Source organism: Medicago truncatula, chromosome 7 (genome assembly GCF_003473485.1).
Source record: "Medicago truncatula cultivar Jemalong A17 chromosome 7, MtrunA17r5.0-ANR, whole genome shotgun sequence".
NCBI classification, from domain to species: domain Eukaryota; kingdom Viridiplantae; phylum Streptophyta; class Magnoliopsida; order Fabales; family Fabaceae; genus Medicago; species Medicago truncatula.
The window spans coordinates 41,595,556-41,715,541 of record NC_053048.1 but is presented as its reverse complement, the minus strand read 5'-3'; the positions used below and the strand labels follow the sequence as shown (position 1 = coordinate 41,715,541).

The window sequence follows — 119,986 nt, the reverse complement described above, 5'->3', positions numbered from 1 at the left end:
ATCTTTTTTTATATACAGCAGGATCGAAAAATATATTTATAATGTCTTTAAAATTCAGGCAAATGTCTTTAAATTGAGGCAAATGTATTTTTATAAATGTTTTTTTGAGTTTAAAAGTCCTTCATATTTTGGACTGAAACATCATTTCATTACCCTAATTCCGATGTTATAAAAAAAAATATAACTTGGTTAAATTAGAATTGACTCCATCAACTAGATCAGTTTAATTCAGCTTTAGCTACTATACTGCAACTGCTAGCATGTCCTACATGTGATGCTTGCTTCAATTGAGGTTTAAGCATCCCTTATACAAGGTGTATGTCGACCAAGTCCCAAGTAATTCACCAACTAAAATAAAATGCTTAGTCGCTTGATTGGCACTATTACTTAGCTTAACTACTTTTTTTTTATCCAGAATTTGAATTCCAAACCTGCATTATTCTTACCAATTGAGTCAAGCTCACAAAAATTTTAACTATTATTTTTAACGGAACTAATATGAATAACAAATAAGTGTGTATTCTTTTATATAAATAAATTAAGTCCATGTTTAGATGTGTACAAAAAAAAAAAGTATATGATTGGATTTTGTTAGTGAGTTTAGAATAGGAAAAAGATAGGTAGACATCCTTTTTCATACACCACTTATGCACACCCCATATGTTAGGGGTATTTTAGTAATTTTACATCATATCATCATCACTTTTCATCTCTTCTTTCAATGTTTTTGCCACGTGTCACAAATGTGTGTGGATGTAAAAGGATGTATGCACCCAAGGTGGTTCATGTATAAGAGTTTAGAATAATTATCTTTAACAAAAACCAGGGGCGGAGCCACCTCTTAGTGAGGGTGTGCACCTGCACCCATGGGATTGTAAAATTTCAACCAACAATCTCAGTTTATTTGCATTTACACTTATTTTGCACCAGCATGTTGTTTCACTTTAGGGATTTTGCACTTATCCAATTATTCTTCTCTCACCTTCTGACGCATAAAGACGTGCTCTGACAAATATTTTCACTTGTCTTCAGTCAACACAGGTGGCATTTAGGGTGGGTGAGGGAAAGAGTTTCCTATGATGGAAAAGGCTGGTTTTTGAGGACAGCTGGAGGTTGTCACCTGTTGAGTCCAAACAAAAAAGAAAAACTCTAGCTTTTATATTTTAATATTGTCTATCCTTTTACTGATTCACCACCCCTTTTATCATGACAGCATAAACTACTTTTACTAACAATTTATTTTTAATATACACCATCTTATTTTGTATCAGAATTCTTTTCTAACTCAAACATAAAACTGTAAGTTTGGTGAAGTTCTTCATAGGAAAATCCAGCAAAGCCAAAAAATCAAATACTCTCCTACTATTGTTTAAGGAAAGATTCTTTGAAAACATCAATTTTTCTTTCACTTGCTGAGAGAATTTTGACAATGGCTGTTGGAGAATTTCCTTCAAATTTGTTCAACCACACCCATCAGATCTAGAACAGCTATTGTTTTTAGTCAAAGAAATGTAAAGTTTTTCACAATATGTACGATTTACCCACTTAATATGTACAGTTAAAAAAGGTTATGGTTCTATTGATGTGGTGATTTTCTACATCTGTACATTTTCTTGTTGTTGTTTTTTAGATCTGAACTTTTAGTAAGAAAAATTGGTGGAGATGATGAAGATTCCATTGTAGAACACATGAAGATGAATAATTAATTTTTAATTAAAATTATGTTAAATTAAGTTGACATATCTCAATAATCTGAGTTTTTTTTTTTTTTGGGACAAATCTTAGAAAGAAGAAGAAAAATTACAAGGGTGATGGTGAGCGGTCAAAACACAGTAAAGGAAGAAGAGGAAGCATGTTTTCTGTGTGAATACAATATTCATTTGATATTTAAATAAGTAAAAAGGGTAATTTAATTAGTTAAGGCAATTAAATTTTCTCACCAAAAAAGTAATTGAATTTAATTAGTCAGAGAATGATTTCCTTTTTCAAAAGAAGAACACCGTACCAAAAAAGTGAACAACAAGTTGCCAGTGTTTAATCTTACCCGTTGAATATTTTTATTATTATATTAATGGTTCAAATTTAACTTTCCCATAATGGGAAAATACTCTCCTTTCCTAGGCTAAATGCCACCGTCAACACAAGCTTCTACTTTCTTAAAAGTATGTAGATTGGTTTTCCTCATTTTTTTTTTTAGGGTCAAATATGTTTTTGGTCCCTATAAATATGTCAACTTTTCGTTTTAATCCCTTTAAAATTTTCCTTCAACTTTTAGTCCCTATAAAGTTTTCAATCTTCACTTTTGGTCTCTCTTTTAAAGTAAACTCATATGTAGAATTCATATTATTTAATAAAATTTTCTAGAAAAATTCAAAATATTATAAGAATCACTCCAAAAAAAATTCAGAATTTTTTTAACAAAACATGGATTTAATATGAATTTTTATATTGTTTATGGTTAAAAATTCATATTTAATTTGTGTTTTGTTAAAAAAATCTAATATTTTTTAGGAATTGTTTTTAGAATATTTGACACATTTCTGCACAATTTTATTAAAAAATACAAAAATTAAATTAAAAATAGGGACCAAAAGTAGTGATTGAAAATTTTATAGGGACTAAAAGTTGAAGGAAAATTTTAGAGGGACTAAAACGAAAAGTTGACATATTTATAGGGACCAAAAACATATTTAACCTTTTTTTTTTTATTATATTGCATCACTTCAAATTAAATTCAGAGTTAAAATAAAACTAAATGTAGAACAAATACATTCAAGTCATGATCAGGACTATAACACATGGCCAAGTTCACAGTTTGCATATTTAATACAGAAAATACTTATATGTTACTTATATTTTACACAGTTTTTCTCAAATATGCGAGTGTAGCCTTGTATCGTGTTCATCCAAAACTAGTTCATATAATACTCAATAAATCATTTTTGTTTATTTCATTCCTTCTCTTTTTTTACTATATCCATTGTAAAATTATCGCGGATCATCAATTTGTCATATAAAAATGTCTAAACTAAATATCATTTTACTTTTTTAATTTTATATTAATTATTTATCTAATTATACTTCTAATTAATATTGTCTACATACTTTTGAATCATGAAAAACATGAAAATTTATGTGCTTACTTTTTTGGTAAAAATAGTATTTGGTTAAGTAAAAAAATATAAAATTATAAATTTTGTCGTTTAAATTATTTACGCCAAGACTCTGCACCCCCGAATTCAGGATCCTAGATACGCCACTGACAAAAACTATCATAGTTTCTTTAAAATCAAAGTATCATAATACAATTTTATCAAATACAGTGTGATTCTAAACATGAACTGCTACCACTAAATGTATTTCGTTTCACATAAGTTTCTATTCAACTACTTTTCATATTGAATTGAATGATACAGCATGGCATGGTGTTTATGTCGCTGACTCCACCTTCACTGACGTGTATTTTTGGCAATGAGTGGAACCAAATGAAGCAGCACAGTTAATGTTTGATTGGTGGGTGTGGATTTTAAAATCAAGAACCAAGTGTGAAGATTTTCCCAGCTTGGTCCTGGATGGATCCAAAGCTCTTATTATTTCAAAGTATATACTAGGACATGTGTTTCCTACCTTTTTTTAATCCTTCGTTCTCTCTGTTACATAACATCACATGTTGCATCTACATGTATATTTAACTTTGCTGATGAGTAAAATAAAAAAACTTTGATGTAAAAGTAGACCGAATCGACTATGCCAAATTGAACAATACAAAGGAACATTGAAGAACATGTAAATGTTGGCTTGAGTTATTGATCTATATTGACAAGTCCAGCGCTAAAGTTGTCAATTTATGTAATCACATAAAACGTAACTCCAACCTACATATTTGGGGATAAAAAAGCTTTAGGACCTCCATTCAAATAACCCTCCAAAGTTCTATTGGCTAAAGTTGACCACAATACTCTTAACTTTTAAAAAAAAAAAAAAGGAATTTCCAAAAAATTAAATTTTATTTGAGAAGATAAATAAAATTAGAATATAAAGTTTATATGTACCTCAAGATAATAATATCCGTTTAATTCTTCCCTCAATTGATTTTGTCTGATCTCATACAAGTTAACTCATTGACTAAACTGAGGTCCAATATATTTTTTAAGAGCATGTCCAATTATTTTATTAGAATATTATCAACATAAGTGTTTACCATTCTCTAATATAAATTAGTATTCCTATAAAATATAAATTAATAGGCAGAGACATTGCAATATTGCAATATGCAGAAGTCATGGTTCGAATTTTAAATTTCCTAGAGATGAATTTCTAACATTTAGACCATTTGATTAAAAATTAAAAGTAATAAAGTAAAATGATACGATATAAGAATGAAATGTATTAAATAGTTGTAAAAACTTGACACAGTTTTTAAAAACTTAAACAAGGAAGAAACACCTGCAATCCACATTTGATAGTTTATCAACCTACAACATATTGAAGCTAGTCTTTGCTATGAAACATCAAAAAATTACACATTTACTCTCATCGATAGTTAACTGCCGTCATATTTATACTAAAAAAATTGCCACTTTAGCGGTTAACTGCCGTGAATCAAGGAATTTCAGCAGTTAACTGCCGCCGAGTAAGTTTTTTAGTAAACTCAAAAGTGGGAACAGCAATTATCCTACATACTACTCTAGAGTTTGTCCCAGCCTGGACCAAATATGACTTAGGTTGGGCCTTAGACGTGTGTAAGTGCACGGCGGCTAATTGATTGAAAATTGTTATTTAGGTCCCCGATATTACTCAAAGTAAATGAGAGAAATTGACACTTATTGGGTTTGAAGGAATAATACTTTTATTTATTTATTTTAGATTTCAAGTTTTTGAAAATTTAAATGAATAACGCACATGAGAAACTGCATTTTGTTTCTAGCTTTATCATGAGAAACTGCATTTTTTTTCATTTTACTACCTCAGTCTTTAATGTAAGACCTCATTGATAAAAGTACAAAAATTAAGAAAATAAAAAGTTAATGTATGTTCTCTCTTTTTTTTCTTTCTTTTTTTCGTAGATAGACGAAATGACAAAGTCATTATAAACACATACACAAGTGGAGGTACGGGGTTCGAACCCCGCATCCGGCCTATTTAAACTCTCTAATTGACCTTTTAATTCTCTCTATTTAATTCCTTCAAAAAAAAAAAAAAATTCTCTCTATTTAATTAAGTGTCATGCTAACAAGTGCCAAAAGGGGATTGCTTAAGGAACCCATAAAAGAAAATTATGTCTTGAAAATATAAGTTAAACATTTCTTTTAGATGCTTAAACAATGTACTTAAGACACTTGTTAGCATTTTTTTTAATTAATAATATTTTTTTGAAAATTAAACTTGTGCATCATGAAATTTAAGTAAGGTTTTACGAAAGTGACAATAAAATTTACATATAGAGAATCAGATAGATTCTACCACAGGTCTATTTTTATCAATTGCTTATGACGACACAAACTTAACACATGACATTATTGTTCTAAATTTGTTTGTTTCTCATACATTCACTTATTTTATATAATTATTATTTTTCCACGAAGAACAAAGACATTCAAATAACTAAAGATCACAAGTTTATAGATACATCCTCAAATAACTAAAGATCACAAGTTTATTGATACGTCCAAGACACTAAAATTTTTAAGACCGGCAATGATTAATATTTTACGACAACTATTTTTTTTACCAAACAACATTGTGTTGTGTCGTCTTTCCTCAAAGAAGTGTGTTGTCATATCATATACTGTATATTATTAAGTATAAAATAAAATGTGTTTATAAATTTATTTTTGTATTTGGACATTTTTGTCATTTTACTAAATATACATCTTTCTTTTCTCTTGTTTTCCTTTCAATTTCAATCATATCATACAACTAAAAATTCATCTCATTTTTCATTTACTTTTTACTCAGTTTCTTTCTTTTAGTTCCTTTTCTTTAACTTTGTTTTTGCATTCCAAACAAAACATAAGAGAGAGAGATAGAAATGAGACGTTTTAGAAGGATGTAGGGAGAAGACTAAATCATCCAAAGCATGTGTAGGCCATCATCTATGCATAGGTGGCCACGACCCACCCTAAAAATTTTTTTATAGGAACTGGTTCGTCTGAATAAATTTACATATTAATCGATCAGACTGGTAGGTCTGAAAATTCTATATAAAAAATGCAAATTCTCACACACACGACTCTAAAATAAATTGCATTCACAACAACCGTGTTCATGCATATATATACCTGCAAGTGGAAAGGAACATGAATATATTGGTAATGTTAAAACGTGGTGTGGGGAAGGAGAAGTAATTGTACTTGCATGCCTATGCATGGCTCGGCTCAGCTCAGTGTGGTATAGTGCATACCCTACTAGCAAATGGGTTGAGTTTTTAGAAGCATGTGTGGTAGGTACTATTACTATACTCAAAGGAAGGCATGTCAAATTATATTGAACATTTGGACCCTACCATGTGCTTGTCTTTAACATTGCTACGAGATAACGACTGGGGAATATCACTCCATTTATATCTATTGCTTTCTGTTAAGATAAAAAGACCTCATATCATAATCGTATGCCTTAAAAAAAAGATACTACAACGAAAAAGGGAGAAAAAGCTAGACAAAGAAGATAATTTAAGGATTGTTTATTTTGACAATATATAAATATCGAAGTAATCGTCAATTTTGAACCGATAGGGGTGGGGAGGGGAATGAGTTTCTCACCGCTTCTTTACCTAAGGAGAAGTTAAAAGTGCTATGGTTGTGTTTGGTAAGTTAGCTTAATTAGCTTATAAGTTTGTTGGATACGGGTTTGATAACAAGCTTTTCTCACAAGCTTATAACTTTTTATGAGAAGCTAATTCAACTAGCTTTTGAGCAAGTTTATAGCTTTTTATATTCTTTTTCAATTTTATCCTTATTAATTTAATTTAATTTATTTTTTAATAAAAAAATTACCCACATTTATATGTAACTACCCACTTTTTCTTTTAAAAAAACGTAACTACCCACTTCTAATAAAAAAAATATAATCATAAACCACTCACGTCAGTACACACGGGTACCATTTCTCATGTTGAGTTTTTTTATATTTTGTTTGTTCCTTTTCTTATTACCTTGCTATTAATTCATATAATATAATTATAATTTTAAATAAAATATACAATAAATAGTAAAGCAAATGTTTAGTAAAAAAAGTTAATTGAACTCATAAAACACATTTATCATTTTGGAGATGAAAATAATTTGAATATTTAAAAAGACATTTATCATTTTGGAAATAAAAGTAATTTGAATGTATTTAATTTATAAAAAAAATAAATAATAAACATGTTCTTTTATGTCATTTTATATGTATCAGTTGCTTCAACAACTAATTTTACCAAACACATTATTTTTAAAAAGTGAGCTTTTCACTATAAGCTACCAGCTATCAGCCATCAGCTATAAGCTAGCTTGTTTATAGCTTGTTTTTACCAAACAGAGCCTATATGGGATCAGGGGCGAATGGGCTTCTTGTGAATGGGGTAGCATTGACTATCCAAAAAAAATAATATCTTTGAATAATTAGTATAGTTTTGTATGTAGCTACCCCATTGATATATTACTTGATTACTCCAAACAATTTTGTTGGTTTAAAGAGGGACGATGTTAGTATAATATTGATAATCTATTTAGTTAAGTGTCAATTATAGATTTTATTTTAACTTTTATAAATAATTATAGTTAGATTTTAGTTTCTTCATTGTCATTTCACAAAATATAAGTAAAAATTATTATAAATTTATTTTACTTTTTTATTTTGGTAGTATAAATTTATTTTACTTAATAATTAAGTTTAATATATTAGTTTTTAAGATATATTTTATTATTTGGCCACCTCGTAAAAATTGTGCTAGCTTCGCCGTTGTATGAGATAGTGACACTCCCAAAAGTCTAGCCTAGATGAAGCTTATCTTGACTTAAAAGAACTTTGGGATGATAGTAAAACTAAATGTATGACATCTATTATTTTTAGGTCCTTAATATCTCATAGGTCCCTAAAAAAAGAGGAGTGATATTTGCACAATCAATTTTGTACAACTCTTGTGACATCTACTTTTCTTCTTTTTTTATTGGACAAAAACAATATAGAGAGAGAATAAAAACAAATGTGAGTATGAGATAGAGGGTTGTTTCAAAAGTTGTAAAAAAAATAGATGTACAATTATTATTTCTCAAAAATAAAATAAAATTGGGAGATATCTCTTGATGACATTATTTTTTTAAATTTTAACATATTCGGATGATAACTTCCGGAGCGCATTTTTTAGCTCAAAGATATATTGAGGGGGTCTAAAAAGAAATCCTCATTTCATAATTCCACCAGAATATGCATTTATAAGTGATGAACTCAATTGATCGTTCAATGTTTTGATTCCCAACATGGAGAGTTTGTAATCAATTGGTGACTTTAACTCATTAGGCATGTTAACGGGACAAGTATGAGTTTTGCGTTCTCCGTTCCCAAGTTTAAAGGAGGGTAAAAATAAAACTTCATCCCTGTTTTTTATGGAGTTCAAGTATCATCGTCTCATACCACATGAACTTGGACGGCGTTTTTGAACTTTTTTTATTAAATAAATAAATAAAAAGTTCAAAACTCCATTTCAAAAGTTTGATTTTTTTTTTAGAGGAAACCGCTTGTTTAAGATTCAATTTAAAAATAAGCATATGAATCAAGATCAGAGGTGGACACCAATGTCACCATTACCCATCCCTGTCTTTCGAAATCGGATAAAATACAAATTGAATCAATTTGGGCGGTTACCTGTGGGTACGAGTTCATTTGCCATGTCTAATGTTTATTGAATGCACGTGTAATGTTGTATCTAAATTACTTGCTAATTAACCATATTTGCCACGCCATTGCAAGCCCATATCTTTTGAAATCGAACATACCCTTGTAAAGACGCTCTAGCGCTCAAGTTAGTGAGGTCTGGAGATCATTTGAGAAGATTATTCATAATGATGTGTGTGTGATTTTGGTGCGGCCCGCTTTATTTATAAGCCCCAAGAGCAGATAAAACGGTGTTACCCTTATGGATCGATGGTCGGGAGATTGTTTCATCATATAAAAGGCTCAAACAAGCTCTTGACTAATGCATGTGGTATGCAGTTGTAGGTTGTCTCTTTATTGGGACTAAACTTGGATAATGGACCATGGGTCATGAGGATTGGATTGTTGGCTGATGCAGGGTACTATGGTGTTGGCTGTTAATGCCCGACTAATAATAAGATTCCATGATTCGAGAGATGATTACACTTGGATGATTCTAACGAAATTCTTTGAGATGACACATTGTGTGCCCTTTCGTTTCAATGAGTTCTTTGGGCTTTGTGTGTGATGATTGCGCTTTGTCAGCCACGATGCTTGGGTTGTCGTTTAATTGACACATGTAACCATTTTTTGTGGAACATTAAATGATGACGAGGAGGTTGAAAATACACCCTTGTAGGTCTCGTTGGATTGGATCAACATAGGTTGTGGATCGTTGGACGATGAAAGGAAATTATGTTGTCTTTCCCTCTTCTAAACTTCCTTTCTAGGACATGTGATTCCTCTTGTTCCTTTTTGCGACTTCTTTCATTTCTACTTTTTATTCTAGGATTTTCCCTTTTGTGGGTTGATCTGTATCACATACTCAGGTCGAATTCCTGTAAGTGTGTAGTCTTCCTTTCTCGTTGTTAACCATTTTATTTGACTTTTCTTTGAGTTACACTTTTTTTCTCATCTTCGTTCATTCATGTCTTCGGGTGACAAAGAATTTCAGGGTTTCGGCTCTAGGGGTACTCCTAGTTCTAGTTCAACAAATTCTGGTGTGGGTCCTCTGCAAAATCTTGGAAATGGTTCATTTGATCCCTACAATTCTCCATTTCACTCTCCCTCTGTTGCGTCCCCACCAGACCCGAAGGAATTTGGGGTGGCACGACCCAACTTTAAAGACCTTTTGGATCATGAATCGAATGAGGAAGAAGTGGTCCGCCGATTTGTCCTGACTTTTTTTTACATTAGTGTGATTCTGAAATGCTTTTAGCATCCAATTTTTTTACTAACAATGTCATCTTTTTGCTCACACCAAAACGCTAGTTTCTTGTAGTGTAATTAGGATCATATTTTAATTTCTGAAAACAAAATGAATTATCTCTAAAATTACTTTGAGCTCTTATAAAAATAAATCCAAATACATATTTACAAGCAAACAAGTGAACATTCCCTCAAAAAAAAAAAAAGCAAACAAGTGAACATTTGAGTTTAATTAATGGGGCAGCTAAAAGTACAAGGTTAGTGCCGTAGTGCCTATATTAGTTGAGGGTTGCAAAAGTCCCTAATAATAATTAAGGACAATAAGTAAGTTGATTGTTGCCCACCAAATCCTCCCTACCACAACTAATTTAATAGCAATTAGCAAATGAAAGTTGATCATGTGGGTCAGAAAACCCATAAAGCATATGGGAAAGGTACAAAGGCATAAGTCTAAAATGGCTGTTATCATAAGCCAAGGCCAAGTGTAAATGTGTAGATATTTTTCTAACACTGCCATCATTTCGATGATTCCTTCCTCTAGACGCGGCTATAAATTATGATTAAAGACATAAACTATAGATGGATAGTTAATTAGCAAGTGCACATACATATATATAATGCAGCAATATGATCCTGATTGAACGACCTTATCAATCATCATCACTTCGAGGCTGTAGGTGACTTTGATGCCAAAACGGCATGTAGGGTATGCCAAATAATATAAGCCCTTTTTATTTTGGAAATAAATACTAGGGCTAGCTTATGATAAACAATTTTAATGCTTCTTGTTACTCCTCAAATTAAATTATAGTTTTGTTAATTTATCCACCTATAATTTATGTGCCTTCTTGTTACTCCTTATTCTCATAATTAATTAGCTTTCGATTTCAGTACAAAAAATTAAAAAACTTAAGATTACGTATTGGTTTTGCATCTTTGATTAATTCACACCTACAACTACAGCCTTTACATATATAGTTGGTGTGCTTTCACCATCAAAACAAAGCATAAAAAAGAAAGATAAGTTTCCTTTTACATAATCAATTCCGATCACTTAATCACATAATTTGTAGGCTATAACAAGTCGTTGAAAAAGCAAACCGCAGCTATATATAGGCCCAGCCGTGAATCGATAGTGATCTCACCTTCACCCACTTCTTTCACCTCTAAACGACTTCCCCTTATTTTCTCCTTCGCACTTAGAATTCAATATTTAGAGTGTGACACAAAAGAGACGATTAATCTCAAATATGCTTTAATACAATCTTAAAATTTGATTTCGACCTAACTCAACATTTATAAAACTAATTTGTAAGATAATATCCATATCTGCTTATAAAATAGTCAAAATAATGTGACAAATTACGATCCTTAAAATATAAGTATAATCGATAAAATTTCACATCTAGAAGATCATTTACTTATAAATTTAAACTCTCAACACATTCAATACATCTATGTGAAACTCTTAACACATGCATAGGGTTGTTGATACTTGACTTAAGTTGTGATAATATCAATATTATTGTATAGTACTTTATGAGAGAGAGATATGTAGCAGTTGCAGATATTGCACGTGATTCTACATCCATTTTGTTAAATTCTTCATAGAATTTCTGTACCAATCACGTTAGACACAGTATACAAATACAGAAATTTGAAGGGAAAAAAATCCCTATATGTTAATATATTTCTTTCAGAAAAAAAAAAAAAAGTTTTTTAGGATAAAGTCTTTTAAACTATTCTTTTGATAAACAAAATATAATAATCTTAAACTGTCACAATTTTACGGTTGGCTAACTAAAAAACCACAAAACGAACACTTTTGTCTTTGTCCCTATTTTGTAATTTACATTTTCTCAATCTCAACAACATATTCCACGTCAATTGTCAACTACAGTTATTCACATGATCAAGTATCCATCAAATATATTTCTTTTTTCCTATTCAAACAAATTAACATCATAATTAGTGGTGGCAAATACTGTAAATAAAATAAAAAATACAGGGTCATTTCAGGAAACACACTGGTCAAAAGAACGACATCCCGCCAAACACCAGTCCCCGCTGTAAAAGAACAATCAGAAAAAACATAAACCTCGGTACCACAATGATTCAACCCACACGCATGAACGCGTCTTAAACACCACGCGCCTACATCAACCCGTAGATAAAATGGACCATACAGTAACAAAGGCGCGTGTTATATCCAAAATGGACCCCACTGTTAGAAGAGGTAACAATGATGCAAGTTACTGAAAGAAAAAACAAATTGATTTCAAGTCGTTGAGAGGGGAGACAAATGAGTCAGGCTTCAAGCTTTTTATTTTCTTTTACTATTTTTAATTTTTTCTATTTTATTTTAATTTTTCTCTTTTTTTAACCTTTTGAAAAAGTAACGCTATAGATTCTTCTTCTTCATCATATTCATCATCTTTCTTCCTTCTTTTATTATGTACTATTCTTGTTGTCATTCTTCAACTTCAATCCTGTTTTTTTCTCTTTATCATTTTGTACACAAATAATCTTGCTTAGTTGGAATTGCATAAGCTGTTTTTGGTTCTATGTTTTAACTTTTTTGCTATGTAAGTTCTTTCTATCTTTCCTGCATTTCCGTTTTTGTTGCATGCAACTTTATTTTAGCTCTCATTTTATAATTATTCTTTCCAATTTTATTTTTCTACAATTTGCTTCAAGTGCAATGGTTGATGAGAAGTAAGAAGTATGTTTATTAATTTTATTTAATTTAATTTTTATTTTTAACTAGTAATTGAGTTTATAATATTTTTGGAATGTAGGTTGATTTGATGTTGATAATATTTAGTAATGCATTTGAGAAATTGTTAATTAATGGTGTCCACGTCTAGTACAATATATCCTCTTGCTTGTGATCTCAAGTTGCTAATTTTCTTAGATCATCTCTCTATTTTATATTTAATTTTAATTTTAATTTTAATTTTTATGTTTATGTTAGGCTCCTACGTCATTGTCTACAATTTTTCATTTTTGTTGAGTAGATCTCTATGGTTTCATGATTTTGTTTGTTTGTTTGTTGAGCTGGAGTAGCCATGACATTTTATCTGATTTGTATTTTTCTATTTTTTTCTTGGAGGCAGATGTACTAACTTTGTTCAAATTGATTTGATAAATTGATAATTATTTTGGTTATATGAATGCTTTTGACATGGTGACTGTGCTTGATCTATCTTTTTCATTAGAAGTAGGAAAAAAATGACACTTAATGATTGTGATTGAAATCAACCACAGCATACTGGTTACTTTGTGTTGATGTTATTGTATTCAATCTTTCCCTTTGTCCTTTACAACTTATGGCGACACGACAGTTACTTCTACTAGATTTTAACGACATTTATGATTTGATTTTTTGATTGTTTAACGACATTTATGTGTTTGATGTATCTTAAAGTGCATATACATTTTGCATACATGACATGGAAGGGTGAACATCTAGAGCTTTTAATATCCTATGCGGTTCAGCTAAATGAAGACATGTTATTTAGTATTGATTTTTCTTTCCATGATATTCTTAACTGAAGGTTTGATAATATGTTTCATTTCTTCTTTTAGCAGACAAATCTTTTTTCACGATGACAAAGATTAGTCCTGAAATTGAAACCAAGATGCCAATGGAAGCAGTTCCGCCTGTTTCGGCCGATGTGAGCTTTATTTCTAATAGTTTTCCAAAGTATAAACTAGGAGCTGATCATCAAGTTTTTCAAGAGACTGCTGAGGATAATCAGGGTCCTTCTTTGAAAGAAGTTATTGAACAAGAAGCTTCCAATTTGTCAGAACAGAACAACCGTATCTCAGTCCGTGACCTTGCCAGTAAATTTGACAAGAACTTGTCAGCAGCTGCTAAGCTCTCTAATGAGGTTCCATAATATAAATTTTCTTCTGGCCTATAATAGAAAATTCATTCAAATACATATTTGTTCAGTAAAAACGAAAAGAACGAGAAAAATTGCATCAATTTCTGTTGTTATGACTGTCTTAGTTGAATTAGAGTTTGTCACATTTCATGAGTTTCTTTCTTTTTTATTTTGCACTACAATGGAGACTATGGAGTCATGTTTTTTTTTCCCTCAACTTATGGTGATATGTTTATTTTTCATGGAATTCAGGCAAAGCTAAGAGAGGTTCCATCTTTGGAGGGGCATGTTCTTTTGAAGAAGCTAAGAGATGCATTAGAATATTTGAAAGGCCGTTTTACTGGAAGAAATAAAGAGGATGTGGCGAATGCTATCTCTATGGTTTGTTATTTTATACTACTCCATGTTCTTGAGTACTTTACTTTGTTCATTGTTTGAATTGTTATTTCTATTTCATTCCCTGTGGTGACCGGGAAAAAATCGAGTCTTACAGATTTTTTGAGTTTCTCTGCTCGCTCTTTTCGAGAATATCTCAAATTTTTTTCTCTATATTCATATATTTCAATGACGCTATTTCAAAGTGCATTAGAAAAATTCTTATTTCCTCTTAATCAATCCATGTTACTCCATAATTAACAATATATTAATCACAGGTGGAAGCTTTAGCCGTTAAGTTGACTCAGAATGAAGGAGAACTAATTCAAGAGAAGTTTGAAGTGAAAAAGCTATTGAATTTTCTCAAACAGGTCTTATTTGATATCTAAACTTTTCTTTTCCTAAATGAATTTTGAATCTCCATCAAAACATTATGATTTTTTTTTAATTAAAAGATATTTGAAGATATTTGATCCCATCTTTGTTCAATAGGCTTCTGAAGATGCTAAAAAGTTGGTTAATCAAGAGAAGTCTTTTGCTTGTGCCGAAATCGAGAGTGCTAGAGCAGTGGTGCTGAGAATTGGGGAGGCACTTGAGGAACAAGAAAAAGTTACAGAAGCTTCTAAACCACAGGTTCTACCATGTTGTTTGGTTGCAAAATTATGGTCGTACAAGTAGAATTTTATGTTAATGATTTTATAACCAAACACTAAGAACTAAAATAATCTTTTATTTGCATAAGAGAGTCACATGCATGAGTATATATGAAAGAATTAAAGTTCTTTTTTCGCAGTTATTATTATGTTACGTTAACCATTATGCATACATTTTTTGTTTTTCTTACTCTCAGGATGTGGATGGACTAGTAGAAGAGGTTCAAGAGGCTAGAAGAATCAGATTGCTGCATCAGCCAAGCAAGGTACATTATTGCCTAATTTAATTATACGTCATTTTATGATAATGACAATGATAATAGTGAATGAGTAGTTCTAATAATTTATAGATTTTGACAAAATGCATAAACATTCCTTTTCTTTTTTTTTCTTCCACAGTATCCATATTGTATATGAATGGGGAAACTACATAATGAAAATTTGTATGTGTTGTCATAAAAAACCAAGTATCTCATACAATTTTGTTCTATGATTCAAATTTCCCATAACCTAGAGTGTATACTATTTGAATATTCTTCAAAATAGTGATAGTTTCCTTTTTATGAGTGTTTTATAATAATTTCAGGTTATGGCCATGGAATATGAACTCCGTGCTCTAAGGGATCAAATTCAAGAAAAATCGGTATTTTCAATTCAGCTTCAGAAAGAGGTTTGTTGATATCTTGTTTTATTTGTTTGATTGACCGTTGAGAGAGACTAATACACATAATTTTCTTCCAATAACTTCATTTTCTTCATGGCAGCTAACAATGAGCAAGTGGGACAAGGAGAATAAATCTCATTCATATAAGTTAGATGGTTCTGAAGCTTTGGGTTCATATATGCAAGTCAAGCCTTGCACGAGTGAAGTGCCACAGGTTTCAAAATGTTCATTTCAGTGGTATCGCTTGTCATCTGAAGGCAGCTGGAGGGAAGTTATTTCAGGTACTGTGTTTTTAATTGATTTTCTAGCATATGGTGAAAATTCAAAGGTCTTAGTATTTGTGATGGTTTATTTTAGTAATATTCTTAACTGGTTATGATAATTTGATAATGAGATGTTTTTTTATTCAAAAACTTTACTGTTAGAAATAGTGCTGATTATTATATTTGAATTTGAAACATTCCTACGGGACATTGTCTTTGTACCCTATTTGAATTTGTTATCATGCTTTTTGCTTAATTGAGCTCCAACATCAAATTAATCCTTTTGAATTTTATTATATTGATTGAAGTTGATTTGCCTTTATTTATCAGGTGCCAACAAATCAATATATGCTCCTGATCCCCTTGATGTTGGGAGAATGTTACAAGTGGACATTGTCTCCGATGGCAAAAAACTTACACTAACAACTAATCCAATTCAAACCGGTTAGTTTTTGTTTTTGGTTTCGGCTTGAACTAATTGATTCATCTAAAAGTAGAAAACAAAGGCTAAAAGCTACCTACCTATCTTGTGTGTAACAGTGCCGGGACTCGGAAGCCAAGTGGAGGCACTTCTCCGAAAATCCAACACTGACTTTAATGTATGTTATCCACTCTCTTTAGATTCAATAATTTCACTATATCTAGCGCAAAACACTATCGAAATTATCACCTCAATTAGAAGCATATGAATATCTAAATGTCTATTTTCCCTCCTTGATGTTCGTCTACTTATCTAAAGAGAAAGATTTGCTTTGGGAAATGGAGATTTTTTTGGAAAAACATTCTTACAAAGTTTGTATTTGGTGTTATACAGGTAGTTATTTCTCAGATGAATGGAAAAGATCACTCATCACATTCTACTCATTCGTTTAATGTGGGGAGAATGAGGATAAAGCTATGTAGGGGTTGGATCACAAAAGCTAGAGAGATTTACTCCCCAACAATGCAGGTACTATTATTTTAGTAATCCATGTATTCTTTTTCCCTATGGTTTGAATTCTTTATTTGACGGCTCTATCCCTTAAACTAACATTTCATTTAATCTAAGCTATGCGGAGTCAGAAGTGATGTCAGTAACGCAGCAAAGACACTATTTTGGCAAGCAAGAAAAGGGCTATCGTTTGTGTTAACCTTTGAATCAGAGAAAGATAGAAATGTTGCGATTATGATCGCCAGGAAACATGCTCTTGATTGCAATGTATGTATCTTTCTCTTACATTATTTATCTACTGAATCATATGCATACTTATTCTTTCATTTTGGTTTTTCATGTAAAATTAAATATAGCAATTTTTATTTTTGATTTTTGACAGGTTGTGCTTGCTGGGCCAGATGATCTAGTGTAGTAGCAAAATTAACTGACAGAGTTTTCCAACAAAAGTGAGTTTGGTCAGATTCTTGGTGTGAGTATACATGTGTGCTTGTTTTGTTTAAGAAAGGTGTGATTTCATCATTGTAATTGGGTTTCCACTAATTAGGTTGCATTGTTTTAGGCATGTTTTTTTTGTTTGCCTAATCATGTTGTAACAAACTCAAGTTTTTATAAATTCGTTCATTTGTTCATTCCGGCTGATTTGCATATTCCCACCGGTTGTCGTGTTAGCTAAATTATGGTTTACATTATTCACTTTGTCTCTTAACAAAATTTACACGGCATCAAACTGCGAAATGTCTTTTCTTCGGTTTGTTGAAGTGATCAACAAATACTCAACAAACATGGTGCACACCATACTATAGCAGCCTTAAGATGGGAATTGGGAAGCAAGTGCTCAGTTATAAGGATGAGAAGCTGCAGTGAATATTCCACTCCAAAGAAAGCACTCAATTTTCCCAAGTTTTTACCTTTTATTCAGCATTTTCCTTCGGTGTGTATGGATTGACTACAACAATGAAGCTCAGTTAATCTTTGGAGTTGAATGAAGTGAGAAGAATGGTAAGTAAGGCAATTTATTTAATGTATACTAAGAAAAGTGGAATTTAAAAGATCTTTGTTTTATTTTTTTACAAGAGTTTAAAAGATCTTTGTTAGAATCCCTTTGTTGTATACCAAAAAAAAAAAATCCCTTTGTCATACATGATTTGATAATACTGTTAAAATCACTTTTTAATTGAAAGATTATTGTTTAATACTCCCACCGTCCATATGGAATAAGAAAATATAGTCTCCTGTTTAACTCAGTTAGTTGGACATCATATAATATATTATTTATATATAAATACATGTATATACGCAAGTACGAGGTTTGAACCCCGGACACTTTACTTATTTAGCCTTAATTTTTAGCTCCTAAGCTACTTAAAAAAAACAATATAAATGATGAGTGCCTTAATTTTTAGCTCCTAAGCTACTTAAAAAAAACAATATAAATGATGAGTGAGTGTTGGCAAGATCCATTTACTGAATTATCATTTATTATCTGTTAGTTTAAACATCATTGACACAAATGCACGGTGGAAAATGATGACTTGAGACTGCTTAAAGTAGTATTGTGACAAAAAAAAAAAGTTAAGAGATGAGTCAATCATTGTGGGATGGAGGGAATAATATTCTCTCCATTTTGTAATCAGCACTGTTTAAGGTTCTCACACACAAATTAAGAAATGAAATGAGACAAAACAAAGTTATTAGAAAGAAAGTTAAACGAGGGATAGAAACAAAATTATCAAAGTCGCCAAAACTCAAAGGTAGATAGTATTGGACGATACAAGAAAAAAGCGAGGATTAGTCTCTCGTTCTTCTTTCCCTGCAACAAAAAATGTCCATTGTCCCCCAATTTTTATCTCAATAAATTTTTTCTCATGTTCCCTCCCCTAATGACTCTATAAAAATAAATAAAAGAAAACAATAAATTTTCTATTATTTTCAATCAATCGGTAGTAAAATAATTTAATCACAAAATAAAAAAAAATATAAATATACAACTATCGTATGAAAAAGCAAATAGATATAACTTTTTTTTTTTTAAAACAACGAATAGATGGTATAACCTAGAGTACTTGAATATAAATATCATTTAATTAAACGGCTAGTAAACAGGGTCCCTATGGCGTGAGAAGAATGAAACTAACCTCTTCTCGAAACCAATCTTGGGGTTGGGGGTAATTTATTTTCTCCCCCTTCCTTATCCCCAAGGAGAAAAATTTCTAGGCCGGAAGGCACCAATTATCCCCATTTGCAAATACAAATTAACATCCTCATTTGTGTTGGTATTGCCTTTAGACCTTTGAATATGTTCCTCTCAGAGTCGCAAGTTCGATTTCCCTTGATAACAATTGTGGTGACCTAAGTTCATATAAAGCTATACTCTAATTTTAAATATAACCTCCGACAAATAGAGTGGAAAAAATAAATGATTATTAAGTATTATTATTAAAAAATTATAAATAAATTTGTAAAAAATAAAGAGATAGTGGAGGCAATCATAAACATTGTTCACTTTAGACACCAAAAATTTTCACTTGAGTACATATTTAGTTTGAGTGTCTCGTAATTTTTTGGTGGTGTCTGGGGTTCGAACTCCTGACTTTACATATATTATGCATTGTCCCTACTAACTGAGTTAAGCTCGTAACTAACTAAACTTAACTTATTACACAAAATAAACATCATTTTTCACATCTCTCTATCAATTGTTGACTTGAGCTTCATAATTGTTATAGATGTACTATCACCTGATTTATGTTTCTAAACTACATTCATTCCATCACCATCTAATTAAAATTTATTTTGGATGCGAAATCAATATTATTCAAGAACATAAAACATGATAAAATCATTTTTATATTAATTAAATTACACTAACCATCAATTTTGCCTATATTAATTAAATTTCTTGTATATTTTAAGACTTAAATTGAAGAGAGGGTCAAAATTTTAGGTGGATTCTAGAGTGAGGGTTCAATTAAGTCCTTCATCGGTGTACCACTTTAAAAGATAATTATTAGTCATTAGATCCATCTATCTCACACATTTTATTATAGACCGTATGGACCGCATCACAACTCTCTTCTTCCTCCTCTTCCTCTCAGGCCTTCTATACTCCCAAACCAAACCTTGTCTCGGTTGAGCCCTAAAAGTGCATATTTCATGACAATTTTAGAGTTATTTTAATTTGATTTGATTCAAATCTCCCAAAAAATGTTAATAGTATGATTTCAAATTTTTTTCGAGAATTTCTAAAAAAAATTAAAACTGATAACGTACTGCATGTTTTTAAATCCCTTCAGATTAAGTTTCTATTACTGATTAATTTTCCACATCCCACTCTATTATGGATATGGCTAAAATCAATGCACATCAACGCTCCTTGATTGAAACACAATTTAACAAGATTCCTCGCGTTTAGTGATGTAATTATAAACAATTACATACTGAACTTGTAAAAATATGTGAAATCACCACACCCATTATGCTAATACCAACACATAAAAGAAAATTCAAACCAAACTAAATAAAAGCATGGAATAGCAAATGAGTTTAATTCCAAATAAATGCCTTCAATGGTTAGAAGAAGAGAACGAACTGATCTCATTCACACTTAGTAAGAAAACTAATACTTAGTGATTTGAGGTATAATTTTTTGTGTTCTTCTTGGAAAAAGTTTCATGGAAAGATGTAAAAATAATTCTTATTGGTTAAAAATTATGGAGAAAATAAAAAGGTGAACAAATTGAATGCAATTTGCATTTAATTTTACGTTGAAAAAGATGATTTGTTTGAAAAAACATAATAATAACATAAAAGTTGGTCTTTTTTGCTTATATTTTAAGACAAAGAATATGAGATTTTTTTGCTTATATTTTAGAACGGAGGGAGTAGGTGTTTACAATAATGAATGAGGTAGGACAAGATTGGATTGTGTGTGGACAATTATAAATGTTCTCTTTTTTAATTTTAATTAATCTAATACATTGATCTCATCGTATAGTAAAAATTAAATGGTCCACCGGTGAGGGACTTAATTGCTCCCTCACCTTAGACTTCACCCAAAATTTAGGAACTAAATTAATAGTTTCATTTTTTTTAAATAGTTTAATGGTTAGAATTCATTTTTTAAGATGAATAACTGAGGTATACTGAATTATGTTCATGCGGACAAATTAATAACTTATTCTAAAACAAGACAAGTATGGCTTTGTGTGCATGAGAGAGGGGGTAAAATAATCTTCTAAAAGCATCTTATTGATAAGTCTCATGAGTTGGTCTTGAGATATAGGAGTGTTCTCTATCTAAATCTCAAATTAGTCTGCCCATATTTTAGGTATCGGGTTTGAAAAAAAAACGTTTATTTTACATAAATCTATCAAATAAGTTTAGAAATTATCATTAAGTTTTTCTAATGTAAAGATATTTTAATATGTGTATCTATTGATTTTCAAAATATTATAAAAAAATACTATAAATAAAAATAATGTTACGAGTTTAATCATTTATGATAAATTTTAAAATATTGATGTTTTTAAATTATTATTATTTATTTATAAATGTATAAAAAAATATAACATTTTAACAAAAAAATAACAACATATGACAATTATAATGTCATATTGAGTCCACTCTAATTTTACGATAAGTATTTTACACCGTTATCAAATCAAAACACATTATCTAATTTTTTTTTTTTGTGGTGATTGAAATTTGAAATCCAAACCTTGCATATATTATGCATTGTTCTTTATCAACTGAGCTAAACTCACGAGGACAAACACATCATGTAACTCTTACCACTCTATATAAACCTATTTTATAATCATTTTTTAAAATAATTAAATCCTACTCGATTTTTATTGGACACACATACATACATCGACGTAAACAACTGTGCATACAATTTTTTTAGAAAAAAATTGTCTTGTCAAAACAAAATAGAAAAAAATTATCACAAAATATCAAATCAAATTATATTAAAAAAGGAAAACCAATCAAAGTGGAAACAATGTGCCACATTCATACCTTTCGATTCCTCACCAACGGCTATATTATCTCGAATATGCACGCTCCATCGTCAGATCAACGTAAAACAATCAAACGGTTAAAAACAAGACAAAAATTCGACCGTTGAAGAGAGAAACGGTGTCTCCATCAGCTTCATAAGAGGCCTTTTTCCTTCGTTTTTCTCATTCCCATTCATTCATTCTACATTCTCAAACAAGAGTGCGTGCGAGGGTGCGAACAACAACAACACTGTTTGTGATTCCATCCTCAAGAATCAACAACAACAGTTTCGTAATGGCTTCAAGACCCATTGTTCAACAACATCAACAACCCAGAGGTTTGTGTTTTCTTCAATCATTGATTCTTTATGGTTTTATTTATCCTGGGTTCAATGTTTTTGTTCTAAGATTCAAACTTTGAGTAAAATAGTTTCTGGGTTGGTTTCTTTTTCATCTATCTATTCACTGATTGAAAGATCTTGTAAATCTGAGATTTTGCAAGAAGCCCAGATGATAAATCTTAAAAAGTTTCGATTTTTTAGGGTTTTGCATCAAATCTAGTAAAAGGGTCTTGTTCTTTTTTGGATTTTGTGTTTGGATCGAAATCTTGAACCCTTTTTCTTAATGTTTTTTGTTTGTTTGTTCTTGCAATGTTATAGGCGATGCTGCCTTAGGAGGAGGGAAACAGCAGAAGAAGAACGGTGCAGCAGGGGAAGGAAGGAACCGTAGACCACTTGTTGATATTGGTAATGTTGTCACACTGAAGGGTGTCGAAGTCAAGCCAAATCGCCCCGTCACTAGGAGTTTTTGTGCACAACTACTTGCCAATGCACAAGCAGCAGCAGTTGCTGAAAACAATAAGGTTAGTGATGATGATTATTTTCTGAGATTGGTTTTTTGTTTGATTTGAAATTGAAGAAACTATTTGCTTCATCTTTCTTTTCTTTGATTATTTAATTTAATATTTCACTGTGATGATTGTTTTCTGAGATTGGTTTTCTGTTTGATTTGAAATTGAAGAAACAAGCTTGTGTCAATGTGGCACCTGGACCTGCTCCTCCTGTTGTTGCTGATGGAGTTGCAGCAGTGGCTAGAAGAGTGGTGGCGGCCCCTAAACCTGTTCAGAAGAAAGTCACTGCAAAACCTAAGCCTGTGGAAGTTATTGAAGTAAGTTCTGAAGAAAAGGACAATGAAGAGAAATCTGTGCACAAGAAAAAGGAAGAAGTTCATTCCAAGAAGAAACCATCACGCACTCTTTCTTCTGTCCTCACTGCTAGAAGCAAGGTTTGTTTGTTGTATTGCTACTTGTTAAGAATTAATTTAACAAAGAAACATGTTATGTTGTTGGATTGAATTCTCTTTTACATGTTATTTAGTTTGTTAACATGTTATTTTCATGTTCTAGGCTGCATGTGGTTTGACTAACAAACCAAAGGAGATTGTTGACATTGATGCTGGTGATACTAACAATGAGTTAGCTGCTGTTGAATATCTTGAAGACATATACAAGTTCTACAAGATAGTTGAGGTAACAATAATAAACATGACTTTAATTTACTTTTTCATTCTATATGTTTTTGTTTTGTGTCTGATGTATTGTTCTTTATTGCTTGTGTATGTGTTGAATGATTCAGAATGAAAGCCGTCCACATGATTACATGGATTCACAACCTGAGATAAATGAGAGGATGAGAGGAATACTCATTGATTGGCTGGTAGATGTTCACTCAAAATTTGAACTTTCACCTGAAACCCTTTATCTCACAATCAACATAGTTGATAGGTTCCTTGCTGTCAACCTTGTGTCAAGAAGGGAACTTCAATTGGTTGGAATCAGTGCCATGCTGATGGCATCAAAGTATGAAGAGATCTGGCCACCTGAGGTCAATGACTTTGTGTGCCTCTCAGATAGAGCTTACAGTCATGAACAGATTCTCATCATGGAGAAAACCATCCTAGGAAAGCTTGAATGGACTTTGACCGTGCCAACACCTTTTGTGTTCCTGGTTCGTTTTATCAAGGCTGCATCAGTATCTGCAGTTCCTTCGGATCAAGGAGATTTGGAAATGATGGCTCATTTTCTCTCTGAGTTGGGAATGATGCATTATGCTACATTAAGGTATTGTCCATCAATGCTTGCTGCCTCAGCAGTTTATGCAGCAAGGAGCACATTGAGCAAGACTCCTGTTTGGAATGAGACACTCAAGATGCATACCGGTTACTCCGAAGAACAGTTGATGGATTGTGCTAGGTTGTTGGTGAGTTTTCACTCTGGTGCTGAGAATGGAAAGCTGAAGGTTGTGTATAAGAAGTACTCTGATCCTCAGAAAGGTGCTGTTGCTGCGCTTCCGCCGGCAAAGAATCTTCTGCTACCTGCTGCTGTAGGTTCTCTCAAGATTTAAGTTTGCTTTGAAAGAAATAAGCAAAGGAAGTTGCATGAGTTTTAGGTTTTATGTGGGGCTCTCAGCAATAACCATTTGTTATTGTATTCTTTACATTTGATTGGTTAGATATTTTTTCCTAGCAATTGGTTGTAGTGAAATCAAAAATTCATGTATAAGCTTCCTCATTTTTATAGTTCTCACATCATGATATAGACTAGACAGTGAAACCATAAGTGTAATGGTTGAAGCTGCCAATACCAACAAAGCTTGAAACAATATTCTGGAAATGAAATGATGTGTTTTAGCAACATAATTGCTTTTTTTCAATTATCTTTCTTTTGGAGAAATTTCATCCCAAGATGTTGAGCATATGAACACATTCACATCCTAGGATGCTGTGACAATAAATCCTTTCAAAAAAGAATCTAAGTTCAATTAGTTTTAAATTGGAAGTGTTCAATTTTTTGTATGAATGGATCATTTCATTTGGTGCACTTCTAATATTTATCCCTGGGGAGATTGTCTAAGTTCTATAACAAGTTTGGCTAATCTTCATAAGGATTTGATGCACTTCTAATATTTATATGATATGAATGAATAATGGCTACTGGACTTGTAAATTGCAGTGAAATAGTTCCAATGACAACCAAACTTGTATTAAATTGAAATGTGAAGAGTTGTTGTAGTCTACTCTAAGTATTGAATAGCGACGAAATGAATGGTAATGAGGTTCATCTGTGTACTTGTGCTATTTCAGATTGGTAAACTAAGTTTGCCTATGGCTGGCAATCTGTTGGTATGGCTTTACTATGATAAACCTTTAAAATAACCAAGATATTATTTGAACCATTGAAGGGTTAATCTTTGCCACTGTTTTGTTCCAAACTTTTTCGTTTTGTAAATTTATTCACCGTGTTTAATGGATATGTATTGACCGTGTAAAAAAGTACATATACATTAAATTCTTATTTGTTTCGTATTGTGGGAGAAAATTTAGAAGTAAAAATTTGACCGTGTAAAAGTTCATGTATAAGCTTCCTCATTTATTCACTTAGAGCCTCTTGATGACAACTTCAATGAAACGGGTTCTCTGAAGTCAAGAGGCTCTCTTCTCCTCAGATTCTTGAATTGATCCGTGGGAAGCAGGTTGATGTCAATTTGGTACAACGGTTGAAGAATACTCCATATGCAGTAGAAGCTGTTCTTTATGATGCGGAATAGAAACAGATCAAAGACTCTGCTGTTAACAACTGGCTCGATGACCTCAAAGACGCTGTTTATGTAGCTGATGACCTTTTGGATCACATTTCTACTAAAGCCGCAACTACTCGGAAGAAAAAGGAGGTGAGTACTTCTATCGCCTTTTCAACTTTGAAGAAAGGGATATGGTTTTTAAGTTAGAAAACATAGCTTCTAGACTTGAATACATTCTAAAATTCAAAGATATTCTTGGTCTTCAACACATTGCAAGTGACCACTCTTGGAGAACTCCATCTACCTCTCTAGATGCCGGATGTAACATATTTGGCAGGGATAAAGACAAAGAGGCGATACTCAAATTACTGTTAGATGATGGTGATGATAATGATAAGACTTGTGAGATCCCCATAGTTAGCATGGGTGGAATAGGAAAAACCACTTTAGCCCAATCTGTGTACATCCATGACAGTATAAAGAAGAAATTCGGTGTTCAAGCATGGGTTTGTGTTACTGATCATTTCTGAAGTGAGAAGTGCTTGTAACACAAATAATTTGAACATCATTCATCAAGATTTGAAGGAGAAGTTGGCGGGAAAGAAGTTCTTAATTGTATTGGATGATGTCTGGACTGAGGATTATGACAGTTGGAATATTCTTATAAGGCCTTTTCAATGCGGAACTAAAGGAAGTAAAATTCTTGTAACAACCTGTATTGAAAATGTTGCTACTATGGTCCAAACTTTTCAACCTTACCATCTTAAGATATTGTCTGATGAAGATTGTTGGTCAGTTTTCGCAAACCATGCATGTCTTTCTCCAGAAAAATCTTCTGAGAATATGGATATCCAAAAATACGCCAAGGAGATTGTTAGAAAATGCAAGGGACTGCCTTTAGCAGCACAATCACTCGGGGGTTTGTTGCGAGGTAAACGTGACATCAGGGATTGGAATAATATACTAAATAATAACATTTGGGAAAATGAGTGTAAGATCATTCCGGCACTATGAATTAGTTATCATTATCTCCCTCCCTGCTTGAAGGGATGCTTTGTTTATTATTCACTGTATCCTAAGGATTATGAATTCGATAAAGACGATTTGATCTTGTTATGGATGGCTGAAGATCTTTTACAGCCTCCGGAAATTGGGAAGACTTTAGAAGAAGTTAGTTATGGGTATTTTAATGACTTAGCTTCAAGATCATTTTTTCATCGTTCTGGGAGTGGGAATGAGAGTTTTGTGATGCATGATCTAGTGCATGATTTAGCAACGTTGATAGGTGGAGAGTTCTATTTTAGAACGGAAGAACTAGGGAAAGAAACAAAGATTGGTACCAAGACTCGTCACTTATCATATTTAGCAAGTTCAGTGATCTAGTCTTGGAAGACTTTGATATGTTTGGAAAAGAAAAACATCTCAGGACGTTTTTGACAATCAATTTTACATCTAATCCTTTTAACCATGAAAACGCATGGTGCATCATTTTGTTGAATTTGAAGTACTTGAGAGTTTTGTCATTTCGCAACTATCCATATCTTTATGCATTGCCCGATTTGATAGATGAACTGATCCATTTGCGTTATTTGGATCTCTCTGGCACATATATAAAGCTGTTACCGGATTCACTGTGTAATATGTATAATCTACAAACTTTGAAGATGATCTGTTGTGAACAGCTCGCCAAGCTGCCTAATGACATGCATAAACTTGTAAATTTGCTGCGCCATCTTGATATCAGTGGAATTCTTAAGTTACAAGAGATGCCTAGAGAGATGAGAAAATTAAAACGTCTGCAACATTTGAGTTGCTTTGTTGTGGGCCAGCATGAAGCAAAAGGGATCAAGAAGGAACTGGGAACACTTTCAGATCTTCATGGATCACTTTCAATCAAGAAATTAGAGAATGTTAACAGCAGCTTTGAAGCGTCGGAGGCCAGGATAATAGATAAGAAGTACCTTGAGGAATTGGAGTTGGAATGGTCTGAAGATGCTGCAGACGATGTTGAAAATTCACAAAATGAGATGGATATACTATGCAAGTTACAGAGGCACAAGATTTCCAGAATGGGTTGAAGATCTTTGTATGGTTGTAAGAATTGTTTTATGCTTCCATCGCTTTGGACAAATAAGCTCTCTCAAGACTATTGGACCTGAATTTTTCAAGAACGGTGATTACTCTTCTGATACACCTTTTACCTCCCTTGAAAATCTGATGTTTGATGATACGTCGTCATCTTGGGAAGTGTGGCATCATCCCCATGAGTCATATGCTTCTTTTCCTGTGATTACGGGGAAATTTGCCAACTCGTCTTCCCGCTTTAGTAACAATAGAGATTGAAGGATGCGACCAACACAGGTTAGTGATGCATGAAAGCAATAAAGTAGCATAGCGGAAGCTCCCCCTTTTATTGAAAGAATTAAGAATTAAAGGAAGAGAGATAAGATAACAGAGTCCAACTTCTCTTAGAACATTAGATATCAGGAATTGTTCGTCTGAAATATCATTTCCAGGAGATTGTTTACTTGCATCCTTAAAGAGTTTGTACATCCAGAATTGTAGAAATCTAAATTTCTCAAAACAAAGCCACCAGCTTCAGTATTTGTGTATAGATAGGAGTTGTGATTATCTCATAACACTCTCTCACTAGACACCCTTTTGAATCTTTAATCATCTCTTCATCAGAAACTGTGAAAACATAAAATGTCTTTACTCTTCGAAGGTTCTTCAAAATTTCGTTGATAATGAAATTAGAGAGTGCCCCAAATTTGTATCATTCCCAAGAGAAGGATTGTCCGCGCCCAATTTGACATCATTGTATGTCTCCCGCTGTGCTAATTTAGAGGCATCTTCTCCCGAAGTTAGAAAAGGTGACTATATCTAATTACCTAGAAATGGAGCGTTTCCTGAAGGGGGTATGCCTCCTATCTTTAGATCGCTTTATATCAGGGATTGCGAGAAACTACTGAGGAGATCATCTCTAACTTCGATGCATGCACACGTTGGAGTTCCATGTGATGGCGTCAACTCCTTCCCCAATGGGTGGAAAATGTATGCACACGTTGGGCTTCTCCACTTCACATCTCGTTGCTGAATCAACTTTGTCTCATCGTTCACTGGGAGTGATGGAATGGGGCAGTGTCAAATAAGAAGGTTCGTAAAGGGTATCAGTTGATTTGGCATGCCGCGGTGTGGAGTATTTGGAGGGTGCGAAATGATCGTATCTTTAATAATGTTACTTGTGGAGCTGCGGAGTTAGTGGAGGCGATTAAGGTTTTGTAGTGGAGATGGATGTTGAGTCGTTTGAAGGTACCGGTTTTATGAATGGTGTTGGTGTCCTAGAGAGTGTCTTATGCGTTAATGGGGCTGGTTCAGTTTAGTGGAGTTTGAGGCTGGGGTATGTGGTTTTTTGCTGATTGCGGTTCGTTGTTTTGGTGCTGCTGTATTGCTGTTCGGCATATGTTAGCCTCATGTGTTTGCTGCTGCCCGGTTCCTGTTTCTGCGATGACAGCAGTTTGGTTTTCTGCTCTGTTGGAGTTTTTTGTGTCTGCTGGTCTGTTTTTGGGGTTTCTGGTTTATCAGTGCCTCTTGTATTTTCTTTGGTTGCTTTGCGAGTTTTAGCAGTGTTTCTTACACGCGCTCGTAGTGAATCAAATTTGCTGATTCTAAAAAAATTGTATTTTTTCATGTATAAGCTTCCTCGTTTTTTTAGTTTATTGTTCTCACATCATCATTATATATAGACTAGACAATAAAACCATAAGTGTAATGGTTGAAGCTGCAACATTTGATCCCTTTGATTCATTTTTAATAAGCTTAAATATGTATTTGATCCCTGCAAATAGGGGTCGTTTAAAAATTGGTCCTTGCAATCACTAATCCTTGCAAACAAACCCTGCAATTATTAATCACTTAAAAATTGGTCCTTGTACCCAATTAAACTCATCCAGGTCATCTGTTTACTGACGTGGCAACGTATAACCGGTTTTCAGTTGACAGGTCAGCTATATGGGCATGGGAATGGACAAAAATGTCCCTCTTCAGATGAGGGCAACGTAAAATGACGTAACTACCCTCTAATCCTTCATTCTCATGGTTGGTACGAATTGCGATCTCTGGGTGAAGAAATTAGGGTCTGAAAAGGGGATTATGGTTTCAATGCGCGATTGAAGTTGGTATCTCATACGGATCGAATCAAATGAAGTTTCGTGACTCGTTTTCAATGGCGAATCCAAAGGAGGTGTCATTTTCGAATTCGAAGAACGCAAAGGATGGAGAATCGTCAGGTCATAATACAGGTATGTTCATTTGAAACGATGAATTATGTTTTTAGTTGTTGTTTTTTCGGTTTTGTTTAGTTGAATGTCATCGTTTTTAATTTAGGGTTTTATTTTTTCCATCATTTCTAAATTAGGGTTTAATTATTTTCCAGATTTGGGTATTTCCGTTAAGTTCCATTATGGGGGGAGGTTTGTTAGGGATTGGGTTATTTGTTACAATGAGGGAGAAGAAACGTTGATTGAAGGTGTAGATCCTGATAAATGGTGTTTTTTTGAACTAACTGGAATATTGGAAACTGATTTGCTAGTTAAAAAACCTTTTAGGCTGTGGTGGATGTTAGATGAAGATCTTAGTTTTAGGGTGATTAAAGATGATGCCACTGCTGAAGTTGTAAAAGATTATGCACTTAACAAAAATAATGTTGTTAATGTTTTTGTTGAACATAATGTGGATGAAAGTATTGTTGTTGTTGATATCCCTAATTATGATGTTGTTGGTGAGGAATTGGGTGAGAGTTATAAGGTAGTTAACAATGAGAAGTGTGAGAGTTCTGAGGCTGTAAAAAGTGACAAGGGAAAAGGGGTATTAATGTACAATGATAATGAACAAGGAGATGGTGGAGATGGTGGTATAAGTAGTAGTAGTGAAGATGAAGTTGAAGATGAAGATAGGTGTATTGATAGTGAGGAAGAGAGAGCACTGGGATTTGATGATGGGTTTGAAGAAGTGGATGAAGGCAATTTGAATGAAGACACAGGGGCAAAGATGGCTGATATAGGAAGAAATGTGGAAATGGATAATATAGCTGTTGATGATACTGATTGGGGGAAGGAGTATGAGAGTGAAGAGTTAGATTCTGATGATCCTAATTTGAGTGGTGATGAGAGAGCACCTGCTTGTGACGTGTTTAGGCCCAGCCAACTAACCAAGGATTATGTGTTCACAGTTGGCATGGACTTTAAGAGTCTTAAAGAGTTCAAGGATGGTATAAGGGAATGGTGTGTATTAAATGGGACCTAGATGAAAATAGTTAAAAATGATAAAAGTAGGTGTAGGATAGTGTGCAAAGATACCAATTGTGACTTTACAGCCCTTTGCAGCAAGGTGGCCTACAACCATTCTTTTAAATTAAAGACATGGAATGGGGACCACACATGTGGTAGGGTTTTAGAAAATCGTAGTGCTGATGTAAACTTTGTTACCAAATATGCCCTTGAGAATATGAGGACCTCTGAGATGAAGGTTAGTGATATAATGTCAGATCTGAGAACACACAAGTCAGTTGGAGTGTCATTTTACATAGCTTGGATGGCAAAAAAGAAGGCCAAGGAACTCATAGAAGGGGATGCAAAGAAACAGTATACCTTACTGTGGAGGTATGCAGCTGAGCTTCAGAGGGTATCTAAAGGAAACAGGTGTAAGATAAATGTTGATAGACTGTCTTTGAGTGTTCAACCCAGATTTAGCAGGTTTTATTTTTGCTTTGATGGTTGTAAGCAGGCCTTTATATCAAGTTGTAGGTCATTCATAGGGGTGGATGGGTGTCATCTGAAAACCCAATTTGGAGGTATTTTATTGGTTGCAGTTGGTAGAGATGCAAATGACCAATACTTTCCTTTGGCTTTTGGAGTTGTAGAGACTGAAACAACAGATTCATGGAGGTGGTTCCTTACCTTACTGCTTGAAGATATTGGAACTAATAGGAGATGGGTATTTATTTCTGATCAACAAAAGGTTAGGTGTTTTGTTTTAGATCTGGTTGGTTCTTTTATGTAAATTGTATATCTGGTTCTTTAACCTTTTAACTATTTATCAATTTCAGGGGCTGATATCAGTTTTGGAGGAGTGGTCTGACATAGTTGAACACAAACTATGTTTGAGGCATCTGTATGCAAACTTTAAAAAGAGATTTGGAGGTGGTGCTTTGATCAGGGACTTGATGATGGGTGCAGCCAAATCAACTTATTATCAATTGTGGAAGTCAAAGATGGATGAGCTGAAGAAGATTGACTTGAAAGCTTGGGAGTGGTTAGTGACACATGACCCTAAAATGTGGTGTAAGCATGCTATTTCCTATTATCCTAAATGTGATGTCTTAATGAACAACATATTTGAAGCATTTAATTCAACAATATTAGTTGCTAGAGACAAACCAATACTTACCATGGCTGAATGAATTAGAACATATTTAATGAATAGGATGTCAACCAATAGGCTTAAGCTACAGACTTGGAACCATAAGATAATGCCTATGCCTAGGAAAAGATTAAACACAGAAATTGTGAAGTCTGGTGGTTGGGTTGCCATATGGGGTGTTGCTGAGGAGTTTGAAGTTCATCAGGTAGGAGGAAGTCAGGCCTTTACTGTTAATTTGGCAAAAAAAAACTTGTTCATGTAATTTTTGGGAGTTGGTGGGGATTCCTTGCAGACATGCCATTGCAGCTATGTCTAAAACTTCAAAGGACCCAGAAGATTATGTCTCTGACTGGTATAGCAGGGAAATGTATGAAAAGTGTTATACACACAATGTAAGTGCTATCAATGGTCAAGACATGTGGCCAGAGGTTGAATGTGAGGAGTTGTTACCTTCTGCTTATAAAAAGGGTCTAGGAAGACCAAAAAAGGTTAGAAGGAGAGAAGCTGATGAAGCACCATCCTCACAAGGTAAGTATAAAAGATCTGGGACTACTTACAGGTGCACAAAATGTGATAAGTTTGGGCATAATGCTAAAGGATGCAAAAGTCTAACTGTCAACCCCAATGCTCAAAAAAGAAAGGTATTACATTTTATCATTTTTTAGATTTATTCTTCAAATTTTGTAATAAGCTAACATGTGTATTCTATTATTGGTGAACACAGAGAAAGCCACCAAGACAACCAAGTGAAGCTGGGACTGGTGCAAGTGAAGCTAATGCTGGAGCAAGTGCAAGTGAAGCTAATGATGGAGCAAGTGCAAGTGCAAGTGAAGCTGTTTGTGGAGCAAGTACAATTCATGGTGGGGAGTCTACATCAAGTGCAAATGAGCATGTACAGGGTGCAAGTAAGAAAAGGAAGGTTGGGAGCAATACAACATTCATTCCTCCAAAACAGAGTAAGAAACCTAAAAAAAATCCCATGGCCTTTATGTCTTCATCTGTAAAGCCAAGTGCTAATGTTCAAACAACAGTTCACACCACCAACAAATCACACACATTAATAGAGCCAACTGCAAATGTCACCACTACGGTTCACACTTCAAGCACATCTGTGAGGCCAACTGCAACTGTCAACACTGTGGTGCACACATCAAAAATTTCACACACAGTTGTTAAACCCACAGCAAATGTAACCACAGTTATTAACCCAAAACCTACTATCATGAAGAAACCTTCTGTTAAACCTGATATGCACAGAAAACCACCAAGAAAACCTACTGTTCGCACCTTAGATGTTGTTAGGGCCATTGTGGAGCCAATAGTGAAAGTTAAAGCCCCTGTTAGGAGGAGTGGCAGAATAGTCTGGAAAGGTATGGAAAACCCAATTGAGGTGGTTGATGAAGAAGTTGAAGAGGCAGGTGGATTAGGGAAACATGTTGCTGAAGCTACACCAAGGAAATTAACAGATGCAGGTGGAAGCTGCTTGGCCTTGTTAAGAAGTGTTGAAAATGTGAAGTATATTTAGTGTTAATGATGTAATGACATTTCCACTGACTTGTATTTTGTGTTTTGCAAAGTCCAACTTATGCAACTTGTTTAAGACTTGTATCTTGGTGTTTGGCTATGTCCCACTTATGTAATAGTAGTACTTGAATTGTCATAACTCTGTGATTTGCTTGGCTAAGTCTAAATTTTGTAACACAAAGTATGAACATCAGTTATTATAAGTATTCAACTTTTGGCAAAGAATGAATTATTTTTAAGTATTCAACAATTATAACTTGTGTTTCAAACTTTAATTGCAATCATCTTCCAAACATTGACACAAACTAACAAGCCATGATTTCATTCATAAACTTCACATTACATAATAGTTGTACCAACAAAAGTACACAAACACAATACACAATTACACAACAATACATTACACCATAACACACCACAGCTAACATCAAACTTACAAACTACATAACATTACTTCTTAGCAAAGAATACAGCAAAGATCAACCAGCTAGCTATGATAATCCACTTAAGCAATTCAACCTTCTTCTTCTCAGCCAACACCTTCATTTTCCACTTGTCTTTCTTCTTCTCCCATAATTCACCACAGTTGCAATGTTGGTTTGTATACCTTCCAGACTTTGCAGACTCAGCTTCACGAATCACAGGTCCATTCACAGGTGTAGACTCATCTTCACGAATCAGATGTGCATTACCATCTTCACGAATCAAAGGTGCAGAGTCTGCTTCCTTTGAGTTTGAAACAGCTGAATAGCACTGAGCCATTGGTCTGGTAGCTGGACCAAGTTCATCATCCCAAATCCACTCATTGCAGGTTTTGTATTTTTTCTACATACCAAAGCAAACATTTTCCAATTTTATTCACTGTCACTGTATTGTATTTACAATACGATCAAAAACGGAAATTTCATAAAATAAAACTTACTTGCCAATCACGACATCTCCAAAACCTCCTGCCTTGATTCTCCAAAGTCGTTGCTATGTAAAGAATCATCGGCTTCATAGGTAAACAACGACACAGTGGAAGCATCCCTCGAGATGTGGGCAATGAGGGAGGGGGAAACTTTCCACCATTGCAGTAGGTTTCGTAGCTGTCTTTTGTTGAGGTATCGGTTGACATTTGCAATGTTGAGGAAACAATGATTGAAATGAAATGGAGAAGAGAAGAAGAAGAGAACGATCTGGAGATCCAGGAAGAAGAGGGTCGCGGTGAAAGAGAAGAGAAAAGGATGGTTTTTGAAGAAGATGAACGAAGGGTAGTTACGTCATTTTACGTTGCCCTCATCTGAAGAGGGGCATTTTCGTCCATTCCCATGCCCATATAGCTGACCTGTCAACTGAAAACCGGTTATACGTTGCCACGTCAGTAAATAGATGACCTGGATGAGTTTAACTGGGTACAAGGACCAATTTTTAAGTGATTAATAATTGCAGGGTTTGTTTGCAAGGATTATTGATTGCAAGGACCAATTTTTAAACGACCCCTATTTGCAGGGATAAAATACATATTTAAGCCTTTTTAATATATTGGAAAGCTCTTGAAAAGATCTACAACAAGCTACATAAAATATCAAAATTACTTGGACCATAATGAAACGCTCATAGGCTCAATTTTCTTTCTCTATATTTCAAGTGTTTGTCTTTGAATTTAAACCTCCATATTTCATTCCGCCAATTCAAACATAAACTTAAAGAAACATAGAGACTTCAATGACATCAAGCTTTCTTTGGCCGAAGATGGTGCATTCGGACCATAATTTCAATGAGAGTCAATAATGTCGTTTTAATCATCTAAATAAATAAATAAATTATATTTCACCGTTTCTTATTTAAGTGTCGTTTTAATATAATTTTTTGTTCTTATTTAATTGTTTAAGGGTTCAATTTGTCAAATATATCATTTCTTGATACTCATTTTGAATAAAACTAAAAACCAGTATTTTTCTTTATAAACAAGTTTATTTATTATTTTTTTGTTATGTTCAAATTTAAACTTTAGTGAAACTGAATTTTATTTCCTATAGTAATGGTTCCATGATAAGATCAACTGAAAATTAAAATTCTATAAATATTTTTTTTTGTTGAAGAAATCAAAATGCATTATATTACGAACAAACAATATATCTTTACGGCACAAGGTGTACCTTTGAAGACAGCCAAGAAATACATAATATGTTCAGATGTAGCTAACAAAAATCAGCCAATGCCCGCACAAAGAAAAGGGGCTTGGCATCAATTATGAAAACAATAACGAAATACATAAAATTTAGCTTTAAACCACCAAAAGGATAGCAGTTTAATAGCCTCCACAAGTTGATAATGAGAACGCGAAAAATCCTGTCATTCCTTTCTTTCCATAACACCCATACAGTAGCAAACCAAATCAAATGCATAAGTGAGCATCTTGATTTTCCATAACCCGATGAAGAGCCAAACTGGTAAAAATGATCTATAATGTTATTTGGATCGGCGGAATAAACACCAAGCCAATTCCGAATAAACTGCCAAATCTGACCAAAAATAGTACAAGATAAAAACAAATGAGTCTCTGACTCCTGTTGACCGCACCCACTAACACAAAGTTGAGCCTCAGAAGGAATAATACCACGACGAAACAAGTTTATCTTAGTATGCAATCTATGCCGAAAAAGATGCCAAGCGAACACCGACACCTTCAGTGGGACATCCTTTCTCCATAAGAGAGACGCATGTACATTATTAGTGGGAGGCGTCCTATCAGTGATCATACGATAGGCCCCACTAACCGTATACCCCTCAACAGGATCATGAATCCAAGTCCAGACATCTTCAGCATCTACCTGCAACATAACCGTTAGTAATAAACTCATACACTCTTCTACCATGGCCTCCCCCCAATCCCACATTCTCTGTCTCCACTTCCACGCCTCCACTCCAACCTCCCACCCCCAACCGAACATTTGAGCAACAATAGCCATTTTATTTTCAGACAAATCATATAAACTACTAAACCTGTCACAAAAAGGCACATCACCAACCAACCTATCAACCCAAAATAAGGTGCTAGCACCGTTACCTACATTTTCGAAAACTAACTACCCAATACAGAAGCGCCACCATCCCGAATACTAGCAATCTCCCTCCACCACACTGACCCATTCCTATCACCACACTGCAACCCCCCCCCCCCCCCCCCCCCCAATAAGGCCATATCTAGCGGTCAAAACTCTAAACCAAAGGCCCTCCCTATTCACCAACATCCTCCAGCACCATTTTCCTAATAATGACAAGTTAAACTCTCTAATTCTCCTTACCCCCAAACCACCAACCTCCCTGTTCAAACAGACAGACTCCCAATCAATCCAAGTAATTTTCCTATTATCCTCACACCCACCCAAAAAAAAAAATGAATAAAAAGAAATTCAATAGAGGCGATGATACCTGAGGGAGCTTTGAAGAAGGAAAGGGCATAGACAGGGCGATGTCAGAACCGACTTAAGGAGAACAAGACGACCACCAAAGGAAAGATGTATGCTTTTCCAACCGGAATTTAATACGGTTAACAACAGGGTCCCAAAAATTAAGCCGGCGAGGGTCGCCACCAACAGGAAGACCCATATAAAATTGGCAAGGTACCCACTCTACACCTCAAAACTGAAGCCACTTCAAGTAACCAAGACCGGGAAACATTCACACCGACAAGCGAGGGCATAAAATTATTAATATTGCTAAAAAAATTAAGTGTAAAATAAAATAATAATTTTGATAGAAAAAACAAAAGACTTCCGACATATTCAATAAAAAAAGAGAGTAAAAGACTCATTAGAATAGAGTCAATTTTTTTTATTAATAGGAGGTTGAAATAAATTTTATTTTTCTTGACAATATTTAAATTGTCATCTTAAACAAATGTGACTACGGTTAACAAATCAAGACACACACAGCGTGAAGACGTTTGAGCCATTAGCGTTCTTGTACTAGTAGTAGTAATCCTAGTCAAACCCAGTTGAGTTTAAAGTAAAACCCTACCGTGGGAGTAAAGGGTTTTGCTTTGTATACATTCCTCTCTTCTTAACACTCACCTCAAGTCCTCAACTACAAACAATTTCTACACGCACACTCTCATTTCAACCCATGCCTTCTTCAAAGCATAGCAGTAGCAGCAGTAAGAAGCAATCATCAAAATCCAAATCAAGGTTACAATCGTCAATTCCAGATGCCGCCTCCACTCCACCACGCACCACCACCATTCAACTCGACTCTCTCCTCCAACATGCTTCTCGAATCTTCCCTTCTTTCATTTCACATTCAGCTCTCGTTGCTGAAATTACCGACGTTGAATCCGCCGATTCTCTTTCCAAAGGCGCCGCCAAAATTTGGCTCTCTGAATCTTCCATGGTTGCATCTTCTCTTGCTCCCGGTTCACTTGTCTCTGTAATTCTCTTTTCATCAAATTACTATTTTGTAGTTAGTTTATGATTGATTATTATGTTTAATCTATTTTGATTGATTTCGTAGGTTTCTATTCCTTCTTCAAGTAAAGGAATTGCGGAATCGCATAATTTTCCTCTTACTTCATTGACTAATGGATTGGAAACTTCTAAGACATTGGATGATGATGTTGCAGGAAATTACTTTGCTATTGCAACGGTTTTTCCTTCTAACAAGGTTAGTTTTTGTCAGATTTAAACTCTGCTATGCAATAGTGATATAGCGCCGCTAGTCAATATCTGATAACAATTTATATACTAAATAACATGTTGCGGAACAACAGTGAATCGTTCAAATTCCGCTATGCTGTAGCTCCCCACTATTTAACAAGATTGGTTGAGATGTTTTAGAAAGTAATATAAGGTGCGATTGTTTAAGCCTTAAAAAGAATAGATTTTGGGATTAAAGAATCTTAGAGCTTTTTTCAGAGATTGTTAAAAAATATCTAAAGCTATTTCTGTTTGTTTACTAACATAAAAATCATTTTTTTAAGATTTGAAGCTCTTACACTTGAGTTCCTTGTATTTAGAAAAAAATAGATTTTGAAAAAGCTACTTGGAATAGCTTTTCATTTTGAGGCTAAAAATGATTTTTTTAACAAAATGGATTTTTTAAAAATCTTAAACAAACACCACAAAAATTTAAAAAAAAAAAGTGATTTTTTAGTTAAAAAAATCTCAAACAAAGAGGCCCATAATGAAGTGACACAATTGTGAAATATGATTGGATGAAGGTATCAATGCATATTTATTAAACTCGTATTCATTTCGTATTGTGGAGGAGCATTTAGAAGGAAAATAAGAATGACAAGTGAATTCATTATTAGTAATACTAATGTTAGTAGTAATCCTAGTAGGAAGGACTTGTTAATAATCAGATTTTATTTCACCATAATAGACAAGAAATGACAAAATAAATATAAGTTGTTTTTGTATATTTAGATAACTTGGTTCAGATTTTGAAACTTTTTATTTTCATCAATCACATTTTGTTCTTTAACCAAAACCGGAAGTCACAATATGTTGTTCCTGTAGACTAAACTTGTAGAAGAACAAACAACAAAAGAAAATTACCTCGTACACCCTCAACAAAGGTTGCTCTCTCAAACACCTTTACCTTCTAGTTCTACTTTATCTCAATCTAGAAAACTACTATGAAAAGGCACAAGTCTGAGACTAACAAATAGCTCTTTGAAGTTGCTGTTATTTTGCTCATTTGAAATATGATTGATTGGTACTAGATAGTGGCTTTGTTTCTTTGATGTTTGATAATTATGTATAACAATAGATCTATCTTTATCAAGATCCTATATTTTGTGATATTTATTTAGGTATTGAAGGATGGAGTGCGCCTCTCTTTGAATCTTTTCTTTGCCATGGGACGTCCTCCTTTAGGCACATGTGTGTTTGTTCACCCAGTACATAAACAATCCTTGATATATAATTGCAAAGAAATATATCTTCAGCTGGCTACTTGTAAGAGTGGAACACCATTAAAAGTTAATAATTCCCCCTCATTGGACTTGTCTAAGTCAAAATCTCGTGTCCAAACTGAGAATGATATTGTTGCATCTCCTAAAACACCTTCTTATGGATCAAGGTTTTCTAATGACAGTGTGTATTCTTCCCCTGTATATGAAGATTCAGCATCAAGTGTAACTGATAATAATGGTCAATCGGTGACTTCATTTGATGTTAGCAAGGCATTAGGAAATGAAAGTTCCAAAAAATTACTAGAAACATGCGCGACTGGATTGTTATACTCTCGTTGTTTATTGCTGGGGAATCTTGTCACTGTCCAAATGTTGTCTGAGTTTTTCATTTTCCGAGTGATGGACATTAAAAAGGTGTCAACTACCATATATGACTATTCATTGAATGGGAGCAGTAATTTAAATCTTAAGGATTCTGAAATGGCGGTAGAGAATGTGAATCTGGCTTTCACTGTCAATTGGGAAACAAAAGTATTTTTATCTTTGCCGTCTAATGTAGCATTTGAAGAGTCAATTCAAAGGGACTTATCGTGTCTGAAACTTGATAATATTTCTAAATTAGGTGGTCTATCTAAAGAAGAAATTCTTTTGAAGCGCATAATTTCTTTTTCATTGAATGATATTTTATCAAGGTATGTCTTGTCTGTTTTATATTTTCACTTGTGTCATATAAAGTTGAAGACTTATTAATTTCCTTGCCATAGATTGTGTGCTGTTTAATGCATCATATTATGTTTGGTGGATTCGAGTATTGCTCACTATTGTCTATAATGTTTGAGATGAAGGCTTGACATATTCTTTATTTGGATTCTCTGTTGTATATGTCTCATCAACATGTATCCCTCATAATTTCATAAGGACTTGGTTTAGACTAGTGTACTGTTGGATCTTAGGTAGCAACTAGCGTCCTTTCCTTTTGGTGCCACTCCACACAGAATCTCAGCTCTTTATTCGTGTATGTTGGGTGGCAAAGCAAATACTCAATAGCCTCACCTCCGAACAAAGTAAAATATACTACATCCGTCTCTAAATACAGTATCCTATTGATTAGTGTACTGTTGGATCTTAGGTAGCACTAGCGTCCTTTCTTTTTGGTGCCACTCCACACAGAATCTCAGCTCTCTATTCATGTATGTTGGGTGGCAAAGCAAATACCCAATAGCCTCACCTCCAAACAAAGTAAAATATACTACATCCGTCTCCAAATATAGGATCCTATTGACTAAATCACAAGAATTAAGAAATTTGGTAATAATATTAAATTTATGAATTAAGTATGTTTTTAGCCCCTGTAAAGTAAGTAAATTACAACTTTGTAAGTTTAGTTCCTACATAAATTTTATTCAATTTTAGTCCCTATTTTTATTAGTTCTATAAAAAGTAGTGCTTTTAGTCCCTGCATTTGGTCCTATAAAAGCAAAATAAAGACTAAATTGGTCAAAATTTATTAGGGATTAACTTGACAGATCGTGAATTTTTTAGGGACTAAAAACTCATTTAACTTTAAATTTATTAACAATTGATATTATTTCCCCAAGGTTTACGGTTTAGGCGTGAGAATTAATTTATCTTCACCTAAAATTAAGTACATTTAGGCTATGTTTGGAAGTTTTGATGGAAAGAGTGGGGGTGGTGGTGGTGGTGGTTTGAGGATAAAGGAAAGAGTAAAGGGTATTGAGAAGGGTGAGTAGCCCTCCACCTTGCCTGAGATATTTTTTTCATTGGACAAAAACCTTCCAATATGGGGTAACTAAAAAAACGCATTAGGGGGGAGCTTTGGAGAATTTTGAATAAATTTTCAAATCCATTAATTCTCTTAATAATACTAAAGAAAAAAATTACTGATAATTATTTTCATCCCATTCCCTTCAAAACACTCTCCTAAAAAAATGTGAGAGATTCCTCTATGTTTTCATTCCTCCCATTCCCTCCGATCCCTGCCCTCCCCTCCTTTTTCTCTTCTATCTCCCAAATGAAGACTTAAGGCACAAAGGCACGCACATCAGTAAAGGTGCTGCACATCAACTAGAAAGTGGTATTGAACTCCTTCTAACACTTCACCTCAGTGCCTTAGTTGTGCCGTTTGGCTTCTTTTACTGCACTGATTTACATACTTCTCATTTTGTATTCCCGTGGAAGAGAGCATTTAACACTTCTGCTTCAGAACAATTATGGAATATCCTCTTATCATGTACTTGTTTGCTCATATTTTCTAATGGATTATTTCATAAAAAAATCTGATTGGAAAGGGTCGTTGCATTTATGGTTGTGAATTTAGATATTTTATCCTTTTGAGTTTTAATATTTATGAGTTTTTATTCTTCAAAATTAAATATGAAGGAAAGCAATTATATACATTTCTGCCAGTCAGTTATTGAATTTGTAGTTTGAATCTCTATTCTAATAGTGATGTGCCTCACATACTTCTATGCACATGTGCCAACAATTCCACACTTATGTGCTTATGTTTCTTGTTTTTGCAATATGTAGATTTGGTCAGCAGAATACCAGAGGGGTCCTTCTTCATGGTCCACCTGGTACGGGAAAGACTTCCCTGGCTCAATTATGTGCCCATGATGCTGGGGTCAACTTTTTCTCAATAAACGGACCTGAAATTGTTACCGAGAATTATGGGGAAAGTGAGAAAGCATTGCAAGAAGTTTTTGATTCTGCCATTCAAGCTGCACCTGCCGTGGTTAGATATTTTGCCAAGCGAATGTGTTTCCATATTTCAACATTTTGTGTTTGAATGAATAATTTATGCTCTTATATTTGTTCATACGCATATTACGAGTTACATATCACAACAAAAATAGTTATTAACTTCTCATTGAAGTTTAAGGCTTTTAGTATTAACCCTAGCAAGTTAGCATTGTATTGGACTCAAGAGTTAGACATAGGTAGTTTTACTTATCTTGTCCGATTAATCTAGGAAACACTCCACTGAGATCAAGCAACAAGTGAAGAACACAGAGAGTTGCCCTCTCATAATACTCACTTCTATTAAAACACACAATGCCTCTCATAATACTAATTTCTCTCACTTCTATTCGGTATGTTTTGGATTCTAGTACAGCTAATCACTTACTGGTAATTCCTCATTTTTCTCTAAATTGTCACCTCTCAAATCTCCACATCATATCACTATTGAGATGGTTCCAAAGTCCAAGCTACTTGTGTTAGATAAGTTTCACCTCTTCCCTCACCAACTTTAAGTTCTCTCGAATCCGTGATATTTTCAAATTTCCAGTCAAAGCCAATGTTTTCAAATTCTGGGTTGGATGTTGTTCAATGGTCTGGTTTTGGGCTTTCACCAACTTTTCTTGATAGTATAAAACAGTTTTCATGAGATGGAGTAGTTTTGTACATTGTTCTGGAACATAGCCAAGAGTTTCTCCAAACAACTCATATGCATGTTGGTAATGATAATTTTATTTCTATCTCTTTCATACACGTTCTAGAACATGTATAATACAATCAATATCAATATATTTACAATGAGATCTTTTCTGAAAGCATGCCATATGAATTGTGGTGCGTGTGGTGCTTACCTGTGAAGTTTGTGGAACACCTAATATTATAAGGCTTCATGACATATATAAGAATTGTGCTGTTGTCATAGTAGTTAATAGCGGATAGCGGCGCGTAGCGGCCAACCCCAAAAATGCTATAGCGGGATAGCGCATAGCGCTATGACCGCTATTTCATAAAAACAAAAACAACAAAAATAAGGAAACAGAGAGAGCAGAATAGAGTTTTATATGAACAAAATAGAGGATTGTTTGTACAAACTACAAACAGAAACAGAGAGAGCAGAATGGAGTTTGGAATCAATAATAACAAAGATAACTAGAACAAAATAGTAACAGGACAACAGAGTTTTGAGATTGTTAAACAAAAAAATAACAGGATAACAGAGTAAACACGACAAAGTAGAGGAAGATTTACAGCAGAGGTGAAGAAGTTTTACAGAACAGCAGCAAAGCAGAGGAAGATTTACAGAAGTACCCTTTTTTTTTTAAACCAAGGACAATTTTGTATTTTCTCTTAAAATGAAATAGCGGTTCTAAACTGCAAAATCGCTACGAAGCGTTGCGCCGCTATCTCACACCGCAACGCTATGGCTTGTTGCGTAGCGCTCCGGCACCGCACCGCACCACGCGGCCGCTATAGCGGCGCTATTGGCCGCTATTGACTACTATGGCTGTTGTCATGTTTGTCTTGATCAATCAAGAGAAGTCAAAACGTGGCCGGATGGCCGAAGACAACTTCGTCCCTGAATTTGTACGAATCGGCCAAAGTCGTCCTCCAAATTAACGAAATATCAAAATAGTCCCTGAATTTGTAAAATGTCAATCAATTTAGTCCCTCCGTCCAATTGGAGTGTTAACGGTGCTGACGTGGTCGTTAACCTCTCACATGTCAGATGCCACATAAGCAAGGACTAATTTGGCTGATAGTGACCAAAATTTTCAAGGACAAAATTGATTGATTTGCAGAAAATGTTCTTGGTGAATTCGTGTTTGGGTAAAAATGGATACTGATGAATTATGTTTGTGGGACATTGCAGAGGCTACTTCAAGGATCAAATTGATTTCTGTTTATATAATTCAAGGACTTATTTGATGGTTTTTTAATATAATGGAGGGATCGATTTGATAGTTAGAAAAATAATTCAAGGACTAATATGATGGTAAAATTATTACATAAAGGCTACATTTCATTCATCTTCAACCTCTTTTCATTACAACTTTACACACACCTAGAACAATACAGTAGATGTTAAAAAACTCAAACAATCGAATTATGACTATCAAAAACTTAATCAACCTAAGCTCACTTCTTATACAATCAACTTTGTCCATCAACATTGCCCTTCAAACTTCATCATTGCCACTTTCCTTAGCCTTAACCATGGACTGAACCTTCTCTATCAATCTTATATTTCTTCCATGACCAGCACCAATTCCATAATTTTTTTTTGGGGATTCTGGTTTTCGGATTCAATAAAAAAAAATTAGGGTTTGGAGTTTTTTGAATTGGGGAAGAACGTTACCACTAATTATTGACATAAATTTTGGAGATTTTGGAGTGTAGATTAAAGATTGTAAAATTAGGGTTCCAATTTTATATATTTGGGGAAGAAAGAGTCGTTGGGGAGGAAAGAACATTTTCTGCAAATCAATCAATTTCGTCCTTGGAAATTTTGGTCACTATCAGTCAAATTAGTCCCTGCTTATGTGGCATATGACATGTGAGAGGTTAACGGCCACGTCAGCACCGTTAACACTGCAATTGGACGGAGGGACTAAATTGATTGACATTTCGTTAAATTGGAGGACGAATTTGGCCGATTCGTGCAAATTCAAGGACGAAGTTGATGATTCACTCGGCATTTAATACAAAATATTGTTAATTGTCGAAATGAATAATATTTACAGGCATTAGTATTATATAAAATGAAAATTTAAGCATTTTATTGTCGGTCAGTGACCTGGTTTTTGTGTTTCACATTCTGATTTGGTTTTAGAGTTAAAAAGGCTAAAATATATATCGAAATGTCATGTTTTCTTTGCTTCTCTTCTATGATTTAAAACTCCTTGAACTTGCCAGGATTATCTTGAAATTTATTCTAAACTAATTCTTTATTTCCTATAACTTTTGGGAGCAATGGTGGAAAAAATGAATTCTTTCATGGTGTGAAAAGAGTCTATTCCAATGTCTTGTATATTTTTTCTGCTGTGAGCAGTCCATAGAGGTGAAACTTACAATTTTAGGCAGATGTAATGTAAATAGATGATAATTTCTATTTCACTATTATTAGAATTTCTTAAACTGACATAGTGCGACCTATAGGAGGCCTGCTCTCTATATCAATGATCCTACAATCTTGAAATTTTTCTTCAAGGTTTCATTGTTTTAGTTTGCATGGTTAATTATTTTCAAGGCTTTGCACGTGATTTGTTGGGAACAGTCTCAATTATTTTTTACCTGATATTTTTATATTCTAAATTCTTGTATGTTGCTGAATCTCAATAATGGGATTTCTGTCACTGTGTCACATACAGTTATTTATTGATAAAATAGATGCAATTGCCCCTCCAAGGAAAGATGGGGGTGAAGAGCTATCTAAAAGATTGGTTGTAACCTTATTGGGTCTGATGGATGGAATTAGAAGAAATGAAGGGTTGGTTGTGATTGCTGCTACTAATAGGCTTGACCGTATTGATCCAGCTCTCAGACGACCTGGAAGATTTGACAAGGAAGTTGAAATTGGTAAGATTTAAGCTAATAGCTCCTTATGAATAGCATGTTATTATCTTGAAATGCACACCTATTCTAGTAAACATATGAATTTCTCTCCTAACTTCTGCCCGCACATTTTACTACAGTAAAAATATTATCTATATCACATTCTATGTGCTCTAGATACTATATAAGAATCTGATACAGGGTTCTTAAGAGAGAAAATGCAAAAAACTGAGAGAAAAAGGAATCTTTAAAATGTTGATTTCTGAATTGTTGCCTGAGTATCTGGGACTCGGTTATATAGTACAGGAGAGGCAGTTACATGAGATGTTGGTTATAGTTACTGTTGCAGTATATGAAATATCTGATAATATCTTTAATATTATGTTAGATTAATCACTAATAAACCGAAGTAAGTGAGTCGGTTCCTGATTATTGAAATAGGGCAGTTATATATTATGTTTTAATTAGGACAGTTATGGTTATGTTTTAATTTTGTTTCAAAATGAATGTTATTTTCACTTTTCAATTTGGAATTAATATTAGTATTTTTCTTTCAAATTGTGCCCTCTAACTAATACTCCTACTATACACACTACTTTCAAAGCATTATGTTTCCCTTTGCATTTATGATGGTTGGGAATAGTTAATAAGGTTAGTTTAGTAAAAATGTCATGTCTTTTAACAACTTCATTCCATTTCTTTATTTGTGTGCAAAAACCTTAAACGATGTTCATTTTGAAATGGAAGGAGCAATAAATAGAGAAGTTGGGAAAAGGGAAGGGGTTGGTTATTTGGATTATGAATTGGGAGGGAGAGATCCGAGCTCTCTAAAAATTGGAAGGAATCTGTGTAACTTACCGCTGTTGGTTTTTCTGTTCTTTCCGTTGTGTATTGGTGTGGTTTGTTGAAATAAATATAATCCTCTGCTGTTCCATTACCGCAGAAGGATAGTTGCTCATAAATTCTGCTTTTCCTCTAACATATTATGTGCAAGCATCTTAGTTTATCTATTACGATCAGTTTTTAATCTTAGAATATCTTAGATTATCTCTTAGGATTAGTTATTACTTAGATGTTATAATTTGTTTCTTGATTTCCCTATTTACATAAGATAAGGAGTAATAGGTGTTAGCATTCAGTCTTTGGTATCAAGTTACTATAAAATCATTATCATATTTCTTAGTATTCTCTCGATATATATATATATATATATATATATATATATATATATATATCTGAGTCCTAGATATATCAGCCATTCCAATATAAGGCAGCCTTTTTGCATTGGGGATATTAACAAACTAAAATTTCACAAATACATGGCCATAAATTTAGCTTCTTTATAGTGTTGGGTTTCGATGTTATAAGCTTGTTTATATGTAATTCTACTGTATAAGTACATACTCTTGTAGGGCCCTCAAATAACAAACTCACTCCTTGCAAAAACTTTAATGTTTTGATCAACATGTTATTAGAGCCTTTTCAAAATATATTATATAAATGCCCATAGTTCTTAACAGCGTCTAAAATTATCATTATCATTTTTAATCTGTTTTAAGTAGGACGATAGATTCACCGAATTCATTTACCAAACACCACTAACTTAGAATTCCATATGCTATGCAGGTGTGCCATCACAAGTGGAACGGGGAGATATCTTGCGCGCTATTCTCGGTGAAATAGATCACTCTCTTTCTGAGACACAAATTGAAGAGCTTGCCTCAATAACTCATGGATTTGTAGGTGCTGATTTAGTTGGCCTTCGCAACTGGGCAGCTTTAATTTGTCTACGACGTTATGCTGAACAGAAACTTAAGAAGACTTGCAATGCTAGTTCTGATGACATAACAAAGCAACCCACCCCATTGAAAAGTGCAACAAACTCGAAAGACCATTCAGGTATTATAACTTCATCTGTTTCAGATATGTCGGTGGCCTCCAGTCTTTTATTACCTTCCTTCCTGATGGGAGAAACTTCTGAAATTATAGATGAGACGCCTGATCATGGTGAAGAAGAGCATATTTTGAAAGTGACTTTTGAGGATTTTCAGAAGGCTAGGCCTGAAATAAGACCTAGTGCCATGAGAGAGGTATGGTTAATGGCGTAATTAGAATTTTGGGAGTCAGTTTTTAATAAAAAATATCTCTCGGCCGGGATATGCCTATTTGATTTGGGCTCATTTTGGTTTCCTAAATTTTTTCATAATCCCCTTCAATTCTCAGCGGGGATATGCCTATTTGATTTGGGCTCATTTTGGTTTCCTAAATTTTTTCGTAATCCCCTTCAATTCTCACATAATAAAATGCACAAGCTTCCAAAATGTATAACCTGTCTCGTTGAAATCACTTGTACAAGTGATGTCAATTCTAATCAGCTCCCCATTCAACTATAAATTGTCATTAGTCATAATTTTGTAATTATAAAGGTAAACAATAGTCAACTTTTGGACTTCGGAATTGTCGTATCAAGAAAAAATAATTCTCTTTGTGATTGTGTTTTCATGATCTGCACTTGATAAAAAAGTATGATCACTTTATGTCAAAAGTCTAGTGAGTTATTTGTGCTATCAATATTTTTTTCCTAAACATAATGTGAAGAATAATATTGCGATGGTATCCCCTCAAAAAAAAAAAAAATACTATCATGGTAATTTTTTTTTTCTTCCTTTTTTTGTCTATGTAGGTGACCCTTGAGGTTCCAAAGGTTAATTGGGAAGATATCGGCGGCCAGAAGGAGGTCAAAAATCAATTGTTGGAAGCAGTAGTATGGCCCCAAAAGCACCGTGATGCATTCACCCGTATTGGGACTGATCCTCCAACAGCTGTATTAATGTTTGGACCTCCAGGTTGTAGCAAAACCCTCATGGCACGTGCAGTTGCTTCTGAAGCAGGACTGAACTTTCTAGCAGTCAAGGGTCCTGAACTCTTCAGCAAATGGGTTGGCGAGTCTGAGAAGGCCGTCAGATCATTGTTTGATAAAGCAAGGGCAAATGCCCCAGCAATTATATTTTTCGATGAAATTGACAGTCTTGCTATAACTCGTGGGAAAGATGGCGACGGTGTTTCAGTGTCTGATAGGGTCATGGCTCAACTTCTTGTTCAATTGGATGGTTAGTAATGAACCTCGAGCCAGTTGAAATGTGAATGGTTGCCTATATAGTTGTTGGCCCTAAAATGACTTAATCGCATTTTCTTTTAACCCAAAAATCATGTCTTACAGGTGTGCTTAAAAGAGTTGATGTTATTGTCATAGCTGCTACAAATAGGCCAGACAAGATTGACCCTGCTCTTTTAAGACAAGGTATTGACCGTTTTGTTATTCCGTGTCTGTCACTGCAAGCACACACACAAATGCACTAAGGAGGATGAGTAGGTATGACTTTGATCCGCTTAAATATCTTATTTGCAGGACGCTTTGACCGTCTTCTATATGTTGGACCTCCAAATGAGATAGACAGAGAAGAGATATTTAGCATTCATTTGCGCAAAACTCCATATGATTCTGATGTTAGCATGAAAGAACTGGCTCAACTGACAGATGGTTATACTGGGGCTGATATAGCACATATATGTCGACAAGCAGCTCTTGCAGCATTGGAGGTTAGTCATTCAGCATGATTTCTTATGCATGTGTTGACAAAGAATATATATATTAATATGTTAATCTTTTTGTGACATTATTAGGAAAGCTTTGATGCTTCCGTTGTAACAATGAAGCACTTTAAGATGGCAATCAAACAGGTTCAGCCCTCAGAATTTCAGTCCTACCAAAAGCTGTCAGCAAAATTTCAAAGGGCCGTGTTCTCTGATGCGATATAAATGGTTAACTTAATCACATGCACTTACAACACATTTGGTAAATATTTCCTATTCCACCATGCATGTTTATAATATCTAATTTCTTTTGGAGTCTGTACTGCATAATTATGTTAATTGTTACAGTATGTTGGTATTTTCTCCTTGCTATTTCTTGAATCATGGACCTTTTACTCCTCAACTCCTTTAATCCCTTAGCTCAAGCCAGTTGAGCTACCCAACCCCTCCAACTGAAACATTATGGGGTAGAATGTAGAGACATAATTTTTTTTATACCCTAAGTTTTTGTTAGAAGATATGAAAATATCTTGATATTATTTTGTAGTTTCTTATATTATCTTTTAAGATTAGTTTTTATATTTCTTAGTTGTTGTCATGATTTGTTTCTCTATATAGTTAGTCTTTTCTGCATCACCATCAATCATATCAGTCTGTAATTCAAAATCTTTATTGTGTCTTCCCTCTTTAATTAACACCCGGTAACCTGAAATGACTAATTATCTTGCTTTTTCATTACTCTGTAGGAAGTCCATAAAACCTCGCAAATTGTTTCTCCATGACTCTATCAGATTCAAGCGGTCATTTTCTGTTTGAGGACTGAGCTTGAAGTGGCTAACCAGTGTATAGAGACGGGAGAATGGCGAATTTGTGTTTTTAGAAGAGAGAATGGTGACTTTGAGTGCATAGAGGAGAGAGAATAATGAGTATTATGAAATGACAAGATGATTAAGTAGGGTGAGTAAAGATAGATAGAGAGATAAAGGTAGGCGACTTTAGCTCCCTAAAGTTAAGAGAGTTTCTCGCAGGGAGATTTCGACCATATTCAGTTTTGGTTCCTTTTCTTATGGCAATTGGGAGGTCTAGGTTATATTTAGATTTTTCGCCTTTTTTTTTTTCACCATGTAAAATTATCTCATAAAGCTGAAGAATCATGATTTATTATTTTATTTGAATGAGCTGCGTTGCACATTTATGTCCCTTATCCAGCAAAAACTAGAAGCATTATTAAACTGGTGATGTTACGATCATGATTTCTTTCTTCTCTTTGGTTTCTCTCAGTTTATCTGTTTGACAGGAGCGAGCTTGCTTGCGTGAGAGAGGCAACACTATGCCATTTTCAGCAGCAACGAGCGACAAATTATTAAATGGTACCCCCAACCAAGCATCTCAAAACACAATTCTTTGATGCAGCTCTAGAATACTGCAAACAACAAATAAAAGAAAAACTAATGCACATCATTGGCAGAATGGATTAAAATTTTAAATAAATTTATTTCATTAAATTTTTGAACGGTAAGCTCCTAATTGAATGCATTAAAATTGGTTTTGAAAATTTATAATATGCAGTATAAGATGAAAAAACTCTACGATAAAAATCATAATAATTCATTAAAAAAACTATTTTATTTTGAAAACGTATACAAAGATGAACATTTTAAACAAAGCATACATTAAATATCTTTTAAAAAAAATATTCACATTTTAAACAAATTAAATGCAGCTCACACCTCATTAGTGTCAAAAACAAGAACGAGTAGAAGAGTGGAGTCTACTTTACTCAAAGAGCATCAATTCTGTTTCAAGAATCCCAATTTGGAATTTGACTCTGAAAGATTGCTCCGTTGGTAATTAACTGAAAAGAAAAAAATAAAATCGAACTTCCAGTCCACCAAGCAAAAATGAATAAAAGATGAAATTGATATTTGAAATCATAAACCTCGGTTATTTTTAGTCCCTGAATTTTGCATAGACAAATACGATCTCTAACATGTTAATCATTTTAGTCCGTCTAACATTTTTTTTATAGAGGTATGAGCTGAACGTTACACCATTGCCATATCATAGGAATCATTTTGCATGAAGATAGGTAAATTTTGAGACGGACTAATTTGCATCTAGATGAAAATTTACAGGACTAAATTGACTGATTTTATGTTTTGTTGTAAATATCTTTTCAATACAAATGGCTTTGAATTTAGTTGCAACTACAGTAATGTGACAAAACATCAAAATATGTAAATATGTGAAGTTATACAATACTATCAACGTCTCAATCTCATTATGTCTTATTCAGACACGGTTACCTTAAATCATCCGATTTATTTCATGACTACGTTTGAATTCGTGTTAAAATATATAGAGACATCAAACATGTGAGCGATGTATAACCGCTACCAACCTGTTTATTGAACACTATAATCTTATTTAAACATGTACTATAAATGAACCGAACTTGCCTCCTCTAATCATCACTCTCTCCAATTTCAATTATAAACAAAAAAATTATTTTTTAAATTTATTGAATAACTAATGAATATAGTTTGTAATATCGACTAAATACATTAATTGATTAATACCTCAAATTCGTTCTTAAATTTTAAAAAATTGGCCAAATTCATTCCTGAATTTTGCGAAATATCTATTTAGTCCCTGAATTTTACAGACGTCCATCAAAATGGTCCCTCCGTCCAAAAACTCCGTTAGTGATGATGACGTGTCCTCTTGCATGTTGTGTTGTCATGTACACGTGCCAACAAGGCAACCACATGTACAAGAACTAATTTGATGGAAATGGTAAAAATTCGATATTTGAATTTTCAATGTAATTTTTCCTGTGTTCCAATTATACTCAGTTATTACATAAGGATCGATTTGAGACTTACTGGCATAATTTGATGAATTTTGTTATAATTTAAGGGTTGATATGATTGATTTTATTTGCAGAGAATGAGTACAAGGAGATATGGCATGAGAGGACCTGTGATTTCAAATGACATGCATAAACAAACATCACAAAGAGGGTCCTACTCCACAAAATTCAACTGCTCCTAGAGTTATTAGAATTCCAAATCCAAATTACGGATCATCCGCTTCTACTCAACCCCAATAGATTTCCAAAGCATTTATGCTTGTTTAAATTATGCTTTTTGAATTTGTTTAGTTTATGCTTTTTTGGATATGTAATCACTTAAGAACATCAAATGATTTGATGACTTGATGACTATGTAATGTTATTTTTTTGGCTATGTAATGACTTATGAACATCAAATATATGATTTATGATGGTATGCAAATGTTTGTCTTTTTATAATCTGAGTGTCTGTCTTTTAGTTTTTACTTTGTTTAGCAAATGTATGCACCAAGGATCACAGTGATATCTGTTGTGAAAATTCAAAGATCTATTTGATGGTATTTTCACTAATTTGAGGATCGATATGATGGATATGCATATAATTCAAGGACCAATTTGATTAAAAAAATTTGACAGAAGAGTTTGATTCATTCATTGACAACCTCTTTTCATTACAACATTACATGGACTTGGGACAATCAATAGCATTTTAAACAACTCAATCAAACAAAATACACCTATCAATATCTTAATCAACCTAAGCTCACTTCCTACACAATCAACTTTATTCATCAACCTTGCCCTCCAAACCTCTTCTTTGCCCCTATCATTTGGCTTCTCCATCAACCTTACATTTCTTCCATGACTAGTACCATTATTTTTAAAATAACCTAGTTCTTCAGCTTCATCAACCCACACAAAAATTTACAATTTTCACCATCATCCTATACAACCAAAAGACAAAATCAATACTATTTAAACAAACCATTCGCACATCATATAACCATTGTTAAACAAACCTTTGGTAGAGGGTATGCATAGAAAGGCCTTCCTGGATTATTGACACTGTTGACTTTTCTTACAACACAAATTCTAGGCCACCAACATTGAAGCTCTCTCACCTCATCATTGTACATAGAGCTTGAAGATGAAGACCTACTGTTGTAGTTGTTTTTTCCCATACTTCCACCACTCATCATTTCTGAACACCGAATCTTCAACAATGACCACTGGTTTTTTAATTTCAAATTGAATAAAAAAAATAGGGTTTTAAGTTTTCTGAATTGGGGAAGAACATTGACATCAATTCATGTAAGAAATTTGGGAGATTTTGAACTCTAGGTAACAAATTATAACATTAGGGTTCCAAATTTATATATTTAGGGAAGAAAGAGTAGTTAATGAGGAAGAGGAGAAAGAGCCATTAATGAGAAAAAGGAGAAAGAGCCGTTGGCAATTTTCTGAAAATCCATCAATTTGGTCCTTGGCAACGTTGGCAATTTTATGAAAATCCATCAATTTAGTCCTTGACAATTTTCTGTAAATCAATCAATTTGGTCCCTGCTTGCGTGGCATCTGACGTGGTAAGTCATGTAAGAGGTTAACGTTACACGTCACCTCCGTTAACATACCAACTTAACGGAGGGACTGATTTGATTGATATTTTGTAAATTCAGGGACTAAATAGCTATTTTGCAAAATTCATGAATGAATTTGACCGATTTTTTAAAATTCAAAGACGAATTTGAGATATTAGTCTACATTAATTATTCAATATATCTAACAAATTAAATGTTATTTATAATGATATCAGACGGAGTGGTAAGTAGTAGGTAGTAATGTAAGAAAATTAGTTATTAATAATATAACTACTAATAATTTGTTTTACATATGTATATAATTTCAACGGTTGATATTTCTCACATTAGTTTCTAAAGTAGATTGTTCGCTTTTAGAATTCTTGTTTTTTTTGTTACATTAAGAATTCTTGTTTTAATGTTAGTGAATTGATTAATTTTTCCAATTTTTTATTAATTTCATAAAATAAAATAAAATAAAAATTAGTTTGAGGAAAGTAGTCCAACACGTTGTATAAAAAAGAGGAAATTCTACATTTCTAATTTTAGGTCAATAGATTTGAAGTGAAAGGTATTTTTTATGAATATTCCTGGTATGAGAAGAGAAAAGTAAAATAATATAAAGCCCATGAGATGAGAACAAAACAATAAAGTGTGTAATAAATGCCAAAATGTTAATGATAGAAGATACACCTGTCATGATATTGGTATTTTTGAAGTTGAAAACATGGGTAGCACATGGGAGTAGTAGCACTAGCACACTAACCCTTATCATATTTTACTTTGATTCTATTGGTCCAATAGTACTGTTGTCAATGCTGCAAAAAGGAAACATGCACTTTCTAGGGACAATAATTGTGCCATTTCTTTTTGCTAATAATAGGTAGACAAACTTGATATCACTTCATGCGTCTTGTGTTTCGATCTCATGTTTGTTTAATGCAACCTGTGAGTGATGAGTGATTGGGGTATGAATCAATTTCTGCACCCAACAGGTATCCCACTTGCAACAGTTCCTTTCTGGGTATTTCGTGCTTTCTGTTCCAACTCCCAAATAAATCATAAACTTCTTCACTTTAGTTCATTTTTTATGTATTTATTTTGGAGCTTAGTAATCTTATGTCATTAATTTGTGACACTCATTTTATTTTTATTTTTATTTTTTACAAAAACAAAATGATATTCATTCATTCAAATCGAGAGATTACATCATTCAACACCGCTAAAAACGTAAAGGATAAATCTGCAAACAAACTCACAGCATCCAAGTTAATAGTATATAACGATATAATGCCTACAAAAATATATGATGAAATTAAAGTGACTGGAATATCCATTGCCTCCGGATCTGCAACGTTGACGCCCAAATCTTTGATTGAACGATCGATCTTTCAATATGAATCAAATGAACACCGCAAGAAGACAGGAAATCAAACAACGCCGCATAAGACGACGAATAACAAATCACCACACTTAGATGATCAAATTACAAAGAAAAAAAACTTAGATCTATGTAAAAATCACTTTGAAGAGGGGTGATTTCACTCATTATTGCATGTCCTTTTTTTTTAAATTATTTTTATAACCCACATGTTTGAGGTGTAATTAGTTCTTTCAACTAAATATAAGTGAGTTTGGTTAAATTATGATGGCACATACGTTTTATTAGAGGTTCAAAATGTAAATTTTGTCAAATTTGTATATGATTCTATCAACCTTATGATTAATTCAAACATGCATCACCCTATCCCTACAAAGTACTGAAAATTACTCCCTCCGTCTTATTTTTGGTGTTTCATTTAAATTTTACACGATTAATAAGATAATGATTAATAATGTTGTTTTAATGGTAAAATATGTACTACTCATTTTTTTGGTGGTGGTCAGAGTTTAAACCTCATACCTTGCATATATTATGCATTGTCCCTACCAACTGAACTAAAGTCATGAGGACATAGTACTACTTATTTACTAAAACACTCTTATTAATTATAATTAATGGAATAAAGACATGTGATTGAAATGCAAATAACTAAGAGTATGTTAGTAGAAAAGAATAGTAAATGTTATATTAATATTATAAAAGAGACAAAAAAGTAAGAAAGATTACATCTAATTTATGACAAAGGGAGTTCGAAGTAATACAATATACTTATAAACATTACGATAGGTTTTGGATTTTGGATTTTTATATAGCAACTTGTGTAGACTTGATTGAGGTTTTATCATTTGTGGGATTATGTGTTGGGCTTTTTACGGTATGATAGGCAGCTCTAAAAGTTGTCAATCAAAGTAGCCAAATATGAGAAAGTGTGTTCGGACAATTAATATGTTTTTATACCATTTGCTTTTGAAACTTTCAATTTCTTAGATTAGAGGTTGTTGACCTTCTACATAAACTTCAAAAAGTCATGCATATCAATGTCATGTTTTCTAGGTCCATGAATATTGTGTTTACGATAATTGGTTTTGCCATTCAAAAAAGTTTAACGGCGCAATTTGTTATCTGCTTGTCTTCTATTAAGTGTAAATAATAGTTTATATAAAAAAAATATCTCATAGCAACTGTACAAATATAATAATGATATATAGAGCCATGAAATCAAGAATTTTATGCATGTGGTTGAGTTTGAATCTAGATTTAATGACTCCATAATTGTTGCACTTGTCCAATTGCCTTAGAAAATCTGTTAAGTTTCACTCATTAATTAAGGATTGTCCTTATCTTATTTTAGGTCTGGACTTTTGTGTGTATTTTTAAATATGGTCTAATTAATTAATGGCAAAAAACAAACTTTACCCATTAAGTTTCCTTGTGCATGTATCCTATCTCACACACAGCCAAATCGAATTATAACTTTGAAATAAAGGAAAAACACCAGCTCAACTTATTCCCTTTTTACAAAACAAAATTCCACAAAAGTGAAGAATCTTTGTATATTTCTCCTAATCTCTTTTTTGCTCATCTCAACTCACCTTTTTCTCATGCACATTTCATCTTTATTGTACTTCATTCCAAAACTTTTACCATTTACCAAGCATATGATGCACGCGCCACTATATGGATGTGTTTTTGTTGTCATGAATTTGGTAACATATCGTTTTCAGCCTATTAATAAATATAGGATTATGTTAACGAGTGTCTTCCCTTGAAGCAGTTGTTAAGGATTCAAGAATAGAAACAATTGATAAATTTTATATAGATTAAGTTACTTTTTAATAATATTTCAATGTCTTGATTACACAATTTTCAATATAAAATTTCAATTTTAATCTTTTTAACAAGTGCACAAATAACACTTGTTAACATTTCCCATAAATATATAAGAGAAATTGCATTAACCTTTCCAAAAGCCTCTTTAAATGATACTCACACTTCTCTAGTTTTGTAAATACACTTAAGTCTAATATATTCACTAAAAAATTGCGATTAGTAATTTTTTTTCGTCACACTTATGTCTCTATTTGTTAACCAAAAGAACACTACACACTAATTGTGTTACGATGAACATGAGTATAACTATCAAATTGTATATACCCGATGTAAGAACTTTAATCGTATCATCTGATGTGATTATTTTAGTGAGTGTATGGGGAGGTGGGTGTTTTGATGAAAATTAGGAGGAGGGTAACCGTCATTTAAAGATATCTAATTTTCCTAAATATAAATGTAGAATAATGCTAACAACACATTCTCTAACATGCACTTTCTAACATATATAATCTATTTTATTAGTTAAAATACATATGAATCCATCAAATTTATATAAAAACCATGTCATTTAACTATATGGGTTGGATCGAAAAGGCCATATTGCTTTTGGGTTTATATCTTATCTAAGTTTCATTTACATTTTACTCTATTATTGAATAATTATGTAAAATGAGAGGTATATAAAGCAATGATGTAAAATGGACTATAATCTTTCAAAGAATCAAGACTTGTTGACCAAGTCATAATTTGGGGCATAACTCATTACATTCAAGATCATTTTCATTGACGGGAATCAAGATGGACTAAAATCTTTCAAAGAATCAGACTTTTGGCAAATAACTCTGCATTACTCATACTTAAAAAAAAAAAAAAAAAACTCTGCATTACTCCATAAACGCATCACTAAAGATAAAAAAAAACTACCAAGTAATGATGGGGAAGCCAATGATCAACTTCTTAAATACATAAGTTGTTGCAGTCGCCTGTAACGAAGGGTCCACAACCGTAACAATTATGTAAATTCATATTTTATGGGCTTTCTTTTGGCACTTGATCAATCATTGTGTAGTTGTTACTTACTAGGTGTCTACTTATGTATTTGCACACAAATTGTAATACATTGGCTATATTGTTGTAATACCTTGCCTTGGTTTGGCACCATTTCACCACCAAAGAACACTTAGAATCTTGCATAGTGTTTCAATAAGTTTTCTTCTTTTATTTTCTTGCATTTCTTTATTTCAGTTTGTTTATGTCTTCACTATGAATAGTGGGTAGTTTTCTTAGGTCTTGGAATCATGAAAACTAATCTTATGAAAAACTTTTCATGATCCTTATTTCTTTCTTTTGATTATAAAATGCATAATCTAGCTTTAAGTACTTATCAAAATCTTAGACAATCTTCTGATAAATGAGAATGAAGGAATGTTGCTCGAAATATATATCCAAGCACAAGGTTTAAAGCATTAGACTAACCTAAAAAAAATTGGGATGTAAAAACGAGTACTCGAACTAAATGGGTCAAACTAATATGAATTGTCATGAAAATAGGGTTTTATGTTGAGAGACACTTGTATATTATTATAGATAGAGTAAACAATATAATAGAGAACACATCATCCTTAGACATGTATTTCCAAGGCAAAAAGGAAAGAATGTGATTTGGTTTGATCGTTATAATGATAGACTCTAGTGATTTCAATTCTCCTTTTTGAGTGCTTATTTTCAAAACTAATATTAAATCATCTTACATCTTTTATTTAAAACAACAATATCTATTATTTTGCATATTTAGGAAGAAAAAAAAGTCACCTTGATGATTACAAGAAAAAAAGATTGTTTAAATAATCTATTGACTAGAAATTTACCTCTAAAGATGAAAAAGAGATAAATTTAAAGTTCGAAACTTTGGTCATGTATACTGGAATTTCTCTATCAACTGAGTTTAGTTCACATGTATTATTTGGAATTTTCGTTAGTACATATATATTTGAACATTTTTACGGTAATCCTTAAAAAAACATTTTTTGCAATAATATATTTTAATATATATTATTTTTTTATTAAATATTAAATAATTTATATTAATATTTATATCTATACTATATATAAAAAAATAATTTTAAAAAACTTTAAATAAAAATTATTATATGTCTTTTGATTTTTTAAAATTTATATGAGTATCTAGATAATTTTAATTTAAAGTTATGAGCATTTTTCACATGTGAAATTAGAACATAAGAGGTGGACATCCACATATCTATACATAACAACAATTCACAATAAATAAAAGAAATAATATTTGTACAATTATTGTATTAATCTTTTCGGATAATTTTCTCTCTCATTCTCATTATGTTTTCACTTTCTCATATACTTTTTCTTCCTCTATTATTTTTTAACATACAAAAATGTTGTTATAAAAATTGTCAAAATGATCGTATAAATATCGTGACTCTGAATAATTGATGGGCATCAAATCCTTTAAAATTTTTGACTCATTTTGTACCTAAATCCTAAAAAAATATGGCAATAAAATTGATTACCCGCAACAAAGAAACAAACATTACTAAGACTTACTCACTCTTCTAACAATAAAAAGGCGAAAAGAAAGAGAAAAAAGAAAAAACAAGATCCACCTCGAACCTCTCTCCACCCTCTCACTACACTCCAAATCCAATCACAATCATCCCTTCTTCTTCTCTCTTTCTCTCTCTAACCTCTCAATCAAATTCAACAAACTGATTCTCTCTTCTCATCAAAATCCCAATCTCCATTACTACTAAATTACTAACACACCCACCTCCTTCTCAATTCAACAAAAAAAAAAAAATGAGAGAAGATGATTCAAATTGGTTTTCAAGATGGGAAGAACAACTTCCACCACCAGAAGAACTCATGCCTTTATCACAAACCCTAATCACACCTGATCTCGCCATCGCTTTCGACATACGAAACAACCCTAATCCACCCACAATCCCACCACCGCAACAACAACAACAACAACCACCACCTTCTTCTCTTCCTTCCTCCACCGATTTCGCCGATTCAACCGAACTCACCTCCGGCACTGCCGGCGAAGAGCCAGCTCGAACACTCAAACGCCCTCGTCTTGTCTGGACCCCACAGCTCCACAAACGCTTCGTCGACGCCGTGGCACATCTCGGTATCAAGAACGCTGTTCCCAAGACGATAATGCAGCTTATGAGTGTCGACGGTTTAACCAGAGAAAACGTCGCGAGTCATCTTCAGAAATATCGTCTTTATCTTAAACGCATGCAGGGTATTTCGTCTGGTGGTGGTGGTGGTGCTTCCGGTGGTGGCTCTGCTTCTGTTAATGATGCTGCTACTGATCATTTATTTGCTAGCTCCCCTGTACCGCCACATTTTCTTCATCCGGTTGCCCGGCCGAATTCCGATCATTTTATGCCGTTTGTTCCTGTTCCTGCTATTCATCATCAGCAGCAGATGGCTGCTGCTCAGTATCATCGGCCGGTTGGACATTTCGGGTCGCCGCCAAATGGACATTTTGATAATCCTTTTTTGTCTAGACAGCAACATCATCAACAGCAAAACCAGCATCAACACCAGCAGCAGCTTCATAGAATTGGGGCACAGGTGCATCATAACACTTTAGGTGGTGGTGGTGGTGGTTATGTGGAGGATATGGAATCAGCTAATGCATCTGGAGGGAGAAAGGTTCTGACTTTGTTTCCAACCGGAGATGATTGAATTTGGGTTATAATTATTATATATAAAATATAGTGATCTGATTCTGATCCGTCTCATTAGTTGCATTGCACCTTCAATTGTGTCTTCTTGAGTCAATTAATGGTGGGTCATTGATGGTGTATTTGATGTTTGGTCAGGTTCTTAGTTGTTAATTTATGTTAAGTGTCATTGGTAATCTTTGTCGGTGTTGATGTTACTAATTGGTATTGGAGTCTATATCAAGGTTAAAGTATGCAGATCCGAAAGCTCCACAGTCTATTATGGTGTCCTTGTAGAAAACTAGTTATGTAATTACCTTGCTCGTGGCGGTCTATATAGTCTCTGTCGGGTTCTGGTGACCGACATTCATCATGATGTCACTTTTGGAAGGGATTATGATTATGCATGTGTTTGACGAATCAGTAGTTGTTTCGTGTATAGGGCTTCCTCTATGTTGATTTATCCCACGGATGTTTGGGAATTCGGCTGCAGATCAGTGTAACTCAGAGTGTTACGGTTTGGGAAGTTTTGAATTGGCATTTTTGGCAGTGGTAAAAGCTGTAAGTTTCATACTTTTCTCTGCAGATGGTAATAAATACACATAATACCCGGCAGGAAATGATGGAAGCATATCTGATTGGCACATATGATTGTGAATTCTTCGACTAAATTTCGGGAGGCTCTATTATGACGGAATTGTCTCTTTCATGTCGTGTCGTATCGTATCCTACAGAGGTGAGCTGTACATTGTCTGATTCTATAGAAGGCTTGAATGCCTGATGTAAGGCAGTTGTTTAAAATTTAATCTTACTCCACTGTGGGGTTAGTTTCTCTAAACTAGACATTAGTTTCCATAGTTTCTGGATAAACCTTGCTTAAAGAACACAATAAGCTCATGTTTACTTAGTTGTGTATTTCTTCTTATTTGACTATCCATTTGCTCGGAACAAGTATCTTAGCATACTATGTTTTTGAGGCATAATAAGGTATAATGTTCCAAGTTCCAATTGTTCATATTGACTTTTTTTTTTTTTTTTTTTGGTTTGGATGACAAATTGATGTACTTAAATTGAGACTCTATTGGAATACATTACACAATGTGGAGTTCTGTTATCTGTGATAAACATCAGGTTGGTGCGCCCCAGAATGTTTGTATAATAGAATTTTGATTATTACCTACATTTAGCTCCACTATATTTGAAAATTTAGACTCCGGTCATTTGCCTAATGTAATTAGGAAAGTCATCTAGGATAAGCGTCACTTTTTTTTTTCTATTTCAAGGAGGATAAGCTGTAAGCATCACTTATAAGTTACTCTAATCGTGTGTTTCCTGTGAGGCTTCTTGAGTTTGGTCTTATTAACTTTGCTTTTCCAATTCTGTGCCCGAATTCCATAGCTTCAGCATGACAGGATTGTTTTTGCTAAAGTTTATAAACAGTTTATCCATATAATCAACCTGAATAGTGAGAAAATGAGTGGTTATTTGAGTGCTTGAAGTTTGATTCCTTCTGTTTTTGCTAATGATATTGCTACCTCTTAACCTCTTTTCTCAAAAAATTTAAGCAATTTAGTTTGTGTTATTTGTGAGTGCATTCGTCTAACATTATTCACTCTCCTTAGGCTTAAACCATATGTGTTCTGCATACGGAGAAAACATGTTTTTGATATATTAGATGGAGTAAATAATTATTCAAATTGGTCTCTGATGAAAAATATAGAGAGCGGTTTGGTTTTAAGGGAAAAAAAATGTCAATTTAGTCGTTAAGAATCTCAATTGGAGGTCAATTTAATCTAAATAAAGTGATATATGTACTGAGATTTAAAAACATATTTATCATATGTTTGGAAATGTGGTGCCTTTAGACAATTTCAAGGTGAAAATTCACGGCGAGGGTTGAGCTTATGATTTTCACGGTGAACATTGCATTGGGAATGCAAGAATTGGTGTGCCACCACGTTTTTAGACCATCTATGAAGTCCAAATCTACGACGTATCTCTTGCACCATGCATAAGTTTGTTTTTACTATTGGATCAACAAGTCTCCCTCTTAATTTAAATGAAGTATGATGAGATTTAATGATTCAATTATGCAAAATAAGTTTGTGCTTGGTGCAACCAACATTATTTGTTTTTGCACATTAGACTGAGTCATCTTTTAATATCAAATTAGTTTCAACCTACATTTACTTCCTGTTTCTGCCAGGAAATTAAGGCACCAGCTTACTAATTATTTTTGGCTACCAACAGGTTAGTATAAAATGGCATCAGAATTGGCATGGTGCACTTAAAATATGCTTTTTACCGTAACTATTATATTACTCTCAGTTGTTTTCTTAGCAGCTACATTATTGGAGTGTGTCTTTTTTCTCTTAGCAGTACAACACCAACACTAGGGTCTGGTCTCATTCATGACATGTGAAATTAACTTTCTGAAAAACATTTTCATTTTTTAAGATTGAATAATACAACAATAAATTGTTTTATTCTCGATAGAGTAAAGTTTTATTCTTGATTCAATGTCAAAAGTCGTTTTCTATAAGAAAACTTGAACCACCAACTATCTTCATCTTAGTTAGTCACTACTAACTTTATGCGCTAAGCATTTGTCAAATTTAAGATTGATATTTTCTCCACTTACGACAAATCAATTACCTCATAGTGCACTAGCTTCCAATCAAATATCTAATGCTATATGACAAGACTCGATAATGTACATTTTTTCTTTTTAATACAAATCTTCATATAATTAATGATGATGATAATTTCCTATCTTTGAGTAAATCATAAAATTCTGACCTCATCATAGGGATAAAAAGAAAAGTAGACATATCCTCTTATTATGCCATATAAATGAGAAAAGTTTAGGTAAACGTCAGTTCTGATTCTACTTTATAGTACTACATTATAAATATAATATAACATATGGTCTGCATTATAATAGAAATGGATTAGGGGAATCTTATTTGTGGACCAGAAACAAAAATCTAGTTCTGCATCTTGGTTCCTCTACAGGATGGATGATTGGTACAAATTGAATAAATTTCATATTCATCCAAAGTACAATTCACATGTGGGTGGGCCAAACAAATCTTGCAACGTTCACTTCCCTATCAATTTTCTTCACCTCACATTTCTTAAAAATAAAACATATTTTTTTTTGAAAGAAAAAATAATACACATATTTCATAACAATAATAATTATTATCTCATTCACTACATCATTTTTTTTTCTTCCTATTATATCATCATTCTATTTCACCATTCTCTCTAATGTATGTATACACTTATTGAGATGTCTACTGAACATTTTTTTCACCATAGAATTTTCCTACTTTTAAACATACAAAATACACATTTTTTTAAATGTGTCCATCTGAAGTGATATTAGGGGTATGAAAAGTTTATTTCCTTTATTTGGTATTATTCAATTAATACTATAGACTATTTTCTCAGATTTGGGCCGGCTGACAAAAGAACATGATGTGCTGGATTACAGCACAGAAGGAAGCTAGGTGGAAGACACCCACCCACCCCTGGCTGGGGTACCATATCTCATATATAATTCAGATTGTAATTAGGTCAAAGAGATTAATGGAATATAGTTAAGTACAGATCATCCACCATTCCACACTATGCATCCTTTGCTCAAATGAAAAATATACTCTTATTGGCACATTTTGTACCATGGGTAGTTTTCATTAATATATTGTTTTGGTTTATTAAAAAAATTGTGTTACCTGAAACTAGAAGTTAGACAAGGAGAGGCCTTGGGAGTGCTTTAAGCTTTATAGTGGCTATGGATCTTCAGCTCCATTGTGTCGTTTTATAGTTACATATGCATGTGTTTCTTTTTGATGTGCTGGGTTTGTCAAATATCATGGTGTTGAGAATAAAATGTTTTATTTTTTATTTTTAAGAATTTAGATATTAATGTATTTTAGAATTATATTTAAAAGAAAATATCATTAGACTTTATAACTTACATTTCTATTTAAATGTAAGATTTAAATGTTTTTTTTTTGAGCAACGGTAAAATTAATTCATATAATTCAATAATAAAGTGTTCAAACTAGACGGTACATCAAAGAAAATATGGGGGCTAGGGTGGGATAAGGAAGCTCTAGCTATGTTATGAGCTACCTTATTTGCTTGTCTCCTTACAAAACGCACAGAAAAGTTAGCGTGCAAAGACAAAAGTTGTTTACAATAAAAAATAATGTCACCAAGTTCATTGTGGGGGTTGACACTAGAGTTCACAGCATCCACCACAATTTTGCAATCAGATTTGAAGATAACAGATTGCATGCCTCGAGCAATAGCCAGTTTGACTGCTTCAAGAAGTCCGGTAGCTTCCGCCTCAGATGGAGTGACTCTAAGAAACTCATAATTAGACATGCCAGGCAGAAAATGACCCATGGAGTCTCTAAAGCATAAACCATAGCCCATGATAGAGTTATTGTTAAACAATGCGCATTCAACATTACATTTAACAACTGTCAGCGGAGGCTTCTCCCACAACGCATCATGTGTTATTTCTTGCACCAGATTGTTTGCATGTTGCATATAGCTCCATTCATAGAGTGTGTCTCTTGCTCGATTACAAACCACAAGCGACGGTGTATCAACATTGTCCCAAAGTTTGCTATTGCGACATTTCCAAAGGCTCCATAGAGTCATAGCTGCCAATGCCACTTGAGAAATGGACAACCTGTCAAAAAAAGTGAACAGCATAGAGGGAAAATCACTGGCAGTGAGAAGAAGATCCCGAACAAGATATAAATGTTTGTTTTAGAAATATGTTTTGTATTACAGTTTTCCTAAATATATAGATAGAGTCATGGATAAAATTTTAGAGCCCGTCTAGAAGTCCTAGCTCAACTGGAAAATGTCGAAATTGCAAGGGCGGACGTCGTGACCCGGGACCTCACAGTTGTGTGTGAGTTTAATTTCAGTGGATTACCACTTTATCTAAGACAAAAAAAAAAAAAAAAAAAAAAAAAATTAGAGTCCCTTCTCCACTGAAAAAAGGCGTCTTCACAATGAAAATATATTTGATATAATTTTCGCATTACAAACACAAAAAAACTTATCGCACATTACCTTCTTTCACATAGAAAATTTATAGTGTCTATATGCTACAAAAAATACTGATTGTACCAAAAAAATACTACCACAAGTTGGAAGTGCGTAGCCAAACACTTTTAGGGTTTGATAGAACAAAACAAGCACCTTTGTACTCTAATCAACATACTAATAGGAATTTGGATATTTGTCCCATGGCATCCAAGACCAAGTTGATGATGCATCATTAGCAGAAAGATACAAGCTCTGGATGACATAATATGGAAAGGTCTGCAAGGATGATGTAGAGCACGAAAAACACTTCCAAATATTCAAACACAATGTGGCCTCCATTGAATCCTCAATATTGCAGGGAAAAAACTATACAAACTTGGCATTATTTGCAGACCAACCCATTGGGGCTTCCGATGATGGGTTCAAGGGAGTTAAAGGAAATTGTAAGAATGTGTGTCACCAAGTTTGGATTAAGAGCTATAAGCAAGTCCCTAAAAATAGTGAGGATTCACTACTTAAATTGTGGCTATTTAGCCGGTTTCTTTTATTATTGATAGTAAAAAAGGTATGTTTAGATTTTAGTCAAGTGACGTTTTTCCAGGAGAATATGTACTATAGTTTGCTATGGTACATCTAACGACGCTTCTAATTATTGGTCAATAAAGAACTCTGTTACAAAAGTAACAGATTTGCCTCGATTGTTCCATAGTTTCGGACAACCTGTGTATCAATTACTACATTTTTGATTCAATCTATTCATGTTTTGTTAAAAAAGATGTTCATTCATAGAAGAATGCTACGAAAACAATACAAACTTAATATTTTAATGTGTGGGGTAGTTTAATTAGTTTGAGATAAAAGATTAAAAAAGTTGATGAGTTAAAAGTTTAGGGTACAAATCCTAAAAAAGACAAAAATGCTAACATATCGATTACTATCATACTAACATCTGTCTTTAAAAAAAAACACAAACTTAACTTCCATAAAATTGAAAATGATGGCTTTGGAAACAAACTCAAAGCACTTGAGTTGATAGTATAAAATGATAAAAATACTTACAAACAGACGTGATAAAATTAAAAAGACTTGAATACTCGTGTCTTTGGATTGACTCGATTTGTAATGGATTAAAGTTGATGAAACAATTTGAACCGAACTAAAACTCTAATGGATCGAAGTTAATATAACAATCTAAATCAAACAAACACCGCAATAAGACGGAAAACTAAACAACACCTCGCACCAAAATTCACAATTATGGATCTATTCAAATTTTTCGGTATTCTGGAAAATTCAAAAGAAAATGCTTTTAAATGTCATGGTAGTCCGTTAGTTTTCTTTTCCCTGCTGCTCATCAGTTTCAATTAGAACATAATTTTTGAACAAAACAAACAGTAATTAAAACATAATAATATGAATAAAAGGGATTAAACTCAAAAATATTTTTCTAATTGTTATTTTCATATATTCAATTAATACAGTCATGAGTATGTAATAAGAAATATCTATTATTGACATACGCACAATGGATACAATAGATATGCTTCCTTTTCTTGTCAAATAATTTTAAAATGATGCTTGCAGTCATGCCAGCTCTAGAAAAATTCACATATGATGAAGGAATTTTTACTGAAGAGACGTGCAATCGAAGAAGAAAACAATGGTTGGGATTCATAAACCAAACGTGAGTGACAAAAGGCAGATAACAATTCAAGCAAATGTTGAATCTTGATAGGAGACGATTAGATGGGCGATAGAGGGTGCAAACCAGAGAGTAGGGATATTGAAGTGATAAATACATTGGCAAATTCTAAATAGTCCTAATCTTATTGATGATCAAGAGTGAAAAGTTACCTTTGATCTAAGAGGAGATGAACCACTTAAATAGAAAAATAATAAAAAGGCAGCTATAAGTTAACCGATTAAAGTTAAAAGCACCAAGTGACACCCAAACTTTAAGGGATTAACTTGAATCTCAATATTAAGTTAGAGAAATGATATTTGAACATCCATCTAACGACAACTTTTGTGACAACTCTCTCTCTCATACTCATATTATTTTTAATTTATCTCTATTGTTTTGGTTTCAGTGCAAATACCTACTTTTTCTTTATAAATTATGGTTGTCACAAAAGTTGTCAACCAAATTGGTTGTTCAAATAACACTCCTCAATAATAAGTTAAAGTAACAAAAATAACTAAGCAAATTTGAACTCATCCTTATGAGATGTGAAATGAGTCCTTCCAACTGAGCCAAGTTGGCTCTGTTGTAACTCTTAAAATCACACTCAGCAAGTTGTGTATAAGATAAGGGTGGAATACAAATCTTGCCCACGACCAAGAATTCATAATAGTAGTTTTTAATTGTTCAAACTGATCAAATTAACTAATCTGCCAGCTTTTTTTAATAGCTTCCAACTGGTGTTCTTATCCTTCCAGAGTAGGATGCAGATCAACAGAACATATAATAATTTATGCAATTGCAACATTATTTTGTATGGATGTAGTAAACAAAGCACTGATCTGTGCCTCCAGAACATTATAAATATATATATATATATATATATATATATATATATATATATATATATATATTTTAAATCCACCATAGAAAAATTATCATCATATATATTATAACAAATGCATAATCCACTAGAGTTAACTATTTTATAAGCTGTCACATAAGAAGTACTGAACCATATACTGTAACCATCAAAACTGAAAACCAAAGACATACATACTACAATAACAGAAACAAAAGTCTATAGAGGAGTACTGAAAAATGAATCTAATATGAGATTTCCCTAAAAGGCTAACAACATAACTTCTGCATCCAAGTCCAAACCTTCCTCCCTAATATCATCTAATAGTTCTGTGAATAGTCAAAGCTCAATGGTTGACCAAATGGAGACTGAAAAACAGCAAAAAGTATATCAGACGCATGATGGTAGAACAATTAACATCAGATTCATGATAATAGAACAATTAATAATAATATCAGACAGTTTAATAAGGGGGAAAAATAAATCTTCGTCAGGGAGGCAAATTTAACAGCCTATTTGGACAAGAAATTGTTTGGTGCACCTGTAAAAACTTTAATCCTCAACAAAATAATTTCCTTCAATTTGACGATTTACTTCTATTATTTTGCAAAAACAAAATGGATAGATATGAAGGGAAAATAACAATACAAGCCGATTCTTTAAATGCATATGCTGTACCATCAGATCATAATAAAAGATCACCAACGGTTGAGATTAAAAACTAGTTAGATGAATATATCAGTCGTTATCGTTTATTAATAAAAATCAAAGGTCAACCATAGGTGGTCACACTAAAGAGGCACTATAGCTGAGCGGTAATGACTAATGACCAATAGTGTCATGCTAAACCCTAGCTATTAAGGACTGCCTGTCCTTTCCCAATTTAAGTTCAAATCACCCTACCTCTTCACTCATTCACGAAAAAACTAAGACACTCTGTTCTACTCAGCATTTCTTTTAAAGGACAACAAAGACCAAAAACGGTACAGCGACTCTGTCTTTGGCAACAGTGAAGGCATTTTCAAGTGACCGTGATTATGTAAGTGATGATGATTGACATGTTCAGGTTTTCTCAACCCTTTCTCGGATTTGTTTCTAAGTACGACATGATGATTGACGTGTTTTGGTCGTGATTCGCAGCCACGAGCTCCACACCTATTGATCGTGGTCCGCCGACCAAACATGTCACAGTGGACACAGCCGCTGCTCTGCTATGCCGCGTTCACCAACTAAGTGGCGCAGTTGACAGCATAGCTCTATGCCGCTATCAGATATTAACAACATAGCATAACGATACATGTTAGATGTCGCAGTTTTAGCGAGGGTAGTCGGGGAAGTAGGTACAGTTAAAGTGACACCCGTTATTTCAGGAAAATTCGTATAAACCTGGAAAACTATAAAATTAAAGCACCACCCAACAAAATTTGAATAGCGCAAGTTGGAGAATTGAAATAGCCTACCCAAATCTATTAGCATTCTGTTACAAGAGCCAAGTCATTCCCACGATGAAATTAAAACAATCAAAATGGTAAACCCACAATACCTAATTATGTAAGTTATTAGATTTATTTCAAACATGTTATTGTATTTGAGGCTAGTACAGAAATCACTCATCAAATTCAACATGGTAAAAAAATTGAGTAAAACAAATGTGGTTTACCTGGTAAACAGCATGTCTAAATTGGTCATATGAATGAGCATACATCATTGTAGGACTTGGCCATTGTAGGTAAGCACCATCCCCAGATGCCGGATTCAATCCTGGGGTACAAAAAGGACTCATCATCGGGGTTGAAGGAGGTCCATATCCAAGTGAAGCTTGAGCTTGTGGCATCTGACCCAACTGATTAAAAGTAGTTTCATACGGAGCAAATGAAGGTTGAGCTTTTGGCAAATTAAAAGGCACCAGGTTAACAGCAGAGGCTGATAAACTCCTAGCATACCTGAACCAACAATAAAATTCAATTTGATAAATAAGCCGGCTATTATATCTAGTCCCTGTATGGATAAATACCTTAACTAAGCGTTTATAGCATAAGAGCTTATCACATAAGGCTTTTCTATAACAAAAGATACTGTAAAGTCAAAATGTCTTCATATAAGCCGTAAGTTGTTTTCATAAACTATCCTGAGAGCTGATGGAAATAAGCTGAAAACAACTTATAGGCTTGTCATAAGATGTTTTCTTAAGCTCTCTCAAACAGTCTCATAAGTGTTTGTGTCAATAGATAAGCTCAAACAAGTCAACCTAAATAGGCCCTTAAAGTTTAAACCAATACAAATGCATAAACTACAACATAGCAAAAAAAAAAGACATCTCTAAAAGTTAATACGTTATAGAATCCAGAGTTCCATTTAACATGCCAGCGAAACAAAAGACATGTGATTCTTAGCTCCCAACATCCATTGTCTCTCACGAACACAGATAGCTTTTATTTTTATTTTCACTGATACTAATGCGAGACAAAGTGTAGCCCAACAAAATAACAAAATAACTATGTTTGCAATTATGGCATTCATTTTCTGTAAGATATAGTGATAGAACTCACCTTCCATAGCTACGATCATAATCTGGATCGCTTCGATCCTTTTCCCTATCTCTGATAATGGCAACTCGAGGATAACTATTATCCCTGACACTAAAAAATCTTTCTGAATCAGCCATGGGGATTTTGCTAATTTCACTCTCATCCTTGCTCATAAAAGAATTCTTCCCATCTGTCGGGACCATGGATGAGGTATCAACTGAATCAAAGCTTGTAGAGCCATTAAAGATACGTGCTCTTGCCCGATCATACTCCTCCTTCCTCTCTTCCACACTTCTCAGAGGGTTTCCTTTTTTTGTGGAATCATTGGCTCCATTCAAACTAGTTTTATGAGGCCTAGATTGAATGACAATTTTTTTCAGCTCGGATTTCTCATTGTCCAACTGTTTAGCAGGTATTTCAGATAAGCGAACCACGGGATACTTGCTTTCGGGTAACTTTCTGACCAGAATTTTACTCTGTCCATCTAAGCCAATATCTTGAACCATTGTTTGCATACCATAGTGTTGAGCAACACGATGTGCAGCCAGTCGGAGATAAGAAGAAGGGAAATGTTGAAACTCAAAATGCTGCTGATCAGCATTGTTCATAAATTTCTGGATATCTAGCTCCATCCTCAGAACTGAAGATACAAAGTAAAAAAAAAAAAAAAAAAAGTTAACAGAATATCATGATTCATGCTAATATACTAAGAAAAAATGAAAGAAAATAACCAAAATACAGCCAGAAAAGGGGAAGTTAAAATGAAGAATAATCATCAAAGAATAGCTAATTTATTTTCTTATGAAAATCCTAATCCAACTGCCATCCTACACCAAATGGCTACTAGTCTGAGCTTATGAGTTATGAAAAAAAAAATAGATTATACATCAAGTCATCAACTACTCCAGGGGTAAAAATAGATAATAACAGACATCTTTTGAAAGCAACTCAATCACAATCTCAGGTTGCATATATTTTTTGTACAATTTCCAGCTCCATGGTCTTATGTAAAAAAATCTCAGCTACATTTTGCCTCACATGACACAGGTAGACAGCTTAAAAACATCACCAATATGATTATGAGCCTTACAACCAATCTCATCAGATGGTAACTTAAGTCTTATTTACAGACAATGTTTTGCGTTAACAAATGCAAAAGAAACTAACAGGCTTGACTTTTTAAGCCATGAAAAGCAGGGGGAAGGGGAAAGTAGGGAGGAGAGCATCAATAAACGATGGTAAACAACCAATGTTACCAACTGTGAATCGCAAAAAATAACAGTTTGTTCGAACTCCACTATACTATAAAGTGTATCGCCAACAACAGCAATTTGTTCAAGTTCCACTACGCTATAGCTATTCGGCAACAATCCCTAAAACATAGTTTGTAAACTTCGGAAATCATAGTACTTCCCTTCATCAAAACGAGCTAATCCCTTAAAATTCAATGGCATAAACATTCAAATTCATGGTCATGGTCTACATTTTATCCTTTGAAAGAGGATATTATCTTTAACAAACTTAGGGCTAGGATTCACATAAATTAACCAACATGAAATTTGAACAAAACACCCCCAATTAACACCTAGTTTCAATGATTTAGTTTCTAGAGAAACAAACAACCCCAACTTTAACATCAAATTAACAGTCTCAATCTCAAAATTTCACAATAACACAGAAAAAAAACAATAACAATTTCAGATCTGACATGATTCAACCTACACAGATTCTAATCCAAACCAAAACCTTACACAAAATCTATGCAATCAAAAACAAAATCAGTAAAAAAATTGAAAAGGGTGAAACCTAAATCGAGCTAAAGTACCAATTTTGAAGCAAACCCATGAAAATTCAACAAAAAAAAAAAATCAAAAACATAGATTTTGAACAAGAAACTAACTCGTTAAACGATGGCGAGGATTCTGAAGAGCCTCAACCAGAAAAGGGTCAACCATTGACTCTTTAACAAACCCAGAAGCAACATCGTTGTTAGAAACCAACGATGAATCCATGGTTCTTTTTTTTTTTTTTGTTTCACCCAAAAAGGGGAAAACAAAAAGGATTATTGAAAAATAATATTGCTCTTCTTTTGTATTTTCCTTCCCTCTAAGAATGAGGGAAAGGAATAATAAGAAGGGTGAAGAAGAAGAAAAAGAAAGATAGAAGAATGAATATTAGAAGAATGAAAACTCAACAGAAGAAAAAACAAAAAACCAAACCCTTTTTTGATTGGGTGGAGAAATTATTATATTTCCAATGTAAAAAGGGTCACCGCATTATCTTCTTTGTACGGTTCGGTTTTCTACAATTCCTCTATCACATGATATTATCATCCATCTATTTCCACACGTCTCCTCATTTTCTTTTCTTTCAAAATTTATTTAAAATAAAACCCATAAAACTAATAATATTTGTGATTTTCAAAAGTAACAAACTCAATAAACCATATTTTTTAACACAAAAAATCATATTTATCTTTTTAAATGACAACAATAATATAACAAGTACAATAAAAAAGAATTATCTTTTTTAATAACACTAACAATATAACATCATTATATGAAAATTTATTTAATGGTATAATTGAAATAACAAAAAAAATCAACCCAAAATTCTTCCAAAATACGTCCATCCTAAAATGTAAGGAAAAAAACTCACTTTCTTTATCCTAAAAAGTCAGCAAAAAAGACAAACTTGTATTCTGTTTAATCTTGTTTTTAAAAAAATTCATATTTTCCAAGAAAAACTTTCGCCTATTTTCATGAAACTCAATGTAATCTTTTGATCTTTGATCTATCAAAACTCATAGTTGTAATTAGGGGTGTTGAAAACCAAACTAATCTAATAAAAAACCGCAAACCGAACCAATCCAAATCGAAACCGCAAAAAATCGCATTTGGTTCGGATGTATTCAAATCATTTTTAACTCAACTGCATGGTTTGGTTCGGTTCGGTCTGCGGTTTTGATTTTACCAACCAAACCAAATCAAACCGCAATATTCGAAAAACACTAATTAAATATATATCACCAGACCAATACTTAAAAAAACTCAATGGAAACTTTAATAAAAATGTCATATTTTTTATGTTGTTAAGTTTTTTCTATGTATTTTCTTTCAAAAATGTATTTATGCGTTACTTGAACTCTTGGGGAATGATAAAAAATTCAGTTTTTGTATTCCTTACGAAATTGAATTACTTTTTGTCCAAGTTTAAGTTGGTCCACATAGTTTGGAATATTGTTGGATGAAAATAAAATTGTAATGTTGTATGAAATTTAAAACATTGCTGAAAATATGCTGCATTTTTAGCTTTTTAATTTGATTTTAATGTGGGAAACAAAAAAAATATTGTCTAAAAAAAAACAGCACTGATCGATCCAATCCATGTTGCATTGGTTTGGTTTGATTCGGATTTTATTTTAAAAATCAACCAAACCAAACCAACCCGCATACTTTTATATATTGCGATTCGAATGACTTTTAGCCTAAAAACTGAACCAAACCGCATCGTGAACACCCCTAGTTGTAATTGTTGTTGTTGTTGTTGTTATTATTATTATATGACAATGTTGTCTAACCTTAGTTGATACTTCCTCCGTTTCAAGATACATATCGTTATCAACCACTTCACACATGTCGGTGCATAACTTTAGCCGTTAATATATTTAATTATCTAAAGTAAAAAATTATAAATTTTTTCCTTTTTTGATAGATAGAGATGACAAAGTCATCATAAACTCACACTTATCGAGGCAAATTAAACAACATCTTGCATATTAACATTTGTATTTGTGGCAAAGCCATCATAAACTCACACTTATCGAGGCAAATCAAACATCTTACATGTTAACATTTTTATTTGTATATTAGTTAAAAAGTAGGGTCAAAGTAAGTCATGTGAAATAGTTCACGATGCAAAAATGTAACATTTATTTTTGAAACGGAATGAGTAATTAATACGACTCAACTTGTGCATGTACTCCCTCCGGTCACTATTATAAGCAAAAAAACTACTTTTTAAGTTCATTGAATAAGTGATGTACGTGGTCATTGATTTAGACCATATACATCATTTATTCGGTGAACCTAAAAAGTAGATTTTTGCTTATAATAGTAACCGGAGGGAGTATTAGCTAAGATGTTGACATTTTACTAAGCTTTTACAAGATCATATTAAAACGTGCTTGACGAGAGTTAAAACTCTTCCTTGTGGCCAACTAATGAAACACACAGGGATCTGTTTCGTGATTGTAAAAACTTTCAAAGCAACAGTTAAAATGCCACCATAGATAAAAACAAGTCATTTGTCATATAAATCTATTATCTAACAAACAGTTGGCTCTTTGTTCTTATTCAATTTCCTTCGACAAAGCTCGAGATGAGGTCCTCTTAAAAGACGAGTATGAAACAATTTCTTCTGCTGTTAATGCTGGTTTTAAAGAATTCTTTGCGGTCTTGAAATGGTGATCGTAAACAACGCTAGCATCTATGTTTTCCCTTAGAGCTACTATTCCAACTTCTTTACATAATCCCTGTAGTTCAGCTCCTGTGAAGAGCTCGGTATCTTCTGCTAGTTTTCTGAGATCAACATCACTCCCTAAGTTCATCCCACGTGTGTGTACTTTAAGTATCTCAAATCGACCCTCCAAATCAGGTGGCGGAACATACAAAATCTATTATTCCATAAAAATATATTAGAGTCAGACAAGTTATTAAAATTGAATGAGGTAAAATCTATTATTCCATCATTGGCTATGGATTCAAGTTGTTGAAAAACTTGTGTTGTAAATTATAAGAATATGAATTAAAAGTATAGTTGTAAATACTCGTACCAGGTCAAATCGTCCAGGACGCATAAGTGCAGCATCAATTGCGTAAGGGCGATTTGTAGCAGCCAAAACAAGGACTCCCTGGAGGGAGGGTAAAAAAGAAAAAAAGATGGTTAAAGGACAGAAAGAAACTAGATTTTATCTACCAATCTCTTGATAAACGAATTCAATGGGTAGACAAAGAGGATACAAGGGTTGGATGAAAAAATGTCCCCCCAAAAGATAAACTTACTTTAGCTTCTTCTAAGCCATCCATCTCAGTAAGCAGAGTGGATAAAAGCCTCTCTCCAACTACAGCACCGCCGCTCGAACTATCACCCCTGCAATTAAGGAAAATTTAAGTACATCACTTATGCACTAAAAAAAGTATAATACCATCAGATTTCTATTTTGTAGCATTAGAGACGGAAAGTTTATTAAAGATAAGTGTCATCAACGCACTTTCTAACTCTCTTTCCAACACATTATTATTCAGTGAAATACATGTGGGTCTCAGTCCCAAATAGTGGGACTCCTGTAAATTTCATTCAATAATGAAAGTTGGAAACAAAAATGTCACAGTATGTTGCTACAACTCTGACAAAAACACGGTTCAGATTCCATGAAAGATCATATTCAGTGTGTCGTTCAACATAGAGAAATTGAACGGAATAACATTTTCCATATGTCTAAACAATTGAAAACTAATCATGAAATGTTATCACAATGTGTAAAAGACCCAAAACTATGTCACGAATATCGAGGTCTAACTCATCCTTACAAAACCGGCTTGTACGGTGAGGAATGCCTCCTCTTTATAAACTCTTCTCAAGAATCCTATCTATCCGATGTGGGACTAAATCCCACCCGAGTGTTGGCCGCTAACAAACTACACAATGATTCTTCTGATTATTTTCCATAACACATGCATAGGAAGCTTACTAACCGCTTGCCAGCTACTATATCAGCTTCATCAAAAAATATGATGCTCTTCCCAGCCAGCCGCGCTTTTTGAAATATTTCACGAAGCAAACCTTCTCCATCTCCGACATACATGGAAAATAATTCTGCACAACTGTTTCATCATTTATTACTTCAAAATATTGCCTTAATGTGGAAATCAGTTTCTATAAGAACTGAATTGCAAAGAAAGAAAATGTCGTGAAGAAAAAATATATCTAAACAGATTTGAGTGCTATATGATTGTACAACTTGGAATGTGGAACATATCAAAACATAACATCACCTTATAGAGAACAATAAAAGTGCCACTTTAAATAGGAGGATCAGGGTGATAATAATGGAGAAAACGTTGAACAAATGGGGTTCAAAATAACAGCCAAGAATTTAGTCACATTATTTACCCATGTATGAAACACGGCATATTTTGCTGAATCTCAATTTCTCAAACCAAGTTTATTGCTTGGCATACAAGATCCAATAGAGCTTTCTGTTTTTTTGCCCCCACCCCAAGAGGAATGTATCTCAGAACACGACTTGAGAAGGTAATCAGATTCAGAATAGATACAAACAACTGTGAGGAGGAGGGTTTGTGAAACTTTGAAAATAAAATAGTCTTGGTACATAGGGTTTGCATCTTAATAACATGATTGTCATTTCAAGGAAAGGGAAATGATCCATTTTATCTTCATCATAAACTTTAGTCCTACATATGTCTAGACTCTCCAGTCTCCACACTACAATGATCAACCATACTCAAAAAAAAAAAATTCAAACCTCAAGGAAAAGAAAGGAACATTAGCAGCATTTGCAGCAGCTTTAGCAAGAGTAGTTTTGGAACATCCTGGAGGTCCATGGAGAAGAATTCCACGGATAGGGGTTATTCCCAATCTTGAAAATGCATCAGGATGCTTCATAGGCCACTCAATAGCTTGCTCGAGCTTTGTCTGTCCAAGGAAGAATACACTCAGACATTGATATTTTCAGAGTAAAAATCAAATGCAAAATTAACAAAGTACAACCTTCACGTCTTTCAATCCCCCAATATCTTTCCACGTCACTTTGGGAATTTCCACAGTAATGCCTCTTGTTATGCTTGGTTGAACAAGTGACCTTGCATTCTTCCAATCTTCCATTGTTAAACTGGAATCGTTAACATCCTTATTTGCATTGTCAGACCTTTCGATTGCAGATTTGACTGCTTCAAGACACAAATCCCGCAAATCAGCTCCAACATATCCGTTGCATGATGCAGCAACATATTCTAAGTCTTGTGAATCCCGAGGGATCTTCCTTGTATACAGCTAAAATAAGGTTTAAAATAAAAACAGCATAAATTCATTGTTGTATGGATTGACTTTCTCACTAAAATATTGGTCATAGGATTTGCATAAACAAATCTGAAAAAGGAAGTAAATCATCCTAACTATATGTGTTGGTAGAGACCCATGAATGGTTATTTACACACACACACACACACACACACAACAAATCCTTCACATCTCAAGGTTTGTGCCCCTAGCTTCTTACTTGCAGAGAGTTTAATATCATCTCAAGACTCAAATCATTCTAAAAGATCGAGACCCAGGGATAGGTGAAGACCTAAAAATAGTGTTTCACACAGTTACCTCTAGAATTTGAAGGCGTTCCTCTTCATTAGGGACTGTAACTTCAGTTTCAATATCAAAACGTCCATACCTTCTTAGGGCAGGGTCAATTGCATCTACCCTGTGCATGCATAAGAAAAATATAAAAAACTAATCAAAACTATTCAAAGTTCTTATTATTTTCTCTCCTCCTTTTATCTAAAATCCCACAAATTCAACATTAATTTAATTGGTAACCTGTTAGTTGATGCAACCACAACTACCCCTGGATTAGATGAGGTTGCTTTGTTTGAGTCCATCAAAGTACAAAGTTGGGAAGCAATTCGGACATCTAGCTCTCTTCTGCATGTAGACAGTGTAAAATAGCGGGATCAATAGGCCTGCTGCATGCATATATAAATTCTTTCTAAATCTAAAATAACTGACAAGCCACAGATCCCCAATATCACTTTATAATATGAAGGCAAAACAAAAATGTTAAACCATAGCATAACAAAACAGAAATTTGAGGCTAATAATTTGATAAAACTGGACCAGAAATAGCTAAATAATACTATATTGTTGCTGAAAATCTGTCATTGATATCAAAATGATATCAATAACAGAATAGATAGCAAAAACACAGTTGCCAAAGATGACCACATTCAGATGTTGGCATATAGCAACATTAAATCACCACCTTACAAGTATAATTTCTAATCAAACGAAAGAAACATAAGACATGACAAAGCTTAGAAAACCAAGAGCAAATCTGCAATCGTGTGAATTAAGTTAAACAACACCTGATACAATTTTGATTCATAAACTTGACAGGCTATATCCAACTCTGGTCCCAATTAATGTTAATGACCACTTTAGAAGCATCATTCAGAGAACTTTCATTCATAAAGTTTAAGGATTTTAACCCTTTATTCGGTAAATGATGCCAATAATATCTCAAGAATATCAATGACATTCTAATCAATAAGCAGTTTCTTTATCTTAGAGAATATACAAATACATTGTTTTTAACAAATTAGTTGGACTTTTGTCCATATTTCCAAATTTCAACAACAACCAAGCCTTATCCCACTAAGTGGGGTCGGCTACATGAATCAAACAACGCCATAGCGTTCTATCAAAAACCATGTTTTTCTCCAACTCATTTATCTTTAGATCCTTCCTAATAGTTTCTCTTATGGTTTTTCTAGGTCTACCCCTAACTCTAGTGATCCATTTCCAAATTTCAAACAAAAAGAAACTTGATAACCTTCATCGTATTAGTTGAAATAAAAAATAAGCTAGACAGGTAAGGATAGAATCACCAAGTCCTATTTCGACTGAAGAGTAAGTTCTGATATTGTGACACAATTAATGAGCAGCCAGGAAAAATATATTATTATTGATATCACATATTTATCAATGAAGTTGAATTACCATGAAGCCTAGAAACATTTTATAACATACTACATACCCACAAGCTATGATACGTTCCCTTAAATATATGCTAAGAAAATATGGAGGCAATACATAACCGACATTAAACAAATTCAGGAGTAGAAAAAAGATTATAAAAAAGTCCATGTCCATTTATTGTGCATAGACCGGGGAATTCTGTTAAAGTAGAGTTTTTATCCTATTTTTTTTCTCTACTTTCATTAAATTTAATTGTGATTACAACTGAATTGATCTCAATAAAAAGAAGTACGGTGGTAAAAGAAGCAAAAGCTATAAAAAAAAAAAAAAAAAAAAAAAAACACACACAAAAGTATCATTCAGCATAAAAGTTGTGAATTGTCCCATACATGGAATCTCGGCGAGGACAAAGTCCATCTATTTCATCTATAAATATAACCGATGACTTGCCCAAGGCTGCATGAGATGATGCCTCTGAAAAAGCCTCGCGCAGATTTCTCTCACTTTCGCCAGCAAGTGCACTATTAACAGTGTTTGGACTGCAAAACATACAGACAAATAACAACTAGTAACTGACTCAAGTCATAGATCTTTGAAACACAAGGTCCAAAAAATTATATATTCAAAATACAGGTACCTGATGATTGTCAAATTTGCCCCACATTCCTCAACAATTGCCCGTACCAAACTGGTCTGCAATCACATTCACATAAAGATAGACGAGTATAACTAACTTTATTCATAAGCAAAATGTTAGTTTGGTTCATAGCCTGATTACATTTCTTAGGAATAAGCATATCACATAATTATCCTATGTATATTAAGTTACTTGTTGTCATTGAAAGATACACTTGCAGTTTGCAATCAAAACCATTGTTGCACGTCCAGACCAGCTACTTCCCACTAAATTCATATAGATTACTATATGAAAACCAAACAGGACAAACCATCTCATGTCTCAACACTCAAGCCAAAACCCAATGTCCAAAGTCATATATGGCAGTTAAACTATACTAGCATCTACTTGGTGTATGCAAACAAACACGCCAATGATCCTAGCATCACAAAATTATCCCTTCTTCCTACCTCTAAGCTTTACGCACACTATGGAATTATTTTATTTTTGTATAAAAATCAACCACCATCACACTCAACATAGATTAAAGTACCTACATTTGAACTAATTGCTGGGGAGTCCTAGGGAGCAACAATAGGCTAATGATCTAGGGCCAACAAAAGATCCCGACACCACATCTCCACCAAAACTGTAAGGCATTAGAAATATGGGTCATCTCTCTTATGTATCCAAGATTTAACCCATTGATACGGGGTAACCACTCACACTTGAACCCGACACTATTAGAAGCCAAATTTTCAAATACTAAACGCTATTTGATAAGCAAACAATGAAATTAACTAAGGGCTGATTTGGATTGAACTATTTGATCTTATCTACTCTAGACCCTATTTGATAACCAAACAATGAAATTAACTAAGGACCTGTTTGAATTGAATAATTTGAGCTTATCTACTAACATAAGATTTGTGAGACTGTTTGGAAGAACTAATGAAAAGAACTTATGACAATTTTCACAAGCTTTTTTCGCCTTATTTTTATAAGTTCTCCAATATAGCTTATGAAAACAACTTATACCATATACAAAAACAATTAATTTAATTTCATCTTTTCCTATGGAAATGGCTTATACATAAACACTTGTCATGAGAAGCTGTTTATCAAAACAACAGGGGCCTTAGTATCAGTTCAGTAGTGAAATAAAACACACCAATGCAACAACTAAAATTAAATGGATGGAATTTTAATTTAAAAATGAAAACAAAAAATGACCTTTCCAGTACCAGGTGGACCATAGAGCAACAACCCTCTTGGAAACTGAAAGCAAAACCAAAAATAAAAAGTAAGAAATCCAAAATGAATTAAAAGAAGTAAAAGAGTTTGAAAAAACAGAACTTTAAGGCCAAGCTGTTTAGCTTCAGAAGTGAAGAGACGAGGGTAAGTGATGAGTTCTCTGAGGATTTGAATAGCTTTAGCGTTGCCACCGACGACATCCTCTGCTTTATGGTGACCGTTGGTGCTGCTGGTGCAGCTTTCAGTTTCTCCACACATTGTTGATGAAATGGAGGAACGAGGAAGAACAAGCGGCGCTGGTTATTTACTGAATGTGAAAATTGATGGCCAAGGTAGGTTTTTTGGATTCGCTACATTCATGCAGTAGAGTAATTCTCAGCCATTCGATGCATCTGATGGTTCAGAAAAATCGCAATTCATTACTATAAAAAACAAATGGCATAGTAACCGGATCCGACCGGGATCATCTCCACCAGAATCATGCCCCGAGAAGCTTGATCTGAACCATGAGATGCATAGGATGGCTGATAGGCTTGAATGTGCGATTCTATTGACTGCAGGGAATCTTTTTTTTTTTTAATAAAAAATGGATTATATTAACACCGGCAACGGATCCCCTTTAGTATAAGATGTGCTTCAGAGGTCGCCCCAAAAAGATACAAGTTGTCACTGTACAAAGTCAGAAACAGGTGTCAATCAATACCCAAATAAAGTAACGGGTCTGACCACCACCTTTGAAAACCTAAGACAAAAGTAACGTTATTGGCTTTTAGCCACCACAACGAATTAAACTTGACTATTTCCAAGCATGGATTTTGAAGAATAGTCAGTTATTTCGTTCGGTCCATAAAATCCACACTCCCAATAACCAAATAAGCTGCATAAAAGATCTTCGTGTCCTTGATGATCCTAAAAAATTAAGCATCTTATTTATGAATGCCCCCGTGATACTCTTTAAGGATTTTTAATAAAGAAATTATTTTTAAAAAAAAGTCAAAAATTTCAATTTATTTCTTAAAAAAAAAAATCGATTTCTACTAAAATAATACGCAAGTTTTAATAAAATCTTAATACTTTAGGTGTTTAAAGGGTGCCCTTCCCAGAAACACTCGTTAACATTTCTAAAAAATTAAACGTAGAAAATCCAATTTTGCAGTAATTAAAAAGGAAAAAGCTTTTTAATGCGACAAATCAATCCACGAAAGAGGACGAATGAATTTTAACCCTGTGTTTTGGAAGATGGTAACTTATGTTACTTTTTTTTTTCTTTTTTTCTTTTGAGAATTGTTCCCACATTTGATAAGGCTGTGGCACACGAGTAATTTACGTTTTTTCTCCCTCGGCAGTTAATTGTCGAGGAATTAGAAATCTGACTGCAGTTAACTGCCGAGGAAAACCTCGGAAGTTAACTGTCGAGGAAAACAAATTATGCAGACAGTGAACTCTGCATGATTCTAAAACATTTCCAAGCCATTTTTCGGTCAGTTTTTACCTGTAATTAAAGTAGAGCATTTCGAAAGGCAAAAAATTCATACAACATTGAAACTCGGACATAAACAAGAAAAATACAATATCTTTTACAATTGTCCATAATTAAATCAAATCGACATTTGATTCAAATTACACAAACGTTTGAAATTCATTATAACAGTTCAAATCACAAAAAAATATTGGCACAAATGCACAACTTAATTAAACCAACATTTTTATACATTAAACAAAGTAAAAAATCCCATTAAATTAAAAGTAATGTCATCAAAGTACAAATATACAAATCAATGTCATGAAAACACCAAAACTAAAAAACAAGTCTTAAAAAACAAAATACAACTACTGGTCATGGTCCTGCTAATGGTGCCTCCTTCTCGGCCCCTGGCCTCGCCTCCTGGTCAAAATCGGCGCGATCTGCTCCCTCATATGGCTCATGGCCTGAAACCACTGCTGAGGGCTCATGACCTCCTGGCCCATCTGTGCATCAACGTAGGCAACAACGACACTAACCATGTCATAGGTGTCAGACGAGCTTCTCGCCTCATACCACTCCCACTGTTGTGCAACGATATGCTCTTCATTTGCTGGTCTCAGAAGATCTCCTGGAAGAGGTGGCAAAATCTGAGGTTGAGACAGCCTAGTGTACCATAACACATAGCCATCCGCCATGTCTGCTCTCCTGCCTGCTCACCCCAATCGGCTGCCTTAAGCGTGTGAGTGCGGAAGTCGACGAACGCCTGCACAATGTGAGGCGGTGGCAGCTCTACAACATCCGTCAGATGTCTGGGGACGGTCTGGACGTATCCGTACTGCTTCAAAACCCTATCGGGCAAGTGACAGTACATTCTACGAACACCGCACATAATCCAGCCAGAAAACCTCCTCAAAATCATGGATCTTTCTGTGCTCTTTGTACGACCTCCAGCATACGTCATCAAACTGTATACGATCAAGCAGTGACTGATACGTGACCCCATCTCCGTGACCTTCTGAAGCTTCCACCTCGCTGCAACCGGATAGTTTTCCATGTAGTCAGTGTTGGGATCAACAATGTAAAAGCCAGGAAAATGTGCCAAAAACCATGCATGCACAAACCAAACAAATCACATTTGTAAATTATTACGCACGAAAAAATATAAAAATAAAATAAAAGTTAAGGTTCACATTTATAAGTTTCTTACAGTGAGCAATGTCACGCTCCCCCCAAGAGCTCTGTCTCTAGGCCTACACGCCTCAGCTAACTCGCCGTATAGGTATGCGAGTGTCATCCCTCCCCAAGAATATTACGCATCCCTGCGTAGCCGTCCTCCATGGTCGTCAGATAGACCAACTCGATGCGTTTGTTGCTTCTATCGCCAAACAACAAGCATCCAACCAAGTAGAGAAAGTAACACCTCACACAATAAGTCCTAACCCTCTCCAGCTCCTCCAGTTCCTATGGATCCTCCGTATCAGCCAATACGTTGGCCCTACCAAGGTACCTCGTATATAAGTCCCTCAGCCTCGGGTAGCTAACGTATCCACCGTATTCCTGCTCACAAATTTTGTCCGCCTCCTGCCGCGACACACCCAAGTGCCTCATAAGTAGTGTCGCTCCCTCATGTTTCGGCATCTTATTCCCATGGCTCAACATCCGCCCCTCAATCTGAAGATGCGTCAGACATGCGACATCATCCAAGGTCACAATCATCTCCCCCAAGAGCATGTGAAAGGTGCTGGTCTCGGGATGCCACCTCTCGCATGGAGTCATCAGCAGGGCATGAGGCACAGTGGCGTAGCCCAGGTAATCCAAGTCATGTAACCCGCTCTCCCTAAGCGGATCCCAAAACCAATCATGATTCCCGTTTGGGCGTCCGAGACTCAAGATCTTAGCCCCATGATTAATCCGTTTTACCACACGGAGCTTACGAACCTGAAATAATAGAAAAATAAACATAGTTTAAACAAACACACATATAAAGAAAATAATTAAACATAAAGAAAAGAATTAAAAAAAAACACATATAAAAGTGGATATAATAATTAAACAAACACACATATAAAGAAAATAATTAAACATAAAGAAAAAACATTTAAAAAAACACATATAAAAGTGGATATAATAATTAAACAAACACACATATAAAGAAAATAATTAAACATAAAGAAAAAGCATTTAAAAAAACACATATAAAAGTGGATATAATAATTAAACAAACACACATACATATAAAGAAAATAATTAAACATAAAGAAAAAGCATTTTAAAAAAACACATATAAAAGTGGATATAATAATTAAACAAACACACATATAAAGAAAATAATAAAACAAAGAAAAAGCATTTTAAAAAACACATATAAAAGTGGATATAATAATTAAACAAACACATATAAAGAAAATAATTAAACATAAAGAAAAAACATTTAAAAAAAACACATATAAAAGTAGAAATAATAATTAAACAAACACATATAAAGAAAATAATTAAACATAAAGAAAAAGCATTTAAAAAAAACACATATAAAAGTGGATATAATAATTAAGCAAATACAAATATAAAGAAAATAAATAAACATAAAGAAAAAACATTTTAAAAAAACACATATAAAAGTGAATATAATAATTAAACAAACACACATATAAAGAAAATAATTAAACATAAAGAAAAAACATTTACAAAAATTACACTTACGTTATCTGAATTATACCAAAGCAGCAACGCCACATGATTGGCATAAGAGTGCAGCAAAGATAAGTCTGCCGGTCCTCCAGGAAAGGGAGGGTCCACAGGTAACACCTCCGGGGCAGGAGCTGCTGCAATGTCATCATCATCATCTCCTACATGCTGCTGTTGTGGTATGTGATCCTGGTCATACCCACCATCAGTCACATCGTGGTGTACCTGATCCTGATATTTTAGGTACTCCAACTCAGACTGGTCAAAAAGCTGTGACGGGTCAACAACCTGTGACTCTTCAGGCTGTGTAGCCTGAGAACTCCCTGAACCATCTCCCCTCCGACCTCTACCCCTCTTTGGAATGTGGCCGCTCTGCCTCTCCCTCTGGTGGCTTTGGGTCATCGCACGCCTACCACCAATCATTTTAGATGGATCAACGGGGTCCTGATCGGCCATATTTACACAAAAAATAATAAAATTAACATCATTTCCATAACCTAATCAAACACATTAAACCTAAACTAAACATAAACATAATCAAACTCATTAAAAGTACAACGATGAACATCATTTCCATAACCTAATCATTCAATATAATCAATATTACAATAAAATTTATGTCCATCATTTTCATAATAACCTAAACATCATTCATTATTTAACATACACTTAATCATTTCTATACACTTAATCATTTGTGTCCATCATAATTCTCGTAACTTACACTAACTAAAAAATCAATATACACTTAATCAAACTATAATTAACATCATTTCTATCATTTCCATAACCTAAACTAACTACATAATCAATAAAATTGTCATCGAGACATTTTATCAAACACTTTGTGAGCAAAGCATAAAACATATTCAAATTGTGTTCATTTGCCACCATTCAAAGCCACATTATGATTTAAACAACATAGGTAACAACTACATTCATTTATCAATTCCTAAACTACACATGCAATCATCAAATTGTCAATTTTAAAATCAACCCTAACCACATGCAAACTACTCTAATTTTTTTTTTTAAAAATCAACCTAAACAAATTAACATTATCATTAAAATGATTGACACAACTTACTTGTGATAATGTGCAGATGATTTGCTTGCAATTCGTGAAAATAGATTTGGTGAAGATTGGAGAGAAATTGTGAATTTTGAAGATGTTTTGGAAATGGAAAGGTTCTGGTTCTGCGTATGATTATGTTCAGATTTCCTCGGCAGTTAACTACCGAGGTTTTCCTCGGCATTTAACTGCAGCCAGATTTCTAATTCCTCTGCCGAGGGAGCAAAAACGTAAATTACTCGTGTGCCACAGCCTTATCAAATGTAGGAAGAGCAACTCTCCTTTGTTTTTTTTTTTTGAGGGAGTTACTTTTATTTATTTAAAAAATATAATACTACCACCCTACCCTTCCTGTATCGTGTGTGCAGGTCGTGTTGCAATTAAAAATGTGTAGTCAAACGAAGTCAACGCATTAAGTTGGATAGCATGACAGGTTACTGCGGTGCTCTCAAGTCATCGGATCTCGGTGGGTAACGGTGGCGAGCTTGGCTGAAGTCACAAAGAGGTCATTCAGGTTGGTGCGATGGTAATGCAACACGGTCTGGCTCTGCCGCTCTTATTTACCATTGCAATTCAGCAAATTTGCGAGTCATCAATTAGAGAAAAAAAATGATATTTGAATGATTCAACACCTTATTTTATCACTATCTCTCTTTTCCCATTCATTGTTTCAAGTTGTGTACAGTACACCTTTATGGGGTGGACACTTAATATTTGCTTCCCTTTTATTAAATTGTATGTGTATAAGATGCTGCTCAAATTCAATTATTTCTTTTAAAAATTTAAAAAATAGAGTAAATAATGTTGTATTTCGGAGTGGAGTAACGAGTATTTTATTTTTCTTCTTATTTAATTTTGTTTAAGAAGACGTTGACTTATATTATGCACAACTTGTGTAAATAAAAAGTGTTGGCTTCATATCAGTTTATGCAAACAACTCACCTAATTGATAATCTTCATGGCTTCCTCCGGTTCTTCTTCCATATCTAACAATGATATCAATCCAAGCTGCATCTACGATGTGTTTTTGAGTTTCTGTGACAAAGACACTAGTGAATCTCTTGCATCATATCTTTATACTGCTCTCACAGTGGCCGGAATTGTTGTTTACAAGGACGAAGACAAGCTTTTAAATCATGATCAGATGATAACATCCTCAGTTCTGCATGCAATTGCAGGTTCTAGATTGTCTATTATTGTTTTCTCAAAACTTTATGCTGTTTCAACATGTTGTCGGCAAGAGTTGGAGAAAATAATGGAGTGCCGCAGAACCACATGTCAGATTGTTGTACCAGTGTTCTATGATGCGGATCCCTCTGGTGTATTTCATCAGGAAGACCTGCTTGGAGAAGCTTCTAAATATCTCAAACAAAGAATTTTGAAGAAAGACAAGTTGATTCATGAAGTTTGCAACATTTCAGGATTTGCTGTGCATTCCAGGTAATTTTGAATGCTATATATCGATCTTCATGGTCTTAATTACATCACTTTTCCCTTTCTTGTCTTTCTGACCGAAAGACAAAAAAGCCTACGAAGCCATAAACCGGCTTGTTTATGCATATTATTACAACATATTTTTTATTTATATTAAAATACAATTTATATTAAACATAAAAACCAGGAAACAGCTCAAATAGTAAACTATTCAAATAGGCTTTAAGACTTGCAATGAAATAGACTTTTAAGGCTTCATATGGATAGGCAAACCTTATAGTCAAATAGGCTTTAAGGCTTGCTCAGTAGATAAAATGAACTATTTAATGTCTTTAATATGAAATAGGTATGTAAATAGATTTTCAGACCATGACTTTTAAATAGTCCAGACCAGACTAACCAAAAAGGCCTACGGAAGGCCATAGGCCAAACTTAGGTTTGCATATTGCTTCGTGGGCTAGGCTCAGGCCTATCGAAGCCTGACCTGGCCTGACTTATTCCCACCCCTAGACATGAATGCCTCACTTTGGTAACGGGTCATGGGATGACCTATTTAATCTTTATTTCAAAATGAGAAATGATCTTTTGACATCAAAATTTTAATGCTAAATACAACATCATTTGATTTTTACGTGTTTTTTAAAAGTTGTGTATGTTGTAGAAGATAAATACTGTAAACATACACGGTGTGTGTCACATATGGTGTCTATATTTTGATGTTCGCATATAACAACTCTTTAAAAATAGATAAACAATAAAAGTTCACATGGAGGAAACACCAATGGACAATGGTCGAGTGGTAAACCTTGTGGAGCCGTAGAGTGTGGCGGGCCACCTGATTGTTGGTATTGCAGTGTCGCTATCTAGAACACCACATGATAACTTATATATGAAATAAGAGGAAATTGGGTAACTTATATATGAAATAAGAGGAAATCGGGACATCTTTCCCCCACTAGGACTTAGGAGCAAGCATTTAGAAGAGTAGAGCTCTGGCAACATCAAGAAGATGACAATTTTTTGTTTCTGCCACCCTATTTTATAGCCTAGTTTGTTGTTTTAATAAATAATAAAGGATAAAAGGATGTGTCTTGAACATTTAAGATTTTAAGGTGTTTTTTTAAATATCAAGAAATAGTTCCTAAAAGCACTATGACAAAAAAATACTCGGGTAATCTAAATTAGTTCGAGTCCATAACCATGTTTCAAAATAAAACTTTAGGATGCTAAAGTGTATCTAGGTGTGATTCATTATTCCCAAGCATTTTATATCAACCATCGTTTTTTGATACGTACACATGTCATACAGAGGTGATATAATTGTTGCACTTTTGGGTTCACATTTTGTAGGAATGAAAGTGAGGATATCATGAAAATAGTAGACCATGTTACTAATTTACTAGACAGAACAGACTTATTTGTTGCGGACCATCCGGTGGGGGTAAAGTCTCGTGTTCAAGATATCATTCAACTATTGAACAGTCAAGAATCAAAATCCCCTTTACTGCTCGGAGTATGGGGCATGGGAGGGATCGGCAAAACAACAATTGCTAAAGCTGCTTATAATAAAATTCATCACGATTTTGAGGCGAAGAGTTTCCTCCCAAATGTCAGGGAAGTCTGGGAACAAGATAATGGCGTAGTTTCTCTACAACAACAACTCCTTTCTGATATCTACAAAACAACAAAAATAAAGATAGATACAGTTGAATCAGGAAAAATGATATTGCAGGAAAGACTTCGTCATAAGAGGATATTTCTTGTGCTGGACGATGTGAATAAACTGGACCAATTGAATGCTTTGTGCGGAAGTCACGGATGGTTTGGTGAAGGAAGTAGAATAATCATCACAACAAGAGATGATGATTTACTTGGTAGGCTTAAAGTTCACTATGTGTATAGAATGAAAGAAATGGACAGCAATGAATCTCTTGAGCTTTTTAGTTGGCATGCATTCAAACAACCAATTCCTATAGAAGGTTTTGGTGAGCTTTCTACTGATGTTGTTAAGTACTCTAGGGGATTGCCTCTAGCTCTTCAAGTCATTGGGTCCTTTTTGTTGACCAGGCGAAGAAAAAAAGTGTGGAAGCGTGTATTGGAGAAACTCACAAAACCTGATGATAAAATACAGGAGGTGCTGAAATTGATTTTTGATAATTTATCCGACAATATCAAAGAAACATTCTTGGATATAGCTTGTTTGAACTTAAGTGGGATGTCCTTGGATGATTTACTTCAGATCTTCCAAAAGGATGTGCATTTCACAGAACTTGGAATGGAGGAACTCGTAATTAATGGCCTTGTAAATTTAGATAGTGAGAAAAGGATTGGAATGCATGACTTGGTACAACTGTTTGGAAGAGAAATTAGACAGGAAAAATCAACGGGTATGGCTGCGGTGAGTAGTAAGATATGGTTTTCTGTAGCTCTATGCTATTCGTCCAACATTCATACCATTTTTTGAGTACTGTATGTATTGCCCACAGAACCAACGTGAACCATAATTAGTTTTTTGGAAGCTTGTTATGTTTTGAATGAATAACTCATACATTGTTCAGGTCTCAAAACTAGCTTATGAATGAATTGCATAAAACGATTTTAGCAACTGCATGAAAGTTTATTATTACTATTTTGTTATTATTAATTTTTTCAATTTTAGGGAGGGATTTACGATGTCTTCTTGAGTTTCCGGGGCGACGACACTCATGCAAAATTCATTTCACATCTCTATACGGCCCTTGAAAATGCTGGAATTTATGTTTTTAGAGGCGATGATGAGATTCAACGAGGTGATCAGGTCTCAGTGTCATTGTTGCAAGCCATAGGACAGTCTAGAATTTCTATCATTGTTTTGTCTAGAAACTATGCTAATTCAAGATGGTGTATGCTAGAGCTGGAGAATATCATGGGCAATAGCAGAACCCAGGGTATGGTGGTTGTACCAGTGTTCTATAAAATAGATCCCACAGAAGTACGCAATCAGTCGGGAAGGTTTGGTGAAGATTTTGAATCACTCTTATTAAGAATGTCGGTGGATACACACAAGTTTAGTAACTGGAGAAGAGCACTTGCTGAAGTTCGTGGTACAACAGGTGTTGTCATCATAAATTCCAGGTAAATGTTTTTCAATGCAAAATTGCTTTTTAATAGCTTATTTTTGGCTATAAAAAGAAATAAGAAATAAATTTTGTATTGAAAATATAAATTTATTAAACTTTTACAACATTAAATACACAAGTTTTAAGAAAATATTTCTATCTTTAACTTTTTAACTCGTGCCTTAAGGGCACAAATTAAAATTTCTCTTTATTTTTTCATGAAGATTGTACTCCCTCCGATACTTACTATATAATTTTTTTTCAAAAACCACAAAGACCAAGAGGCTCATCTAATGTTACAAAAATAAAACTATCATTTCAAATATACCCCTACATTAAATGTTGTACATCTACAATTTGAGTTTCTTGGAAAACATACTCTCTCTCCGTTCTTTATAAGAGAGAGTTTATTTTTTAAGTTCATTCAATAAATAATGTATCTAGTCTCTAATAAATGAATTGAAAATGGTGAACTTTCTCTTATAAATAGAGACCGAAGTAGTATATTACTCCCTCCATTTCACAATGAGTGTTGTTTAAGGTTTTTGACACAAAATAAGAAATGAAATGAAATAATCATTAGACATAACACTTTTACTAAACTACCCTTACTTTATAAGAAAAAGACAAACTTAAAGTTGCATTGAAAATTGTGAGAGAAAAATTGGAGTATTTATTGAAGGGAGAGTTGGAAGAAAAAATATCCTTTTGCGTCATTTTACATTTATCAGCAAATTAAACTGCTAATTTTACCAAATACTTCAACAAGCTTATCAGCTATAAGTCATCAACTAAACTCTCAGCTATAAGCTATCAGCAATCAGTCATCCGCTATAAATTATCAGCTAGTTTATCCACTATTTTTACCAAACAGAGCCATAATTGTTTTTCTTATAAATGAGACCTGAGGTAGTACAAAAGAACTGTGTGTTTCTAAAAGTAATTTTTTTGCATAAAAATCAAGTTTTATTTATCCAGCTAGTTGGGCATAGGTTGCTTACAAAAAGTGCAGCAAGTTAATGTAAACAACACCACTATACAAAAATATCTCAGATACCGAGATATCTTAGCTTCGCCAGCACTTTCCTAGCAACAATTCAAGTGATATTAGCAAAGTGTTGTCGAGTGTATCGTATCACATGTAACTCTACAAACAAAATCTTAAAAGTAACAAAATCCACCACGATCTTAAAGCTTTAGAAAACAATGCTAAAATCACAATAAGTTTGAAGCAATGAAGAGGACTCAATTGCTTCCTTAAAATTCTTGAGTTCTGGATGGAAGTATGGTACAACACAACAAAGAGAAAAATAAATTAAGCCAAAGATTGATTTTAAAATTGATATAATGAAAAAGTTTGATTATAATGAGTGTAGGATACACTTTTTATAGTGATCCTAACTAAGCTTACTGATTTCCAACTAATTATAACTAACATACCTTAAACAATATTCAACTAATTCTAACAAATCTCCAACTACATCTAACAGGTGCCAATTAGCATTTTCATCTTGGGCTGAACAATACAATCCAAGATAAAGAAAATGTTAGCGGCTGAGGTGCATACCTCTTAGAATTCTTCAACCTACTTCTTGGTCCCTTTGAAATTCTTTCACCCTCTCCACGAGACTCACTCCAATAGAATCAAGAACTTATACCTTGGAGGATTATCAAATGTCAAATTAGGGAAATAAAGCTTAACTACCATAGGGAAGAATGAAAAATGTTTAACAAGCTTAGGATAGAAACAAACAGAGAATGAAAAATACTTAACCACCTTAGGACAGAAGCAGAAAGATAATGATAAAAAAGTTTAACCACCAAAAAGCAGAAGCATACAACATAAACAACAATGAAACAGAAGTGAAACCAATTGCTGGAAAGAATTGTGTGCACCGAAAACAATTGGGCATAATAAACCTGACGCCTAGTCTTAAAATTAATATAGCCAACATTAAGCATCCTAGTGCACCTTGCACAGCCAAATGGAAAACATCCAAATTAGTTGGCTGAGAAAACCTGCTTTTGAGCGGTTTAATTCTACTATTTTACTTTAAAAAATTGTCACAGGGGACAAAAAAGATTAATTAAATTACACGTCCTAAAATTTTTGTTCCAATAGATTCTTAATCATATTTAGGGTTAATAGGCCTTTACCTCCCTGTAATATAGGCCATTTTCGGATTTACACTGTAAATATTTTTTTTTATTTACCTCCCTAATAGGTCATTCAAAAAAATATTTTATTTTATTTTTTCCAGAAACTTTCATTTTTGGTTGGCCTATTACAAGGTGTAAAATTTATTACCCCCCTAATACACCCTGTAAATTTTTTTTTAGAAGGGGGTAAATATTTTTTTTTTACAAGGTGTAAACCCGAAAATGACCTATATTATAGGGGATAAAAACCTATTAACTCTTATATTTATCTTGACTGTAGTAAAAATTATAATTTGGCTAAGAATAATTGTATATCACATCAGAAAGAAATAGAAAATGAATACTCCCTCTGTTCCTTAACTATTGATTTTGTTTTTAGCTTTTTTAGTTTTCTATCAATATTATTGATGTTTTAAAAATTCAAGCTCTAATTAATTTTTCCCCCAATTGTACTCCAATTCGTAAAAAATAAATGAACATATATATAGTGCAATTTATGATAAATAATAGGCGACTAAATAAGGGTATTTTAGACTAAATTTATATCAATTAATTATTTATTAGCATTAATAGAAATGGAACAGGGGAGGGGGATTATATATGATAATCATTATTCCGAAGCATTTTATGTTCATCTGCCGTTTCTTTATATAACTGTTCATGCTCATACTCTTAGGTTCATATTTTGTAGGAATGAAAGTGAGGATATCACGAAAATAGTAGACCATGTTACTAATTTACTAGACAGAACAGACTTTTTTGTTGTGGACCATCCAGTGGGGGTAGATTCTCGTGTTCAAGATGTTATTCAACTATTGAACGGTCAAGAATCAAAAGACCCTCGACTGCTCGGAATATGGGGCATGGGAGGGATCGGCAAAACAACAATTGCTAAAGCTGCTTATAATAAAATTCATCGGGATTTTGAGGCGAAAAGTTTCCTCCTAAATGTCAGGGAAGTTTGGGAACAAGATAATGGCATAGTTTCTCTACAACAACGACTCCTTTCTGATATCTACAAAACAACAAAAATAAAGATAGAAACAGTTGAATCAGGAAAAATGATATTGCAGGAAAGACTTTGTCATAAGAGGATATTTCTTGTGCTGGACGATGTGAATAAACTGGACCAATTGAATGCTTTGTGCGGAAGTCACGGATGGTTTGGTGAAGGAAGTAGAATAATCATCACAACAAGAGATGATGATTTACTTGGTAGGCTTAAAGTTCACTATGTGTATAGAATGAAAGAAATGGACAGCAATGAATCTCTTGAGCTTTTCAGTTGGCATGTATTCAAGCAACCAATTCCTATAGAAGGTTTTGGTGACCTTTCTACTGATGTTGTTAAGTACTCTGGGGGATCGCCTCTAGCTCTTGAAGTCATTGGGTCCTTTTTGTTGACTAGGCGAAGCAAAAAAGAGTGGAAGAGTATATTGGAGAAACTCACAAAACCTGATGTTAAATTAATACCGGACATGCTGAGGTTGAGTTTTGATAATTTATCTGACAATATCAAAGAAACATTCTTGGATATAGCTTGTTTGAACTTAAGTGGGATGTCCTTGGATGATTTAATTCAGATATTCAAAAAGGATGTGCATTTCAAAGAACTTGGAATGGAGGAACTCGTAACTATAAGCCTTGTACAGATAGACAGTGAGAAAAGGATTGAAAGGGATGATTTGCTACAACTGTTAGGAAGAGAAATTAGAAAGGAAAAATCAACGGCTATGGCTGCGGTGAGTATTAGTTTTTTTCTGAGGCTCTACGTTATTTGTCCAATATTCATACTATTTTTTGAATACTGTAATTAGTTTTTCGGAAGCTTGTTAGGTTTTGATTGAATAACTAATACAATATTCAGGTCTCAAAACTTATAGCTTATGAATTGCATAAAACGATTTTAGCAACTGCACGAAAGTTTTATTACTATTTTTTTATTATTATTTTTTTCAATTTTAGGGAAGGATTTACGATGTCTTCTTGAGTTTCCGAGGGAACGACACTCGTGCAAAATTCATTTCACATCTCTATACAGCTCTTGAAAATGCTGGAATTTATGTTTTTAGAGATGATGATGAGATTCAACGAGGTGATCAGATCTCAGCGTCATTGTTGCAAGCAATTGAGCAGTCTAAAATTTCTATCGTTGTTTTGTCTAGAAGCTATGCTGATTCAAGATGGTGTATGCTAGAGCTGGAGAACATCATGGGCAATAGCAGAACCCAGGGTATGGTGGTTGTACCAGTGTTCTATGAAATAGATCCCTCAGAGGTACGCAATCAGTCGGGAAAGTTTGGTGAAGATTTTGAATCTCTCTTATTAAGAACGTCAGTGGATACACTCAAGTTGAGTAACTGGAAAACAGCACTTGCCGAAGTTGGTGGTACAGCAGGTGTTGTCATCATAAATTCCAGGTAACTTATCTTTATTTATACTAGCGAAAAGACGGGCACTCACGTGTCCGTCTTTCCGCACTTTTTATTTCGAAAAGGTTTGAAAATTATAAACGGTTTTATTCTTGTGAAATTTTGATTTGGATTAATACTAAAAATATAAATGTTTGTTGCTTTCAAATTGTAACAAATCAAACTAACCATGATTATCTATTTAAATGACATCAACAATATAACAAAAAAATAGAATCTATTTTTTTAATGACACCAACAAAAATCTTCATTATAGAGTTATTTAAGGGTATAATTGGAATAATGAAAAAAGTAAGTATAAATATGCTCATCTAGTTTGTTACTCTTTTTAAATGATAAAGGAATAAAAATCAGACATATATATTCATATCTTGTTTGGTACATTTTTTTTAATATTTAAATTTATTCTTATCTATTTGTTACATGTGTTATTTATATTGAAAATTGAGGGCATTTTTGCAAAGAGAAAAAGTCAGTTCAAAAGAGTTGAAATGAGTTATTTTCTTTATATATAGTTTAGATTAATGGTATTTTTGAAAAGAGAAAAAGTCAACCTAAAAGAGGTGAATATATAGTATAGATTTGTCAGTTTTGTTTGCTCATTGACTTCCGCAACTTTTAATTATTGTTTTACGTAGCAATTTCCATATCAAAATTTTGCCAAACACTATTGTTCCCGGTCCATTTGATATTTTTATTAAAAGGTGTTGTTTGAACAACCTTTTATAGGACAACTATAGTGATTATTTTTAAAGGAATGCGTGATTTTCAACTAATTATAACTAACATGTAACTACTTAAACAATATTCAACTAATTCTAACATATCTTCAACTACAGCTAATAGGTGCCAATTAGCATTTTCATCTTAGGATGAACAATACAATCTAAGATAAAGGAAATACAATGTAATTCGTAATCACATCGGCTAAACAAGATAAATTGACGAATTATTCAAAAAAAAAAAAGTGACGAAGAAAATGTTAGCGGCCGAGGTGCATACCTCTTAGAATTCTTCAACCTACTACTAGGCCCCTTTGAAATTCTTTCACCCTCTCCACGACACTCACTCCAATAGAATCAAGAACCTCAATCTCAGAGGATCATCAAATGTCAAATTAGGCAAATAAAGCGTAACTACCATAGGGAAGAACCACAAAGAATGAAAAATATTTAACAAGCTTAGAATAGAAGCAAAAAGAGAGTGAAATATGTTTAACCACCTTAGGGCAAAAGCATAAATATAATGAAAAAATAAATAATTAACCACCGAAAACTTTTTTTATTAGCATAAATAGAAATCGAACAGGGGAGGGGGATTATCTAAATGATAATCATTATTCAGAAGCACTTTATGTTCATCTTCCGTTTCTTTTTTTAACTGTTCATGCTCATACTCTTACGTTCATATTTTGTAGGAATGAAAGTGAGGATATCAGGAAAATAGTAGACCATGTTACTAATTTACCAGACAGAACAGACTTATTCGTTGCAGACCATCCAGTGGGGGTAGATTCTCGTGTTCAAGATGTTATTCAACTACTGAACAATCAAGAATCAAAAGACCCTTTACTGCTTGGAATATGGGGCATGGGAGGGATCGGCAAAACAACAATTGCTAAAGCTGCTTATAATAAAATTCGTCACGATTTTGAGGCGAAGAGTTTCCTCCTAAATGTCAGGGAAGTTTGGGAACAAGATAATGGTGTAGTTTCTCTACAACAACGACTCCTTTCTGATATCTACAAAACAACAAAAATAAAGATAGAAACAGTTGAATCAGGAAAAATGATATTGCAGGAAAGACTTCGTCATAAGAGGATATTTCTTGTGCTTGACGATGTGAATAAAGTGGACCAATTGAATGCTTTGTGTGGAAGTCATGAATGGTTTGGTGAAGGAAGTAGAATAATGATCACTACAAGAGATGATGATTTACTTAGTAGGCTTAAAGTTGACTATGTGTATAGAATGAAAGAAATGGATGGCAATGAATCTCTTGAGCTTTTTAGTTGGCATGCATTCAAGCAACCAATTCCTATAGAAGGTTTTGGTGACCTTTCTACCGATGTTGTTATGTACTCTGGGGGATTGCCTATAGCTCTTCAAGTCATTGGGTCCTTTTTGTTGACCAGGCGAAGGAAAAAAGAGTGGAAGAGTGTATTGGAGAAACTAAAACTCATTCCCAATGATGAAGTGTTAGAGAAGCTCAAAATAAGCTTTGATGGTTTAAGTGATGATGATGTGAAAGAAATATTCCTTGATATTGCTTTTTTCTTTATTGGGATGGACCAGGAAGAGGTAACTACAATATTGGAAGGCTGTGGGCATTTTGCAGATATTGGAATAAGTCTCCTAGTACAAAAGAGCCTCGTAACTGTTGATAGGAAGAACAAGATTGGGATGCATGATTTGCTACGAGACATGGGACGAGAGATCGTCCGCAAGAAATCAATAGAGATAAGCAAGGAGCCTAGTAGGTTATGGCGTTATGAGGATGTGGATTCTGTGTTGTCGAAAGCTACTGTAAGATCTTTTTATGTGGTTTTTTTGCTTCTAGAATAGGTTTTTTGTTTGTTTTGCCCGTGTCACACTGTTGAGTGTTGACTGACTGTCATGACAAAGAAACATACTAAATAGGTATTTTAGACTTGGAAATTGTAAGGGTCTTTCAATTTACTCCCTCATATTTAAAAAATAGCAAATTAGTCCTTTAAATTAAAGAATATAATTAATTTAGTCCCTCCATCAAAATATTTCTTCAGTAAGCATCCATGAAAACCAATAAAAGAGATACATATTGACTTAAATAGTCTTTTGCTGCATCAAAACAAGCATAGAACCTTTTAAATTGAGATGGAAAATTTGAAAAAATGACCTAGGTGATTGATAGGTTTCAATTTTTAAGAGACTAAATTGCTATTTCGTAAATTTGAGGGACAAAATTTATCAACCATTGCAATTTCAGGGACAAAAAAAGCCTATTTACTTAAAATAGATAATATCTTTATCCAAACTACCACTTACCTAATCTATGTGTTTTATTTTTCTTTTCATTCTGGTTGACAGAGAGCTTTAGATGTTAAGGGACTAACTTTAAAGATGTCAAGAATGGACTCCAGAACTTATATGGAAACCAAAGATTTTGAGAAGATCAATAAGCTTAAATTTCTTCAGCTTGCTGGCGTACAACTTGAAGGAAATTACAAATATCTTTCCAGAGATATTCGATGGCTTTGTTGGCATGGATTTCCTTTAAAGTATACACCAGAAGAGTTTCATCAAGAACATTTAGTTGCTGTTGATTTAAAATATTCCCATCTTGAACAAGTGTGGAAGAAGTCCCAGGTACAAGTTTTGTTTTCTTCATGATCTAGTTTCGATATGAATATCTTCCTTTTAGAAGTAACTAACTTGAGTTCAGTTCAGTGTTTCATAGTTCTTATACTTAATTATATTTCTTATTAGGCAATCAAAATAATTTAAGATAAGAGTACAAGGTGCTCTTACACCCATGTATTTACAAAACAATTTATGCAGCAAAAAGCAAATTAAGCTACTTACAGCATTGCTTGATACACTGCTCTTAGGCATCTTAAAGAAAGAAAAGCGTATAAAGAGGAATCTAGACACTATATGATTAATTAACTTAAAACAATCATACCTCCCAAAGATAAGTGTTTTTGTTTCTAAGAAGAATGCCTTAACATGAGATAATCAATAAAAGGGTACCAGGTCTCCAAATTATTGGAATTAATTCTGATAGGTCTCCAACATACATTTTCAGAGCAAATGAATTTTTTAATGAAACCTGTTATGACCAAAAAAGAATGACCAAGGTCCAAATAGCTCAAGGACTATGAATTTCCTTATTAGAATGGGAAAGAGAGTATTCATTCTTTATAGCGCATGATCTAGAAGAGTTGTTTTGCTGAGTTATTACCATTTCTGTTTTGCATTTAGTTAGTGAGAATCTAGCACATGTAATGAGTGATCCTGAATTCAAATTCTGTTATGACGAGCCTATATATGTACATTATGGTTAATGAAATAAGACATGAAGATTACATTCAAGAAATCTTAGTTTAGTGTGGTAGTTATTGCCTTTTCTTATTACTGTTGCACTTGTTTCCTTTTCCTTCTCCTCAGTAGTATTTAGATCCTTACAAGACCACTCAACTGTTTTTCAGCTATTACAAAAATAGGAAAGCCCCAAGGGGATCACCTTGTTTAGGCCAGAAAAAGTTGGACTTCGTCAATAGGACTTCATTGATCATAAAAACAAATGCAGCCCCTCAAGAATACACATGATCTGATCCACTTTCTTGAATATAAAATCTAAATTTATTATCATTACTTTACTTTAATGCATCTACCTGACCTAGTAAAATTTATGCTTAAACTTCAATATGATAAGAGAGGTTAACATTTGTCAGGGGAAAGGCTAATAGTCGTTTTTTAATAATTGCTCTCATTAATTCTCTTTATTTCTATCTATTCCTTTAAGTTTCTTCTCTAATATATGCCTTGAAATTTGCTTTTCTTACAGCTTCTGAAAGAGCTGAAATTTCTTAATCTTAGTCATTCTCATAACTTGAAACAAACACCAGACTTTTCATACTTGCCAAATCTTGAAAAGTTAATACTCAAAGATTGTCCAAATTTGTCCTCAGTTTCTCCTAATATAGGAAATCTCAAGAAAATTCTATTGATAAATTTGAAAGACTGTACAGGCCTTTGTGAGCTTCCAAGAAGCATCTATAAATTGAAGTCAGTAAAAACTCTCATTGTGTCTGGATGTACAAAAATTGACAAGTTGGAAGAGGACATAGAACAAATGACTTCTTTGACCATTCTAGTTGCGGATAAGACTTCTGTAACAAGGGTTCCATTTGCAGTAGTAAGATCAAAAAGCATTGGATTTATTTCACTTTGTGGATTTGAAGGATTTGCACGTAATGTGTTCCCTTCAATTATTCAGTCTTGGATGTCTCCAACAAATGGTATCTTGCCCCTAGTTCAAACATTTGCAGGCACATCATCTCTTGAATTCTTTGATGAACAAGATAATAGTTTCTATGGTCTACCGTCTTTTCATAAAGATCTTCCGAATCTTCAACGCCTTTGGTTTAAATGCAAGTCAGAAGCTCAACTAAATCAAACTCTAGCAAGTATTCTGGATAACTTACATACCAAAAGTTGTGAGGAATTGGAAGCAATGCAAAACACAGCACAATCCTCAAAGTTTGTGACTTCAGCATCCACTCATTGTTGCAGTCAAGTTCCCAGTTCAAGCTCACAAAATTCCTTGACATCACTTTTTATTCAAATTGGAATGAACTGCCGTGTCACTAATACTCTTAAAGAAAACATTTTCCAGGTTCTTTCTTTCTCCCTTTCTTACTTGACAGTTGCCACACACACACTCCTCTCTGTATTTCTGTGTCTATCACATAGTCACACACTGACACACATGTAATTTAGATATTCTTTGTGAAAACATTTTACTTTTTTCTTCTCTGTTACCCTCCTCCCTCCCCCATACACACACAGTGACATGGTACACCTATATTTATTTGTGTATTGTCACACCTCTTTGTAAATATCACACTCTCACACAGATTTATAAGCTGCTGAAGAATTATTTTTATAATTTATCGTTTCCTTATTTATCCCATTTAATCATTTAGAATATCAGTTAAATGTGAATTTTGGCATGTACTTATTTAAGTGTACAACTAGAATAACAATAGAATCAATGGCATTGAATAATGTTTCATTTTCACATTTGTGTTATGTACAGAAAATGCCTCCCAATGGGTCTGGTTTACTCCCAGGTGACAATTATCCTGATTGGCTAGCCTTCAATGATAACGGTTCTTCTGTAACTTTCGAAGTTCCAAAAGTGGATGGGCGTAGCTTGAAAACAATCATGTGCACTGTCTATTCTTCTTCTCCAGGTGATATAACATCAGAAGGCCTTAAAGTATTGTTGGTGATAAATTGTACAAAGAACACCATTCAGCTCCATAAGAGTGACGCATTATTAGCCTCCTTTGATGAAGAGGAGTGGCAGAAAGTAGTATCAAATACAGAACCAGGTGATATAGTGAATGTTACGGTTGTTTTTGAAAACAAATTTATCGTGAAGAAGACAACAGTTTATCTAGTCTATGATGAACCAAATGATATAAAGGCAAAGCCCTGCCTTGAGTCAGATGGAAATGTAAGTAACAATGGTCTAAATTATGCTCTTCTTGTGCAAATTATTTAGTAATGCAAGGAGCCAAGGAAGACTTATGAATCAAATTGGATCATGATTTTGTTATTAATTCCATATTTTTTGTTTGAGTTTAGATATTTGGTAGACTCTTCTTCAGACTTCCTTCACTTGTTCGAAGCATTCTGATTTCACGACCTTTCTGGATCTGTTCGGCTGTTACTATTGTTTGGCGGTCTCGCTTCCATTCTAACAAATGAAGAAGTTTAAGGTATGCACCTATCTAAACATTTGATGTTAAGATATATTAAGCTTTCCTATAACATTAACACATCAGTAAAAGGCTATCATCCATTTAATATTCCTTAGACTTATTATTATCTTGGTTTAAGTCCCTTTGAACCATAACTCTAAATTTAGATTATGAATAATTCATTTTCCTTTGGAATTTATGATTCATCCTATTACAGTGTGAAGCCTTTTATATTAATAATGAATATGCATTGCTAATATGAGATATTTTCTGCTATTAACTATTTTGTATGACACAGGAAATGGCATCCCATAGCTCTCAAGGATTCTGCAATCCAGTATCATCCAGCATCATGGGACTAAATTCCTATGGATGATGTACAAGATTTAAATTGCTGTCGTCGTTTTTATCCATAATGTTGCAGAAAATTATGGACAAATGTCTTTTTTTTAAGGGAAAAAGTCGGACCAAAAAAAACATTGGCTAGTGAAAAGGTTGACTTTTGATGCCAGTCAAGGGCATTGACTCTCTCTAATTGCAAAGCAAGAGCAAGACCATGTATGTATGAGAAGGCCAACAAGAAAGAGTAGAAAATCAAATAATAAGGGCAAGCCAAATTAAGGCTTAATCATGTTTTTTTTTTGTTTTTGTAAAAGCTTAATCATGTGTTTGATCTCTGTCCAAATGTTTGTATGGTCTTTATTTTTAAAGTTTTACCTCACAAAAAAATAAAATAATAACGTGTTAATATTTTTTTGTTTGTTTAATTTCTTTGTATAATTTGTTTATACATATTTTTTCCTTCAAATTATGGTGTTTTATTTTTTGTGAAGCAAATTATGGTGTTTTAACTTTGTTAAATATTTTCCGCAATGAATAATAATTTTTTTTCCTTCAAATTATGGTCATTGTGAGCTTAACTCAGTTGGTATGAACAATGCATAATAATATGTAAGGTCCGAGGTTCGAACCCAGGCCACCACAAAAAAAAAAAAGAATCGCAAAAAACTTGCTCTTTTGGTTACAAAATTTTAGGGTGAGGGGATGGTGCCCGAGTCCAAGGCAGGGAAGTCCTTCGGGCTCAAAGAGCACTTACAAAGGTAATTACATTTACCTCCCTCCAAAGGCACTAGCGGGGCTTGAATCCGGGTTCTCTCGGATTCAAGACCTGTCTTTTTACCACTAGACCAAGCCTTTGGAGTTGCAAAAAAACTTGCTCAATATATAATTTTATTAAATGTTTAATATGCATGACTTCCTTTTAATGTTAAATGTTTAATATTCTTTCCTTTATTTTATTAAATGTATATGAATCTAAACGTTAATCACTTTACCTTCAATTCAATTTATTTATGTGAGAATAATTCATTCAAGATCAATTTTTTACACCAAAGAACCAAACATACACATAGTATCTATCTACTGCTTGGCAAGGGAGGGATCGGTAAAACAACCATTGCTAAATCCACTTATAATAAACTCCGTCACTCTTTTAACGAAGGGAGTTTCCTCCTAAATGTCGGGGAAGTTTGGGAACAAGACAATGGCCAAGTTTCTTTACAACAACAGCTTGTTTAATGTTTATGTTATCGGCGGCAACAGAAGAGTAATGATAAATTCAGTTGAATTGGGAAAAAGGATGTTGCAAGGGATGCTTCCCCGGAGGAAAATGTTTCTTGTGTTGGACGATGTGAATAAACTGAACCAGTTGGATGCTTTGTGCATAAGTCGTAGATTTGTCAAGGAAGTGTAATAATCATCACAACAAGAGATGTTGATTTACTTCGCAGGCTTCAGGTGGATCATGTGTATACAATGAATTCAATGGATGAGAGTGAATCTCTTGAACTTTTTAGTTGGTATGCATTCAAGCAACCAATTCCAAGAGAAGGTTTTGCTCACAGTTCCAAATGTGTTGTTGAGTATTGTAGAAGAATACCATTACTTCTTGAAATCATCGGGTCCTTTTTGTCCAATCCAAGTAGAAGAGTGTGGGGTACGGTTCGGCATAAACTAGTAAATTGCGAGGGGATAACGAAGATACTGAGAATAAGTGTTGATGATTTAAGCGATGATGGTGTTAGAGAAATATTTCTTGCGATAGCTTTAAACTTAGTTGGGATGGATCGGGATGAAGTAATTCAGAAATTAAAAGACCGTGGACATTCTTCAGAAAATGGAATAGATGTCCTTGTACAACGAAGACTTGTAACCGTAGATAGCAAGAACAGGATTAGAATGCATGGTTTAGTACAAGATTGCGGAAGAGAAATTATAAGGGAAAATTCAACGGGTATGCCTGAGGTAAGATATGGTTTCTTGAGACTCTACTTGATTTATCGTTAATGTAACTTTAAGTTTTCATCGTCTAAGATAAATTAGTAGTATTGATAATAATTAATGCACCTAATAACTTGTATAGAGGTTTATATATAGAGACAAAGAGAGTTATAAATAATTTCTGAGGGTAGCAAAGCGAACATTAGCTAGTTTTTTAGAAGTTTGTTACGCTGTGAATAAAAATTAACAAAGTTCTTCAAAATTGATAGTTGATCTCAATATCATACCACTCTTGTCGTCTTAAATTACATTTTTATTCAGGAAAATGGAATGCATGTCCTTGTACAACCAAGATTTGCAACTATAGATAGCAATGGGATTGGATTGCGTGGTTTAGTACAAGATCGCAGAAGAGAAATTATAAGGGAAAATTTAAGGGGTATTTCTGAGGTAAGATATGATTTTTTGAGGCTTACTTTTTTTTTTGGTCACAATTTTTTAGACTCTACTTGATTTAACATTAATGTATGGTTTTTAGTTTTTCTGAAGTTTGTTAGGTTGTGAATAAAAATTAAATATCAAAGTAAGTACAAGTTTCAAAACAGATGGTTGATGTTAATAGCATACCAGGTATTTAGCTAGTACACAAGCTTTGCTAATTTGCTTTATTTTTTTATTTTAGGAAAGGATCTATGATGTGTTCTTGAGTTTCAGAGGGGAAGATACTCGTGCAAGATTCATTTCACATCTCTATACCTCTCTTCAAAATGCTAGAATTAATGTTTTTAGAGACGATAATGAGATTCAGCGAGGTGATCAGATCTCGGTCTCACTGTTGCGAGCAATTGGGCAGTCTAGAATTTCTATTATTGTATTGTCTAGTAATTATGCAAATTCAAGATGGTGTATGCAAGAGTTGGAGCAAATCATGGAATGTGGAAGAAGCAGGGATCTGGTGGTTATACCAGTGTTCTATGAGGTAAATCCCTCAGAAGTACGACATCAAACCGGCAAATTCGGAGATGGTTTTGAAAAACTCGTCTCAGGAATCTCAGTGGATGAAGATGAGAAGATGAATTGGAAAACAGCGCTCCTTGAAATCAGTGGCATAGCAGGGTTTGTCCTCATAAATTCCAGGTGATTTTTATTTATTTATTTGTTATACATTAGTAATGTCAGATCATGATCTTTGGCTTCCTGACCTTTTTTTAATGATAAATGTTAGTATGTTATTTGTTATGTTAATATTCTTTTCTCTCGTCAGGATTCAAACCTTGAATTTTTAACTTCTCAACTCTCTTAATCCCTTAGCTCAACCAAGTTAGCTAGCCATGCCACTAGCTTCCTGGTCTTAGCATTTTAATTATTGTTGTTTATGCATCTCTCTCTATATCTAGAAATTTTCCAAACAGCTGCTCCTAAACGATTTGGTATTTCTAATAGTATATTCTACATTTAATTAAAATTATGCAAAATAACTACATATTTCTAAACATAGTTTTTTATTTATTTATCCAACTGGTACAACAAATGCTACTACAGAAAAGACTGCAAGTCAATGTGAACAAACGACACAAATAAACAAGTAAAACATATCAGGCAGTGCAACTGGGATAGGATATCCCAGCTATGGTTGATGGTTCCTAGAACCTACATCATATCATATGTATACAGCGACATTTCAAGTGTTGTTAGCAAACAGTTGTCAGGTGTATAACATGTAACTGAACCAACTAAATTTCCGAAAGAAATGCAGGTCCTATTTAGCACTTAACATTACGTTGATTCCACAGTAGTCTTAAAGACGGAGAAAACAATATTGCTTCATATTTATTCAAAGGGGAAGATGTAGAGGAGAACCCAATTGCTTTGTGAAAATTCTTGAGTTCCTCTCTTGCCAAATGAAATTGATATATGCTCTTGTTGGGTATGGCTTATGTACTGACAAGTTTGTTACGACATTATTGATTGAAAGATAAGGAAATGTATTACACGAGAATCTCTCCTGTAACCCCGGAGCTATGCTCCTCAAAGGAATTTAGAACTCCCTCTTCCCAAACTCAAAGCCGAAAGTAAACCCAAATAGGAATGAGACATTAATTCTCAAACATAGACGCAATGACTCCCCATTCCATAACTATCGTTGTTAAGTTTTTTATAATTATTTCAAAACTATTGATATTTTAGAAATCAAATATCTAAATGATGTTTTTTCTTTCGACGATACCCTCATTTGAGGAAAAGACATGAAAATATGCAGTGTAGTTTTTGATACTTGAAAGGGGTTAAATAAGGGTGTTTTAATCTAAATTTATATCACTTAACTATTTCTTAATAATGGAGGGAATGTCCAGGAGGGATTCATTATTCACTAGTACATATGTGTAACTAGTAAATAGGTTAATGTTTTATTGACAAAAGCTAGAAATGCTAAATAGGATAATTGTAACCGTTATGTTAATTAGGATTATAAATTGCAGAATTAATAAATGACAGTTGATGATTTATGGGCTCAACATCAACCCTAGCTTGTAATTAAGTTGTATTTATATGAGAATTCTTTTTATTTTTTGAGTACTTTATATATTAACTCTCATTTATATGAGAATTCTCCTAGAATAAAAAACACAATTTCTAGCCTAAGCTTCTCTGAGTTTTATACTGACACAATTATCATCTTACCACTAAAAACTCCTCCTCTTCTTTTCACACACACAGACATATGTTATACAATGGTTATATGATCGTTCATGCACTTACTCTTGGGTTCACATTTTGTAGGGATGAAAGTGAGGATATCAAGAAAGTAGTAGACCATGTTACAAATTTTATTAGACAGGGCAGACTTATTTGTTGTGGACCATCCAGTCGAGGTTGAATCTTGTGTACAAGATGTTATTTAACTTCTGAACAGCCAACAATCAAAAGACTCTCTACTGATTGGGATATGAGGCATGGGAGGGATTGACAAAACAACCATTGCTAAATCCGGTTATAATAAAATTCATCGCGATTTTGAGGCATGGAGCTTCCTCCTAAATGTCAGGGAAGTTTGGAGCAAGTTAATGGCGACGTTTCTCAACAATAGCAACTTCTTTCTGATATCCACAAAACAATAAAAACGAAGATAGAAACAGTTGAATCGGGAAAATTGATATAGCAGGAAAGACTTCGCCATACGAGGATATTTCTTGTGCTGGACGATGTGAATAAACTGGAGCCATTGAATGCTTTGTGAAGAAGTCAGCAATGGTTTGGTTAAGGAAGGTGAATAATCATCACAACAAGAGATGATGATCTACTTTGTAGGCTTAAGGTGGACATGTATATAGAATCAAAGAAATGGACAAGAATGAATCTCTTGAAGTTTTCAGTTGGATTGCATTCAAGGAATCAAGTCCTATCAATGGTTTCGCTGACCTTTCTAGAGATTTTATTGAGTACTGCAAGGGATTGCCGCTAGCTCTTCAAGTAATTGGGTCCTTTTTGATGACTAGGTGAAGAAAAAAGAGTGGAAGAGTGTACTGGAGAATTTCAAAGTCAGTTCCAACTTCCAATGAGGAAGTGGTAGAAAAACTTAGAATAAATTTTGATATTGCTTTTTTCTTTATTGGGATTGACTTGGAAGATATAACTACGATATTGGAACATTGCGGGCATTATGCAGATATTGTAAGATCTTATGTGTTTTCTTTTTTTGTCTAGAATAGTTTGTGCTGTGCTTTGTCTCCGTCTCGCTGCTGACTGAATATATCTGTCATCACAAAAGACGTAAATACCAAATAGACATTTTAAACTTTGAAACTGTAAAGGTCGGTCAATTTACTTACTATCCTTTACGAAATAGCAAACTAGTACTTTAAATTAAATAATATCAATCAATTTAGTTCATCGAACATAATTAATAAAAGATACATATTACCCCTCGGATTAGTTGGTCCTTTGCCGAAAATATGTTGGAGTCTCATCAATTGGATTTGTTGCTATCTCTACTGAATAAAATTGTTTCCTTTGAAGCCATGTTGAAAATATTCAAATTAATCTAATCGTAAAGAAAATAGAGCTCCTTGCTTTTGAGCCAAATCGTGATTGCAGAAATCAAAAGTTAACATAAAGGTAATAATTTTGTCCATATTCAGAAATATACTACACATTCATAAAACACGTGAGTAGTATGTCTAGAGGGGGAGCAAGCAACTAAAATATTTAGAGTAGAGATTCCCTTTAAAATGTACACCAGCAGACTTTTATCAAGAACATTTAGTTGCTGTTGATTTAAAATATTCCAATCTGGAACGAGTGTGGAAAAAGTCCTAAGTACAAGTTTAGTTTTCTTTATGATCTCGTTTCGATACTAATTAATCTTCCTTTTGGAATTAATAAACTGGAGTTCAGTTCAGTGGTTCATACTTCATACTATGCATGCATGACTTTGTATAAATTAAAAGAGTTAGTTGGTCTCATTTCAGTTTCTACAAACAACTCAAATTGCACCACCAAAAAAGGCTCTTAACCACCCAAAAAAACAACTCAAATTCATTCGGATTCACTCGCATAATTAATTTTCATGGCTTCCTCCAGTTCTACTTCCAGCACCAACTTATTTGTTGCGGACCATCCAGTGGGGGTGGAATCTCGTGTACAAGAGGTTATTCAACTACTAAAATCCCGACAATCAGAAGATCCTGTACTGCTTGGGATATGGGGCGGAGGAGGGATCGGTAAAACAACAATTGCCAAAGCAGTTTATAATGAAATCCATCGCCACCATTTTGAGGCAAGGAGCTTCCTCTTAAATGTCGGTGAAGTTTGGAAACAAGATAATGGCGAAGTTTCTTTACAAAAACAACTTATTTCTGTTATCAGAAGCAGCAGCAGAAGAATAACGATAAATACAGTTGAATCCGGAAAAAGGATATTGCAGGAGAGGCTTCCCCGTTGGAAGATATTACTTGTGGTTGACGATGTGAATAAAAAAGACCAATTGGGTGCTTTGTGCATAAGACGCAAATGGTTTGGTCAAGGAAGTATAATAATCATCACAACGAGAGATCATGATTTACTTCGGTGGCTTCAGGTGGACCATGTATATACAGTGAATGCAATGAATGACAGTGAATCCCTTGAAGGCAATTCCTATTAAAGGTTTTACTGACCATTCTAAATGTGTTATTGATTACTGTAGGGGAATGTACCGTTAGTTCTTGAAATAATTGGGTCCTTTTTATTACTCTCGCTTCAATTCTTTCATTTATCTTTGTCAAAACGTCATACAATTTGGGATGGAGGGAGTATATGTTTTTTTTTTTTGTTTATAATAAATAATTTTGTGGGAAGGAAAGTGAACATTAACTAATTTTTCCGAAGTTTGTTATGTTGTGTTGATAGCATACTAGGTATTTAGCTACTACACAAGCTTTGATAATTTACTTTCTTTTTCTTCAGGAAAGGTTCTATGATGTGTTCTTGAGTTTCAGAGGGAAAGATACTCGCGAAAGATTGACTTCACATCTCTATACCTCTCTTCAAAATGCTGGAATTTATGTTTTTAGAGACGATAATGAGATTCAACCAGGAGAAAAGATCTCAGTCTACCTTTTGGAAGCAATTAGACAGTATAGAATTTGTATTGTTGTTTTGTATAGTAATTATGCTAGTTCAAACTGGCGTATGCAAGAGTTGGAGGAAATCATGAAATGTCGCAGACGCTGGGGTTTGGTGGTTATACCAGTGTTTTATGAGGTAGATCCCTCAGAAGTAGAACATCAAACCGGTTGGTTTGGAGACGGTTTTGAAAGACTCATCTCAAGAATCTCAATGCGTAACGATATGAGAAGGAATTGGAAAGAAATGCTCCTTGAAATCGGTGGCATAGCAGGGTTTATCTTCCCAAATTCAAGGTAATTTAATTTATTTGATATAGTTTTTAGTAATGCAGCTCTATATCTAGAAATTTTCAAACCGTTGTTCCAACTCCATTTGATATATCTAATACTATGTTCTACATTTAATAAAATTTATACAAAATAACTAAATATTTCTTAACATAGTTTTTTACACATGTAGAGGAGAACCCAGTTGCTTTGTTATGTACACATGTCTTACAAAGCAATATTGTTATTTACACATGTGTTACAATGGTTATATGATTGTTCATGCACTTACTCTTGGGTTCACATTTTGTAGGAATGGGAATGAGTATATCAGGATACTAGTGGAGCATGTTAAGAGCAGACTTAGTCAAAGTGGACCATTCTATTGATTCCTGTTTTAATTTTTATTTTGATTTTGTTTTGTATAAGCTCAAGTCACGGTTGAATCTCGTGTACAAGATGTTATTCAACTATTGAAAAACTAGAGGTCAAAAGATTCTCTGCTGATTGGGCTATGGGGCATCATGGGGGGGATGGGTAAAACAACCATCAGTAATGCCGCTTATGGTAAAATAAGCTCTTATGTATAAGCTCACATGAACTATAGCAAATGATAAATTAGAGTTAAATTGATTTTTAATGTGCTATAAATTGTTTTTATAACTTGTATTAGAGAATTTATATGAAATTAAGTTGAAAAAAGCTTTTGAAAATTGATCCATAGAGAGGCTCAAACAAACCATCCAAATAGACCCTAGATTGTAGACTCCACATGGTCAAATATATGAAATAACATTGATCCTGCTTCAAAAAAAAGCATATTGATCCATAAGAATTTTTTACCATATACCCCAATAAATTCTACTTGCACCACTTTCCTTTGGAGTTAATTGTCTATTTTACCCTTGTATATAAACTAAATCTCTTCCCTTTTTTTCTATAAGAGTCTCAAATTTGTTTGGATTGCAAAGAGAATAAGTGTTCGAATATAAACCCGTTCAAAGTTTTTTCGGTACACAACTTATTTTACTTTTTTCGTGTGTGTGTGGTTTTTCTGAAAATGTTTTTTTGGAAAATTTATATAAAAGTTTACCAGTTTGTAACTTTTTCTGAAATCTTGTATTAATTTCTGGTTTGTAATTTTTTCCAAAAATTTTATATAAAGTTTTCAGGTTTGTCTCTTTTAATATCTAGTAATTTTTTTCAAATTGAAAAACTATATAATAAGTTTTTAGAAATATTATTCAAATTGGAAAGGTTGATGTGAAATTTTTAGAAAAACTTTTACATACCGAAAAACTCATGAACGAGTGAGTGAACTAATGCTGAAAATATAAATTTTGTCAAAAAAAAAAAAAAAGGAATGAAAATATACCTATAAAAGTACATGGTAATTTTTTTGGCACATAATGTACATTTGACCCAAATTAAGTGTACATGGCATGTTTGGATAAACGGCTTTCTATTGAACAAATGTAGTTTTAATTTTGATAAAATTCGAGTTTATCTTTCACTCTCAAATTGAGTAAAAGTGATAAAACATTTTTTACGGTAGGTTAAAAAATTGTACTAAATCTATATCAAACTATTTCTATCACAGTACACATGTTATAACCTATGTTGCAATACCAAATCTATACCAACATTTATTTAAGATTGTTTGATAAGCACTTACCAATTTAGATACAGGGGCTTACTCTTTTGAGATGGGCTTCCCATTCTGAAAGAAAACCCAGCTTGAAGAGTACCTTAGAAGGCAACAAGTTAAAGCAGAACGTAGCGGGTACGTAACTCAAAGTTTTGGATTGAAGCACTTTGACCTTAAAATAACGATTTTGTTAGCACCATGATGAAGTTACAACTTACAAGGAAGTTTCGAGAGACACTTTTTTGTTACTATTACAGGTGCTCGTCAATTGCGGAAAACGTGTCATTCTCGTTTGATACATACAGAGTAAGGAGTAGAAAGATGCTTCCAACAAAATCCACGCGCGCTCTTTACAACGCGCTAAGCCGCCCCTAGAAAACAATACGGACTAACGGAAGACTTCGGGTCCCGGTTATAATAAAATAAAAAATATTATAAATAATTTTGTCAAAAAATATCTATTAAATAATTGACGTGTTTAATCAATTTCCATGTGGATTTTAAAGATGTCTTTACTCATGTTTTTATATGATTGTTTTATTTGATATTTCAAAATTCAATTTTTAGTCTCTAAAAAAAAATTATCTTCACTTTTGGTCCTCCTTTAAAATAAACTCATATGTAGAATTTTTATTTCTTAATAAAATTTTGTAAAAAAAAATCATAATATTATAAGAATCTCTCCAAAATAAAATTAGAATTTTTTAACATAACATGAATTTAATATGAATTTTTATAATTTTTTACGGTTAAAAATTCATATTTAATTTGTGTTTTGTCAAAATATTCTAATTTTTTTTTTTTTGGGAATTTCTTTTAGAATATTTAACACATTTTTGCACAATTTTATTAAAAAAAATACGGACCAAAAGTAGTGATTGAAAAATGTATAGGGACTAAAAGCTGAAGTAAAATTTTATAGGGACTAAAACAAAAAGTTGGTATATTTATAGAGATCAAAGACATATCTAACCCAAGAATAAAAATGATATGAAAAAAAAAAGAAAAAAAATCATTATTTGAAAGTAAGTTAAGGGTTAAATTTGTTTTTGGTCCCTATAAATATAACAACTTTTCGTTTTAGTCTCTCTAAAATTTTCCTTCAACTTTTAGTCCTCAAAAAGTTTTCATCTTCACGTTTGGTTCATCCTTTTAAAGTAAAGTAGCACTGGCCCTTGGTGTGATGCAGTGACCGATATGGATTACAGTAATGATCATACACTCGATGACTTTGAGCATGAATTGGGAACAAATAATTCTGTAGTTGTGACATACTCTAACGTGTCAAACTTTAGTGCAAAAGTTATTCATGATATGCAAATTTTATGACTTGTTCCTCCTGAGGCCTAACAAACTATGAATTTTTTGAACGATTCATGGGCTGACATGGGTCAGAAAGAAGATGTTGATTTTTCAAGAGACACCGGCCAACCATTTCAACTGGTGGTCCCAAGAAAGAAGAAGAGCAAGAAGCAGCAGTTGGGCGCGAGCAAAGGTTTCAAGGTGGGTGTTTCTAGCCATTCGCTTCGCTAGCTCTTTAGCGGGTTTCTTATCTCTTGTTATTTTGGTTTTATCTTTGTGTTTCTTTTCCTGTAACCGCTTTGAATTTTCTTGAGGGTTTTGGTTTCATCCCCCCTCACTCTTTGTTTTTCTTTCTTTTAATATATGATTAGAGTTCTGCAGTATGAGATCCCTTTGTACCCCTTCTTTTGCTTAAAAAAAAATTCTTTAAAGTAAACTTATACCTAGAATACATATTTTTGAATAAAATTTTGCAGAAAAATTCATAATATTATAAAAATCTCCCCTAAAAAAATTAGAATTTTTTAACAAAACGTGAATTTAATGAGTTTTTATATTTTTGACGGTTAAAAATTCATATTTAGTTTATGTTTTGTTAAAAAAAAAATGGATTTTTTTTTACGATATTCTACACATTTCATTAAAAATAGAAAAATTAACTTAAAAATAGGAATCAAAAGTAGTGATTGAAAATTTTATAGAGACTAAAGTTGAAGGAAAAATTCAAAGGGATTAAAATGAAAAGTTGATATATTTATAAATATAAAAACATATTTAAAGAATGATAAGTGTAAAATGATGTAAAAAATAATTTATTTTTTTGCTAAAAAATTTATGGTTAAAAATTCACTTTTGAACTAAATAAATAAGATTCTCTCAAAAAAAAAACTAAATAAGTAAGATTTTTAACTCCAACCTCCATGTTAGCCAATAAATCATTCAATATGATGTTCCTATCAATTGAATTATAATATCCATTATCAATTGAATTATGTTAATCCATGATTCACTTTTAATACGATGTCCCAATCAATCGAATTATGCTAATAACGATGCATATATACATTATAACCTTTTTTTTTTTTGACAAAACATTATAGCCATTTGATAACTAGGACTAGGAGATAAGGAAGAGCTTACAAAATAAATTATCATATCACGTGTTACACAAGTATTTGATAATTCATTCTTGATAGTTTAAAAATACCACATATTGTCGTTTCTGTTTATTCTAGTTTAAATCCTCGTGATAAGTGGTTCTAGTTTAAATATTATTGCCTCGCGATAGTAGTGAGTTAAAAACAAAAATGAAAAGAATGACTAAAATGTGTTTTTTTTAGTAAATTGTCATTTTAGTCTTTGACTCTCCAACTCGATGTCATAAATGTTTCTGATTCGGAATTAAATACAAATAAGTTACTAACTCTATATTTCTGTTATCACTTTAGTCTTTAACATTAAATAATTATCTTTCAAAAAAAATAAAAAATTATGTTAAGTGATGATGTAGCATAGGTTATATGATGACGTGACATTTGATGTGTCACAGAGACTAAAGTGAAAGTAAAAAATTGTTACTTTGATCCCTGAATCAAAAATCAACATCCTCAAATTGAATTTTAAAATCCTAAATTTCAAATCCTTAAATGTCATCTAATTCTCTCTTTTGTTCAAAATTAATTTTTCATTAAACATCAATTTACTGTTAGGTATCTGACTATACATACTTACTATTGGTCCCTAACAGTAAACATATAATCTCACTATGATCCCCAGTAATAGTTAGTTTAACAGAATGTTACCTACTGACATTAAACAATTAAAATAGTTATAATTCCCTTTCAAACTGAACTATGAACACTAAGGTTCTGTTTGGTAAAAATAGCGGATAGCTGATAAGCTAGCTGATAGCTTTTAGCTGATAAGCTAACTGAAGTGTTTGGTAAAAATAGCGGTTCAACTAGCTGATAAATGTAAAATGACATAAAGGGTATTCTTAATTCATAATAAAAATTATATCATTAATTTAAGTATTTGTAATTTTGTAAACTAATTTTTCTTTAAAAAAATACTTTAAATTTATTAATTTAATATATCATATGTATTATAAATTAAATTAAATTTTATTCACTAAAATTTTATCTTACATTTATTATCATTTAAGTGTTTCCACTTTATAAAAAAAAAAATAACATTTACCTCAAAAACAAAAAAAAAAAAGGTAGCACTAATAGAGTAATACTAATAACAGAGAATAAAGGAAATAACACTTACCTCAAAAAAAAAAAGTAACACTAATAGAATAATAGTATTTTGTTTCGTAAAAAAAAACGAAGGTATATATTTTTTCAAAAAAAAAAAAAAAAAGGTCAGCTGATATATATATACAAAAATTGAAATAAAGGGATAATTGTTTTTATTACGTAGCTTATTATAAAAATTATAATGGATAAAAATACAATTTAAATGAAATAATAAGGGTAAAATTGGAAGAAAAAGTGAAAAGCTATAAGCTATAAGCTCAAACGCTACTTGGAATAGCTTCTGAAAAATAGCTTATAAGCTCGTGAAATAAACTATAAGCTCATGGTGAAAAAGTGTTACCAGACAGAGCTTTTTTAGTCAAACAAACTTATAAGCTAAAAGCTAAAAGCTCTTTTTTGGGGTTAACCAAACAGACCCTAAGTTACTCCTCCTACATTCGTGAAAGAAAAGTAAAACAACTTTAATAAAACACATTGAATAAAAATGGAATTGAAAGAAAGAAAGAAAGAAAGAAAGTAACGAGAAACAACTAGATTACACAACAAACACAACATTCTTACTCTCTTGATGAAAAAATTATGTCCTGAACCATAAGGTTCTGTTTGGATAATCAAAGAAAGTGAAAGGAAAAATAGTAAAATGAAAGATTGTTGAATGAATGAAAGTGAATAGAAAGTAAGTGGAAAATGAGATGATTATTTAATTGTTTGGTTTAAGTGATAGTATGAGGAAAGCGAAAGGAAAGATAGTTATATTGTTAGTAAATTGACATAAATATCCCTACATAATAGATATAATATTTTAAGTTTTTTTTTTTTTTTTGGTAGATAGACGAAATGGCAAAGCCATTATAAACTCACACATAAGTGGAGGTACCGGGGTTCGAACCCCGGTCATGGCATCCAGCCTAACAATATCGGCATTTTTGCCAGTTGAGCTAGGACTTCTAGATAATATTTTAAGTATTTATTTATATAATTTAAAGATTTAAATAAGTAACGTTATATTATGTTATAAATTAAAATAAAAAATGATAGACCGAAGTGACCGCTGAGGGAAGCATATTAATTGCCAAAATATTAGGCAATATTACTATTTCTTGAATCGTTGAACTGTATACATATGCTTTTGATTTGCAATTTAAAAAAATATTTGCTTAAAGTAGATTTGTATTCATTAAAAAATAGAAAACGGCAAGGCTATACTAGACTTTGAGCCCCTTCTGTGCCTTTCCGTCCAATATAGAGCGGAAACAATTCTAAGCATGGACCCCACCCAAAACAATCTTTCCTCGCTACAGTGAAATAGATCCAAATTATGGAAGTTCGAATTTCAAGAAAGTTTTTGTCCTCAAAGCTATCTTTCCCTTTACTTTCTTCAGTTCCAACAATACCTTAAGTATTCAAAGGAATTGGTATTTGATAGTGATGGTATATACGTGAATATTCTCTATGGCTGACCTTTATATAATGATTTAATAGTTATGTTACGAAAACATTTTGGTATTCAATTATGAAATTATTTTGACATTATGTCTTAATGAAATTATTTTGACATTATGTCTTATTACTGTTAGTAGGTAGCATTCTGTTAAACTAACAACTTGCCAGTGACCATAACAAGAGTACATTGCACTGTTAGAGACTTAACTGATAGTAAGTATGCATAATCATGGATCTTATAGTAAGTTGGTGTTTAAATGGAAAATTGATTTTGAACAAAAGAGAGAATTATATGACATTTAAGAATTTGAGATTTAGGGATTTGAAATTCAACTTGGGGATATTAATTTTTGGTCCATGGAACAAAGTGTTCATTTTCTATTTTCACTTTATTCCCTGTGACACATCAAATCCCTGTCATCGTATAACCTGTGCAACATTATCATTTAACAAAATTATTTAACGTCAGAGACTAAAGTGATAACTGTAACACCCCAAATTTTAAATATTAATTTATTAGTACTATTATTATTATTATTAGTATTGGTTGTTAGGTAGTATTAATTTAAATATTCTTATTTATTGGAAGAATGGGTAAGGAGAATGTAGATGGGTTGGTTTATCGGTTAAAGAGAGAAAATAATGTTTAGAAAGAAAATAGAGTTTTTAGAGAGAATAAGAAAGTAGAGTGCGAATGGAGGTGGATTTGTAAAATTTTGTAGAAAAGAAGTGTAGTTAGTGAGCTCAGTAGTGTTTTAATGATTTAAGCAGAGAAAGGTGTGAGTACGCAAGGTGGTGTAGTTATAAAAAAAAATAGTAACAAGATCTAGAGGTACAAATAGTAACCTGAAAAGATTAGTAACAAACTCAATTAGAGCCTACAAATCAGGGGCGGTTCTAAGACCCGGCGACCCCGGGCACTCGCCCGGGCTCCGGGCCAAATTTTTTGCAATTTCTTGTGTAAATCCCTATGAATTTCTTATATAAACCCCTATAAATTGGGCAATTTCTTTACATTTTTTATTATTTGCTTGCAATTTCTTATGTACGCCCTATAAATGTGTTGCAATTTTTTTTTTGCCCGGGCTTTAGAATATTCCTGGCTCCGCCACTGCTACAAATAGAGAATAAAATTAGAGAAAAAGGGTTACCGATAAAGAGAGAAACAAAGATGCAAAAGAAAAAATAGGGTTGTGGAAAAAAGAGGCAGAGAGAGAAGAGTTTAGGGAGAGATCTCGACGGCAAAACTAGAGGTAAGGGGGAGGTTTATTTATCGTAAGGATTGGATGAATATATGAGTATTGAAGGGTTTATGTTTTTCTTCTTTGTTTTCATAATCTTTTAATGAATTGAGATGTTAAATTTGTGTTCTACTTTGTTGCTGTGATTGTTTCTAAATTCACGATGTTGATGTGTTAAATTCGTGGTTTAATTGTGGTTATGTTGAGTTATAAATATATAAGCAAACGTAAAATTAATAATATATATGTTCCTTTAACTAGTTTTTAGTGTTTTGAAGTGTCTAGTTACTGTTCGACATATACCTCCAACTATTTTTTTTTTTAGGGAATATACCTCCAACTATTATTATTATACTATAAATTGAATTTATATACTTTAATGTGATTTTACAAAGATACTGGATATGAACTAGTTTATGAGATACCTATATTAATCATGTCGCTATCTTTTGTGTCCTTTTAATTGTGACTCGTTGGCTGTGATGATAATGACTTGCGACACTACTATTAGATTTTTGTCATACATGTATGTTTGTTTTTTTTTGTTACAATATATGTATGTTTGATCGATCGAAGATTCAATACTAATTTAGTTTGAAATAATATATTATATTTTTAAAGTGAATTTTTGAAGATAATTGTTATAGTGAATTGAATTGATGAGATATTAAATGATGTTATTTTTATTTTATTTTTAAAAGATGTGAATATTTGATGACGTGTTATTTAAAGATGTGTGATTTAAAGACGTGTTATATAAAGATGTGCTAGTTGAAGATGTGTGATTTAAAATGTGTTATATAAAGATGTAATATTCGATGATGATGCTATTTAAAAATGTGTTATATAAAGATTTGCTATTTGAAGATGTGTTATATAAAGATGTGATATTTGACGATGATGCTATTTAAAGATGTGTTTTTGTCGTGTCATTTAAAGATGTGCATTTGTTGAGTCATTACCTGGTGTTCATGCATTCATGGTCAGTCCGATTTAAAGATGTGATTTAAAGATGGAGGATTAATCAGTAACATAACTCTGATATCCAAAACCGGTACCACATGCAGATAGAGTTGAGTTAGAGACATTGCATACATAACTGTAGGTCTATTTGAAGATGTGTAAGATGTGATATTTTAAGTTGTGTAAGTGTTTAAAGATGTGATATTCGATGACATGCTTCTACATGATTATGTGTGAATGATTTGTATTTTATTAAGTCAACTCATATCTATTTATTAAGTTTTTTTATGAATTTTTGTAGGAATAATAATAATAATATAAATATCTTTCACAAAAAAATACAAATCGGACTATTATGATTATGTTGTATAAGTGTTTAAATGTTGTTGATACTTATATGTTATTACAAGATGTTGATTGACGCCTATTTGATTTTTACTAAATGAAATTTTATATTTAAATGTGAATATTATCTGACTGTGATGCATATATGTCTAAATGTAATTGTTGTGTTCTTTTATCTGGATATATACATGTGATTATGCATCTCTTGTGTTGGATATATTCTCACCCTCTAGTGGCGGGTAGGGCGCCTGCATCCTTGTGGTGTAGATTTGCAGGAAGAAAAAGTTTAGTAGCAGTGAGTGTCTAAGGAAGGCTTTGGAGCCTACCCGTTTGCTTATCGCTTTTGGAAGTCTTTATTGAGTCGAAGTTCTGATCTGTGACAGTAGGGATTGGAGATTTATTTTATTTTAGACTATGTTTTAGAATTTTATTGAAAGTAGTTTTTGTTAAAA

At 33.3% G+C, this 119,986-nt stretch overlaps 9 protein-coding genes and 1 pseudogene across 15 annotated transcripts; 7 read left to right on the top strand and 3 right to left on the bottom strand.

The window, feature by feature from the left end:
- The first annotated feature begins 12,408 nt into the window (after nucleotides 1–12,408).
- Nucleotides 12,409–17,515, top strand: LOC11417403 (stomatal closure-related actin-binding protein 3). Of its 3 annotated transcripts, none has more exons than XM_003624875.3 (13): nucleotides 12,409–12,689; nucleotides 13,693–13,997; nucleotides 14,247–14,375; nucleotides 14,648–14,740; nucleotides 14,862–15,002; nucleotides 15,220–15,288; nucleotides 15,609–15,692; nucleotides 15,787–15,967; nucleotides 16,280–16,393; nucleotides 16,490–16,548; nucleotides 16,764–16,898; nucleotides 16,998–17,147; nucleotides 17,263–17,515. In XM_003624875.3, the coding sequence occupies exons 2-13, from the start codon at nucleotides 13,713–13,715 to the stop codon at nucleotides 17,293–17,295; spliced, it is 1,473 nt and encodes a 490-aa protein (XP_003624923.1). In that variant the 5' UTR covers nucleotides 12,409–12,689; nucleotides 13,693–13,712; the 3' UTR covers nucleotides 17,296–17,515. The 3 variants fall into 3 exon arrangements, with proteins under 3 accessions (XP_003624923.1, XP_024626491.1, XP_039684055.1); XM_024770723.2 differs by having other exon boundaries at nucleotides 12,509–12,689; nucleotides 13,696–13,997; XM_039828121.1 differs by lacking the exon at nucleotides 12,409–12,689 and adding an exon at nucleotides 12,725–12,826.
- Nucleotides 17,516–22,059: 4,544 nt separating this feature from the next.
- On the top strand, nucleotides 22,060–24,580 carry LOC11418101 (G2/mitotic-specific cyclin S13-7). Its single transcript, XM_024771374.2, has 5 exons — nucleotides 22,060–22,221; nucleotides 22,543–22,745; nucleotides 22,904–23,167; nucleotides 23,289–23,411; nucleotides 23,518–24,580. The coding sequence occupies exons 1-5, from the start codon at nucleotides 22,179–22,181 to the stop codon at nucleotides 24,283–24,285; spliced, it is 1,401 nt and encodes a 466-aa protein (XP_024627142.1). The 5' UTR covers nucleotides 22,060–22,178; the 3' UTR covers nucleotides 24,286–24,580.
- Nucleotides 24,581–25,353: 773 nt separating this feature from the next.
- On the top strand, nucleotides 25,354–27,845 carry LOC112416706 (putative disease resistance RPP13-like protein 1; annotated as a pseudogene).
- Nucleotides 27,846–37,308: 9,463 nt separating this feature from the next.
- On the top strand, nucleotides 37,309–50,409 carry LOC11422692 (calmodulin-interacting protein 111). 2 transcript variants are annotated; one of them, XM_003624872.4, is made up of 12 exons: nucleotides 37,310–37,815; nucleotides 37,900–38,049; nucleotides 39,203–39,996; nucleotides 41,855–42,059; nucleotides 45,433–45,640; nucleotides 47,243–47,515; nucleotides 47,606–47,706; nucleotides 48,300–48,726; nucleotides 48,837–48,917; nucleotides 49,026–49,216; nucleotides 49,301–49,472; nucleotides 49,957–50,409. In XM_003624872.4, the coding sequence occupies exons 1-11, from the start codon at nucleotides 37,516–37,518 to the stop codon at nucleotides 49,433–49,435; spliced, it is 2,865 nt and encodes a 954-aa protein (XP_003624920.2). In that variant the 5' UTR covers nucleotides 37,310–37,515; the 3' UTR covers nucleotides 49,436–49,472; nucleotides 49,957–50,409. The 2 variants fall into 2 exon arrangements, with proteins under 2 accessions (XP_024626365.1, XP_003624920.2); XM_024770597.2 differs by having other exon boundaries at nucleotides 37,309–37,815; nucleotides 47,243–47,706.
- Nucleotides 50,410–59,468: 9,059 nt separating this feature from the next.
- LOC11415024 (transcription factor MYBC1) lies at nucleotides 59,469–61,690 on the top strand. The gene has a single exon (XM_003624869.4). The coding sequence runs from the start codon at nucleotides 59,688–59,690 to the stop codon at nucleotides 60,585–60,587; it is 900 nt and encodes a 299-aa protein (XP_003624917.1). The 5' UTR covers nucleotides 59,469–59,687; the 3' UTR covers nucleotides 60,588–61,690.
- Nucleotides 61,691–64,603: 2,913 nt separating this feature from the next.
- On the bottom strand, nucleotides 64,604–66,046 carry LOC112416703 (uncharacterized). The gene is made up of 2 exons (XM_024771034.2): nucleotides 66,021–66,046; nucleotides 64,604–65,276 (listed from the first exon to the last, which is right to left on the bottom strand). Exons 1-2 carry the CDS (start codon nucleotides 66,044–66,046, stop codon nucleotides 64,604–64,606), a joined length of 699 nt encoding a protein of 232 aa, XP_024626802.2.
- Nucleotides 66,047–68,252: 2,206 nt separating this feature from the next.
- LOC11422184 (uncharacterized) lies at nucleotides 68,253–72,930 on the bottom strand. The gene is made up of 4 exons (XM_003624867.4): nucleotides 72,616–72,930; nucleotides 70,737–71,355; nucleotides 69,848–70,130; nucleotides 68,253–68,555 (listed from the first exon to the last, which is right to left on the bottom strand). Exons 1-4 carry the CDS (start codon nucleotides 72,725–72,727, stop codon nucleotides 68,508–68,510), a joined length of 1,062 nt encoding a protein of 353 aa, XP_003624915.1. The 5' UTR covers nucleotides 72,728–72,930; the 3' UTR covers nucleotides 68,253–68,507.
- Nucleotides 72,931–74,888: 1,958 nt separating this feature from the next.
- LOC11420147 (cell division control protein 48 homolog B) lies at nucleotides 74,889–81,819 on the bottom strand. 2 transcript variants are annotated; one of them, XM_003624865.4, is made up of 12 exons: nucleotides 81,460–81,799; nucleotides 81,337–81,381; nucleotides 80,125–80,180; nucleotides 79,877–80,026; nucleotides 78,330–78,434; nucleotides 78,114–78,213; nucleotides 77,508–77,789; nucleotides 77,263–77,432; nucleotides 76,472–76,600; nucleotides 75,779–75,866; nucleotides 75,550–75,627; nucleotides 74,889–75,390 (listed from the first exon to the last, which is right to left on the bottom strand). In XM_003624865.4, exons 1-12 carry the CDS (start codon nucleotides 81,613–81,615, stop codon nucleotides 75,067–75,069), a joined length of 1,683 nt encoding a protein of 560 aa, XP_003624913.1. In that variant the 5' UTR covers nucleotides 81,616–81,799; the 3' UTR covers nucleotides 74,889–75,066. The 2 variants fall into 2 exon arrangements, with proteins under 2 accessions (XP_003624913.1, XP_039683580.1); XM_039827646.1 differs by having other exon boundaries at nucleotides 81,337–81,819.
- A 5,615-nt stretch (nucleotides 81,820–87,434) lies between these two features.
- Nucleotides 87,435–102,942, top strand: LOC11408937 (uncharacterized). Of its 3 annotated transcripts, XM_024771342.2 has the most exons (12): nucleotides 87,443–88,019; nucleotides 89,364–90,411; nucleotides 90,673–90,802; nucleotides 90,905–91,127; nucleotides 93,963–95,013; nucleotides 95,237–95,691; nucleotides 97,121–98,228; nucleotides 98,772–99,050; nucleotides 100,252–101,082; nucleotides 101,506–101,928; nucleotides 102,060–102,193; nucleotides 102,474–102,942. In XM_024771342.2, exons 1-11 carry the CDS (start codon nucleotides 87,538–87,540, stop codon nucleotides 102,180–102,182), a joined length of 6,153 nt encoding a protein of 2,050 aa, XP_024627110.1. In that variant the 5' UTR covers nucleotides 87,443–87,537; the 3' UTR covers nucleotides 102,183–102,193; nucleotides 102,474–102,942. The 3 variants fall into 3 exon arrangements, with proteins under 3 accessions (XP_024627111.1, XP_024627110.1, XP_003624912.2); XM_003624864.4 differs by having other exon boundaries at nucleotides 90,673–91,127; XM_024771343.2 differs by lacking the exons at nucleotides 101,506–101,928; nucleotides 102,060–102,193; nucleotides 102,474–102,942 and having other exon boundaries at nucleotides 87,435–88,019; nucleotides 90,673–91,127; nucleotides 100,436–100,601.
- A 749-nt stretch (nucleotides 102,943–103,691) lies between these two features.
- Nucleotides 103,692–105,596, top strand: LOC11420146 (disease resistance protein RPV1). Its single transcript, XM_039828002.1, has 4 exons — nucleotides 103,692–103,924; nucleotides 103,966–104,479; nucleotides 104,777–104,905; nucleotides 105,138–105,596. The coding sequence occupies exons 1-4, from the start codon at nucleotides 103,692–103,694 to the stop codon at nucleotides 105,594–105,596; spliced, it is 1,335 nt and encodes a 444-aa protein (XP_039683936.1).
- The last annotated feature ends 14,390 nt before the right edge of the window (nucleotides 105,597–119,986 follow it).

Bases quoted from the DNA above. Each gene is read 5' to 3' on its own strand.
- LOC11417403 (XM_003624875.3), top strand. From the start codon at position 13,713: ATGACAAAGATTAGTCCTGAAATTGAAACCAAGATGCCAATGGAAGCA. The intron at 14,376-14,647 runs GTTTGTTATTTT...TATTAATCACAG, and splicing joins TGGCGAATGCTATCTCTATG to GTGGAAGCTTTAGCCGTTAA. The intron at 15,289-15,608 runs GTACATTATTGC...TAATAATTTCAG, and splicing joins TGCTGCATCAGCCAAGCAAG to GTTATGGCCATGGAATATGA.
- LOC11418101 (XM_024771374.2), top strand. From the start codon at position 22,179: ATGGCTTCAAGACCCATTGTTCAACAACATCAACAACCCAGAG. The intron at 23,168-23,288 runs GTTTGTTTGTTG...TTCATGTTCTAG, and splicing joins TCCTCACTGCTAGAAGCAAG to GCTGCATGTGGTTTGACTAA. The intron at 23,412-23,517 runs GTAACAATAATA...TGAATGATTCAG, and splicing joins AGTTCTACAAGATAGTTGAG to AATGAAAGCCGTCCACATGA.
- LOC11420146 (XM_039828002.1), top strand. From the start codon at position 103,692: ATGTCGGGGAAGTTTGGGAACAAGACAATGGCCAAGTTTCTTTACAAC. The intron at 104,480-104,776 runs GTAAGATATGGT...ATTTTTATTCAG, and splicing joins ATTCAACGGGTATGCCTGAG to GAAAATGGAATGCATGTCCT. The intron at 104,906-105,137 runs GTAAGATATGAT...TTTTTATTTTAG, and splicing joins ATTTAAGGGGTATTTCTGAG to GAAAGGATCTATGATGTGTT.
- LOC112416703 (XM_024771034.2), bottom strand. From the start codon at position 66,046: ATGGGTTGGTCTGCAAATAATGCCAA. The intron at 65,277-66,020 runs GTTTGTATAGTT...TTTTTTTGACAG, and splicing joins TGGTCTGCAAATAATGCCAA to GTTGTCCATTTCTCAAGTGG.
- LOC11420147 (XM_039827646.1), bottom strand. From the start codon at position 81,615: ATGTGTGGAGAAACTGAAAGCTGCACCAGCAGCACCAACGGTCACCAT. The intron at 78,435-79,876 runs GTATGGGACAAT...GTCTACATGCAG, and splicing joins TGTCCTCGCCGAGATTCCAT to AAGAGAGCTAGATGTCCGAA. The intron at 75,867-76,471 runs GTTAGTAAGCTT...CCTTAATTGCAG, and splicing joins GATATAGTAGCTGGCAAGCG to GGGTGATAGTTCGAGCGGCG.
- LOC11408937 (XM_003624864.4), top strand. From the start codon at position 87,538: ATGGCTTCCTCCGGTTCTTCTTCCATATCTAACAATGATATCAATCCA. The intron at 88,020-89,363 runs GTAATTTTGAAT...CACATTTTGTAG, and splicing joins GGATTTGCTGTGCATTCCAG to GAATGAAAGTGAGGATATCA. The intron at 91,128-93,962 runs GTAAATGTTTTT...CATATTTTGTAG, and splicing joins GTTGTCATCATAAATTCCAG to GAATGAAAGTGAGGATATCA.
- LOC11415024 (XM_003624869.4), top strand. From the start codon at position 59,688: ATGAGAGAAGATGATTCAAATTGGTTTTCAAGATGGGAAGAACAACTT.
- LOC11422692 (XM_024770597.2), top strand. From the start codon at position 37,516: ATGCCTTCTTCAAAGCATAGCAGTAGCAGCAGTAAGAAGCAATCATCA. The intron at 47,707-48,299 runs GTATGGTTAATG...TTGTCTATGTAG, and splicing joins GACCTAGTGCCATGAGAGAG to GTGACCCTTGAGGTTCCAAA. The intron at 48,918-49,025 runs GTATTGACCGTT...TCTTATTTGCAG, and splicing joins CCCTGCTCTTTTAAGACAAG to GACGCTTTGACCGTCTTCTA.
- LOC11422184 (XM_003624867.4), bottom strand. From the start codon at position 72,727: ATGGATTCATCGTTGGTTTCTAACAACGATGTTGCTTCTGGGTTTGTT. The intron at 71,356-72,615 runs GTTAGTTTCTTG...TTGTATCTTCAG, and splicing joins TCCTCGCCATCGTTTAACGA to TTCTGAGGATGGAGCTAGAT. The intron at 68,556-69,847 runs GTAAACCACATT...GCTGTTTTTCAG, and splicing joins TTAGACATGCTGTTTACCAG to TCTCCATTTGGTCAACCATT.